Source organism: Melopsittacus undulatus, chromosome 6, assembly GCF_012275295.1.
Source record: "Melopsittacus undulatus isolate bMelUnd1 chromosome 6, bMelUnd1.mat.Z, whole genome shotgun sequence".
NCBI lineage: Eukaryota > Metazoa > Chordata > Aves > Psittaciformes > Psittaculidae > Melopsittacus > Melopsittacus undulatus.
The window spans coordinates 31,655,910-31,799,012 of NC_047532.1; the positions used below are offsets into that span (position 1 = coordinate 31,655,910).

Genomic DNA, 143,103 nt, shown 5'->3' on the forward strand with positions numbered 1-143,103 from the left:
TTCCCCCCCGGTATCGGTATCTTTTTTATGTTTGCAAAATACTTTATTGTATTTTGAAGTTTTCCAGAAAAAGAAGCTTTTTTTGAACATTTATAAAAATCTAATTTCCACAATTACTCCTGCAGTCTCTGCAGAGGGTGATACCAATTTAACATATGCGGCTGAACAATATGGATGCTATTAATCTCAGAAGGGAACAGAAAGAAGTTACGTAGGTGACGTGAAATTGTTAATTATGATTTTTATTATTATTTTTTGCAGCTGTGGTTAAGTATTTCAAAATTATATTTTTTTAAAGACTACAGCCCTTTAGTATCTGCATTGACCTCCATGATGTCAGAATGTCATTGTGCAACCGTAGCTAAGAAAAGCCTCCGAGGAGAGAGAGGGGGAAAAAAAAAAACAAAGGAGCTTTGCATCTTCCAATAACATGAGATGTGCATATACAGTACGCAGCATTTTGGAATTCATACTGTGGTAGTGAGTTGTTGCTTTCAGTTTGATTAGACGATCATTGTTTCGTTTTCCTTGCTTTGACAGTGAGTATGCTTGTATGCTGCTTAAGTCTTCTTAGTGCTATCTAGGTCAGTATACTTAGGATAGCTTTTATGTTCTGTAAGTCTGACAGATACCGTGCCTGACAGAGATCAGCACCAAATATTTTTGGTTTTAATTTATTATATCTGAGGCTGGAAAAAGCCTTCTAATTAATCAGAATTGTATACCACATAGCACCTACTGTTTCTGCATTGCAGATATATTTAGCTCTAACACTGCTTGTGGTTAACAGGGTGTAGCGTAGACACAGACAGCTGATCATGCAGTCGAGAGACCCTGTGCTTGTGTGGTTTGTCAATACTACTCAGGATTTTGATGAACTGTAAAAGAGAGAAAACGTAAAGGAAAGAAAAAAAATGTTTTATTTGCATGAAAATTAGACATTAAGTTATGTTCTTTTTGCTATCATTGTCTTTTTATTTTAATTTTGAGACTTAAAAATTAGTAAAGCACAGCAAATGTATCCAGGATTTAATATGAGCGACGTGAAATCTTCCTGCATCGAGAGGATGTTGCTGTAGTCAATCCAGCGTTTCTCCAATAGGCAAGAAGATTGTTTTGTTTTCCTCGGCAGGCGGATTCAGCCATTGCACAGGCAGATTTTGATAAGAGTTTGAAATGCCTACTACTGTATCGTTGTAGAATTTGGAGTTTGCTAACAGTATTAGAGACTGGAGCTCATCTTGCATCACCAGTTGATGACAATTTTCTTTGTTCCCTCCCACCCAGTTGAACCAAGACTCTGTAGCTGATACGCAATGTCACTTACAACATTAATCAGATACTGCATTTAAGGTGAGCTGTCCCTTGCCTCCTCCCTTACCAGAGCTGTGCTGCAGTATGTATCTTACTTCTGCAAGCCTAAAATGGCAGGCAGGATTAACGTTGCTTGTGCTGTGTGCATGCTGTGTATTGAATTCATTATACTGTGCCTAGTATCTCAAATGTGAGTATGTAAATGGTCTGTGTGCCATGTCATGCAGTAGGGAAGACTGGTCTGTGCTTCATTACAGGCTTAGATATTTGAGCATCACCTTAAGAATTCTTTTTTCATTTGCAATGTGGTGAGCTGTTAGCTTGTCATCACATTCAAAACTACATTATTAGCCCTTCGAAAGGGAGAAAAAAAAAGCAAACTGTGCTTCCAGATGGTGTCACCCTTTTTCTTCTTGCATTTACTGTATTTTAAATAATGTATATTGTATTGTTAATTAATGTGAATATCGAATTAAAGCACTTGAAACTTACATATTTATTATGCAGGTAGGAGGCACGTCAAATCTATTTTTAACTCTTACGCAGTCCACGTTGTGCAATGGGCTTTGGTTGTTGAGTTTATATTTTCAGCTGTGATATCAATAGGCTGATTTTCAGCAAATGTGACAAGTGGCCTTTGCAGTGGTCAGCTCCAAGCTTTGAACCCTCTGAGGAGGAGGAAAAAAAAAAACAACCTTGTGTTGCAGTTTCGGGAAACCTTGGATCGAGGACATGGGTTTTTTTTTTCCCCCACTCCTGCTTTCCCTATTGATAAACTCGGCTCTCCTGATCATGGTCTATTCAAGCTGCTTCCCATCTGATTTTTCACAACTGCTTCAAAAAAATTACCAAGACGACCAAGAATAGAACTTGTCTCCATTGCTTTACATAAAAATGGCTGGGTGCACTGCCATGCTAACACTGCTCTAAGTGATACATGCAGGTAGGTTGAGATTTGCATGTTTTACTTATTTCTTCGTCAGTGTTGCAAGAACATGAAATGGGCTTTGGAATGTAGCTTTTGCTGAAAAAAACGTATTAAGCTGGTAATGAAAACAACCTAATATTGAATTGTTGGCTTTGCATATTGGCATGACAGTTGATCTTATCTGCTTTAAAAAAAAATCTGTTGTGAAAGTAAAGCAGTCATGTCTGTTAAAATAATCATATGTACTAAGGGCGTGGCGACGCTTATGCAACAAAAGAATTTTTGAAAACCATATTGATTCAGGTACATTTTTGAGCTGGCTCTAAGCACTACTGAGCTAGCAGTTAAAATACACAAACAAAAACTGAGGCAGGTTAGAGAAATGAAAAATATTTAAATTCTGGCGTAAGCGGTTTTGTGTTTTGTGCGAAATATTAAATAAAAAAGAATATGCTTTAATGCTTATATTTTAACTATTGGCTACAAGCATAAGCCTGCACTATTTCTTTTTATTTTAAGGTAGAAGGACTTCAAAGAGAGAGATTGATAGAGATGGCCTTGTCAGTTTAAACTGAGTATCAGTTCACTGAAGTGTGTTTTACTTCACACAAAAAAGGTTATGAAGTAAGAACTTAACAGAACTTAAACCTGATTTTGAGCATTAAGAATAAAACACAGTATTGCATTACTTACACCAACTTTTGTAATATATTAATTTCAGATTAATACTGGGCCAGAACCAGTTTCCTTGGCAACCAATCCTGTTAAAAGGTACAACAGTAGACATGTAGAAAGATGTTTTTCTCTTTAATAGCAATATCACAATGCAAATGGAAAAATTTGTTGTTGTTTCCTTTCAGTTCTAAGTGAGCATCTGATCTCATTTTATGTTCCCATGCGACTATCATTTCTTAAACGATGCCATGTTTTTAAAGCTGTGCACAACAAAAACTGTTCTATTCCTGTTCTGCATTGGTTGTTTCCAGAAACGTACCCTGGTTTCATTTTTTAAATTTAGCCTAGTCTTGCATGCAGGTCAAGGCTTGTACTGTGTGCACATAAAGCGATAGTTTCACTATCAAAAGTGTAAAAGTATCACTGAAATATTTAGCAGCTGAGAAATTTAGGGAGTAAGCAGTATGTTTAAACCCTCTTTCATCTTTGTTGAATTCAGCCATAGTAATGCTTAATAAACCTTTCTTTAAATAGTAGATCCATTCTGAAGTTCAGGTAAAGAACTGGGTTTAAGCATATTGGAAAAGGACTTCTGTCAGATCTTAAACAAGCCTTTAGAGAATAAGCTCACTTGTGATCTGCAGACTGCCAAACTTAAGTATTATAATTCCTTATTTCTATTTTTAGCTAGTATTTTTAACAGTATTAGTAAAGTAAAATCTTATGTGTACCACAGGTAACTGTTTATACAGAATCAGACGTTACTAAATGTCTCCACTGAGCTTGTAAGGTAGTGTGTCTCCTTGTGTATCTTCTTTGTACGTGACTTGAGAAATTCTCACTACTGCAATGAGACTTTTGCAGCAGGGTAGCCATTTTCCGTTCATGTCCTTGACTTTAAAATGACTAAGAATATTTTGCGTGGATGAGAACCCAGCACTGAAAATTAATGCAGAGGAGGTATTTACAAGCAGAGCCAATTATCAGTAATGGCCTTGACAGTGTCGGTAATATCAAACTAATTCTCATTTATTTCTAAATATATCACTTCACTGCATTGCAAATGCACAGAGTATAACTGTTCAGGAATATGACTTGTTGTCTATCTTGATAGGCTAATGTTTGATAATAAAACCATTGATTCATTATGATGAGATTAGTTTGACACAGTGCAATATTCCTGTTCCACTTAAAGAAGCAGAACTGAAAATGTAATAAACAGCATCTCTCAAGTGATATGTTAGCCTGCATTTTTCTGTAATTTGATTTATCTCCAGTAGCTTGCTTCTGCAGATTATTTTTTTGTCTGAAATGCTAATATGGAGTGTGCCATCGCAGGTAGCTATGAAAATTGCTTTTCTTGTTTATTTCTTGTGTGGTTATTTTTAAAGGAAGTTGATGAGCAAATGCTATGTAGAAGCAATCTATTTATTGCCACTGATATTTATCTTTAGAAAAGACAGGGCACTTAGTGATAAACTGTTTTTATTACGTCTTTGTGTTCAAGCATACCCACTCAAGGCATTAAAAAAAACAATGTGCCGCTCGGTTACATGAGCATGCTTTGCTATGGTGGGTTTAAATCTATTTGCAAATTTGCTCTTTTGTTGGGGGTACAAGTCCTCTTGCATTTAATATGACTGAACTCAAGTGTTTTTGTGAGTCTGGAAAAACTCATTGGCAGCCTATGAACAGTAATTTCTTCTAGCTAAAGAAAGTGATGTATTTATTAAGGAAGAGTCCAGTAATTAACAAGCTGTGTTCAGTTTGCCTATTATACATAGGTTGCTACATGTATTTTAATGGTAGTTACATCTAGCTAATGCAGAGTGTCAGAATGTTATAGCCAGAGACGCCGTAAGAAATCCTCTGTAAACTTGATCCATTTTATTCTCTTTGGCTAAGGAGGCTAGCCGGAGCACACAGGAGCAGGTGCAGTTTTTCACACCTCCAGCACAGCCTGCAAATGTTACTGTTAGGGGGGCTTGGTGGTTTGTTGTGGGGTTTGGGTTTTGGGGTTTCTGTTTTGTTTTGGGGGATTTTTCTGTTTTATCATAGAAGCCTAATTGTTGATACAGAGTCCTCCCTTTTTTAATTGAAATGTGTTTTTATCCATGCAAATACCATTTCTGCTTAACAGAAAATCTATACAGAGCATGACTGAAAATTAAATCAAACTAAAAATCATTGTCAGATGCTATCCGACTTAAGATTACTTCTGCCTCTAAACTTCATTTTGATTTGAAACTGCAGGTGTCTCAGTGTGAAACTGTCTGTGTTCAGATAATATTTGTCAGCCTTTTATACTCTGGTAGTAATGAACAGGTACCAGTTAACCCTTTGGGGGGTATCTAGTGTCTGATGTACTTTATCATGTGAATTGCTTTATTATGTTTTAAAACGTGTGGTTATGTCTAATATTACACTTGAATTCTATTATTATTAAATTTAGAAATTCTTTAGCTTTGATAAAATATTCTACCTCCAAGTATTCATCCAAATGCAATGCTTAAGCTTCTCATTTACAGTAATATTTCAATCATTTGTGAATATGACATTAGTATGTGGAGGAGTAATAATAGCTTAATGGACTTTTCTTTCATTCTGGCCTTTGTTATAGGCAGATGCGAGCTATAGAACACCTACTCAAATCAGGATATACTAAAAATGTACTTGGCTAAACCACTACCAAAAAAAAATTAGCTTGCCTTCGATTTTTTTAAAGCCAAAAGAAGGGTTCCTGCATTTCCTGTATAATGTTATTTATAAAAGTATGTGGTAGATTTGCAAATGGAAGACGGGTCTATGTATTCTTGATTGCTGCTATATAAATGCCCATTAGCTGAGTCATAAGGCCTTATCCATAAGGTTCTGCATTTGCTTTATGGAACAATTTAATTTTGTTTGATATCTATGGGACAAGCTCTGTAATGAGTAATTTTTACACTATGACATGAAAACCTTTTTGTAATGTTTGATACATAATAACATAAAATCAGGATGTTTGACAATGGTGAATAATCATCTAAGCAGAGAGATACAGGAAGTGTATTCCAAAGAACACCAGTTGTCTAGAAATGTCATTATCACAGATACTGTGATGATACCTGTGAAAAAAAGAGACTAGAAGAAAAGTGGCAGAGTGAGAAAAGGAGGAAGGACGGGCCTTTGAAAGACTGAAAAAACAACCCCATGGAGGCGTTGAAAATAAAGAATAACTTATGATTGGTTTCCACACTTTATGTGCAGTCAAGGGAGCTGGCTAATGATGACAACTGTTTCTGTACCGTGATTTGTTTTCTTAACTGGTGAACTGTGAAGCTACTCTTAGAACACACTTGTTTTCCACTGACTTTACCTTGTGAAACTCAGGGCTAGATTAACTGAAGAAGCTGTGAAGCCTCTGTTATTTGAGGTCTTATTAGGTAAATGTGTGAGGAATAATGTGGATACAGTTGAGATGGGGGAACGGAAGTAAAGCCAAGGACTGGTTTTAGTATAATTTTTCTAGTGATCCCAATGAAAAATTATTTTAAAATTGAAAACATCCATAAACTCTTGTCTTAAACATGTTATGAAACATTATGTCCAGTTTGCACTATTACGGGTTAAACTATAATAAAACAATGCAGGCAGAAGCAGTATTCATAATAGCTTGGGCAATGGAGCTGTTTTGTTGCTGGTGTGTTGTAAGCCTCTCAGATACAGCTTTGGAGTCCTACAGCGCTCCAGGGAAAATGATGGATTGCACAGTGTATCTGGGAATTTGTACTTGTCTAATAATTTAGTCATTAAATTTGGATTTTCTCCTTTGCAGGCTGGTACAGTAGCCACAGGGTTCACAAAATCACGGAGATGATTTTGCTGAAAATACCTGTCGATACCACTTTTTAAAGACTAACAGAAGAACAAACTGATTTTGGGTGAGTAAATTTATGGGTTGATTATAGCAAGCTGAAATATCTTTTAAATTCACACAGTAATAATGCTAAAATATTTAACATTTTTAAACCACTGTATTACATGATTGTTCTTTTTCAGTTGAAGTTCTACCTTTTGCATAATCATTTAGGAGCTGTTCTTGCTATGGTACTGCATTACTCTATTATTACATGAATGCTGTTGGGTTTTTCCAGCTCCTACTGGATTTTTATTGCCACAGAGGCTGGAAAACCAAAATAAGTTAGATCTTTGCAACAGGTTGTAATAGGCTCCAGTGACCTGTAAAAACCAAAAGTACCGGCAGGCAAGCAAACCTCCCGAGTTTTGCCAGAATGCTAACTCTGGACCGCAGTCACTGGTGTTCATTATAAATCTGTGTCATACAGTAAAGGTAGAGGAGCTCCCTCAGTGCCAATGCCCGTTTCTAATATTGTTGTTCTAATGAAGCTGCACATAGTTCCTTTAATCTCTACCTTTATAAATTATTGTAATTGGGTAGTAAAAAACCTCTTGCACTGTAATCTGCAATAGATTCAAGTATAGTATTGTGATAAATAATCAAGACAAAGAATAATCAAAACAAGAATTTTCCATTTTGCATTGCTTTTCCAAATACTGGCAGTTTCCTTATTGTGAACATGCAATAATAATATCTGTTAAAATAAGTATGTCTGGTACCTTCTTGGTTAAAATAAGTGTCTGGTATCTGTGCTTTATATTTGAAATGAGTATGTATTGAATGAAAGAATTAGTGTCATCTTGATTAACTTATTAATTTTGAACCATTCTTTGTACTATAATTTGTGTTATAGAAAGGGAGTGGTTTTATCCATTTCAGTAGCACTATTTCCACAAATTCTGTAGGAAAGCTTGCTTCATCAGTCATTAGGGTTGTGCTGTCTCTTAAGTAGAAATAATTCGTTAAGGGTACCAGACAGAATGTAAGATAAGAAACCAAATTAAAACAAAACAAACAAAAAACCCACTCCAACACAAAACCCCAAAACCAAACAAAAACCTTCCTCAATTCTTAGAATATCTCAATGCTTTACGTATCTAAGTTTCCTTTTAATACAGAGTGTTGTATGAGGTAGAAAATGGTAATGAATTTTCAGAGACAGTAAGATGGCATTGGTGGCTTACACTAATCAGCGAAACATTATCAGCGATAAATTCAGGTTACCTGGACTTACAGAAGCAATGGGCTATAAAATCTGAGTGATAGCTATTTTAAGTAAATTACTATAGAATACTTGCTCAGTATATTTTAGGTAGAATACTGGGCCATAACCTGTTTCCTTGGCAACCACATAGGAATAGAAGGTACATTAGCAAAGCTGCAGATGTGTGTCAGTGAATGCTTATTAAGTAGCCCAATGCATTTACATACCACGTGCTCGCAATAATGCATGCATCTTGAAAATCACCATATAAAAAGATTTCTGGGCATGGTCTAATGTGGATCCTTAATACTCTAAGGTTTTGACCTAACACCCCCATCTTTTCAATGGAAATATCTCTTATGATTATTTCTTTAAATTGGACTTGAAATAACTGGACAAAATCAGCATGGTAGATTAGGTCTGCAAATTGAAACCTTCCTCCAAGATTCTTAATACTTACAGCACTACTTCAAGACAACAGAATATGGATTGAAATGAGGGGTAGGGCTTGGGCTGGGCCACTTAGGTCAGCACAAAATGGAGCACAAGAATATTTAAGAGCATACAGCTGAAGCTGTGTGTCCAGTCAGTTGCCAAAATAAACAGCCATACTAGAGTGATGATTCAGAGTAATAGCTATCACTTGTGCATTGGTTTTGGCATGCTGAAGTTTACCGATCTTACAGCAATGGCATAAATACGTTTTGCAATATTTTAAGGAATACTGCAGATCAGTGACAGCCAGCTGAAGGGCAGTTCTAGCTTTCAAAATGGCTGTGTCCAGTCATCTAGCAGACCAACTAAACCAGGTGTTTCCAGGGGAATGGACTTAGCTCTACTTTCAGTTTAGCATGATTTGCTACATCAGCAGTAGCAAAGGGCAAGAATGGCTGCACTGGCCTGGCCACCAGCGCACCACATGGAGAAAAACAGTGGCCCAAAAGCATGCCACTTGGCTGCTCCTCTTGTGGATGGTGGTTCAGATGTTCAAAGGATGTTTCCTCTGAAAACTGGAACATGGGAGGCTGGGTCTGACTACTTTTTTGGGCGGTTTTGTGTTGGTTTTTTTTGTTTGTTTTGGGTTTTTTTTGTTTTTGTCGGGGTTTTTTGGGTTTTATTTTTTTTTCTTTCTGATAACTGAATGGACAATGGAATACTACCTAGTAATTTGTCAAAAAACGAACAAAAATTATGTTTAATTTGCTAGTTTTGTCTAAAGCTATTCAAATATATAAATTAGTACTTTTGACAAGTCAACAACAGAAAAATATCTGCTGTTGTCACTCTGTACACATAGCTTCATGATTGCAGTTGATCTGTGCTTGCAATGGACTCTGGTAGGTCCTAGAAGTGTAGGAGGCTGGAAAGTGGCTTGTCAGCAGCACAGGAAAAAAAAAAACCTTAAAGACCTAAATGGTGAATAATACTGAGATTGTTCAGAGATAACAAGATGTAAAGTCAGCTACTTTTTAGTAGCAGTACAATGTAAGCGCTTATGTTTTGTGCAAAATAAGAGTTTGGATTTATGTCAACCATTACTGTTGCTTTTTTTTAGACTGGTGGAGAGACAATAGTATAGTTATACCTTAAAAAAGTCCTTGTATGTGTTCTGTTTAGTGTTAATGAGACTCAGATTAGGCCACACCCTAACGGTAACAAGGCAACATACTTTGGTGAAAGACTTCTTGGTGCACATGCACAGCTTGTAGTTTGAGACAAATGGATTCTGCTGGGCTCCTATTAAGCAGGCCTGGAGGACTAGGCAAGTGCTGCAGGTCTCCATAACTGTGCTCCTTCTCACTTCTTCTCCCTCCACTTAATGCTTGAGAAAGAGGAGGATTACAGAAAAGAGCTTTACCTTGCTTATGTAACAGAAAGGGGAGTAAAGATACTTTGGGCTGCTGGGTCCTTCTTGTGCCCCACTTTGGAGTGTTGTTGGTCTGCCTGATGGGTGAAGAGCTGGTTTCCTCCTCAGTAGCATCACTGGTTGCTTTTACCTCAGCAATGAGAGCAGTAAAGAAGATAAGTCCATCCAAATGTTTTTCTTGTGGATAGGTTGGCCTGCTCTAGGCACTGAGAAGCAAACCAGTCAAGCCCTGGCCAAAATAGTGTCACATGTTAGGAATTTGCAAAAGTGGGTAATGCTATATATACATTGTTTCCTGCTGTTGTTCAAGAAATGAAACTGCTTCACTAGAAAGGAAGTTTGGAACATATTTTTTCCTAGATAGTGTGAAACACTCTAAAGGAAAGAATGCCTTGTACCCTAAATTGCAGAAGTGAGATGATAAGACTTCAGCAAGGCATCCAAACACCACCACATCAGTAACCCTGCAACTAGTTTATGTATTTTAAAGAAGTTTGCTGACAATCTTCTCTATGCCTTGCAATTTCACTGCATAAGAAATAATCCATTGGTTAGCTGCTTGTATTTCTGTTTAATAGGAACATATTTGTGTGATGTTATGTGCAATCATTTAAATGTTTAATGAGAACTGGTACATATACACTAGCAAGATGGCTAAATTTCAAGTATGTAATGTGTATTGTGGCTTACACCCTTACATCAGCACTGAAGATGCCTATATATCTTGTCTGATTTCTCACAGAGACCACTGTAGTCCACTGACATAGCTCTGACTGCAGCACCAGTTCCTCCATTTTCTTTGTGTGCAATTGGTTTTATGTAAAACACCATGAGAACGTAAAATCATGGGTGCAGCCAAGATGGCTTTATAAAGAATTTCTTTTGATGTTTTTAATACACAAGGAGTTTGTGAATTCCAAATAGCTCAAATTACATATATATACATGTATATGGAAATTAGTAATTTCAGTTACAGTACTAGTCACAAAAAGGTGATTTTTTTTTTTAGTGGATGAGCTGAAGTTGTCTTAAGAAAACACCCTGTAAATTAAAAGGAAAAAAAAATAGTGAGTTTTCCCCAAATCTGTTATATTGTCTAGATATTAAGATTGCCAGAGCATCAAATGGTCAAGTAGAAATAAATGTCTGTAGATGGGATCCGCTATGCAAATAATGGTTATGCATCTGATTTTCAAAGCAATTTAAAATAATTGATTTTAAGAATTAGGGGAAATTCATAACCTAATCTTCCTTAAATTTGTTTCATGTGGTCTAAACATGGTTATATTTATTGTTATTCAGTATTGCATTTCTGTCTTTTAAAGTATTACAACAGGTTTAATTTAATCCATACTATTGTTACTGACAACACATTTATCAGAAATAGTACTTACGGTACTTGTGTCAGTAATCTTAATACACATTAATACCGGTATGTGCACGTAAAACAATAGTAAAGAAGCAATAGTAAATCAAGAATAGACGAAGTCCAAAACCAAAAGTAACCTATATGTGAGTATGAAATTGTTATGTAGGTTGGAATAAAAAAGACGGTTGTGAAAATTTTGAGATGCACTTTGCTTCTGCAGTCAGTACCACTGTGTTCAACTGTTCCACCTCCCATAGCTGTTGGCAAACAGCTGCTGGTAAGAACAGCTCAGTCTGAAAACACAAAACCTTATTTTGGTAGCAGAAAGCCTTAAGTTAACAAGATACTCACTGACCCAGTGGGTGAACGTATTTACAGGAATTTGAGTGATCCAGAAGCAGTAATTAATTTCTCCACAAAGATGTTCAGCATTTCCAAGGTGATCTTTTACTGCAGATTGTGTAAAATAAGAACAGTAATGTATAGATCAGTTACCAAAATCACAATTTCCTGACAAGAACAAATTTATTTCCGTATCTTTCAAATAACCACGATAGCATATGAAAGTTGCAAGGCAGAATGCTGGAAAAAAGACTTCCCCTCCTTATACTAGATTGTATATTTTATGTTGGTATTAAATAGCTTCCTCAGATGGTAAAGAGCATTTATCATGAAGGGGCTTTAGCAAATGTCTAGCTTCCAGACCTATCAAGTGTGACACTGATGAAACAGTTCATGCTTATGGATTTTAGTTTTTCCTAAAATGAATCTGTTCCTACTATTCAATGCTTCTAATGCATAGGCCTAAGAATTGAAAACAAGTAAATGTCCAATAAAATATTATACACAATAGCTTATAAAAACAGACACAGGTTAGCCTTGGGCAAAATTAAAATCTTCCATCAAGCTTTAGAACAAAACCAAATTGTCCTTTTTCTAAACAAGACGTTTTCCACCTGTTTCAAAGGCGAGTTTTTCCTCTCTGCTTCATGATTCCACATACTGGGAAAGCAGGTTGTGCTGACTTGCTTATGTGAAGGGCAGAGAGAATGAGAATGTATAGAAAGCCTGTACCATAAATATATTGGTGCATATGGCTAAATGAAATCACACTACTTCCTTTTTTATCCATGGAAGCATTTGTTAGTGCTTATGAAGCACTAACAGCACTGTTGCACTTGTTTCCTGAGGCAGTAAATCCATGCAAACCAAAATTAGAGAATAATACTACTATGTAAAACAAACATCTTCATGATACTTTCTGTATATGCTTAAAAAAAACCACCATAAGTTAAATGTGACTACACTAACTAAATTGAAATAATTACTCGTGTTATTTTTACAATATTTAATTTTATTTTTTTTAGTGGGCAGTTGCAAGAGATGCTGAGAGCTGTGTATCTCTGTAAATGTTTTCTTCTTCTCCTTATGGTAAACGCTGTGAAGGGCAGTAAAACATTTCAAGTCCTCTGGCTTGAGAGGATTTCTAAATGATGGCCGTGGAGCAAGAGTCTGGATATAGGCAACGCTGCATTTCCTCATATTTCTAAATTTACGGCCCTTGCGTGTAAACAAGTTGGCTCATACGCCGAATATCCCAGCAGGCCGTGTTAAATAAGCACAGAACGTTTGCCGTGCGATAAACGCACGGGAAATAGCGTCGCGGTCAGTACGGGCTGCGGGGAGGTCGGGGCATCGGGCCCGGACCGCTGCGATCAGCCGGGATTACCACAGCAAAATGGCGGCCGCGCCGTGCTGCCGCCCTCCGCGGGCCCCGCGCTGCGGCGCGCCTGCCGGGCGCCACGGGCTGCGCGCCGCCGGGAAGATGGCACCTGTCACGTCACAGCGCGCCCGGGCACCCAGCGCGTCGTCCCGCTGAGCTGCTGCTTCCTCCTCCTCCTCCTCCGCCCGGCCAGAGGAAACCCCAGGGGCATGGTTTTGGCCGCCAGGTAGCTCAGAAACAGTGAGTTGTACTGCTTTCGAGCGCGCAGTTGCGTAAGCGTGTTTGTTACTGCTGGGGAAAAATCGTGCTGCAGGTTAATACGCGTTGCTTCCTCGGCTAGAGATTTAATTTAGTCCAGAGTGCAGTTACTGTCCATAAACAGGAAGTGTCTTCACGTTATCTGCCGCTGACGCGTTGCCAAATGTTTCACGTCTCGAGGGGCTCCGTGTTAAGACAGACAAGTGTCCTGACGTTAACATGTCGCACCAGGAGCTTGTGTTTTATGTAACTCGAACACGGCTGCAGGACAGCAGCGTTTGAGCCCTGCAGCGGCAGTTCACGTTTAATGTCGTTGTAAAAGCCTTCATGTCGTATCTCGATTTAATGAGAAAAGGGGATGGGGCTTCTGCTGCGCGCGTCCAGCTCCACCGTGTGGGCGAACGGTGCGAGGTAGCCCCTGCCTGCTTCTGCCACCCCCTGCAGCTCCCGGCCTGCTCTTGCCCGTTCCAGCCTGCCCCTGCCCACCTCCTGCCTGCCCTCGGACAGGGTCACTGCTCCGTTAATTAAGTTTCAGACAGGAGGTGGACAAAAGGACGAAACGTTTTGATGTCGGGAAGAACCGGATGTGCAGTGGAAAATGTAGTGGGGGTGTACAATTATTTTTAGAGCCAGATCAATTACAGAGTGCCTTGTCTTTGGGCTGATATGGGACTTACTTTGGTTTTTCCAAGTGGGAAATGCCATGTAAGAAAAAGCACTAGCCTGCTCTAAGTGCCAGTAAGGTTTTAAAGGCTGTTTTTCATGTGATGAGAAATGATCACAGTGTAAAGCTAGGAAGTGGGAGAAGGAGATAGGGATGCTGATAATAGGAAAGAATTACAACTCAGAAAGAATGGTTCGTCTGGTGGCTTCAGAGGTCTGCTAATATGAACATAGTATTTGTTAAATTTCACCACCAGCTGTCTCGATTAAAAGTTAGAGGAAACAGTGTGAGGCTGAAAAAAATGCTTTAAAGTCTCTAATGCTTATGAGGCTGTAACAAATAGAAAAGGTAAGTGTCCTGCATTAACAGGGAAGAATGCAAGCAGTGAGAGTCTAGAAGAGAAAAAATGGGAGTGTGCTTGTAGAATCAACATGTCGCTACTAAGGCTAGAGCACTAACCTACATGCCACTGCAAGCTATTCATCGTTAAAACTTAATAGACATCATTACAACTTCCCTACATGCCTACGGTTATAAGGAGACTGATGGAAGGCTGGTCTAGGCGCTCCTGTGTAGCCATAGTGCCCGGATGGGACTGTGGAAGTGATTCCATAAGAAACCTGAGCTACCATCATAAAAAAGATTATTGGACAGTAGGTTTCTGCATGGGCAAGAATTGGGATAGTTGAGCAGGGGGGAATGCATGTGGAGTGTGTGTACTTGGTTTTGTTTGGTTTCTGTTTTGTTTGTGATATCTAGCACTTTTTCTGCCCTAGAACAAAACAGTGCTCTTCAGGAAGAGGCACTATAGGGCCAGAAACAAAACAGAGATATCCTTCAAAGTATGTTATTAGAGTGGAATGAAACTGAAAAATTATGAAACTGAAATTATAAAAATTATGGAGTGAACATGTTTCCATAGTGTAATGCTGTAAGTACCAGAAAGTATTAGCATCTTTAAAATCCCAGTAAAAGCATATTAAATAAGAGATCAGGGAGAACTGTGATTACAGTTTATTAAGTATCTCACTGGTTTTGATTTTGGCTGGGTAATAGCAGCTGGCCCTAATGGTTCTAGGATTTTTTTTGTTAGTCCCAATAGCTTGTATTTAAAATTTAGGTGACTGAAGTGGAATAAAAGAATCTCTTCTTGTATGTAAGGTACACTTGCCTTGCAGTGCATTTCAGGAGTTTAGCAGAAGTTAAAAACAATATTCTTAGATTGCAATGATTATATTTGATAGTAAAAAAAATCATATTTGTTATATTTGATAGTCATGGACTGGCAAAACTTCCTGTAATCTGTTTACTTCAAAAGAATAAAAATATAAAAAATAATAGTAGCTTCTTCTGCAGTGTCCATGCAGAGCTGGCTGCTATAATATTTACAATTAGCTGTGTCATCTGTGAGGTATTAAGTAGCTGAATTTGTGTTTGGATACATCAGTCTCTGATCTTTCCACTAACTTTTAATGTTACTTATTTTCACTTGGCCTGGAGCAGTATTCTGTTGATGTCAGCAGAGGTAACATTGTGATTTAATCACCCTACTGACCATTACATTTACGTTTCAGATGAATGTTTAAATCTTATTTCCCAAAGTGATTCAACAAGTTGTCATTAAAAGTTGAGTCTCTTACAGTTTTCATGGAATACCTCCAAATAGTAAGATAACTCCCAATCAAAAGTTCTGCTGTTCAGAAGCTGATTATTTATTGGTGCACCAAAGACTATTAAGTTATACTACAGAAGTACTGCTCAGATGCTTAAGAAATTATTTATGTCTTGATTGAGAGTTAAAAGTACCAAAATAACACACTTTGCATCCAAAAGGATGGCTTACTAGACTGAAGAGTTTAATGTTTGATCATTAACAGATCAAATGGTATTTACATATGTTTTGTGCAACATTTATAAATAATACTAAAATTACTTCCATAAGTATATTATAAAAATCATACAAAAGGATAGTAACATTTCAGTGTTTTAATTAAAAATATTTAATAATAATAATGCTAATAATAATACATCTGTAAAATTTGATCTCTGTGTATCTTGGTCTTAGTATAGCCCCCTTGGAAACTGAAAAGCAGGTTTTCCTTTTGCAGCATGAATTGCAAATGGAATGTAAAATATTCCTAAAATGTTTCATTTATCTGTGTGCTAAATAGAGCATTTTGATTTTATAGAATTTTAGAGGCACATTTTTCATGAATGCAAGAAACAAGTAAAATTAAAGGTAGTAATCATTAGATTTATGAATAAATGGGCTATTTGGGGAATGCTTAGGTTGAAATAGACAAGCAAAAAGTGTTGGCTCTGAAAATCAATTTGGTCTGGAATTTTTCTCTATAACTTTCCAATTAGATATTTAGCAGATGGTTAGCACAGAAAAAAAGAAAGAAACAAATCCAAATAGCAAATGATAGCTTTTGGTACTTTTACACAAGGAATCTAGTTTGATGTTTTACGGAGCATGCCCAAATAACCAGGACTACAAAAACTGGCAATCTGTGTACTTGCAAATAGAAATTGAGAATTCACTTTTCCTCTCAGGAGGATAAATATTGAAATAACTAGTTGAATAAGATGACTTCTACTAAAACACTTGGGTTTGTAGGCCTTGCTATAAATGCCTGTTAGTATAGTAGTAGTCTGATACATTTAGCAAATAGCATGTCAGATGATGTGTCTTTGAACTAAAACCAGATGTCTCCAATAAAGAAACAGAAAAAACTTAAGTTCCTGTGGGGCAGTTCACTGGGAGGTAGAGTTGACATAATTTATTTCCTATACTCAGGAAATAACTCTATCAATAGCTCCTGTTGTGAAATGTTTTTGAAGTCTGACAGTTGGTTTCTAGTACATCACATGAGCAAGTCAGATGTAATCTCAGACATTGTCAATGAGAAAAAAGAATCAGTTATGGGATAGTGGCTGCTTGCCTGAAGAAAAGTGTTCTTTTCAGTATTCTTTCCGTGGAAGGCTTGATGTGCTAGAAACTATCTATGATTACATATATGTTTTCAGATACCAATCCTAAACAAGTAACTGTTCTGTATTTCTGTGAATTTCAGGTTATTGTTCCAAATTAATATATCTTATTTTAAGGTAAATAAGTGTAATAAATGATAAACTATGGTATTAAGATGTAAAGGCACAGAGCAATGCAGCTAGATTTACACCTGCTGTGAGTGACCAGATCATCAAAATAATGCACTTCAGCATTTCTGTTGTAGTTATACTGATGAATTAATTTCTTGACATCCATGGCATATACAAGCATCAGGGTTTTTTTGTTTGTTTGTTTTGTTTGTTTTTTGTTTTGGTGTTGTTTTTTTGTGAAACAGAGTTTTGATTTTTCTGAATTCTGTGCATTGGACATATTGGACACAGCCATTAAACTGTGTTAGAAATTTTGGCCATTTGCATAGACAAGACCTTCCTGATAGAACTGGTGGCTGTGCTGCAAGACACAAATTTCACCTCCAAGATTAATCCATAATGTAACAAATTGTGATTTTTTTTATAGTACATTGCATTTGTTTTCGCAGTAAGGTTGTCAGTTTTTTTGTATAATTTGCAGTGAAGTACTTTGTGGATTTGTGGTAAAATGTCCAAAATGTAACTAGATTAGCTAGAGCAAGGGTGCATGTCCCAGATAATTTACTTGGTGATAAAAACCCTCTTTTCAAGAACGGATTACTTACAAATAGCTTGGAAGGGTGAGAGAGCCAATGTGTTCTAAATGGCCATTGCCTCTTGCTTAATGAAACGTTTATTTCACCATCAAACCCATCTTAATAAATATATTGGCATTTTTTAGTGGTAACTATTTGAGGATAAAGGTCATCATCAAAATTTTCAAGATTAACACTGAAGTTTGTAGCAGTAGGTGGAATGTTTAGAAGGTATTTCTAATTTAGTAGAGCACTACACTGTGATACTATTTTTACCTGTCTTACAAAGAGTCTGTAGTTGGTAATTTTCTTTAAGGTGTGTTTTGATTCCACAGGTTGAGAGAAAAGGGTCTTTAATAAATATGCAGATTTTTTTTTACTGTAGTGACTGATAATTGTCAGCAGGACACCTATGTCTTCATTATTTGAAGTCAGAAATGGGCAGTAGTAGTTGAAAATATTACTCAGAGATGGGAAAAAAAGGAACAAACCTCATTTATACGGATTACATGGTGCAGTTCTGAATTTGAACAAAACAAAAAAAAATCAGCTGGTTAAGTCAGAGATTTTCTCCAGATACATATTGTGAAATTAATCCTTTTTTCAGTCTATTTTTTCATTCATATTATACGTATTTTATCTCAATTTTTAGAAAAAGCAGTATATTTATACAGTAACAGCCTGACTAATCTAAACATTTTTTTTGTCAGCATTAAACCTCATTATTATAAATTGGCAGGTTTTTTACGGTATTTACTATTGCAAGTAAATCATCTTATTTGGTAGGAATTAGGAGCACGCTATCAAATTACAAAGTATGACCACTATAAATCTAAACTACAAGAGAAAAACATTATTACTTTCTACTTGTTTTACAGAATTTATAAATTCAGTTACTTACAAATTTTCTAAGTGTAAGCTATTTAATGAAATTTAATAATAATATACTATTTACATTAATTGTGTTATATGTACTCAACTCTTTCTTACAAAATGATGTTGCTTATACATTGGTTTGTTTACAGAGCCTTATTGTGTACCAAACTTAATTGCAAGGGATCTCTGATCCCTGTTTTAAATATCAGCTTAATAAGGAGATTAAATGCAGTTGTGTTGTAAAATTGTTGTCTCATAAACAGCACCAGAAAACAAAGTCCTCAGTATCCACAGAACCACAGCAATTCAGCCTCTCCTGTAATGTCTTCCAAATATCTCAACTGCATGCTGGGGTAACTACCTCAAGGGCTCAGTGAGTCATTCACTGTGAACCTGAGCAGATGTGCTGGCACAACAAAAAGAAAGCTGGTGGCAGCTGTCCCTGGTGAAAGGCACCAGTGGGTGACAGACTCATGTGGGAACAGAGAAGATATTCTGCCACCTGCTAAGGAGGTACTGGTGTTCTGACATCCTTGGATCTGTATATAATTACCCTTAGTATTATTGGCACTAGTGAACCTAAGATGACTTCAAGCTGAAATGCTGTGGCAATATTTTACTCAAAATTTAGTGGTTAGTAGATTAAATATATACACAAAATAACAATATGACTATAAACTTCATCTATAACTGAAATGGTGAAGTACTGAGGCCTGAACAATAGGCCCTGAACTGAAGTTGACCTCTAGGTGAGTCTTACAACCCAACAATATGTGTATCTAATATGTATAGTATTGAACACATACACAGTGCATTATCTGTCTATTTCAGTATGAATATATATATTTTGAGGCAATATATAAAAGCTTTGTTGTAATTCTTATTGTGTAATAGTAACCAGCACAATGATCCTCCCTTATTTAGAGACACGTTGCAAGGCCGTGAAATCAGACGTCTGGCCTTATTGAGAAATATGCGGTCAAAGCTAAAATAGATAGATACACTCCCTTGGCTCCTCCTTGAGCCGTGGCCTGGCTTGGGAGGAATCCAGCGGGTAGAGTGACACCAGATGTTTCCGCATTTGATGTTTTGCAAGATGTTTATCCAACTATATGAAAGCTGGACCCTCTTGCAGTGACTTTGGAGACCTCACCTACGAGTGGATGCAATGCATAGGACCTCCCAGTTCCCGGGGCAGGTTCTCCAAATCCTCACTGCAACTGGGGCTCCCCAGTGATTGTGGATCAGGATGATGGTAAAATATAAGGGCAACTGGTGATGTATCTTTCTTAATCACTATAGTTAACCTTACGTAGTAATGATTAGGTACGTTACCTTGCTTATTTTCTTTGCTGCTTAAAACTAGAGTATAATAAGCTTAATGTTTAAGCTGAATGCATTGCTTCATTCTTGTACTGCCTTGACAGAGACAGTTAAGTAGGCCTGCTCTTTTGTTGGCATTTGTGTCCTTTCTGTTGACCCTGTCAATCAGTAAACCAAATGGATAAAAAAATGCCTTTTAAATATATTTCCTGTTTTCTTTGTCTTGTAGATGACAGTCATGTCCCATTCTAAGGATCTCAAGGACGACTTCCACAGTGACACTGTGCTTTCCATTTTAAATGAACAGCGCATTCGGGGCATTTTATGTGATGTCACCATCATTGTGGAAGATACCAAATTTAAAGCCCACAGTAATGTGCTGGCAGCTTCAAGCCTTTACTTTAAAAACATTTTTTGGAGTCGTACTATCTGTATTTCAGGTCATGTACTGGAGCTAGATGATCTCAAAGCTGAAGTGTTTACAGAAATACTGAATTACATCTACAGTTCCACAGTAGTTGTCAAGAGGCAGGAGACTGTAACGGACCTTGCAGCTGCAGGGAAAAAACTGGGAATATCATTCCTAGAAGATCTTACAGATGTTAATTTTTCAAGTTCCCCCTGCCCCTACGCATACTGTGTTAATGAAAAAGGGACTGTCAAAGAGGAAAAACATGAAAAGAGACATGAAGACTCCTCTGTGACAAATGGACCACGCATTACAAATGCATTCTCAATCTTTGAAACAGAAAACAGTTTGTTTTCTCCGCTTGATTTGAGGGCAAGCTTTAAAAAGGTATCTGAGACAATACAAGCTCCCAGCATCAGCCTTGACAGAAGTGATGTCTGCAAAGATACTGAGCCAGCCAGTACACTGGCTGAACACTCCTATGCAGTTTCTTCTGGGGGAGACACTTTTCAAGGACCACCCTTTCTTGAGCAGGACAGGAGCCCTTCATACAAGGTCGTTGAAGAGCACTGTGAAAATCTCCAAGCCACGCCACTTGTTCAGCCAGGAAAACAAGCATGTAATACTCCTAAAACAGCTTTTAAGCCCCAAGGTACTGGTTTGGCTATAGCAAAAGTACCTGCCTCTACAGTAGCCACTACAGAAGCCCAACAAGACGAAGTTACTGATAAGACAATTACTTCCCTTCCAAAACCTCAAAATAAAGCAGGAAATTTGCATTTATCCAGAGAAGAGGAAAACAATTCTGCTAACGCCTCTGGATCTGTGGTGACTGTCGTTCCGCCCGTTTACAATTGTAACTCTTGTGCAGAATCATTCAGTGACAGGGCGTTACTGACTACTCATCTTCAGCTCCATTCAGAGCATCAGGAAACTTTCATATGCAAATACTGCAGCAAACAATTTGCAAATCTAAATATACTGGAAAGCCATGAACAAGTCTGCGTGAGATCAAGTGGCTTACCAGTTCATAATGGAAATGAACAAAATTTAGAGGATAACTATACTGCTGCGGATGGAAGGAATGGAAGTTCATATGCAAATGCAGAGCCTCTATTGTCTGAGAACAGCATCACTGATTATTCTAGTGCAAACCGCACTTTACCAGAAACAGATCATTTGGTTAAAGTCGTTGATGGGCAGATATTATATACTTGCGTTGTCTGCAAGCGTAGCTATGTAACATTGTCTAGCCTTCGAAGACATGCAAATGTGCATTCATGGAGAAGAACATATCCTTGTCACTACTGCAATAAAGTATTTGCATTAGCTGAGTATCGCACCAGACATGAGATCTGGCACACTGGAGAAAGACGATATCAGTGCATTTTCTGTCTGGAGACTTTTATGACTTACTATATACTAAAAAATCATCAGAAGTCTTTCCATGCAATTGACCATCGTCTCTCAGTTAATAAAAAGACAGCCAATGGAGGCTTAAAACCAAGTATGTACCCATACAAACTTTATCGACTCTTACCTATGAAATGCAGGCGACTACCTTACAAGTCTTACCGAAATTCTTCATACGAAAATGTTCAAACAAGCAGCCAGGTTAATGAAACTACTTCTACTAACTGTTTCATTCAGAGTTCTCTTAGCTCTGAGCTACCACCACTGAATTTTCAACATAATATAATAGCAACAAACAGAACTCTTGCCTTGGATACATCTTCATGTAATGATGCAGCAGCTCCCACAGACACTCAGAATTCTTCCTCTTGGGGAGTAGGGATCTTAAATTCTGACCTGCAGAGGGACTTTTTCACAGCTGAAAAAAGAGTTTCCACTGCTGCAAGTGACTCTGCTACTCAGGAGTGTGATTCCTCAGTTGTGTCTTTAACTAATGTGACTGAAAATTCAACCTCTGTCATCAGTTACAGCAGTTCTGCCCCCTCTGTTATCATGCACAGTAGCAGAGTTTCATCAGTTATAATGCACAGTAAAACAATTACTTCTGTAGAAAACAATAAGACACAATCTTCAAATAATCTACCTAGTCAGTCTGTAAATGATGATTGTAAATATGGGTCAGATAATTATGGGAAGTGCATTACAAAGTCAAAAACTGTTAAGGATAAAAAGAAAACACTGCCGTACAACAGAGCAGAAGCAACTGAGGATTCACAACACATTGCAGGATCTGGAGGGTCATCTATCAAAACAACGAATACTGTCCAAGAATCGAGTAAAACTGAAACATACATTGCAAAGCCTGCCCTACCTGGAACATCTACTGACAGCAATGTTGCACCTCTTTGTCAAATAACGGTAAAAATTGGTAATGAGGCTATTGTAAAAAGACATATATTAGGATCTAAGCTGTTTTGTAAAAGGGGCAGAAAATCTAAACATGAGTCCAAACAGGACAATCTAAATGAGGAATCAGAAATGGAGGTGAAAGAAAGAAGTCCATCTAGGCTTTATAGCTCAGAATGCCTGGAGCCAACAGAAATGTGCGATGACGTAAGTGACCAGGACTCCAGCGATAAACCCTGGAGACCCTATTATAATTACAAACCAAAAAAGAAATCCAAACAGCTAAGAAAAATGAAAAAGACCAAGTGGAGGAGAAAGCACGAAAGCAAGAACACCATTATGGAAAGCCACAACACGAGCAGTAGAGAGTACGCACTCAGGAATGCTCCTGAGGAAAAGGCAGTCAATCAAGAAGAGAACAGAGAAATGCCTAATCTTCCTTGTGAGCTCTGTGAAAGAGATCAGTCTTCCACTGCAGAAAGTCAAGAGCATGTACACTGGCATGGAGCTGCCTCAAAGCCTTATGTTTGTGAATTATGCCAAAAGCAATTTCAAAGTCCATCCACTTTAAAAATGCATATGAGGTGTCACACTGGGGAAAAGCCCTACACTTGCAAAACCTGTGGTAAATGTTTCTCAGTCCCTGGAAATCTACAGAAACACGAACGTATTCACCTGGGTGTCAAAGACTTTGTCTGCCAATACTGTAATAAGGCGTTCACTTTAAATGAAACACTCAAAATACACGAAAGAATTCATACTGGAGAAAAACGCTATCACTGTCAGTTCTGCTTTCAGAGCTTCTTGTACCTTTCTACCAAAAGGAACCACGAGCAAAGGCATGTACGTGAGCATAATGGCAAAGGATATGCTTGCTTTCAGTGCCCCAAAATTTGCAAGACAGCAGCTGCTCTGGGAATGCACCAGAAGAAGCATCTATTCAAAAGTCCAGGTCCACAAGATAGAAAGGAACAGTTTTGCAATGAAAGCACTAAACTTTTGGAAAATCCTCATTTCCTTGGCTCAGAAGGAAGTGAGGTAAAAAATACACAAAATGTAACTCCAGAAGTTATACTCTGAGTGACAGTGTGAAGAAGAGAAATTCAGAACTATGTACTGGAGAAAATATGGATGCATTGAATGGGGAAACGTCTCTAGTCAAATTAGTACCATTTACTAAGGTGAAATACTTATCTAAATGTGTCAGTATATGCAAAAGAAAGAAAAATAACACAGAAAAGAAAAACTAGTATTTGCAATAATACAACCTTAGTATGAAAGGCCCCAAATTCTTTTGACACAATCAACTTCTAATATAGAGAGAGAAAGAAAAAAGAATATGACCAACCACAATCCTGCTGCTTAGCATTACAGGAAACTAGTCACTGAACTATTTTACAGTGCTGTTTTTGGGTCAGAATCATTCTAGGCAAAATAAATACGTAAGTTCACAGTGTACTCTTTAGAAGGAGTTATTGCTGCAGAAACCATATATTGCATTTTTAAACAAAAATTAATATGTTTATAAACAAAGTAATTGTAATCTAGTGTATTCTAAAGTGAAGGTGGGAAATGTTTCATGAACGTGGGTATGCTGAAATACAGTTCTGGCGTGCTTTTCTGTAGCTCAACCTTACAAAATATATGCAGGGGTTTAAACCTATTTTCCTTTCATTTTTGTAGTTACCATAATAACTATTAAGTCTTGAGTGCTTGTGTGGAAAGTATTCCAGATTTATGATATCTCTCAGACATGTAATAAAGATTAAGTAAAACTCACAATAGCCAGTCTTCCAAACTGCATAAATCCCAATGTCAAGGGCCTGGTAGAGCTATTCAGGTGCACCTGTCTAAAGAAAATTGTTCTCATGAAACAAACTAGGGAAAAGAAATCCTATATGTAAGCATCCACCTCCGGGTGGGTCTGCAACTCCCATGTTTTACGAATGTCATTATTGGCAGAAGAGGAGATTTAGACATTGGGCTTCTTCCTCATCCTGGAATAATGCCTGGATAACAAACAACAGAGCAATTCACCATAAATACTTTTATTTTTGGGAAGGGTAGGTAACTACTCAGATTCTTGCTTCCATATATGTCCCTGAAGCAAACTGTACAAATAGGGATAGGGTCAGTTTATGGGGCTTCCTGTCATTCCCATGCCTTAAATACACCATTTCACTTTCACACTTCCCTTCCTGGTTAAATCCCAAACCATGCTTGCACCTGGCTGCAGGCAGGCTTGCTGTCACAGTGTCCCTTTGCCCAACAGAGTGGGCAAATAGCGCAGAGGTGCCTGGTATGGGTTGATGGAGGAAGAGAGAGATGCTGGTTCTTTATCCTTCCTCATCCTGCCACACCAAAGGGTTAGCTTCAGAGTTTGCTAAGAATCGGGAGAGTAGGCTTCTGAAAGACATCACTGAAATACTGCAAGTAGTATTATTTTGTGAAAATGTGATTAACTGCGATTAAAAGATTAAAACAAACAAAAAACAACAAAGGGTGTATGTCTAGAAATTGCATTTTATATGATAGGGCTCTGTTGTAATGTACCTGCATTTCCAGTTAGTCATGTATGTTCATCTCTGTGGAGTGTTAAAAAATTAAGTCAGAACAAAGGTTAGTGATCCTCAACATCATGCAGATATGGTACACAGTTTGTTTACTTACTTTGTCTTCTTGAATATTTTAAAAGAAACTATAGGGGTACAATAAAACTACAATTGGTATGGTAATACAGTATTGATTGAAGTAATAATGTAGTCCACTTATTTATTCTGTCATTGGTGAATGCTGTGAACCCCTTGAGAAATTTTGGGTTCATGGCAGCTTTGGTTCCATTTAAATAAGGATAATAGAAGAATAAACACAGGAAAGTATGATGATGTTTTAAAGAAAGTACACAGAGATACCTGCAAAGTGGACTTGTATGATGATAATTATAGACCAAAGCAAATAAGGTAGAATATTTATAAATATAAAGATAATTTTACAAATATTTTATATAACTGTATAGTTCATAAGAAAAATATTGATAGCTTGTGTTAGGTTTGGGGGGTTTGTATATTTTGATAAAAACACAATGACTTTGTAACTCTGTATATTCTCTACAGTTTATAGCAAAGCAGTTTTAAGATGGCAATGTCATGTTTATAGTTCAATTGTGGCACTTTTATTACAAGTAACATGTTGCAGTAACGAGTCAAGTATTAATGACCAAATTAGAATTAAAGTAAGTGTAAGAGAAGGTAAACTATATGTTGTCAAAGACTGTCATTTGCTACATAATCACATCTGTATTTTTGTTTAGAAGAAAATATTAAATGCAGATGTTAAGGATTGATAAAGAGTCTAATTTTATTTTTAGAAAGAGTGATTATAACTCTGTTTTTTGCTTAATTAAAATAACATCTTCCTCTTTTTCTGCAAGTCTCAATTTTTTAAATTGTTAATACTTACATAATCCGTAAGACCCAGAGATATGTATCTTCTAATAGTTATTTCATTATAAGATTAAGCAACACAGTTACCAAATACTCCCTTTATTAAGGTTCAAAACAGTGGATCCAGAATATGCCAAAGCTCAAGGGAAGTGATGGTATCTCTTGGCATCGTACCATTAAAGGTGAATGCAATGCTGAGGTGAACAGAATCTACTGCTGACTTGGAAGACACATGAACTGTGTTTAATACTGTAAAACATCTTAAACATGTTTTCATTAGGAACTGAAACTTGCAAAATTCTTCTTAATTCTGCTAGTAACTTTGCAGTAAAGATGGTGTATTTTACGCACTGTACTTCAGATCTTTTGGGACTACTGTCAAGAAACAGAGTTCAAAATGCAAACATCTAATTGTAGATGGAAATAGGGAGTTAATGTATAAAATAAGAGTTTATATGTATTCACGGTACTTCCCTCTTCAGCTAGGTGTCACTAGTCTGAAACTTGCATTAAAAAAGAAATGTAAGCTAAATTATGCAGGTCATTTTGAGGTGGTCTTCAGGAGATACGTAGAACTAACAAAAAATGCAGAAGTCTGCTACATATAGCAAATACATTTTTCTCTATTTAAATTATAATTAAAAAGACAAGTGGATCATCTCAGTGTTTATTCACCTAAACAAAATGTTAGCCAACAGAATGAAAGAACGCAACACAACTAAACTACAGGCAGAAGCATCTGAAGTAAGGCACTAAGTGTCATCATTTCTTTTATTTGTTCTAAACTTCCTTAATACAGCAATTATTAGTGACAGTCCAAGACTCTAGCTGACATAAATGGTTATCTCACAAGAACAGAGATCCCTCTACTTATGTCCGTGTTACATTAAGAAATCTTGCCACTAAGTTTCCAAGTTAGCACACCGGTGTTTGTCATACCTATGTCCTTACCTGGACAGATGTACCTGTCAATCAGATGCTCTTAAAATTAAGAGAGCCTGAAAATGAATATTATACAATTTGAATGATATTCTGGATATAGTATGTTAGATTAACACAAGGCACTTATAAAATGGAAAAAAAATGGAGTATCAGGAACTGGACAACAACAAAACTGAAAGTTGCATTAATAATGTTTACAGGAGGTCTATGCTTCGAAGGAAGCTGATGCTAAGTTACATGGTAAACTCCAGCTGTAATTGTAGCTTTTGAGGAGGACTAGAGTCACACCATACAACTTCTAAAATGTTGCAGCCTGCAGTTTAAGCACTCAATTCTCAGAGTGTTGCCCTGCTTTGTTTTCTCAGATCAGCCTGGTCAGATTCACCAGCCACTGGTCAGATGGGGCAGCCAGCCTAGACAGCCAACTGTAGATAATTAAATCTTCAATTTGTACTGCAGATGAACCTCTCATTTCCAACAGGTAAAAATTCAGCTAATGCAAACTCATGTCTTTGTGCAGATTTGGATTTGCATGCATACAAATACACCCATTACTGGTGTTGCAAAGCAGCTTAGTCCCCATCAACCTACTGCTCACCACCTTCAAATGTCCCCTAGCCACTATGTGAATCATGAGGATGAGGAAGGAGCCTCACCCTTGCTGAAGGAGCACTAGGGGAGAAGTTGAATGCAGGGAGACACAGCAGTGCCTGATGGTCAAATTATATGGCTTGATGCCATATCATAGTAGCAATGGCAAGATTTGTGTAGAGAAATATAAAATGGTCAGAGCAGAGGACTTCAGTAAGACACAAATTACTTGGTTCTGGCCTGGAACTTTTCAAGCTTCCCTTCAACAGAAGGACAGACTGAAGAGGGCTTTCTAAGTATAAAGAAGCCTATTCCTCTGCTGCTTTTTAAAACAGCTTTAGCACTACCCATGGTTTAGGGTACATCAGTCATTAAAGGCTGGCTGATGTACCCTCAGCATGCACCTGAGTGTCACTGAGATGGACATGGCACTTGCAGCTGACGGCTGGGGGGATTATGCAGATCTAGGAAAGACCCGCCACTGATGTGGGTGGGACTGGGACAAACTCCACATGTAGGCAAGATCTCCCAGAGTTTCACGTTAGGATCTTCAGGAAATGTTGATATAAAACGTGATGCAAAAGCCCTTTAATGAGGGCCGTCGGCTGCTGCTTTATCTATGCCACCTTCGGGTGTCTTGGCACTTCCCACTGTGGTGCAGAGGCAGCCCTGGAAGCTGAACCACTTGTTTTATGGCATTTCTTGTGTGGCTGAGCAGACAACCTGAACAAGGGACAGCAGTGGAGGTTCAGCAGAAGCCATGGCGTGCCTTTCACAGAGACAGGCACTCAGCATGCCAGAAATCAAAGCAACCGGCCTTGTCACTCGTTTCAGCCGTTTAATGCGATGAATATGGCAAATACAAGTTTTTGTTGTGCCTCGCTGCCAGAGCCCCTCTGCCCTGCAAGAGACACACAGAAGGGGCAGTCAGGGGCAGCTGCGGAAGCGGCCGAGCGCACCATGGACGCAGTGAACCGGTGACAGAACACTAAGACCCCTCTGCCCCGCCGGAACACCGCCGCAGCAAGGGCGGAACGGCAGCGCAAAGGCCTGCTGGGAGCCGGGCACCACCGCGCATGCGCACCACCTCCCCACGCTGCGCTCCGGTGCCGTTGTGCCCCCCGAGGGCGGCGGCCGGTGGGGGCGGAGTGGTAGTTGCGGCGCGGGGTGGCTCGCGGGCGTGTGGCGGGGCAGGCCGCTCCCTTTCCCCCCGGCGCATTGCACTGCGCAGGCGGCGGCGCTGGCGCGATGGCGGCCGGGGACGGCGGCGACGAGGTGCGGGTGCTGCAGAACCTTCGGGGGAAGATTTGTAAGTGCGGTGCCGTGGTGGGTTGTGGTAGGGCTAGACTGAGCGAGCGCCTGGGGCTGTTGCGCTCAGGTGCCCGCTCTTGCTGTGGCTCCGCGGCGCGGGCCGCCGCCGCTCCCTCTCCCTCCCTTCTGTGAGGCGGGCGCCTGGGGGCGCGAAGGGGGCAGCAGCTCCTCACGGCGGTGCTCCTCGGGCCACACGATGAGGAGAGGGAGCCTCGCGGGGGGCCGGGCCGAGCTCTGGCGGCGCCGGGATGGGGTTTTGTGGCGGGCGCGGCCGGCACTTGCTGGAGGGGCCGGGCCGGGGTCTGCGCGGCGCAGCAACGGGCGGGCGGGAGGTGTGGAGCAGGAGTGAGGGATGGATGAAGGGATGTGGCGGGGCCGTTGGAGCCCCGGAGTGGCTGGGAAGCATCCGTTGCTCCGAGGTTTTCCTTGAGCGCGCAGAAGTGCCCCCTCCCGCCCGAACCTCGGGCATCGGAGTGTGTTTGTCAAGCAGAAATTGCGAAATTATTGATGTGCAGGAAGTTGGTGGTAGAGGGCTGTTCTGGAAACGGTCATTAATGCTTCTGTTTCTTTGTGTAGCGTGTGTGCGAGTGAGGGAGAGAGGCTGGTGGCTTTATTTTGGTGGTTAGGAAGTGCTGACTAAAAATGCCTATGCGTTCAGTAACGTGGGAAACCGAAGGATGAGCTGGGTAGGAGAGGCCGGGGAGGAAAACAGATAGCTTCGTGCGGCTCGGGTCGGGAGGACTTCAAAGCGAGTAGGAGAAACAGGATGTGCAGTGGCTTCCTGAAGGGGTATCGAAATACATTCATACAATTCAGATGCAACCCATTTATTTCCTTTCTCACACAGCCGATCGACTTTTTTGAGAATGAAGTGAGGCCTCTTGAATTGAGCATGGTGCTGTGATTGAGAACCGGTTGTGAAAATCTGATGAAGGATTAGGTTTGGTGGAGGAATGGAGTCATGTTCACTTAAACATCATCATGCAGTATAGACTTGAATATGTCTTCAATAAATAGAAGACTAGGTCATGAGAACAGGAGACATAAGGTATAGCTGGAGGTGCTGGCACTCCATAGCCATAGAGTTATTGCTGGCTGAGTAGACAAGACTAAGCATACGGAGATCTTGTGTTGTTAGCAGTTATCACAGAAATAGTATGTCAGCTTACAGTTAAAAGGGATACAGTTAGTTTTGGGGCTGAGGCATTAATTCCTGAAACTGATTTACTTGACACCATTCTGCTTCCTAACTTTTATCACAAGGTTTTTGTGTTTTTTTCCAACACTGGACAACACAACTTTTCTGTGTTCTGTTGTACTTGAACCTGATAAAAGTTTTCCATTAAACGTTAAAAAACAATCCAAAATGTCTCAAGACTTAAGTTGAAAATAGTTTTATTGTCCCATTCAAGTGATCTGCATTGGGTCTGAAGTTGTATTGTAACTTCAAATATTTGGTTACCTGGCAAAAGTAATTCCTAGGGAATCCATAAAAGCTTGGTTGCCAAAGATGGACCTGTAAGAACTGCAGGAGCCTGTTTGGAAATTGAGTGGAAGTAATAGCTGCAATAAAAGATATATCTTGAAACAGTGTGAAAATCGCTATGTAAACCTATTTGTTTCTTCTAACAAAACAAAAACACTGTTTACAAAAATAAGATGAAATTTAAATATGCTGTGGAAGTTTGTGAACCTTCCAGTCCCTAGATGCATTTTGGCTTCTTTGCACAGCTAATACTGTTTTAAATTTTGCTTCTTGCTAGTATATTACTAAAGCATTTTTTTAGGAGAAAGCACTCTGAATGAGCAATATAAATAAATGTAATATGTAATCCCTCTAGATCTGGAGGGATTGGCAGTAGCAGACCTCACTTTAGAAAGTTGATGTTCATAATCTGTAAGAATTCCTTGTAACATGTATCTTAAAAGGGGGAATACATTTTGGTGCCAAAGCTTTGCTTCCATTTAAACTGCTACAAGACTCTTGACACTGACAATTTTGTATATGTTTCATGACAGTGTGGTAGTTTTAACCAAGTAATGTCAGTTCTGCAATTCTACATGTATAGAAAACACCATCTGCAGTGAGTTCTTTTTTATACTATTGTTTTACAATACACAAATAGATGATATGATCTAAAGTTAGCAATATTATACAAATATCACAACAGATATAGAATTGAGGCATATACTTAAAGGTGGTGGAAAAAAAGAGAAGGGACATCTTTGCAATCCGTGGCATTCTGTTTCATGAGATACCAGTGTTTGCATCCAGTCTCCTGCCTCTGGTTTTCAAGCAAGAGGTAAGGTGAGCTGGTCTTAACAGTGCAAGACCTTGTCATTCTATTAATTTTTTTTTTTTTAAATGCGATATTACACTTTAGCAGATTTCCACCAGAAATCTACTGAAGGTCTGTCTGTAATTAGTAACAACTCTCTTGGATTGGTGGCTCTGCATTTTGCATCATAGTGATGACAGAATCACTTTACAAAGGTATGTGGATATCATGTAGTTTTGACCATAGCTTATAGTGTAGTGTTTTAAACTGTGTAATTATCTTATGCTTTCATTTCATGATATCCAGTAGTACAGTTTTAGGTGATGTTAGTTGCTTTGATTTTTGGTGTGTTAACTGAAACTTGTCTTAGTGGAGCACTTCGAAAATGTCTCTTGTGTCCTAGAACTCATTTGGCAAAATTCAGGATGTGTTCATTTTTACACTTCTTGCCCTGAGTTGTTAATGCTACTTGGTTCTCTCTGATTATTCTGCAGTCCTGGAGTGGATTTAATTGTTGCTGTATAAAGTTTAGTCCTATGAATTTAGTATTTTGTGTGCATAAACATATTCTAAATTTCTTTGTTCTCAGTACCTATCAGAAGATGTACATTAGTTGTGCACTTTGACTTGACAGAGCATATTGTGAATAGCATTTCCCTATCCCACCTCCTGCTTTAGCTTATGCACTGTTTAACAGTGAACAAGCTTGAACTTGATGTTTTTGTGTAGTATCTACATTTAACAGATGATGTGCAGGCAAGGGAATTTTACAGAGCTGTTGAATTTGGTAGGTTTGCTGTTGGTAACAACTCTGTATAATATTTAAGTAATGTGGAGTTTGAATTTATTAGATGTTGTACGGCTAAATTCCTGTTGCTTTAACACTTGAGGTTTTTAGCACTGAACTTTTCCCTTTTGCTTGGGCTTAATCTAACCTCGTTTTGAAGTGAGGCTTTGCATAGAGAAACTAAACAATATTTTCTAAATATTTTTAAATCCAAACATATACCTGTAATTGGCCAAAGTGAAGGTTTTTTTTTTTTAATTAGATTTTTTTTTAATTATTTTTTGGTATTTTCCCTGAAGTAGCTGAGTGGCAATAAAGAAAGCTTAAAAGTCAAGTAGCTAACAGCAATTGTAAGCTTCTGTCTTTAAAAAATAAAAAGTTTAATGTTTGTTTAGTGATGCATTTCAGGGTTCCCTGATGGATTAGGCTACTGCACATGTCATGTGAGACTAATATCTGGTTTAAGTTAGTCCCATGACAGAAAATGGTGAATTTATATGGTCAACACATAATAAATAAATCTTTTATCGCTACTGTTTCATCACTTGCACATTTCACCATTTGAACTGCAGGTTTGGGCATTACACTATATGGTTTTAAATGACAGCCACTGTGAAGAGCCTTGAAATATAAGTCCATAGTTAGATCTGAAATTGGTTTAATTTCTCCTCCAAACAGTATTGTTTGGTTTATAGATATACTACCTATACTTTCTAAACAAACCCTTGGAAAATACTGGTATACATTTTCGAATATGCTTCTCATGCTTCTTACCTTTTTCCTTTGCATCCTTTGGACAGTGAAACATGTTGTCTTCAGAACTGCATACTTGATAAATACACTGAAAATCTAAACATTCCAGCAGATGACTGCTGTTGGTTATATATCATTTTTGTGTGGGCATTGTAGCCATAGGTTTTTGAGAAAAAGTAACCAAAGTGTAACCAAAGACTTGTGTGTGATATCTGGGAGTTGTTTCCTGCCCCTTTTTTAATTTTTAAGGAAATAATCTTGGAAGAGTCGTAGCACTGTATGGCTGAAAAGTCACAATCGCAGGTGGGTATCAAGAGGTGTTTGAAAAGATGTGGAATCTCATGATCACCAGATAAGTGCTCTGAGATTATTTTTAACTCAATTGTGGGAATCATCTCCTCCAGCTCTCAAAAACGTCAATAAATTTGTCTGTGCCTTAAACACTTGGGCTACAAAATAAAGTTTTTTATCGCATTAGAAAACCAAAACTTATCTTCTTACTATTTCCTTGGATGGAAAATTTCTTTTAATACTGCAGGATTTCAGTGTAGTAGACTTAAAAATTGTGATATATGTAGGAATATTTGATTTTTACTCTTTTAAGAAAACATGAAATGAAAATTATAATTTCCTTTCAAAGTCCACTGTACAGTGCCTTTACAGTGCCAACTAAGTAATGTTATATTTTGAATATTTTTGGTAAAAAACAGATGGTGAAGCTACAGAGTATTAACTAAAAATAAGGATTCTTATTGGGAACAACTGACATACAGTTCATGCTTGTTAGTTACCAACTACAGTATATCAAGCTCTCTGAAGATTACTAGCCTCTTTCATGAATTTATTTCTGTTTTCTTTCATAAGTTTTATTAAAATAGCTGCCTTTTTATAATTTTTTTTTCTTAAGGCAATGTTCAGTCATTGATGCTATTCTTGGTTCTTCTGTAGTATCTCAAGGGTAATTTTGAGTTTAGTCTCTTCGGAGTCTAGTGGCATTAAAAACTGGTTCTGTTCATGACTCTCAGTCTGTCAATGTTAAGTGTGATATTTAAGAAGTAATATGTGTACTTCCTCCTCTCCCACACCCAAGTTGATGAAAAGCTCATTGATGCTTCTGAAAGCACAAGTTTTAACTGTGGAAGTTATTGAAAAGTCTGTTCACGCTTTCCATCACTGTACATATCCCTGACCTTGAAAACATCATGCATGAAGTTCAGTCTCTCTTCCTGTTAAACTGTCACGTTTACAGCTCTGATACCATTGTGGTAGCCTTTCCAATAACCAGACATTACTGACTTAACTTTCAAGGCTGTAATAATCTATTTAGTAAAGAGGGAGAAAACAAAGTTCTGGTTTTACGCATTAACAGGATAGATGATAAAGCTTATTCCACAGTTCTTCATATCGGCAATTTTTTAAAAAGAAGCTTGTGTATGATGGTTCGCATCTAGTTTCAGGCTGTGGTCTTTGAAAGTTGGGGTGATGCATTATTCAGGCATGATAAGTAATTAAAACTCAATACTTCGATATAGTCCTTATTGTATTTTAATACCTTCTGTAAAATTTAGATTGCCATTTCATTGGGAAAGGTATTTCTACTAGCAAGTAAGAATGAATGCTACTGTAAAAGATCGTGGTTAAGACCTAATAGAAAATACAATTCTGATTGCCTGTGTTTAAGATAACAAAGTGCAGCTGGGACAGAGAGTGACTACTCAGTGATTAGGAGCCTCTCATGAGAGAGTGCCAGAAAAAGCTTGTCTTGTTTCTTTTAGCAGAATAGATGATGAAGAGGGTCTGTCTGCTCTCTTCAGAGAAATTCAGAGGGGAAGGAAACACCCGGAGACAGGGGATGAGGGACGGACACACAACTAACTGTTTAGGCTAAAGGCCAGTGTTGCCATAAATAAGTACAGGTGTCTGTGACATTCAGATTTTGGAAGAGCTTTTCAGTTTGAGCACTGGGATCTGGTTTTTGCTGTATCTACACAGAAGTAACCATTTCCGGAAAGGGCTGCCTTATGTCTGGTGTGTGTTATTACAGTGGTCTGGACTCAATACCCAGCAAATCTTTGTACTCCTGTGTTGACAGTCATCCTGTCTCATTAGAAACTTCGTTTTCTACTTCTTCTTATCCACGTTGCATTTAGTCAGTGGGTGATTTTTTTTCCCCCACTATGTAATAAAGACTATGGATAAGTTCTTATTAATCAGCTTCCTTTAGCCAAAATATTTGCAGAGAAAATACCAAGTGAACAATAGCTTAGCTGGATCATGTCTTGGTATTATGACCTAATGCCGTATCACCTCAGGCTGCAAGCTTCTTGGATTTAGCAAGCTACACAGGGTCAAGCCCAGATGAGACCTCTCAAGGGAAAGTGCAGGTGCTGCAGGAAGTGGTGTTCATGAGTCAGTGTGCTGTCCTCTTCCTGTCGACTCTCCTTCCATGTGAGGCTGGGTGTAGCAATTTCTGTATGCTGTTGGATCTTAGGAATTGAAAGTTAATGTAGAAATGCATGCTAATTGAATGGGAAAGTTAATTTTGGACACACTGTAAAATTCTTGTGGCTAATACTGTGTGGGTTCCCCCACCCCCAAATATTTACAGTAGTTTTTTTATTTACAGATGATGCCAAACACTTGGTACCCAACAAAATGAGAGACTTTTTCTGTACCATAAACTTGGACCAAGAAGAAGTTTTCCGTACACAAGTAGTTGAAAAATCTTTAAGGTAAGCTTAACTTTTAAGTGGAGATGATAAGCAAGGCTGCCTCAGTTCAGGATAAAAACAAGATATGTATCAACATGCATGAGCTTTTGCTTGTACCACAAAAGAATGAGAGTTGACTTGTGGCAACTACTCAGAAATGTTACAGCAAGTGTAAATTATGACAGTAGTTGAAAGGAGACAAAACCGAGGCTTGTGAGTAGTACAGTGCTTTTAAAAAGATGCATGCTAAAACTTATTTCACTATTACTGCATCCTGTTCTACCGAGCAGCGTAACATTCTTTTTCTTGCCAAGTTGTTTTCAAGGGAAAGATACTTGGTTGCTCTTCATGCCATATCCTTCTTCTGACATACAGTTGGTCTGCATTGGTGGAATTCTACTTCTAGTGTCTGTCTTGTAAAACCTGTTTCTAGAATAAAGGAACCAGATCTTTTCCATGTATTACAGTTGTGTGTGCTGTGGGATTTCCCTCTGAATAGGCCTCATTCTCTCCTGAAATTCTTGTTTTGGGAACTATAACCAATACTGACACAGAATGTCTTGCTTTGTCTTGTGAGCTGTACCTAGCTGTAGGTTCTGCTGCTATCTTACAGCCTTAAGTGGTCAAAGAAGTCATAACATAGCTGCAGTGGGTGCTTTCATGTCTCAGAATTCTTCAGTTCACTGGTGACCCACGCTGAAGCATCGTTGCAACTGCATTGTTCAGAGTATCTGAGTGACAGTTTCAGTTATTGGGAGGAGACATTAAATCTTCCTCTTTAAATCCAGAAACCCTGTTCAAACTCTTAAAAAATTTCCCTGTTTCCAGGGGTTTTCTTAGTGCTTTTTCTTTGAGCTGTCTCACTAGGCGTTTCCAGGTGAGGAGCAGTGTACTGCTCATGTGGCAAATTCGAATAGGGAATTTTACTTTTTCAGAACGTTGTTTTAAGTGCCTTCTTAGGCTTCTGTATGAAAAGCAAGCACCATGTACATGCAATCAGGATACAACTACTTTGCTCATACTCCCAATTTGTAATTGCTGTAGTCAGATCCAAAAACCTAATGCAAAAATCAGATACAAAATCTAAGTGGCTGCAGTTAAGATTGAGTTTGTTTTGGTAATCAACTGAGTAATCCTTCAGAGAAAAATGTTAAAAAGGCTGTATTGACAAAGCAAATAGTTAAAATTTCCCCTTTGAGTAGACAGTAGTTGGATGGGTAGAAGGGAACCCAGTGTATCATTTAAAAAGGACTTTGCCACCAGATTTTTGACATGTTAATAACTGAAACCCTAAAAGTTACTACTGTGCTTGGAAACAATACCTGTGTTGTGGTATAAACCCAGTCTGCCACAGAGTTTCTACCCCCCCCCGGCTCTCGTTGAATTGAAAAAAATGGAACTCCCAAGGATTGACATAAGAACAGTCCAGTAACTAAGGTATAACACAAACCACTACTGCTGCCACCAATAATAATAATGATAAGGGAAATAGCTGAAACGAGCCCAACCGAGAAGAGCGTGCCCTTCTGGGTAACTCCCAGTTACCTCCCAGGCATGACATGCTGTGGTATGGAATACCTCTTTGGCTAGTTTGGGTCAGGTGTCCTGTCTCTGCTTCCTCCCGGCTTCCCCTCCTCCCTGGTAGAGCATGAGACTCACAAAGTCCTGTGGCCAGTCTAAACATTTGAGCAGTAACTAAAAACGTTGGTTCTTATCAGCTCTGTTCCCAGACTGAAAGTCAAAAACACAGCACTGCACCAGCTACTAAGAAGGAGAAAAAAATTACTGCTGCTGCTAAACCCAGGACAACCTGTTACATTTAATATTTGTTCAATGTTTATGCAGACATTATTATGTTCTATTTAAGAGTTGTATACTTCAATCACCTGATAATAGAAGAAACAATTGCATAGTAAAACATTTGATATCATAACAAATTGATATTTGATTTGGCATCAAAACTTTTAAAAATAGTACCAAAGTTTTAACTGAAACTTGATTAAAAGAAAACAATGCCATTAATACTTTACAGAGGAAGAAAAATTTCACGATAAAAACCCAACAGATTTGGGGGGATGTCTGAAGTGATACACATACGTCAGCCTCAAATTGAAAATTTTTCAGGTGGTATGAAATTAATAGTTCTAGAGTTGAAAACATTTTATTAGGAGTCAGAGGTCAGTGTTCTGGATGACTCCTTGCCTGTAGGTGCCTTGCTGTCTTCACTCACTGCATAGTGAGCTCCATATGTCTCCATTAAGTTAGATTCACGGCATGCATAGGGTTCCATACAAACCGATGAAATGAAATGTAATAAAACAAGTCATCGTCTATTAGCAGCAACCAGATTGGGTGCTTATATTCGATTACTAGTGTGTATGCAGTTACAAAGGCTGGCACCTGTTCCAGAAACTTAATTATACCATCTTGTTGCTTATTAATGTGTTCAACTGGAATACTGTACTAACCTGGAGGTACTGGAAGGGAAAATGAAAGCTATAATCTCTTATTAGTTTGAGAACTTGATAAATTGCTTTTCAGCAAGATACAGTACAGTATAATTTTAGTCATAAATACAACTTTGAATTTAATTGTTTTGTCTTACATTATTTGCTTTCATTTTCTGACACACATAATTCACAGTCTGTTTTTGTCACTGCATTCTGGGTTGCAAATTTATACTGGCTGTAATCTAAATTGTATCCTATGAATATCCATTAGTTAAACATCTGTGGAAATAATTATCACTAGAATCAAAATGATGTTTGACTACAGTGACTTAAAACTAATGAAGAAATGTATTTTCAAAATGTGCAAGTAGGACTTGGCTTCCACCAGCACTGGGACTATTGTTTCAGTGCAGATGTGAAACAAATGACTTTTCAAAGTTAGAAAAACATGAATTAATACTGAAGTGAAAGAAGGATATTTTGACTAATGACTCAAGAAATATTTCCTGACACATTGTGGGATTTCTGTGGGTTCTGAAGAAAAAAAATTTTTTTTTTACCCTTGGAAAATTTAAAGAACAGCTGTGAGGCTCCTGAAATTTCCATGGTCAGATATGAGGAACTAGGGAGGGGTTGTGGTGTGTGTGTTCCATTTTTTATTATTATTATAATTATAATTATTATTATTTATTAAACTAAATTCAGTTTCTTTTTTTTTTCAAACAGAACTTTATGTGAAAGCAAGGTCATAGCAAACTTCTTTTGTTGATGCAACTGTTGCATTTATCAAATGACAGATCTAAGGGCATTGTTCAGTTTCTGTCATAGAAGTGCCAGTTTAACAAGAAAAGGAAGAACAAGAAGCATGTCACACATTTAAATTTAACCTCCTGTATTACTGTAATCCAGTTCTTCCTGAATGACAGTCTGGTTTTCCTTTGAATTAGCACTATCTTCTAATTTTGTATCCGTCACAGTCTTTAAAGTTCTTGCATCAAAGTCACAAATGAAAGTATTAAACTGACTGAATCCCTGAGGAACAGGTTGAGTAAGTTCTCCATTTTAATTATTCCTTGTTGGTATAACATATTGTACTCCTTCATCCAGTTCTGTATCCACCTTAAAATTTTTTATAAATTGTATTCTCCACCTTAAATTTTCTCTCTGTGCCTGGTATTTGCTAACGAATAATCAACAACTGATTCATAAGGCAGTGGTGTTAATCTAGATAAGGAAAAATGTGTCAATGTGAATAAAGCAATGCATTATATTTTGGTTATACTTTTGCTACTGACCTGCTCCTTGTTGCCAAATCTGAGGCTTCATATGGTGTTGAGGTTAAAATGATTGCTAGTGGCTGATCACTCTTTGGGGGGGGATGGAATATAGTGGTGAAATTAGCTCACTTTAGCGATAGGATCTAGCTGCTAAATAGGTTTTTGGAAGTCTCTGCTAGTAGTCTCCAACCCAGACTGTATATCTGATTATAATAGGATGAATAGAGTTACATAGCCACAACAAGAACAGGGACTTAACACTGAGCAATACGCAATTGCTGATGTACATTGTAGCCTAGTGTTCTTCTTAGGATGTTTGACACGCTGAATTAGTAGCAGTCTCCTTGATACCAGTGCCAGTTAGTTCACCCACAGTTCACTCTTTTTGCTGTAGTATCTCTTTACACTGGTGCAACAAATAGTATAGCTATTAAAGGAACCATAGCACAGAATTGACCTAAGTTTAAAATAATCCTTTGTTTCATCTTTTTTGGTCCAAGTTGTGTTAATACAATTAAAATGAGTGGCAAAGGTAATAAGGAAATTGAGGCTGTTTAGGGCTGCACTGCTGCTAGAGGTAGCACTCATGAATTTATACCTTCAGTGCTGATGCTGGCAAGAACCCAGCTCTCCAAATCAAAGCTGAATTTGTCAGCTTTGAAATAATAATACAAAAAATAAAAGCAGGGAGCTGAAAAAACACAATCAAATTTTTCATCTGGGAATTCCCAAGTTACTTCACAGTGTTGTGCAAAAGCTGATTTGTCTGCTTTGAAACCTAAGGTAAAAGGTCGGTGTTTGAACAAAAGAACAATTTCACTTGTGAAATTCCTCATAATGAATTCCTGAAGTTAAACTTCCTGTTTCTCAATACCAGTTCTAGAAATTTGGAATACCAGATTTTTCACCTGTGTCCTTTTCCACTTTTAAAGCTAGTTATCAGCTCCTCACTTATTTTTAACTTATTACCATAGGTCCTTAGGCATTTGGGGCTTTTTTTGTAACTGTTTGGAGGGAAGAGATTAGGGATGATATCTTATTTGTCCTGATATCCGGTTAGGTAGGCAATAATATGAACTGATAGTTCCAAACATAAGCATGTTTGTATTAGTTTAATAAAGTATTATAACAATACAATGTCAGAAATGGAATTTACTGGGAAACAAAAAAAAAAAAAAGCCAAAACCCAAATCCCAAATCTGTGTCTTGGTTTGGTAGAACTGTCATCACAACACTTTTCTGTAGAAATAAAGTGGAAGTTAAAATTAATTTTGTGAAGCTGAACACCTTTTCCTGATGATGTTAATGCATTGTAATTGAAAGTATTTTAAGTCTTTAAGAATCCAGTAGTTCCAAAATAACAGTGTTGGTGTGGCTTTTGTGGATGTACTTGATTTTCAGAATTCACAGCTTGCAGTCACAGAAATAAGTGGTTTTGTTTGAAATGCAGCGTTCTGACTACTGCCTATGATCACATCAATAAGTATTCCTGAAGTACAATGAAAACATAAATTCCTTGAGTGAAGATACTAACTCGCTGTGTGAAATTTGTCTAGCATAGGCGTATTTTTGGGGTCTAAAAAGATCCAGAGCCTTTTTTTATGTAAAGGGCTATGCAGATGGAGATTAATACTTATTTTTTCCACTTTTCTGTTTTATAATTCCTAATGCTTCTTTTTACAGGTCTGAATCTTTGGTCATCAAATTTGACAGAGAAGTTAGAGCTAAACAAATGTCAGTTAGTGAAGTAATTAATAAGTCATGTGTCTAAGTAATTTAATCATGTACTGAATGAAAAGGAAACCTAAAACTTATGAGGGTCTCAGGAAGTCATTTGTGGTGGTAGAGAATCAGAATAATTTCAAGACAGAAAAATAGAATTGAAATTTCAGAGGAAATGGCACTTTCTTTGTATGTGCTCTGTGCTCTGATTTTTTTTTTTTTTGGTTATTTTTTCCTCCATTTTGAATATATGTAGGGCATTCTCAGGAAGTTTTAGCTTGTGGTGTCATTTTATGTTATTGTAATGAAATGGTTGTGGATGGCTTTGATGATAGGTAAGTATACTGCTGAAGGCCAGGATCTGGGATTGCAGTAAAAATGCAGCATTTTACTGTTCATCTTCTGTGTAAATTACATAAAGTGTTTTTCTATTTTAACTTTCAGTCTTTCTTTTCAGCCCTTATTTTGGGGAAGAGTTTTACTTTGAGATTCCAAGAACATTCCAGTGGTTGTCATTCTACATTTATGATAAAAGTGTTTTACAAAAAGACCTGCGTATAGGTAAGTTCTGGAATACTGCCTACATATTTTATAACATTTTCTTATATTCAGTATCATTATCTATAGTAGTAAGGATACAATTATTGAAGTGATGCATTTTTCAAAATAGTTTATAGTGCTCTTAAATTAAATGTTCCTTTAATGTTTGAAAAGCAGGATTTTTTTATTTCCTTGCTTTATTCTATTATACTGAAATACATTTATTTTTTTAGGCTAATTGGACAATTATATTCTTAAAATTATACCCTTAATACATTTTTAAAAATATATATTTTTTCTTCACTTCTGTTTCAGTGGAATGTTTGCATGATTGTCACTACCTGTAGGACTTTAGAGAGTAAATTGTGGAATAATTCCACAGTAATTGCAGTTGTGGAGAAATTCTATTTATGGATTTTACTTTTATTCTCTCAGTGCAACCTGACTTACAAAGCATTTTGCAGCAACTTATGTAGTTTAGGTGAAAAATTAGAGGAGGTTGATTTTTCCTCTTCCCCCTCACCCCACCATAATGGGTCTGTTGCAGCTGCTGTGTGGATATTGTTGCTGTTAAGGTCTAACAGTCTGCTGTGGAAGTAGTCTTCATATTACTTGAATTGAGGAAGGAAATAATTTGCACCAGGATGCCAGATAATTTAGTATAATGATAGCTTTCCAAAGAGCAATCAGAAGCGTAAAAGGCATCTACTTCCAGTTTTTCTATTTAAACTTTCTTCAGCACGATTACTGTTCTCTCACATCTTTATTGTGTTATTTCCAGCTACAAGCATGCTCTTTATTTTACCTAATCTTGTTATTAGTGATGTGCAAGATAACACATGGTAATTACCTTAATTGGGCTTTATATAAAGTATTTTTATGCCTTACTTATGCTTCATGTTCCTTGCTTCCTTAAGCTTTTCATGCAGCATTATTAGCTTAAAAAAGTTTAAAAGTTTTACAAAAAGTCAGTCTTCAAATCCATTTAAATATTTGTCCTATTTAGATGAATGTGATTATGCTTGTCTGTCCCGGCTCCCTTCCCCTAGGTAAAGTGTCAATCAGAAAAGAAGATTTATGCAAATACACAGGAAAAGAGAACTGGTTTATGCTTCAACCTGTTGATTCTAATTCAGAAGTTCAGGTAACTATTAAATTGCACATTTATATTTTAAAAAATTAGAGAAGTGCATGTAGTGATAGAAGTTTCTCATGAGCTGTAGCAGGTAGATGTTAGCATTTGTGTAATTCTTATGAGAATGTTTTTCAGCTTGATTATGCATGATGCATATTCTACACTTCTAAATGGGCTTATGATACTTAAAACTGGCAGAAGACTTGAAGCAGCTGCTGAGGAAATGTCATAACAGTATTTTGATGTCTAAAATCTTTTCAAGAGGAGCTATTTACTTGAGACAGGTGAATAATTAGGAAACTACTGAATCTTTTTGCGGTTGTTAGTTTGGGGTTATCTGAAATAATGACAGATTATATGACTTAAAATGCTTAAGGTCACGAAAAATGGACGTGCTTGTGCTGTGCTCATTTTACTTTGAAATACTTTCTGCCTTCAGTATCAAATAACTTGCACATGGGAGTTTTAATTTGGTCTGTGGCTCAAGTTCTGGCAGGATTGTTCCAATAATACCTAAAAGTGAAATGGCTCTAGAATTTGCAGCAATTCTTTTTGATTTGAGGAAGAAAACAGAATACAACATTATTGAGAATCTCTCTGAATATTCTAGAAAGTCCATTCCACATATAAACTGAGCAAATACTTACTTGGAGCCATGTTACTGTAGTCAGCATGGTGCTGAATTTTGAACAAACTACATCTACATATATTTTTAATGAGCAGTAAAATAACTGTTTTACTCCTGCTGATCAGTGTAGAGCACCCAATTTATGTTTTGTTTGGTTTGGGTTTTTTTTAAAGCAAAAGGTTGATGTTTAGGCCATTCACAAGGTCTGCCTACTAAAAGTAGTTAAGTCAGCAATTACAATAAATACTGCTAATGTCTTTTCATTTGTTATTCAAGAACTTTGCCTTGTAAGGCTGTTGGCATGCTTCTCAGTATCCTGTTTTTATCCTGTAAATCTATTTTTGTAATCGAGTTTCTCTGCTTGACAAATACTTTCTTAATGTACCTGTGTTCCGATCCATGTAGTAACAGTTTGCAAAACACTTGGCAGGCATCCCAAAATAGTTATGTTTAAAACTTCCTTATAAAAGAAACTTGATTTCTCCTCCCATGTGACGTACAGATTAAGAAACACAGCCCTTGCCCCAGGGGATTTACAATAAAGACATTGCAGTTTTATGTGAAAATATAGGTGCTATAGAAATGTGTGCAAGGTCAGCTAAGTGTTTTACTTCCATTTTAGTGCTGTACAGCAAAACTGCAGTTCAGATTGTAGCTTGCTTCCTTTGCCATATTCTAAAATTACTTTCCAGGTCCCTTCCTTAAGAATCATAATAGTGGTCAGACCAGTGTCATCTGATGTTCCCTTTAGCAAACAGACAAATGGACAGATTACGAGAATACGAAAGAGAACATGGTTTAGAGGAAAGACTTTGTCAGTATCTGGTTACCTAAATTGTTAAACCTAGCACAAATTGCCATGCACTGAAAGGAGTAGCAGTATTGCTCAGGCAGTATATGTTTGTTGTAAGGGTACCGTACCTAATTTTGGTAATTTCAAGAAAATTCCATATCATGGTTTGGAATTTGTGAATTGTTTTATTGAGAGGGTACAATAGGCTGGCCCTTGCCAAGTTCTGAAGCTGATCCATACTCTGCCATCATTTATGGATTCTTTTTCTTCTACATCTTCCTATATTAGAAAAAGAGAAGGAGGAAGCCTGGTTTAACAGTTACTGCCACTTTTTCCTTTCCTATGTGTTTCCTGTTCCATGAATATATCAGCAGACTTTGTGAGATAGTTGAAAGCTGCACTGGGGTGCATAGTAAATCGCTAAATAATCTTCAGTCTGGTGCAATGGACAGGATTTCACAGCTGGATATTAAATGTTGGTTGTTATGGCTACTGCATACTATTGTGCTTTTCAGAATAAATCCAACTGCCTTCAGAGCCCAGGGTCATACTAGACCTTTCTCCTGAAATGCTTATAAGTTCACTCACTATTGCTCAAGTGTTCATCCCATGCTTGGAACAAAAAGTAAGAGGGACTTTTGCTCTTGGTGCTTTTTCATGCTGGAAGAAACATTTTTTTTGTGTATGTGTGTTAAATCTGTGGAGGCTTGTCCAACTCATGCACTGTCAGCAGCTGAGGATAATGCTTCTCTTTAATCATTCTCAAAGTTCAAATGCATTCATCTTACTCTTACTGCAGGATATGTGCTTTAGAATGGATATTTGCTTGAAGTGGTTATATCGGAATTACCTTAAATAGCTTCTAACTGTTAACTACGTTATTGCTCTAATTACTACCTTTAAAATAAAGGCTTTTAAAACTACTTTTGTATCTTTTTTTTCAGGGAAAAGTTCACCTTGAACTAAAACTGAATGAGCTGATAACAGATAATGGATCTGTGTGCCAGCAACTAGTAGTACAGTAAGAAAATACATTAATCCTTGAATATTTAGTTGTTTATTAAAACACTGTGTAATTTGTCTCCTAGTACTAATATAATTTTTCTTTTTATGGCTTTCCTTTGAGCCTACCTGCTGAGGGAATGGCTATATGCTTATGCAACTCATGCAGAAGTTGTTCGCAACTGCACATCTCCCTTCCAAAGCACTCATTAGCACTCAGTGTGACTATCTGTTCTCATTTAATTGAGTGTCTTGTAATTCCAGTTGAATTTGGTCTGCTGCGAAAGCTAGGAATACCCACTGCATCTGGCAGCCAGAACTTCCAGTACTCTGCTTACTGACAGGATTAAGCTAGTGATGGTGATGTTTGGAACAAAGTGAAACTTTTCATAGTAACGTTTTGGTTTTGTGTGTGAAAATCCAGTTTTAATTTTGCTTCAGGATTATTTTCTCATGGTTAACCATAATAAAGAATGTTTACTGAAAAAGAAAGTATGGGAGTTGCTGTTCTAGAGAAGTGTAAGGTTGCCACATTTTAGTAAAATTCTTTAGCAGCAAGCTGGAGAGTTTTCACTACCAAACTTAATTTTGAATCCAAAGTGTAAAGGCATTACACTATGTCAAAGATCCTCATAGAAACAGTAATTTTTCTCGTGTATGTTTTTTCAAAAAAGACAAATTTCACCAACATTAAAGAAAAAGCTTGGAATGACACATATCAGAATTTACTAACTAGTCCATTCTCTTGTATTATTCTTCTTAGAGCTGTGTTTGATAATGATCCTTTGTGATGGCTTTGGGAATCTGAATATACAGGTTATAGATGTTAGTTATAGCAGACCAGAATTCCACATGTACTGGTAATTCTTTTAATTCATTGTCAAACAATGTATTGAAGGCCAGAAAATGGTAAGAAGGTAACGCAAATACAGCTGCACAAAAATGTTGACATTCTCATTAAAAGTTTGTATGATAAGGGAATACTAGAGGATACCAGCTTCTCTAGAGACTAATTGTATACTTTATTCTTGAAAAAGTCTGACAGCCTGCTAAGTCACTTGCTTCTGGGAGTCTCTTTGCTATCATTGAAGAGACCAGTGGAAACCAATGACTTGCAGAGACTCAGTGAAATTGACAGCATTCTCTTGTGACTCTTCTTTACATTCTCAGCATGATTAAGGTTCAGGAGAACAAGCCAGTCTTACTGCAGTTTTTTATTTGCAGTGTTTCAGAAGGACACAAAGATGTTTCTGTACTTGTCTCCAAAGAGGTTGTGGGATAGATCCTGTGAAGGGTATGGACAAGGGGGTTATAATGACTTAAGGGAAAATTAAGATTAAAAATTCCAAAGGTATTAAGATTCTTTAATTTTGCTTTCCAACAGTGTTCATTAACTTTTATTTATACAGAAAGTGAGGATTTCTACTTTTTTAATCTTCTCTGAGAATTTAGTATGAAAGAATGGGTTGTATTGTGAAACTAAGAGGGGAAATGGTGTGTGGTCTTCCATTTCTCCTAGTGACTTCATGTTCAGATCGGCTCCAGGGAGCAGGGGTAGACCGTTACACATTAGATTTTGCTAATGTAATTTTTGTTACGAAGTTTACATTAAGTTGTTTCCTGTTTTAGTCAGCTCTCTAAACCAAGATGAGTAGCTTAGTTGTAGCAAAACCTAGCAAAATAATCTTTCTGCTTTTCTGTTACTTTGTATGAAAAGGGAAGCCAGTTCTGTGATAGAATTCAGCCAGTGAAACTGGTAGTGCTTTAGTGACTGTAGGCTGGTAATTCAGCTAAGATGTGCTTGAAGTCAATGTATATTTGTAACTTAAAGATAGTTCTGAAAATGTTTCCACTTGTATAGTAGGTGGCAGCTTGGTTCATTGGGAGTCCTGCTGTTCTTATTTTTGTACCTGACTTATTTTGTATCCGACAGAATGAGAAAAGCTTTTCTCTTGTGCTACCAAAAGCTGACTGAAGTTTTATGATCTTGTGATTTATTTCCAGCTTAACTTTTTGATAGATATGTTAGAGGGTTTTTTTCTATTTTATTTTATTTATATAGTCATGCACTCTAGTCCAAGTTAATTTTTAGTTTTATTTTTTTAACTTATTTTTAAAACATGTTTAGGAAAAGTTTCTTTAAAAAGTTACTGTTGCAGATAGCAGTTTTGAGTAGGAAGTGGGTTACTCACCGTGCCCTCTCTTAGGATCTCTTCTCATGATGGAGATAAATGATCGAAAGGAAGCCAGGGTTCTCTCGTGATTGCTACGCTCACCCACTCATTGCCACGTGGGAGAGGATTGTACGTTAAACGCTGCAGTATTACATCAGTACCTTTGTCTTCATCTGAGATTATGAAATGCACTAGAGTTCTTCAAACTAAAAGTGTTTAGTAGTATTTTTCACACATGCTGATAAGCCTCAAAATGATTCACTGTATAAGTAATATATTGTACATAAATACAGTTTTGGATGTACATGTGAGTATGAGAAATAAGAAATCTCTCACTGCTATAGTATTGTAGAAATGAATGTGAGGGGATTTTTAAGACCCTTTTGATCTTAAAAAATGAGGAATTTACAGAAAATACAAGTGAGGTTCCTTAGCAGAAAATTTAAGCTTTTTAGGAGTCTGCTTATTTTGTAGATTTCTAAGGATAATTAGTAAGCAATGCACTCACTGCTGTGTTGCTCGTCACCAGGCCCTGAGAATTAGTTGTACCTGTAACCCCTTTAACAAAGCTGAAAGATGGGAAGTTGCAGAGCTGTGACTGAGTAAAGAAAGACAAAGAGTAGGCATAGATGTATATTTCTGTCCCTGCCTCTTCTCAGTCTATCCAAAACTGAAAAAGTATTGTCCAAAGAAAAAAAAGTTGTGAAAAAAAGAATTCTTCATATGGGCTGTAATACTTCCCTTTCAGAACCATGTTTTACTTCCTGTCCAAATTAATAATGTCTCAATAGAATGAGGCAGGGAGACCTTTAAACCTTCACCAGTTAAGTTTTATGTAGGATAAGAAATTCCTAGATACCTGTGCTGGCTTCCATGCCTAAGTAAGTTTCTAATGGATTTCTACAATATGTATTCCCTGAGAGTTCAGAAGTTCTACAAAGATAAAATACAGTAGCTGTGACTTTCACAACAGAAGATTAAGTGACCAATTTCCTGAAGTTTGGCCTTTGTGAAGCCAGCTAGGCCTTTCAGGTTGTGTAAGAGTTCTAAAAACACAATACTGAAGAACATTTTTCCATGGAGAAAGTCAGCTTTAAGGCTCACACTCACTCTTTTTTTTGAAATACGAGCATAAAGTTAATCTTCCTTTGGTGAGGTGCTGTGTTAGAGACTACTTACAGTGGGCTAAACCCTGTTTTTACACATTATTTTTTATTAATTGGAAACCTGTTAAATTTCCTGCAGATGCACTCACATACTGTTTCCAAGTTACAATGTTGTCTTGTCTCTGGAGCTAGTTGTTTCCCTTTCTAATGTGTGAATGAGGAGGGGAAAGAGATAATGCAAGAGATTTACTGCTGAGTCAGTGTGGGCTCTTTTATTCAAAACCACAGCAGCATGTATAGTAGCACATTTCAAAAACAGGCGCTTACAGCTCTTTTTTGTGGGAATTGGTAAAAACAAGTTTGTGTGACTATTGTTTTCATATTTGCTGCTGCTGAAGCAGATGAACGGTTTCTTGCCAAATTAGGCTGTTAGATGGTACTACTTGTCTGCTCCATGTTTAATACGACTTCAGCTCTTAAAGAAACAGTTTTATGTATTTACAGTGGGAATACTTGAAAGCCAGAAATGACTGCAGCTAGATCTGGTCTCTACTTACTTTTCTAAATTAATTATACACTGTACTATCTTAAATTGACCTGTCAGTTTGTTACTGTTCTGCTTATACTTCATCTGCAAATCCTAATGGCCGCAGTTACTTAGTTTCTGTGCTTGGAGGACTTCAGTTGATTTGACTGGTAGAGGTCAAGTCCCTCAGTCATCAAGGGGGTTTATTGCAGGCTGTGTCAGTTTAAGGACTTCCATCTTACGAGCTGAATATATGCCAGTTGTATCTGAAAGGCTCATGTTTCCTGTATGAAACTCCTCTTGCAGAACAAACTACTGAGTTGTGAAGCAAGAATTAATGTAAACTGAAGGGTCCCTTACAGTGCGTGGTAACTGATTAGTAGATTGTGAAACAGAAGTTCTTCTCTTAGCTGTTGCTTACACTTTACACAAAGATGTAGTAGTTTAAAATACAGAAAGCTTTTAAGTTCCTGTCTGCTTCTTCGAACTCTATGCATTTATACTTTTTGAATGAAAATTGCTTGTGCCAGCCTAGATATGTGAAACCATTTGTCAAAGCTGAAACATTTACCATATGGTAGAAATATATCTTTTACGGTTGCCAGGTTAGGAATGTATATTTAGTGTTGGTTGGGTTTTGATTGGTTTTCTTTTTTTTTTTTTTTTTATTGATCGAAGTGTTTTGAGTTTTTTTTTGGCGGATTTTTTTGTGTTTCCTTTTGCTGTTGCAGAAGATTGCAGTTCTAGCACTTTGCCTGATTCTTCAGGAAGGACAGCATTCCCCAAGATTTGCTAGCTGGTAGCTTGTTGAGGTGGTACTTTCCCACTTCTGTTAAGTCTACTCTAATTGAGCCACTTCATGCATCTTAACATTTTAAACATGCTTGCTGGAGGCTACTTGTTCAGTAGCATAAAACTATCTGCTGTAATTCAGTCTTGTGTATTGAGCCCCTAGGGAGTAGCAATTCTGTTTGATAGTGCTGAATTGATTTAATGGTATCCTACCTTTAATGGCTACTTGCTTTGCACAGCCTCTGGAGCTTGTGAGATCTTGTGTGCAACTAGGTTAATTCAGGTTGCCAAACTGACTGAAAACTGCCTCAAAACCTAAATAGCTTTCCATAATGTTAGTAAACAGAATCACTGTAGGTCATATATACAAGGCAGGAGTTGTAAGAGAAGGAGGAGAATCCACCGTTTCAGTGCAGTTCAGTTGATTTAGCTGTGCTGTCAGGTAATATGTCTCCAGATAGTAACTGAGGGAGTTAAGGGATGTCTGGCTAGCTTAGAGTGAGAGGTGGAAGGGGAGGAGATGAGAGAAATTTGGAACAAATTCTTGAGCCTGATGGGTCCGAAAAGGAAAGATTTGGGAATGTTTGGTGTTGATGGCCAGGGAAACTGGAGTATTGTTTGTGTTTTGAGATTTTGGAGAAAGTAGTCTGTCTAAGTTAGGTAGACCTTACTTGCTAGCAGCAGAATTGGGGCTTGAGCAGGAGATGAAAAGGGAATGCTAGAGCTGCCTACACAGGGAGACTGACTGGAGTGTGAAATGAGCTTTAAGTGACAGATCTGTATAATGAGTCTGGAGATTCTAATTCTGCTGCAAGGCTGTGTAGTTGTAAGTAAAATGTTTTTCAGCCTGCAGAAAATCACCAGCATTTGTTTGGTGTACGTTGCAGTTAAATTGTAAGAAGATGGGAGGCTGGGACAAGCTGTTTCTGTAACCAAAAGTAGGGCAATGGGATCAGTTTTCGTTGATACGATAATAAATGTTTTCCCACAAGATCATTATGTCAAGTGTGCAGGTCATTCATACAGTGATGAGGGAAGGAATGAGAAACTTCCTACATCAGAAAAGAAACTCCTTTCTGTAGGACTTAAATCTGCTTGCTTTAGAGAAATGCAGGAGCTTGGTGAACGTGGGTCTGTAGGAAGAAAAATTGTCTTGCTCTTGTTAAAATAGTTGAATTCTGTGGAGATAATTTTGACTTGATCCATCTGTTATGAATTTCCTAGGAAATTCAGTTTGAGGCTGACTTAAAGGTATCCTTAACATTCACACCTGAAACCCAAAAGCTCTGGGAGCTGCAGAGGTAGTTTGTTTAGTGACACAAAATTCCTCAAATCAGATACCCCAAAGGACTGAAAAATTAAGACAGTTTAATTTTGTCGCCACTTTTCTATGTCGTGTGTGTTGGAGGAATCGATTAATTCTGATGAAACTGGGCATTTCAAGAACCCATTTAAATGGTGGGTTTGAAATCACTGTAGGATTCATTGTGATTCAAAAATTATTGAAATGCTGAAGGCCACGTGCTTGAAAACTGGAAGAAAAATAACAAATGATTGTGCAGTGGTTCAGCACAAAATGTTCCCTGAACTGGCTAAGACAAAGGGACTTTTTTGGGGGGGAAATACCATCTGGTTTATAATCGTGCATACTCCAAAGAGGGTGGAGTTCTGAAGCAGCACAGGACTGTTAATGTCTCTTGTTTCCCCACTTGTGTTAGAGTTTGCAGCTCTTTTAATGCTGTTTTTCTACATTACAGAAAGCATTTACTTAACAACAGTGTGTAGCTACTGTTACTGCTGTGTAACTTTAACTTGATCTGCGAAACTTCATATTCCACGTGATAGTATTAGAACAACTTACTTGATTACTTATTTAAACTTAGATCAGTAAACTCCATTCTCTCCTTAAGTTACATGTTGTTCAGGCTGGCCTGATTATGATAACCAAACCTTATTTGCATTAATTTGGTTCAGTTCCTGCAATACATTATTAAAAAGGGACAATTTTTAAAAGAGAGAACAGGAATATAATGTTCAGGTCTTGTTTATGAAGTTTTGTAGCCTGCTGGATATTTCTGGACTTGATAGCCACCACAGTGTGCATGGCTGCATTAGAGCATCATTTAAGTAGATGTCTGGTTTGTGCTGTGTAAATGCTTTGCTTTTTTTGTTCTAGTTGGTTTTAGTTAATGGGGCAGATGTGGGCAGTATCTGAAGGTTTGTCAGCTTGCTGACCCAGCTCTGTGTTGCTGTTTTGGTTATCCAAAATGATTGCAAGCTTTCAAAAAAGGTCCAGAAAATGTGTCTGTGCCTCCGTGAGCATTACTTTCTAATCATCCCATGTATCTGTTAAACACCAGCTTCCAACCCACTGTATGAATTATGGAAGAAAACAATTTTTTTAAAAAGGGCTAGTTAACCCTGATAATGTGCTATTGTGAAAGAGTTTGAAAATAAACTTTAAACACTATTTCAAAGGTAAACTGATTTTCTCTTTGTGGCTGAACAGTATGGCTGGAACCTAGATGTGCTAGGGCTATGAAGTAATAGTTTTGGATGTTTGATTTTAAATATAATTTCAGGATAAGACTTTGCATTTCTCAGCTTATTCAACTCAGAATGGAGTTTATCCAAAACAGAACACTCGAATACAAGTTCCAGTAGCTTTCTGTGTGCCTTGAGAAATGAAATTTATAAGTCTGCAGTTTCCCCTAACATAGCAGTTCATTTTACTTATGATTTTGCCATGCATGTGTGATACTGGAATGTCTTTTGTCAAGCAATTCCAAGAATTTAGTTCTCACAGAGCCCCCCAAGTCTGGTACGTTTGAGTATTACCTTTTATTACCATCCAGAGACCTGTAGTTATTCTCTACTTTCTGTATGTACATTAAGCTGGATCAATGTATATAACTGTGTAATACAGCAGGACTTAAGATCTTTTTAGAAAGGATTTTAGAAAGGGTTTTGCTTTTCTAAGCCAAAGCCATTACTTCACTGATCTATTGATTCCCTTTTCCTTTTAGTATAAAGGAATGCCATGGGTTGCCTCTTATAAATGGACAGAATTGTGACCCTTATGCAACAGTCTCTCTTGTGGGACCTTCCAGGTAACATTTTAGAATAAAGTTAATAAATCTAAAATGCTATGATCTTAAACTGGAAAAGAAAGTCATTGATTTTAAGCAAAAACTTTAAAATACAGAAAAATCTTAAAATGCTTTCTGCATACATTACATTTTCCTTTGTTATTGTATTCTCCCCTTCCCTGGCATACCCTCAAGATTGTGAAGATGTTTAGTCTGTTTGAATGGCCTGCACTAGTCAAGAACCATTTGTCACTCAGTTCTTTCTACTCAGGTTTTGCCCTGGATTCTCGATATCTACAATGTACTTCCTGTTAATTTTTGTCAAATTTCTGTATGGGATGATAGAGTCAGTTGCTCACTCACCTTCATCCGTTGCATGTTTTTCTTGATGGGTGAGTTTCTTTGCAGCAAATGTTTAGCAGCTGGGAGGAAGCAAGAGTAGGGATTCTGCTGAGACCTACCTGTGCCAGCATCTTCAGGATTCTACATTCAAAATCCCCACGATCTAAATGTCTCCTTTGTTTAGATCAGTAATCCTGAATAACTGTTGGGGTTTTCCAATTAAGAAAAACCCCGTATCCCACACGTTTACTACCTGCAACTCCATGTTCAATAACATCTAACATAAGCTAGGTTTCAGTTGTTTCTGTCTTGCAACATGAAACTGAAGTCCATTTACTGTCTCTGGTACTTAAGATAGTACTGGAACATCTTCTAGCAAACTTGTGTGTTTTAAACACTTCAGAGGGATTGTTCCCAAGTAATCTATAGGTAAATGGGACATTTTTTATCTCCTTGGTAATACATGATCACATTTTTATTTTTTTTTAGGTTGGTTTTTTTTGGTGGGTCTTTTTTTTGTTTTGTTTTTTAGGAGAACTAGGGGGTTTTAACTATTATACATAGGAAGCATGATGTTGATTGCCAAAGAAGGTAAATTGACATATATTTCCTGTTTCGGTCCTGTGATACAGATGGGATTGAGTGAATGTTCATCCCACAAAATATTTACCCTGTTGGTAGGGGATATATGTGCAAATCTGACAGAAGTTCCTGGTTAAGGTTTTCCCATCTCATGCATGTGTGATTCATGTATCATCACTGGAATATTTATATGGCCAGCACCTGAAAACAGTTGATATTTAGGTTAATTTTTCTTCTCCCTCATCTGTTTCCCCCATTTTACATTTGTTTCTTTTAGAAAGTATTTTACACTACCATAGCCTTTTGCTGTATTCCTTCCTAAAACATGTACAAGAAAAAGTGTGTGTGTACGTATATATATATACGTACACACACATACATACATCTCACAAGGAAGGGGGGAGCAATTGTTTTGTTTAACCCTGTGCTATTTAGCATTAGCAGTGATTGCTCCCAAAGAAAACATTCAGTGGCTTGGTGTAAGTCTCTGTTTGTAAAGAGGTAGTGGGTATTTCCCCAACAAAAGATGATGGGTGGGAAAACAGAAATTGGCAGTTGAGCAAGACAAGGAAATCTGTATTAGTAGCCCTCAAGCAGTGTTAAAGAAATTGTCTGCAGGCTGAAGCTTGAAATGCTTTAGAAATTGTTAATATGTTTTACTAGATATGTGTAAGTTACCTATGAAATGAAATAGAAACCTCGTGCTGGGCAGCTGCACAATTAACTACATACAGCACTTGAAATTTTAACTTTTCAAATTATATTGTGAAGAGTAACTCTTTTTAGGATTTTCTCATTGATCAAAGTGATCTTTAAAATGACAAAAAAAAATGTTTCAACTTTAATGCATGGATTTTCTTGACAATAGAATGTTTTTATAATTGTGTGTTTAAGTTGTCTATGGTAAAAAATTTTACCACATTGGAACAGGAATGACCAAAAGAAGACCAAAGTAAAGAAGAAAACAAGCAATCCACAGTTTAATGAAACGTTTTATTTTGAGGTAACTTTTTTGTGTTATATTCTGCCTGTTTATCCACTTTATGTAATCCTTCAAATATTTTTAAGCAGTTTACATAGCAGTACCTATCACAGAAAGCTCTCTTCAGCCAATTTGAAGACGTTTTACTAGCCTCTCAAATATAAGTAAATTTCTGGGGGCTGCCAGACAATCGCTTTCCCCTTTAGATTACATGTGAAAAATAGCTCCCTCATGGGCACATGTGAAAACTATCTTGAATCAATTTATATAACATCTGTTGCCATTGTGAGTTCTGAAGGAACTTTAACCTATCCTGTGGAATTCAAATATTTTCAAGAACACTGAGCTAAAAACCCCTCCAGCTTACTAGTTCAATAAAAAAATGAATTGATTGTACCAAATAAAGGCTAATTGTATTATTTTATTTTAAAAATTTTTTTTTGTTATTTTTTATTTTATTTTAATTCTATGTGAGTTACCAAGTTACAGTAACTAAGTTAAGAGTTTGACTTTTCCTCGGATTTGTCTCTAATATAAACTACATTTGCATGTAAGCATACTATACTGTTTGGCTAAGAGTTGGAAGTAGTGCAGCTGTTACATGCCTCACCTGCATTATAATTTATTGTGTTTAGATCCTGGTCCTGCTGAGGGACTTCAGAAATTGTTTCATACTTGTGCATAGAGTGCCAGCATATGGCATGTGTTTCAGTTGGCCTGCTCAAGATATACCGAGTATAATTTCTTAGGAACTATGATACTAGGGTAAAAATGTGACCCAAACCACTCTAATAACTTGATAACTTATGATTTGTTTGAGTTAAACTGAGAATGTAAAGTCAAGAAATGATGAAAATTAAAATAAGAAGTTACACTGATGGTATAACTAGGGCAAGAAGAGTGAGCTTCTTATTTGTTGTTTCCTTAAACATCTCAGAACTAACTTTAATGCATTCTTGGGGCTCATTCTGAAACCAAAGAACTTTTTGCCAGTTTTATGTCATACTTGCTTCTTGGGTTTTCTTTGTTTTGTTTCTTTGTTGTGTTGATTTTTGTTTGCTTCCCCCCCCCCCAATAGTTCTATAGTATAATTCCCTTAGAGATGAGCTAACACTCTCCAGGCTCCACCATAAATATCTTTTGACCCATTTTTCACCTGCTTTCTGTCAAAAGGCTGTTTGGTGAACTGAATTTATTTCTTTTTAGAAAGAGCAGTAATTATTTACCAGTGTTCAAGAAGCAGGGTTTTCTTTGTTTTTTTGTTATCCATGATATAACAGTAAAAAGTTAGTTAATAAGAAGAATTTGCTTGCAGGTAACCAGGTCCAGCAGTTACACCAAGAAGTCCCAGTTTCAGGTGGAAGAAGAGGATATTGAGAAACTAGAAGTCAGGTAAGTTACATAGATTAGAAAGTGCTGAATTATTAATAAATCATAGTAGTTTGTCATCAAGACAATAAATGTTGTATTTTATTGTACCTACAGAGAATTACTGATCAGACTTGTAGGAAGGATGTTTTCTATTATGTAAAATTACTCAATCTTTTAGTGTGCCTCTTGCTGAATAAAAGGTGTTTTGTTTGTTTTTTGAAGTAAATAGTGGTAGAGTGTATGTAGCAGCCTAAACTTGTTTCCTGTGCCTGCCAGTAAAAGAGGTGTGAAGACCACACACCTCTTTTATGGGATTGTTACAGTTTTGTGTTGCTTTTTGGAGAAACATTTGTGTTGGATCTTGGAACCCTTTTCTGCCCCTTTACACTTAAGAGTGGGTCTGTCTGTATTTATACTATGTAGCTAGAACTGCTGAAAGCCCCTGGGATCTAATTTATTTTCTTTATTGTGCTCATACATATATATGTGCTGTATCTGCTTAATGACACATAGTCTTCAAGGCTAGCATGTTTCCTAGCAGGCATCAGAAGAGGAATTTAGTGGTTAGCTGGTTAGTTTTAATAGCCATTGTAGAACTAACTTGGTATCTGCATTTTTAACTATTAGCTTCCTGAATATCTTAATTAGAATTGTATATTTCATTATAGATGCAAATATATTTAGAAAAATAGTCATGCCCCAACAAATCTAGTTTTGTTTTGTTGTTTTTTGTTTTGTTTTTGTTCTTCTTAACAACTGCTGTCTGTCAGAAATGTCAGAGAGGTAAGAAGTAATAGAAAAAACCCAAGGTGCATGTCTGGAGTCTGTGATTCCTTTTGAGGTCGTAAGCATATGAGCTGCTGTTTGGAAAAAACAAGCGCATGTGTTGATGTGGCATTGCAGTGTGCCAAATTCTAGCAACTAGATAGGGATATGTAAATACATTTGTTAAAAAGTTACCTGAGAAGAAATGTGCACAGTTTTGTGGGTGGGTACTGCTTAGAATACATATATGTTGCCAATATCACTTGTATTTACTGATGGAAGGCCTGCGAGTCTAACTATCACTGTTTTTCTTTCTGTTCTGTATGGGATAATAAGCCACTTGTTTGATTCTTCTTGATTTACTTAGAATGGGCTGAGATTTCTAACTTTTTCTGCCTGTATGCATGTGGATTAGTGCTGTAAGGCAGTTATTGTTAACTTGAAGTTTTTTATTTCTCTTTGGGAGAAAAAACTAAACAATATTCTTGTTTTCAGGGTTGACTTATGGAATAATGGAAATTTGGTACAAGACATCTTTCTAGGAGAAATCAAAGTTCCCGTGAAGGTGTTAAGAAATGATTCCTTTCAAGCATGGTGAGAAATGGTGTCTCAGAAGTGAATTTGCTTCTATCCTACAGATCCTGTCTTGCAAAGGATCATATTTTATTCTGACTATAAATTAAAGTATGTCTTCCTGTTCTAGTCTAGATAAAACATCTTTCTAAAGAGCTTCCCTGCTCAGTAAGTCAACCTTGGCAGAGGGTGCATTTAGCTCTTCTCTACCCCAGTCTGCACGCTCCCACAAAATAGAAGTTGTGTTTGAGGGAAAGCATGGAGAATGAAGAAAGGGAGGACTGAGTGTAGCTATCCTTCAGTAAGCTTCTTGGATTTTTTGTGATCTCTGCATGCTTTTCAGCCTAACCAGCAAATCAGAAACTTCTCAGAATTGCACCACTCATAGTTAAATTCCAGAATGAAGATGATGAAGAATTTATTTTAAAATAATTAAGTATGACTTTTTTTTTTTTTCTTCCTTGGGGTGGTTCAGAAAGTGATCTGGAACTAACCTGAAGTTGTTTCAGGGGAACAGGCTTGGAATTTTAAAAGCTGCAAGGGTAAGGCATGAAGGGAACTGGGGAAAGAAATACCTCTCCCTTCTGAAGTTCTTGCAAGCAGGAATCAGTTTCCTAGCCCCTTTACTGTCCCTGATGCTAGCAGCAGGAAGTGATGAGTGCAATAGATTCAAATGCCTAAAAGAGGATAGAATAATCTGCTTTTAATGAACCTTTAGGTGCAGAGAAGAGTGGAGGAAGCCCCTGCATATCCGTGTAGAAAATGCATAGGGAGTGGGCGAATAGGAGCTAAATGGGACACCTCTTGGCTAGGAACCGTTTCAGCTCTGCAAAATGTACCCACCTCAGGCTTCAGATGTCTTGCACGTGTCAAATTTGAGCTCTGGTTCTTGTTCTTACTGCTTGAATTTGATCCTAAACATAATAAATGTTTATGTGATTGTTTTCTATTTTATACATGGTGTATTGCAGACACTGACTTGTTCTGCCAGTGCTCTGAACTGATCAAAAGTTGCATGACAATATTAACATAATGACATGTCTCCATTTATCTACTAAGAGAAAGGTTGTATAAGCATGAATGCATTACTAGTGTATTATGATCGTATAGCTTTTTGAATTGTTTTTTAATTCAGCTGACGTACAGCAGATAGAACAGCATCACTAGTATTAAATCTTGGGAAAATAAGATTAAGACTTATGCTGTCAAATAGAAGTTCTTGTAAATCAGTTTTACTTTGTGCTAGCATGGCTTTGTGGGAAGTGCACTGATTATTAAAAAAATCTGAGCTCCTTATTGTAGAAGTACAAATATAAATGTTTGTAAAAAAAAATATCAAGATTATTTCAATTTGTTGAAACTAAGCTGCTTAAAAGCTGTTAAAATTTTTGTAGGGTTGCGCCTCCTGTTGGAATGCAGTTGAACTACAGCAAAAGCCAATGAAGAATTGCTTAATATATTTTTGTATTGAGAATAAGGGGAAAAGGCACTTATTTTTCTCTCTGTTAATCTTACTTGTTTCTCAGGAATGCAGCCTGTTAATGTTATGTATTTTTAGAGGCTTCGAACTAGACTGTTTAAATACTTGACACTAGCTGTTCCATCTGCAATGTCCCAACCCCCTAAATTTAACCTAGATGTAAAATGAGAAGGTCCGTATTTTCTAAACATAATTTCTAACTGTTCCTGCTATCCCAGTGGAGCTACAGGAAGTATATCCTGTTTCACTGTTGAGAAAGATACGAGGAAATACATGCTTCATTTTGTGGTAAAGGTGCAACAAGTGCTGCTGCTTTTCTTTCTTTTGTGTCTCAAGGGTTTTTTTTTTTATGTGGATTCCATTGCCGGTTTTCAGACTCAGTTAATTTATACTAAATTAAATGTGATAGTTTTCTTTATTATAGAATTAGTAAGATTAGTGAAATGTGAATCTAGTATTTTGGAATTGCTTTGTTGCTTTCAGGTATTTACTTCAACCAAGAGAAAATGGAAACAAGTCTTCTAAAACTGATGATTTGGGATCACTTAGATTAAATATCTGTTACACTGAAGACTGTGTACTTCCAACTGAATACTATGGTTCTCTAAGAAACTTGCTGCTAAAATCATCAGATGTTCAGGTACTGTGTTGAAAATTTATTTTAAAATGAAAACTTAAAGTGAGCTGTGCAGTCCTGAATGAGATACTGTGAATTACGCATATCTAGATTTGTTTCTTTTGTGACTTTGCATTAATTACTTCTGTCACAACCAGAGGAGCAGCTTGTAGAGCTCCAAACTTACCAAGATTTTCTTTTTATGTTAGAAGAAGCAGCACAGATAGTGAAATAACCTGTGCTGTGTGACTGGAAGGGATATAATACTTCTCATTGGCTGCTCTTTTCAACAATGTTTTCTCACTGACTGCTATTGGCTCCATGGATTTAGTGGTTTTCCAGGGACATTGATCCATTATTGACTCTGAAGGGATAGAGAATCACCTTTACCAAAAATGGTCTGCTTCAGAATTGATAGTTCTAATTCCACTTCTGAATGGCTTCTGTCTTCCCCAGTATGCTAATTGGTATGACTGGATTTCTCACATGGACATTGTGACAAAGAGCATATCATGAGACAGGAATCAGATCATAGTAAGCAGGCTTTATAGCCTTACTTCACATCAGTGTTGGTGAAGTACTGGCAGAGGGGGAGAAAGGTGAAGAGGAAGGAGATTGTGACTAAAATTTTTACTAGCCCATATTCAAATAATACTTCACTGGAGCTGAGGAAGAGCTGAGTATGTAGCTAGTGGCAGTTAAAGGCTATCTTATTTGCTTAGATGATATAACTCGATCATTTTTTAAACTGAAATTACCAGAATGGTGACAGACACTTCAGAACTGAGAACTCTTATTTTAATATTCTCTGATTGTAGTTGGCATAGTCCTGTAAAGATATATGACATTATAGTAAAGTGATTGTTTACTGTTTCTTACTTGGATTTGTGACAAAACCATATTCTGATTTTTTTAGGGAGAGTTAGAAAGGTGAGTAAATGCAAAATTTCATTATTAAATGTCAAACATAGAGTAAATAATACAAATTTTCAATTAGTATTTCTGTAGAATAGGAAGTCTTAATTGCCGTGTTATGCAACAAATGCTGTAACTTTCTGTTAAGCAGCTGTTGTCTAGATTGTTAGATTTGAGCTATAATTTGCTAAATACATGAAGAATATTTAACTACTTCACTAATGATTTGATATTCTTTCCCACAGCCGATTTCTGCATCTGCTGCCTATATACTGAGTGAAGTTTGTCGAGACAAGTATGATGCTGTTCTGCCTCTTGTTCGATTGTTGTTACACCACCATAAGCTAGTTCCATTTGTTGCTGCAGTGGCAGAACTAGATCTGAAAGATACCCAGTATGTATTACATGTCTAGTGATCTCAAGCCTGTTTATTTTTAGAGTTTCAAAGGGCTTCATGATACAATATTGTTAAGTGAGCATGTTGATTTCTTTGTCTCATTATGTAAACATGACTAAATACATTTGTGTTATAATGCTAGATTATAAAAAACATTAACTAAAATCACATTGCAGCTGGCAGTCAGAGTTAATGATTTTGTGCTGTCTGGTAAAATTTTCTTGGAGCTAGTGTACAGTTGAATATAACAAGGTAGCAGTCTGGAATTGTGTCTAAGAGTACACAGTTGTTAGTTTAAAATGTCATATTTGGCCACTCTTCAAAGCTTACTGATGATCAGATTGATACTTAACATTTTTCAAATAGCCAAGAATTTTATCCTGTTTCCTTTAGTATGTGATTGAAATAAGGGGTATTTTTTTTCTTCTGCAAATATGCCTTGCAAATAAGTACATATCCTCCTGCATGCCTTGCAAGTAGCAAGCACAGGAGTTTTTCCAAGTCGTACTGTATGGCCTGTGAATTTACAGCTCTGTGGTTAGGGCACAGAAATGAAGTAAGTAGTGGCCACGTAGTAATGTCCTCTGGAGGTGTGGAAGGGGTTTTGTCTCCACAAAATGGCTCATTTCAAAGCTGACTTTCTCCAGATCTAAATAAGATGAGACAATTTAACTGTGTAGAAAGAGGTGACTCCTGGAAAATAATATTCGAAACTGCATTTTAGTACACACATTGCGTTCTATTATAATCGAACTGTAACAAGGAAAGATTAAACTAAATCTCTCAGATTAGAAAGAATTACTTTGCAGAGCTGGCACCATTTTCTTCAAGAGCTATAATGAGAAAAAAAGCATAAACCTAGATTAAATAACTTTTGGTTAAAGTGTCTGAGTGTAGCAACATCCTACTTAATATGTAGCCCTGAGATTGTCTTTCACCAGCCTACTGGAGGAAGAATTGTATATTAGTGAGGTACAAGTCTCTATTATTTGTTAATTTTCTCCAGTTGTTCTTTCTCACACTCAGTACTGGATTATAACTTCCTTTGTCTACAATTTTTTAGGCTTTTCCTTATGGTTTTATTTCTGTTTCTGGTTTTGCTAATAGCTATAATAATGTTCTTTTTATTCTTTTCCTGTTCCTGAGTGCCGTTGCAACTTGGATATCTTTATTTCCTTACTGAAATATATGGAAATAAGTTTCAAAAAAAACCCAAAACTATTTAATGGCAAGCTAAAGTATTAATTGGATTTTGTAACTGAGCTGCTTATTTTTTCACTGTTCAAATAAAATTGTTTTCTTACAGAGAAGCAAACACAGTCTTCAGAGGCAACTCATTAGCAACTCGGTGTGTAGATGAAATGATGAAAATAGTGGGGAAGCACTACCTGAAGGTTACTTTGAAGCCTGTTATTGATGAGGTAGGTTATTCTACTGAAACTGTTTTCCAGACACGTAGCCCTCTGGGATATCTTGTATATCTGGTAGGCATTCTTCTTCCAGCTCCCTCTGTAGTAGTAATCATTCAGGTAGGGGAACTCTAGAGGAAAGTTAAATTGAGCAACAGTTGGTTAAGTGGGGAAAGCTACTTTTTGTTACATATGTTCCAGATGCTTGAAAATAAAATGGCCAATGGCAGTTGCTCCAGCCTCTAACACATTGCAGAATCTACCCACACGGTACATTATGTAACTGATCCATATAAAAAGGCACACACAAAAGTGGGGATGATTATTCCATGCTGTTATGGATAGTCAGAACCTATTTACAGTTTTACCCCTAAATCTAGGATAGAATATGGTTTTAAATAGATACATTTCCATGCTTTCTGTCTGAAAAATTGAATTCCTATAGTTTTGTTTGTTTCAGATATGCGAGTCTCCTAAACCCTGTGAAATAGATCCCATCAAAATAAGAGAAGGGGATAACGTAGAAATAAATATGGTGAGTTTCCTAGTCTGTTTTTTCTAATTTAAACTTTCTCAAGATCTGAGAAAAAAAAAACATTTTAAAGAGCAGCTCTCTGTAATGGAAAAATGAGTAATTTAAAGGTAGCAGTATAATTCTCTGATTCCTGAGTAAACAAAGGAAAAGTTGTATTTCTTGTCCATGTTTATGAACACAGCAAAGGAAAAGTCCAACAGAGAATATGGAGGAAAAACTAAACAGAGTGTTACAGTCTTCCAAGCCAATTTGTTGGCTGTTGTGATTCCTGATGTTCTGTACTTAGTGTCTAGATGATGATGTACTTAATCAGGACTGCTTTAACACTTTGCATCGAAGTTTTGCATGCTGCTTGTCTGTTGCCAGAGAATGATATTTAAGGCAATAGTTGCTGTAACAAACTAAGTTAACACTCACCAGGTATGCATGGGAAGTGCTCCTTCTTTGTAAGATGTTGCTGTCAAATGATAAAACGAGGTTTTGATAGATAGCTGTATATTGCAAGACACTGCCTGTATACTTCAATGTATCATTAAACTCTCAACACTAATAATCCCTTACAAATATTATGAAGCTTTTTAAATATGAACTGTATGAAAATACATAATTGAATAAGCAGGCAGTGCTTTGAAAAAAGGAATCACAGTGTTATGTTTACATTCAGGAAAATAAAACAAATGCAGATGTTAATGGTCTGAAAAAATACCTTTTTTCATAATTGCAGGAAAATCTACGCTATTATGTAGACAAAGTATTCCGTGAAATTGTGCGGTCAAGTATAAGTTGTCCTACCCTAATGTGTGATGTTTTTTATTGTTTGAGGCATCTGGCTGCCAAAAGATTTCCAAGTAAGTGTTCTCTAAAATCTTTTTAAAACAGTGTTCAGAGTGAAATGCTTAACTTCTGCATTTACCTCATGGGGATTGTTGAAATTCTTGGCTTGTCAAAAGCTGTTCCTGAACTTCTTGACAGTCAGGCACTTTATTCCGTTAGTCTGTAAGTCCTAGTAAAGCCTTGTTAGTCAGCAAGAATTGTGTGTTTTCTGCCACAAAAATGTAGCAGGTCAGAAACACTGCAAGACAGTAGCAAGAAGGAAGGTACCAACAGAAATATACTAAAAGAAAAGTGCAAGTAAATCAGGATTTAGTTGAAAGAAGAGTAAAATTTGGAAAAGCTGATCTCTATCGCTTCTGAAGAAGCGAGATGTAAGCTTGAAAATAAATTTGGTGTTTACATCTTAACTTCATGAGCTGCAACTGTTAACTGTTAACATTGATAACTTCGATGAGGTTAGCTTTACTTCTGCTGTTGCATTACTGCTTATGGGTAGTTTTGAGGATGGTTGATAATTTAATGTTTGTAATATGACCAGTATTAGAACAGCTTTATTCTTTCAGAGTGGTTTTAATATAGGAATAATGTGGTGCATCTGAAATACTCTTATACTTCAGTCAGTTAAAATCCAAAATATCATATAATAAGCTGCAGATGAAGAATACAATTCTCACAATATGCAGCCTTTCTGTAATTCATGTTTGTCACTGGAACTGAGGTAATATATTCCTCTAGTTTAGACAGTCCATTCAGAATAGCTAACTTCCCAGACAAATCAGATTGAAGTAGTCATTAGAGTAAGAATGTGATCCTACTGTATTTAGCAGTGTAAAGATGTAAACATACCTGAAATATTAGATGAGAAAATCCTTATTTACAGTATCAAAATTGTGTAACACCACCGTTTGATGCTGCAACTCAGAATTGAAGTTCATATGGGTTGACTGCATTTGTTGCAAAGAATTAATGCATTTGTATTGATTAGTGAGCAATTAAATTTATTGGGTGAACAAACCCAATAGTCCTAGCATGTAAGGGCAATTGCTACAGTATTTTCTCTTTTGGTTCAATATACATACCTAATGAACATGGGTGGTGTGTGTAAATGCTTACAATAATCTCATCGTTTGTAGTAGTAGAGCTGATGAGCCAGTTTTATGAGAACAGAACTTTGTTAGAGGATTAAATCCTCCATTATAAGTAGAACATTTCTTATCATGTTCACCTTTCTCATTTCATGCACTTCATTGATTTTTCTATTCTTTTTTAAAATATAAATGTCTCCTTTGATGTTACCTTCTTGAAGATTTTTATGTTGACTGTCTTCATTATTTCCTGTTAAGTTTAGTGCATGTTACATTTCATGGTTTTTCTCTGCAGATGACCCTCATGTACAGTATTCTGCAGTGAGCAGCTTTGTGTTTCTTCGTTTCTTTGCTGTAGCCGTAGTCTCACCTCATACTTTTCATTTACGACCTCACCATCCAGTAAGTTTTGTGAAGCTTTGTTCTGTTTTATTTATAATAGTGAAATCTGTTTATCTGGGAAGGCATAAGTTACTTTGACTGGGTCTGTAACTGGGAAGTAAGATTACTAAATGTCTAGGTTGAGTGTTCATTTTTATACCTCACTGAAGGAACTATGGCATTGCAGTTCTTTAATAGCAAATTTCTTGGTCTTTCTGAGATGTTCTCAAATGATGTAGAAGTGCTTTTGATATTAAAGATACTATGCCTTTTATGGGAACATGTTGCTTTGTTAAAATAGCCACATGACAAGGTTCTTTAAGGCATATGGCTAAACTGTGCATTGGTTTCTTTCACCGTGAAAGTTAAATATCCAGATGTCACTTTTAAAAAAATATTCCCATGTGTCTTAAACAGAGGTTGTAGAGTTATCCCGTAATTGGTCTGCTTATTTATTCTGGACTCAATTAGTTGCAATGGGTTGCCAAATCTTCCATCTTCAGTTTTCAAATTGTCAAGTAAGTACGCATAAAAAATAGTCTTCAAAGACAGGAATATGGAGTTATGACACACACACCCTCTCCCCTCCATATTATTTTAATATAAAATATGGAATATGTATGAAATCTTGTGTGTTGTGCCTTCAAAAGAATCTACTTACTCAGATTAATTCCTCTGACATTGTCAAGTTTGAGTGAAAAGATTACATGATTTTTATCACTCGAGCATTAAACATCTTAGAGGGAACAGTAAGACCCCTTTATCTCTCTGTGATATAATCCTGTACTAAAATGCAAGCAGTAAGGTAGCAAACAAATTGGGCAAAAGCCATAAAGGCCAAGTTCTACGTTCACCTTGTGTTAGGGAAATACCTACTATTTGTCTAGCAAAACAGTGTTAAGTTTTGAATCATTGAAAAGCATTAAATGTATAGTAATAAATTATAGAATTTGAGGGGTTTGAGATGTTTTATAGGTAAAATTATTTATCCAACTACTAATACTAAATTATAGTGGTAGTGAGTAAAATATTAAACACACTGAGTAGCTTACAAAATACATTCACAAAGCACAAATACTAGTAGAGGACAATACTGTGTATGCGTTTCTCCTGTGTGTGGAAAAAAAAAAGGAACGGAGATATGTCTGATTGCTGCATTGTGTAATTTTTGTGACATTTTAATTTTTAAATCAAAGTTTTACTCAGAATTATGAAAAAAGATGACTTCTGTCATTTTGTTTCTTTATTTTAGGATGCACAAACTTCTAGAACATTAACTCTGATATCAAAAGCCATCCAGACTTTGGGAAGTTGGGGAAGTTTGACCAAAAGCAAACTTGTAAGATTACTAAAATTCTTTCTCATTTCATAGACAACATTCTTTGAAAGTTTTTATTAATGTCAATGTACCTTTTATTTCAGTCAAGTTTCAAGGAGACTTTTATGTGTGAGTTCTTCAAAACATTTCAAGAAGAAAAATTTACTGAATCTGTTAAAAAGGTACCTTCAACTAAATTGTTTTTATGTATTTGAGCAGCCTTAATTATTAGAAGGTTGTGTTACTGCTCAGTTTAATACTAGAGAGAAAAAGAAAAACGGTGATTTATTTCGGACTCTTTTATTAAACAAAATCTACACATTTGAAACACGAGTTATACCTAGTGAACTAAGTTAACTTAATTTAAAAAAAAAAAGAAACAAATGTTATTAGATATGCTTATGGGCATCCCTTGTTACATTGTTTCTAGTCCCTGCAATGTATTTTCATTTCACCTGTTGTGTAAAGTAATTACTTTTTTCCAGGAGAAACTGTACATATATATTTTCAAAACAGCTTTTGGTTCTGATTCTGAGTAGTATTTTTAATTAAGTTCCTAGATGATGTTTCCTCTACTGAAAGCAAAGAGCCCAGTGGTCTAAGTGAGCCAGTACATCTAAAGGAAGGGTAAATATATCTTTAATCTATATCAGGCAGAACAGAATTGACTTAATTGTTTTTTAATTAATGCTGTCAGATTAATGCTCCTTTAAATGCTTGGTATACTGCATAAATTATGATATTTGTAACTTATGATAATTCTGTGTTATCTTGAAGAAATACTTTAATCAACTTTCTTAAGTCTTTTAGATACATCGGAAAAAAAGTAATTAAAAGCAGCATAAAACCTATGAAAGTCTGTCTGCATTTGTGTTACAGTTCAGTGTGTGCTCTGTGATGGTTTATCCAGGACTGTGAAATTGTTCTTTAGAAGAATATACAAATTTAATTTAGAAATACTTTTCATTCTGTTTGAGCCCAGCCAGCTAAATGTTCTACCTTTAAAGTAGGAGAAATAATTACCCTATAATTGTTATATTTAACTGTAAATGATAGAATGCTTTTATAAAAAATGGGGTTAAAAGAATTCTTCGTAAAAAAAAAAAAATTCCTTTTTTTTTTAATGTCGATCAGGAATAGCCGATTATTTAATTCAGACAGCATTTATGGGGAAAATTTATTATTGTTCCTTTAATTTACCTGAAAAGCAGATTAAAGGAAGGAAAGGTTTTTCTGTGAAAGAAGCATCCAGATTTCAAACAAGGAAGAACTATTCCTCTAACGAAAATACTAAACAGAAATGAAGGTTGTAGTAGTGGATCAGCACTTAGTTGTAGCAATTTGGAAGCTAATCTCAGTTAAATTGATGGTTGTCACTCAAAAAAAAAACAAGTTTCCAGTGAGTTTACTTAAAGTGTACTGAATACTTTTTATGCCTTCCTGTGCTGTTGTGTTCAGCATAATCTCATTTATATTCAGTTTCTGATCCAGATAAGGCCCATGTAGAAAGTAGCAGGAAAAAGAAAACCTTGTAGTTGGGTACACCTTAAACCATTTTGGGAAAATTTGGAGTCCTGGACATGAATAAATGAGTACCCATTCCAAAGTTACTGCTATGAACAAGAGTGTGGCTTGCATGTTTTTCAAACTCCTTTCCTGTTTACAGAACCCTGCACACCATCACCATATTGGGAGGTAATCTTGACGATCTATTTTGAACAACTAGTAGATTATTCTTTTAATCTACAGTGAAGCAGATATTTATGTTGCTGCATGATGAACAATGTGTTTTCTCAATACATGGTTTTGAATGCTTTTCAGAAGATTAATGGTTGCATTTTATTTGATTCTGTCTTGACAGAGAAATGTACAAAAGAGCTCAGGGAAGGACTCGGATTGGTAAAAAGAACTTCAAGAAGCGGTGGTTCTGTCTAACAAGTAGAGAGTTCACCTACCACAAACAGCAAGGTACATTATGTTTTCTTTACAATTATTTTTATTTCCTCAGTATTTTCAAAGTGTTTGCATCTGATTTATGCTTTTTAAGTTGTTTTTCTTTTCCTAAGGTACATATAATACATTTTACTTATGTTTGCCTTGATTACCAAATGCTTCTGCTTATGATTCACATACATTTCCTCAATAATAAAACTGCACATTTTGAGAACTTAACCTATGGTATCAGTGCCCTGAGGTTATAAAAGCTTTCTAAAAACAGTTTCACTCATCTGCTTACAATTTTTTCAGACAAAGAACCAATTTTCACTATTCCAATCAAAAACATCCTTGCAGTGGAGAAACTTGATGAGAACTCCTTCAACAAGAAAAATGTAAGTCAAAAGAATTTATACATAATTTTTTAATGTATCCTTTAAAGAAGATTGTAATTAATTTAAGAGTTACTGAGCCCCTGTTACTAAACACTTAAGCAAAAAATCTGGTTTGGATCTAGAATAAAAAGCTGTGTGCAGTATTTCCAAGTACTGTGAACATGTATCTCTGCACCAATTGTTATGACCAATTTTATGACTTCTGCCCTGTTTTTAAATGTCTAGAACAAACGTTAAAACTGCTGTGACATTATTTCAAGGCACTTTTATGTAAGTTTATGTATTAGTAGTATGGATTGTAGGATGTTCTACTAGAAATGGGGTATTACTGAAATTTTATTTATTAATTTTGATAAGAACTTTCTGTAATACCTTCCTCAGCTGAGACAATTGTCTGGGCTCACAGAATTATTCTGGACCTGTAACACATCAGTATTTCTACTATTACTTCAGTCCAAAATTCTGAGGCAGTGATAAAAGTACAGCTGTTACTGAGGCTGTGGATGGCAGAAGGAGAGAATTCTGAAAACCTCCTGTCCCTCTAAGGATATGAAGCATAAAGTCTGAGGTCACATTTTAAAGATGTGAATGAAGAGGACAGAAAATGCATTATGTTCTAATTGTTTAAGGGTTATTTGTTGGATGAGAAAATGGTGTAGGTGGAGCACAAGTTCCTGTTTTATTTGGTGTGTTTGGGCAGCGTTTTTTGCTTGTTTTTTTTCCTAGGGCTCTGTAGTGAAATGAAAGAGGTGAAGTTTTCTTTCCTTTCTCCCATGTCTTGCTTTCTGTCTTTATTTGGCCTTGTTGAATTCCTTGAGCTTTGAAATACATTTTTACATATTCAAAACCGTTCAATAACAGAATTTTTACTGAGTAGAATAATCTTGTGTTCCTTCTACAGATGTTTCAAATACTACATGGAGAAAAACCTCTTTATATCCAAGCAAATAACTGTGTAGAAGCTAGTGAATGGATAGAAGCTCTTTGCCGGGTAACGAGGTCAAACCAGAAGCGGCTTAGTTTTTACCATCCTTCTGCTTTCCTGAATGGGAACTGGCTTTGTTGCAAGGCTACAATAGAGAACACAGTTGGCTGTGCTCCTTGCACTGCGTAAGTTGCTTCTCAAATGAAAATATACATGTTTTATAGGACAAATAATGTATGATTCACTGCACAACTTGAAAATCTGAAAGTAAAGCTTTTCCTATCTACTTGAGCAAGTTATGCTACTAAAAACCTGTCTTAGTAATAGGCACATCCTACTGATTTTACTAAGCCAGTTACTTCATCAGTCACCATACGAAGAGAAGGTAACCAATTCAGCATGTAAATCAGAAATACTGAATATTGGTTTCTTTCCATGCAGAATGATAGATTTAGTAGTCACACAATTCAGATGCGAAGTTGAATGCAGAAATATGACACACCCAGATCATCTGCATAAAATAATTGAAATACCTTGCTCAGAGGGGTCAGCCTGGAAGTCTCTCTTTCCCTAATGATACTGTCTGGTCTATACAGTCACTTTTTATTTTAACCTTACATATTCTAAAACATAATGTACTAAGAAAATTAACTAAATCTTAGATGTAGATTCCAACAAAATCATTTGGGGTTTGTATGTATGTCAGGAAACTGAATAATGTCTTACAAAGAATAGTGTCTTTTAAACTGTTGATTTCTGAAAACAAACAAATGATCTGATATTTAAATATATTTACCCTTCACTGGATAGTTTGCATAAATTACAGACCAAAGATCTCAGTCCTCTAAATTTCAGTCTAGGTAACTTTCAGAAAACTTGTATAATACTTTATCCATGTTATGCAGTTCATTATTTTCTTACATTTCTCAACAGTTCAAAAGATTCACATTGCTAAAAAACTTTTGGTTGGTTTTTTGCTTCTGTTTTGTTTTCTTGGTAGGTTCATTGGGTATTTTTTCTTAGTGGTTTTTTTTTAGCTTGGTTTAGGAATGTATCTTGTCTTTGTGGTATAGTAATTTTTTAAGTGTTTAATTGTAATTTAATGGCCATTAACCTTACTTTGATATTTCTGAAATATTTTTATCTCAACATATGGAATAATGAATTCTGTTGGGGGAAAAAGTGATTTTTAGTATTGCTGTATTCATTGTTCTCAAAACTGTATGTGCCTGTTCCTATAGAACGCTTGCAATTAATGCTGTTTTGTGTAGCTATTGTGAAGCTGTCTCTGAGTGATAGACATATTAAAAGGCTAAGTATATTGACATAGAACTAGTTTTTATTTGCTTTCAGGAATGACTTATATTGACTGCTCACCTCTTTTTTTCACCTTTTAGAGATGTTCCTGCTGATACTCAGATTGAGATTGATGGCGACAGAGAGACAGAAAGAATTTATTCACTTTTCACTATCAACATGTCTAAACTACAGAAGCTGGAAGGTACTCAAATAGTAATTGAGAAGAATTAATACTGATGCTGCTCAGCCCTTATTCCTTAGGCCTATAACATCAATTTGATGTCTTAACTACTTACCTGAAAATAATAGAGAGTAGAGACACGGATTATATTTCTGTCATTTTATTGCTCTGGTATCAGATACTGGTCAGTCATTTCTTTACAGTAGACATAAGGCATGCACATTATTTTAATTGAATTTGTGTATATGAGATGTATCTAATAGCCGAAGTAGGGGGGCTGCAACTGTTGGTAGTTGCTCTTTTGTCTTTGCTCTCCTTTTTCTGACTATGGAGTGAATTCTGTTGAATGTGGTTGAGTTGCAAGAAAGCATTAGTCTTCTGTTAATGTGAACAGGAGAGAACTGGATGCTTAAGATGCTGAACACAACCAGCAGAGAATAAGCCACAGAACTGTAAATACATCTAGTTGACACTGTCTCCTTCTTTTGTCTTAACCGATTTTATGCATAAGTTAGAGTAAGTTTATGAATTAGAGTTCTAGAATCACCATTTATGTAATAGATTTGTTTGTTAACTATCAAAATTCTAATTGAGATAATTGTGGTAACTTTTGTAGAGGCTTGTGGAAGTATAGCAGTCTATCAAGGTCCACGGAAAGAACCAGATGATTACTCTAACTTCACAATTGAAGATTCTGTAGCAACTTTTCACACACTTAAACAGATAATAGATATTGTAGAAAAGCTGAATGAGTCACATGAAAAATACCGAAAGAAGAGATCATCTAGTGCTAAATATGGGAGTGAGTAAGTATCTTGTGTGATTCTGATGTACGTAAATGTGCGTTTTTTAAAAAAAGAAAAATCACAGGACAGACCAGGCTTGCTCAGATAGAGATAATGAAGCTAAAGGTAAATTTAGACAACACAAGGACATGGAGAAAATAGGGTACATAATATTTAGTAACGCAAATATTTTAGCAGTTACTAGAAGATAAAAGAAGTCCCACTGATGTGAGATTCACCTGTGTTCCTGTTGAGATTCCCATAAGCTGGTACAATGATTATGTTGCTTCCTTGCAACTTAATATTTGAAGTGCACATAAAATTTATCCCTGTTTGCCTGCCTTCTGGGTTTGTTTTTGTTTTTTGGGGGTTTTTTTTTTCAAAATTTCAAATTTCAGTTAAGAAACAATTAAAATACCAAGTTACATGGAAGTGCAAAACTTAAATTGCAGGAACATACCTTTAATGCAGTATATTAATGAATACGTTAATTGTAATTCACTTGCCATACTCAATGATAATATTTCTGGTGAAGTTGGAAGAAAAAAAAACTTAAAACCAACTGAAAACCACCAACAAAAAAATTAACTGGCTCTTTCGTGTGCATTGTTGTTCCAGAGCAGATTCTTTCAATTTTCTGCAATTCTGGCTGATAGACAACACCACTAGAAAGTTTTCTGATTTTTTTTTTTTTCATCAGTAAGGCTTGATTCACCTGAAAAAAAAAAGAATGATCAAACCTTGATTTGGTTTTCCCTAGTTTAGTATCAACTCAAGTTGTTAAGGAGAGTTAACTGATTTAGAGGTCTCACATGAAAGTACATGGTTTTCCACAAAACCTAATATTTCTCAAGTAGTGGTAAAAATTATGCAAAAAAATCAGTTTTTATTAATAAATTAAAATTGTATGAGGAGAACCTAAAAGCTAATATTAACCTTAAAATATTTAAATACAGTATTTTGTTTTTTTCCAGAGAAAATCCAATTGTTGGAAAAGTTTCCTAACCAGAACAAACTGCAGCACACTTGGATGAAAAAAGAAACTGGAAATGTTCTTGGTTGTCTTTTTTTATTTGTTTTGTTCCTTAAATCATTATATGCCTTTTTACAAAGTATTTAAGAATGAGCATAAATGTTAGTTGTGTTGACAATCTATTTAATATTTAATAGAAAAATGTCTACTTGGAAATTTGGTCTTAAGTTTATTTGCCTTTTGCTGAAGAACTTGAAGTTCTAGGTTCTTGGATTAACAGGTGTGAGTAAATCTAAATATTGTTTTGCCATTGTTGTTTTATTGGGAAGAACTTCTAAACAAATAAGCTTTGTAGTGGAAGAAAATCCACATGGCGTTTGTTGGTTGGATGACATCTCTCAATACATACACTGCAAACTTGCATGAGTTTACCATGAGTGCCTGCCCTGCTGATACAGATCTTGGAATAGAAATCCCAAGATACTATGATATGGGAAAGATCTGAAGCTTCACACTCAACTCATTTGACTTTTTTTCTTGTAGTAGGTGTTGTCAGGACTTCATTTATCTACATCTGAAGTCTTACAAAATTGTGCAGTATGCTACAAATAGTCTGGACAACAGATAGCAGTGTTAGTTATATTTTTAAGTACTAAAGAAGAAGAAATCAGGGAATTTATGTTGTACCTCTTGTTTACATTTGGGATGAGTATAGTATATGGAGTGACATTAGACCACTATCTATTTTCCTTAGGATTTTTAAGGTACATAGTTTTTCTTAATCTAAAAAGAAATGCAGGGTAGCAACATTTTTTTAAAATAAGTTTGCCTACAAATAGAAAAATTTAAATGTGAACTGATTGTGGTTAAGTACTGATCAATTTACATCATCCCATGTATAATCTTACTTTTTTAATAAAAAGTAATAACTAGGTCCAGCTCACCTTTTGACTACAAATCTAATAAATAATCTCTTGTAATCACTCAAAGCACTTTAGATATCTGGACTATCCCAGATTATTTTTAGATACTTTGTAGTATCTGCTTGTTATGATCAGTTGAATGATCAACATTGTTTTGTCTTAAAGCAATGCTTCATTGAGTGTTTTTGTATCTTTAGTTATATGAATTCGTATTTGCCACTTAACACAATTTTAAACTGGCATTCTTGACTTTAGTAACATTAATTTTGCTCATGTCATCTGAGAAGCTAGATTTACGCTGAAAGAACATATATGTATATAACCAGGAGGAAGCAAAGGTATTACTGTGGCAACTTTGCTTCATCAGTATTAAATACAGTGGTACTCCTTGAAATATTATTTTTTAATAATAACTGTATGTGGTATGTTTATTTTTGGAGCATTTGCTCTGGAGTCTTTTATTGTTTGGTGTATTTTGGGGGGGTATTGTTCTTTTACAGTCATGATCTGGCCAAATTAATTAGGAATGTAATTTACAAATAGAATAGAAATCCACCATGCTTGAAACTGTAAGCTGTTTAAATTACTATACATCTATTATACTGTTGTAGGGAGACTTTCTGTGATAAGAGTAAGTTAGCAAGACAGGATTGAATATCCTTTGGAATGAATGTAACTGATTAGGATAACTATCTTGGTTTAATACCAGAGAAACCATTTTAGAATATCCAGGATTCAGTACTAGTACGTGCAACGTCACAATCATTTATTCATGTCCACTGTTTTTGCCTTTTCCTTCTTTACACATTTGATGTATTCTAAGGGACTTCTATTTGCCAGCAGTTGAAACTGGGGAGTGGAGAGGAGCGAATACAGTAATGCCAAGAAATGAGTTTTGCCAAGGTAGAGTGGGTCTGATTGTCAGTCATAAAATGCTCCATTAACAAAAAGCTGCCATTAAACAAAGTTGAATGTGGCTGAGTGTCAAAGTTAGATTTTGCTGTATATGGATAAACTCTGTGGCAATGTATCTGTTCCTTGGAGCCATTTTCTGTTTTAAAAATCAAATTTACAAAAAAATAAATTGTATGCTCTTGAAACAATTTTTTCTTTTTTCTTTTCTTTTAAATATGCACTTTTTATTTTGCTTTGGTACTGGAATATCTAGGGGAAAAGAAAAAAGGACATTGAATATTTGTGACCATTAAGATTTGATTTCTCATTTTATAATGTTTTAAAATTCAGTAGATGTTCTAGAATTTAATTAGGTACGAGTAGAATGATTAATAATAAAAGTTGCCTTCATTTTGATTAGTCTAGAAAGATGATGTTAATCAGTAATTCTGTTAGGATTGTAAATTATCATTAGTTTTAATTTGTATTATGATGATGTATCGTTGAATGTATTTTTATTTAAATTTTATTTTCTTATCAAGACATTAAAATGTTTTGTAACATTGCTTGAGAATAACTCACAAATAAATTACAACAAACTTGAGGTACACTGTTTATTGCAAGTCTTTGGTTTTTAATGTGTTAACATTTATCTGAAGACTGAATTAATTGGTTTTACTTACAGGAGTTGGGTCTAAAGTGATAAATCTAGTTGAAAAGGAAAAGAAAACCAAACCCATGATGTCAAGCTGAGGTATCTAGCTGTTCATGTACTGTATTATTAGATTCTAGCTAAGGCTGACGGTTGGAAAGAGAAGTGGCAGTTAAATCATAGAATCATAGAATAGTTAGGATTGGAAAGGACCTCAAGATCATCTAGTTCCAACCCCCCTGCCATGGGCAGGGACACCTCACACTAAACCATATCACCCAAGGCTTCCTCCAACCTGGTCTTGAACACTGCCAGGGATGGAGCATTCACAACCTCCCTGGGCAACCCATTCCAGTACCTCACCACCCTAACAGTAAAGAATTTCTTCCTTATATCAAGTCTAAACCTCTGCTGTTTAAGTTTCAATTCGTTACCCCTTGTCGTATCACTACAGTCCCTAATGAATAGTCCCTCCCCAGCATCCCTGTAGGCCCCCTTCAGATACTGGAAGACTGCTATGAGGTTTCCACGCAGCCTTCTCTTCTCCAGGCTGAACAGTCCCAACTTTCTCAGCCTATCTTCATATGGGAGGTGCTCCAGTCCCCTGATCATCCTCGTGGCCCTCCTCTGGACTTGTTCTAACAGTACCATGTCCTTTCTATGTTGAGGGCACCAGAACTGCACACAGTACTCCAAGTGAGGTCTCATGAGAGCAGAGTAGAGGGGCAGGATCACCTCCTTTGACCTGCTGGTCACACTCCTTTTGATGCAGCCCAGGATACGGTTGGCTTTCTGGGCTGTGAGTGCACACTGCTGGCTCATGTTCATTTTCTCATTGACTAACACCCCCAAGTCCTTCTCCGCAGGACTACCATGAATTTCCTTTTTGCCCAACCTGTAGCTGTGCCTGGGATTGCTCCCACCCAGGTGTAGGACCTTGCACTTGGCATGGTTAAACTTCATGAGGTTGGCATCAGCCCACCTCACAGGTGAGTCAAGGTCCCTCTGAATGGCATTCCTTCCCTCCAGCGTATCAACCGAACCACATAGCTTGGTGTCATCGGCAAACTTGCTGAGGGCACACTCAATTCCATTGTCCATGTCGGCGACAAAGATATTAAACAAGACCGGTCCCAACACTGATCCCTGAGGGACACCACTCGTTACTGGTCTCCAGCTGGACATGGAACCGTTGACCACAACTCTTTGAGTGCGACCATCCAGCCAGTTCTTTATCCACCGAGTGGTCCACCTATCAAATTGATGACACTCCAATTTAGAGACAAGGATGTCGTGTGGGACAGTGTCGAACACTTTGCACAAGTCCAGGTAGATGACATCAACTGCTCCACCCCTGTCCATCACTTTTGTAGCCCTGTCATAGAAGGCCACCAAATTGCTCAGGCAGGATTTTCCCCTAGTGAAGCCATGCTGGCTGTCACCAAGCACCTTGTTGTTTTTCATGTGCCCTAGCATGCCTTCCAAAAGAATCTGCTCCCAGATTTTGCCAGGCACAGAGGCGAGACTGACTGGTCTGTAATTCCCTGTGTCATCCATTTTCCCCTTCTTGAAAATGGGGGTTATATTTCCCTTTTTCCAGTCATCAGGAACTTCACCTGTCTGCCATGATTTTTCAAATATGATGGCCAGTGGCTTTGCAACTTCATTTGCCAGTTCCTTCAGGACCCGCGGATGGATTTCATCAGGTCCCATGGACTTGTGTACATTCAGGTTCTTAAGATGGTCTCGAACCAGATCCTCTCGTACAGTGGGCCCAAGGTCTAGGTTTTCACAGTCCCTGCGTCCGCCTTCCAAGACTTGGGTGCTGCGGTCAGAGCCTTTGCCAGTGAAGACTGAGGCAAAGAAGCCATTCAGAACCTCAGCCTTCTCCAAGTCCTGTGTAGCCAGTTCTCCTGAAAGTTTCCGGAGGGGCCTACATTGTCCTCAGTCTGTTTTTTAGCTCCTACATACCTATAAAATCCCTTCCTGTTATCTTTAACATCCCTTGCCAAGTTCAGCTCCAATTGGGCCTTAGCTTTCCTAACATGGTCCCTAACTACCCTGACAACATCCCTGTATTCATCCCAGGCCACCTGTCCTTGTTTCCACCTTTTATAAGCCTTTTTTTTTCTTGTGAATTTTTCTCAGCAGCTCCTTATCCATCCAAGGAGGTCTCCTGGCCCTCCTGCTGCACTTCCTTCTAGTCGGGATGCAACACTCCTGAGCTTGTAGCAGGCAATCCTTGAATGTTAACCAAGAGTCTTGGGCCCCCTTACCCTCTAGGGCTATATCCCATGGAACCTTGCTAAGCAGGTTCCTGAAGAGCCCAAAGTCTGCTCTCTTGAAGTCCAGGGCAGTGAGCTTACTGCACGCTCTTCTCACCGGCCTGAGGACCTCAAATTCGACCATCTCGTGATCACTGCATCCAAGACATCCCTGGAGAGTCACATTTCCAATGAGCCCTTCCCTGTTGGTGAGCACGAGGTCAAGCAGGGCACCTCTCCTCGTTGGCTCCTTTATTGCTTGCAGAAGGAAGTTGTCTTCCACACAATTGAGAAACCTCCTGGATTGCTTGTGCCGGGCCATACTGTTGCCCCAACCGATGTCAGGGTGGTTGAAGTCCCCCATGAGAACAAGGGCCGGTGAGCGTGAGGCTTTTCCTATTTGTCTGTAGAGTTCTTCATCCACAGGTTCCTCTTGATCAGGCGGTCTGTAACATATCCCCACAGTAATGTGTCCCATCACCGATTTCCCCTTAACCCTGACCCACAAACTTTCTCTTAACTGATCACCTGTCCCCAGACAGAGTTCCATACTCTCCAGCCTACCCCTAACATAAAGGGCAACTCCCCCTCTCCTCCTACCGGGCCTGTCTTTTCTAAAAAGCCTATAACCTTCCATTCCAACACTCCAGTCAAAGGAGCCATCCCACCATGTTTCCGTGATGCCTATTATATCATAGCGCCGTAGATGTGCCCACATCTCTAACTCCTATTGTTTATTCCCCATGCTACGGGCATTTGTATAGAGGCATCTGATCTGAGCTCCAAATGAAGCCGTCTCAGTGGCTGGAGTGGCTAGAATATTACTACATTGCTCAGAGTATTTATTATAGGTGCTGGCAACTGACTGGGTGTGTTGGGATGGAATGATGCTCCCCTCCCCCAACACAACTAGTTTAAAGCATCCTTGACAAGTCTGGCAAGCCTCCCAGCAAAGCCACTCTTCCCTTTCTTTATCAGAGCAGTTCCACCAGACCCCAGTAGGCCTGGCCTACAGATGTGGGCCCCATGTTCGAGACACCCAAACCCTTGGCTATGACACCACCCTTTTAACTATTTATTAACCTGTCCAATCTTCCTTGCCTTTGGAAGGTCCTCCCCTGTGTCTTGGAGAATTGTCGAAAAGACTATCTGAGCTCCAGAACCCCTGACCACCTCTCCCAGAGCTCTGTAGTCCTTCTTTATACTCCTCAGGCTACTACTATCTATATTCCTAGCACCCACATGTATCACTAGAAGCAAGTAATAGTCAGTGGGACTTACTAGAGCAGATCATTTGTCATAACAGCGTGCATGGAAACCTTAGTAATGTGACGCATTTTTTTAAAGCTTTCAATGACTGATGTGCTGAAGGATATCTAGTACTGTGTTATCAGTGTTATATCACTATTCTTTTTCACACTTATTGTTTTGTCTTTGTCGTGGTTTAAAGTCCACACACTCCTTTGTTTCCCTTCCCCCCCCCACCTTCCCACTCCTGGAGGGATGGGAAGGAGAGCCGGAGGAATACAACTCCCACGAATTGAGGTAAAATCAGTCCAGCAATCAAAGTATAACATAAATCGCCACTGCCACCACCAACAAATCAATGTTAGAGGAAATAAACAGGGAGAGAGAATATGATACCACCTGCTCACATGTATTTTAAAGTACGAAGTTTACAACATTAACACACGTGATAAGGAATGATTGTATTTTTTTAAAAGAGCATGCATATGGAATAAAAATTTGGCCAATAAACAACATCTCCCAGTAACAAACAAAGGCAATTTCCAGTAGAATAGGCAAATGTATACAATTTAACTGAGGTTCTTACAAATAGTTACAAAAGCATATTTAATGTGTATGTGATTTATGCAGATTAAATAAACCAGAAATCATTTAATAGTGGTAAGTAGACTGTATCAGTTTTACTGTGTTCAGCTGTGATAATAGTGCTGCTGAAATACTTTTGTCTGTTCATGGGATTCAGCAATATAGGCAGCTGTTTATAAATGAATACCGGAGTTTGGGAGGAGAGCTGTAAGAACTGGGAATATAGATACTAATGTAGTTAAATTAGGTAAAATAAAATTCAAGTTTTAAAAGTCATTTTGTGTACCTAAATCACAGATAAAAAGTTAGATAATCAGTTGCTCTACAGTCAGAATAAGGTTTAAAAAGAACCTGTGGCTGCAGTGTTCAGAAATTCCATGTGCTTTGTAAGAATGGGTAGTTGTGTGTGTGGGTTGAATTGCCTTTAAAATATTCTTCACATTGATAAATGCTTATGGAAAAATAACAAAAGTAATCCATATAAAAATCTTAATAGGATGTTCCATAAAATTATACGACCAAGCTTTTTAAGTGTTTGAGGTTATAATTATTTTAGTAGGATTACTATTGCAAAGGCTATAGCAGTTCTATATAGAATAGTTAGGATTGGAAAGGACCTCAAGATCATCTAGTTCCAACCCCCCTGCCATGGGCAGGGACACCTCACACGAAACCATACCACCCAAGGCTTCATCCAACCTGGCCTTAAACACTGCTAGGGATGGGGCATTCACTACCTCCCTGGACAACCCATTCCAGTACCTCACCACCCTAACAGTAAAGAATTTCTTCCTTATATCAAGTCTAAACCTCTGCTGTTTATATATATTTATTTAAATATATACTATTTAAATATTATATAAAACATAATTATACTATTATATTTAATTATTATATTTAATTATTAAATTATACCATTTATATTTATTTAAATATATACTTTATTTATATAAAGTCTAGTTAACAGTTTCACCAAAAAGAGGATACAAATCTTTATTCTCAGTTTAGAAACATTAATTGTATCAGATTTTAAATCAAATTAGACGATTTAGTTTGCTTTAAGGGGTTGTGATTTTGTTGCCCACTTTCAATCTCTATTTTTGGTCATTCTTCTTACTCAGGGAAGAAAACTGAGAGAATCTTAGAACAGACGAAGTACAGCTGTGTGACTTGAAGTCAAGATTTAAAGGTAAAAATCTCTTACTTGCCCCCTCTGAAATAACAGTGCAGAAGATTTTGGCTGTGGTTTCTCAAAAAATGCAGGATATCCCCTACTTTGCTTCAGGTTGGTGTTTCAGCAAAAAACTCTAATGTTTCAGGGAGCAGAGAGAGAAAATTGCATGTTCTGTGGGATGTGTGTGTGTATATGTATACATATATATAACAAAAGAAGGCTTCGAAACTAGCCAGGCTTGTGTTCAGTGAGCAGACCCCCTACTTACTGAAGGGTTACTTCAGTAGCTGGCTAAGAAACTGAGGGGTGGGAGCTCCACAGGGTTTAACATTACCTCAACTGCTCAGCCTTTGCTTTTCTTGGTCTCTGTGACGTTAGTAGGTGATGCAGAAACAAGTCTTCATCAGATGGCAAACAGCAAGCAAAAGAGATAAAATGCGTAACAGGGCAACTCCCATATAAAATTCAAGTGCTCTACAGTAATATTCAGTCCTGGCATTTCTGTTGTGTCTTTCATCCATAGACCTTTAAAGTACTTAATGAAAGAAGGGTAAGCATTCTGTCTGTCCTTGCTGGGGGATGGCAAGGTGCTATGTATTGTGTAGCAATACAAATTTTGAAAGTCCAAGAGGAAGGAATATTTCCCTGTAGTTTCTGTTGCTAACAAGTATTTAAATGGTGCAAGATGCAGGCAAAATGCTTTATCTAGTATTTGGTCATTTTAATCATCTTGAATCCTAAACTGACAGCCCAGAGTGTGACAGTGTAAGCTGAGAGGTTTGTATAAGCATTTTTCTTTTTATGATAATGATGCAGTACAACTTATGATTTGTCTTACAAGTTGTGTTTAGCCCCATACCTTTTTTTCTTTCTCACCTTTTCTCCTAATCTTGCTGATATACTCATGTGAAAATTAGACCAAATATGTTACAGGTTACCTGATGGATTTTACAAGTATCTAAAAGCTGAAACAGAAATAATCCTAGTCCTAGGTATGAGATCTTAAAGGAAGCATCAAGCTGTACAAACAGAAAAATACAAGGATGAGTTCCAGTGCTGCTGAAAAACTCCATTAAAGATCTAACATTTTTAAACATATAATGATTTCTGTAACAACTGAAATAACTCACCTGGCTTTCTCCTGAATAATTGATTCAGATTCTTGTCTTGTGTGACATTTAAATGGGTTTGGGTTTGTTTTTTTGGGGGGGTTTTGGGTTTTTTTTTGCAATTTATGCATATACTTGTTGTGTATGCATATATTCTGGCACTATGTTGGCCAAAATCTTGAAGTAGAAAGGTGAGTCTAAGTCAAAAAATGTGACATGGTACACAGGGTATAATGTCTCCAAGTGTAAATGATGAGAGGGTGAACGTTTCCTACGCAGTACCTTCCAGAAGTTTAAACATGTAAGGGGAGTTTCCGTAAGGCACATTTCTATGTGACTTCTCTTGCTGGTGTTTTGAGGGTTTGGTGAGGGGCTTTTTTTGTTTGTTGAGTTGTGGTTTTGCTGTTGCTGTTTTGGGGGAGGGATGTTATTGTTTAGAGTGTTTTGGTTGGTTTGGTGTGCGGTGTTTTTGTGTTTGAGTGGAGGGCAGGATTTGCTAACTGGCTTCGAGGATCTAACCTGATACCAGGCAGGATCCAAATACCTATGGAATGTTAAAAATATTTAAAAAAACTGCAGTACCTCACAAAAAAAAAGAAGTGCTAATATTTTAAAATGGAGGGAGGGGTGTCCCCTGATAACAGCAAACCTACATAGCTTGATTTTCAATTTTCTACTCAAAATGCAGTTTCATTCTTAATCAGCTAACCTCAGTTAAAATATACATCATTTTGTCTTCACAGATAATTTTTTAATAAATGAAATATGAGACAAGCTTCTAACTTGAAAATCCATACTGTCTAGGGGGAATAGTAATAGCTGAGTTTTACTCCAAAGAGTAAAACAATTGGCAAACCAGAATCTAGTGTAGAATTTGATAAAGTTGGGGTTTTCGCATCATTGGCTTTAAATCTCTGCTTCAGAAGAAGAAATGGATAAGCCTGGTTGTTGCATGAAGAGTGGAGACGCTCCAAAGGGTTAGACTTGATTAAAGAAGTGCAGCAAAGTCAGGAGCTATTTAGTCTTATTTGAGACAGGCTTTTCTCATTGCAGCAGAAAGGTTCTCATGCATAGGTCATTAAGTTATTTTTTCTTAAAACTTCTTTAAGGATTTCCTCTATGTATTAGGTGTCATGATATTTATTTGGTTTACTGAAAGAGTAATGCATTTAAGAATCTCAATTACTGGTACTTCTCTGTCTTTGAACGCATTCCTGGACTTCTATCAAGTTCATGCCAAATCACACGCATAAGCAGCAATATAGGGAAAATGGTGGGGATGTAGTTTCTTTAACTGCATTTGCTACTCTGCATTGCAATATGTTTCTCTCATTTTTTCAATCTCTCTTCCAGTGAGAGCTTTCCAGTGTAAAAGTGGTATGCGATTTATTCTACAAATGTAGTATGTTTCTCTAATTCCTGGTTTAGTTTTTTATTTCTGGATGCCCACTTCATGCTTTTCTTTCATAGAAGCTCTACATATTAACATTGAAACATATTTTCCATTTTGGCAATTGATTCAGGCAGCTTCAGTAAAGCCTTAAGAGCTACCACAAGTGGTTTTGTTACAAGTGATAACTAGCGTGCTGGTACAGTGCTGTCTTATTCCCTTTCAGCCCCACTGTCTCAGCTATAAACACCATAATATTAAGAGTACTGACCATTAATAGCCCTGTTTGGCATATTGCTATTGGCAAAATGGCACAGAGAGGCACAGATGATTAAAAGGATAAAAATTATGTTTATAGTTAAAGAAAAAGCACAACATTGTTACTGTTTAAAAACTAGTTTTGGCACAGAAATGAGCTTAAATTCTTTCTTTGGCAGATAAACTGACAAAGTACTCAAGCATTCTGATATATGCTAGTCTATTGACAGAGCAAACAGTAAGTGCAATAATACAATTCAGCATGTGCATTAGTTGGCCAAGATACTCACATGCTTACGTAAGTGTTCTTTGCATTATTATAAAAATGACATTTCCCTTACAGCTTTGTTATTAGTAAAAGTAATATCAATTCTGTGTTTCAGAGTAAGCAAGCTGTGGGGAAAAAAATAAATCTCAAAAAGCTGTTAGAGGAAAGAAGACAGGGAAAAAAAAGGTCATTTCCAGGCATCTCCATTCTCAAAAGATTCATGAAAATATGTGAAAGGCACTGTACATGCTTCCAAACCACTGTCTGTGCGATGTTCAGCTTTAAAAGGTATGTAGAGAATGAAAGTGTTCTTACAAGGGTGTTGGGGGTCGAGCATGGGCGCTTTAACAGGCTTGCAGCAAGCTGTGAGAAAGTGAACCTCTGACCCCAGGCTGGAAGAGGTAGCGTCAAGGTCAGCAAAACAGGAGCGCAATAACAAGATGCCAGAAGCATGATGTAACGCTAAGCTGAAGCGAAGGTGTGAAACCAATCAGGAGAGGCAAAGTGGAGCGTGTACCTCTCGCGGGCAAAGTGAAGCAGCCAATCAAGTAATGCGTGATTGCGTGTAAGACAGTATATTAAGAGCAGCCTTGTAATCAATAAACGGAGCATTTTGTGAATCTACATCGTATCGGTGTTTTCTCACCTCCACCTGGCCGCGGCATTCTGGTGACCCCGACGTGATACCAGGAGAGAGAGAGACCGCGGACGAGAGAAGGTGGAGATCCCGGCTGCCCGAGAGAGGCAGGAAAAGAGCTCAAATTACGTGGCCACGGCTGACCGGTGAGTCAGGCAGACTGCGGTCTGGTTCGGGATGGGTTCCGCTGTATCAGCGATAGAAAAGGCTTCGATAGAGGGATTGCTATGCGTAGCGAAGAAAACAGGGTACTCGATACCCCGACAGGAACTTGTGGACCTTTTGTTTTGGTGCCGGAAAAGGGGGTTGTTAGAAAATACGGCACAGTTATTTTCCAAAGATCAATGGCGTAAGATAGGAGAAGAATTGTGGGAGAGCGTTCAGACAGAGCATAAAGAGGCGAAGAAATTAACACGCACTTACCGCTCCATTAAGCTCATGATTGATCAAATGCATGCAGAGGCGGAAATCGCAGCTGCGTTGAAGGATGCCTTGAGTGAGAGTACGAAAAACTCGGACTTGGGGGAAACGGACTTAATCGAGTGGGGCCCCCTCCCTGATCCAGTGCCCCCCCGTACCTCCCCTGAAAAAACAAAAATTGCTGCACCAGTGCATAAGAAGGGGGAGTTTGATGACTTAATTATCCCCTGGGACCCCTCAGATGAGTTGCCCACGCAACCATCTGCACCCCCTGAGCCAGAACCTATGGAGGTACTGCCCGAAAATGTACCCTTGCCGTCTGACGCACTACAAAAAGAATCGCCTTATGCTGAACTTGTGAAAGAACTAAGGCAACAGCGCCACCAAATGGCAAGGTTAATGATAGCTGTGAAAAATTTAGACAAGGATGGTGATACGGGTAAAAAGAAAGAAATGTATAAAAAAGCCATGGAGGCAATTAAAGAAGGAATCAAGAATATTGAAAGACAGTTGGACCAAAAGGAGAAATTAGACGCCGGGGGACGAGAAGGGATCAAGAGGGCAATTAGACAGGGAAAGCTAACGATTAAAGAAGGTCATGAAAAAATAAAACGCTTGTATGGAGCAGGGGAAGGATTAACAGAAAAAGAAAAAAGAGACTTACAGGATGATTTAGATGAAGGAATGTTAGAGGATGAGAGGGCAAAGGGGTATATCCCTAAAAGAGTAAACGAATATATCCCTACAGATCATTCTTTTGACATGGGGCGGAGATGGAAAGGAGTTATCACACAAGCTAATTTGAATGGGGAGGTTACTTTAGAACCATTAATATCTGCTCCAGTACCGGTTACACAGAATGGAGCAGAATGGACACCTTTAGACTGGAATTTGGTCTCAAAATTACAACAAAGTGTTATGGCCTACGGAGCCACTAATTCGGCTGTACGAAGACAGATGACAGCCTTTATGAAATACCAGGAGCTTGTTCCTGCCGATATTAGATTGCTTATGGAAACTCTCCTAGGGGCTACGGCTTTTACAATGTTTCTGGTAAAGTGGCAGGAACGCTTAGAGCTAAAACAACTAGACAATGTCTATTTACCAGACGGGGATCCACTGAAATATGCTACTTTGGAAATGTTAATGGGAACCGGGAGATATATAGATCCACAACGACAAGCAGCTCTTCCTCCCCGGGTGCTTTCACAAAGTAAGGCTGCTGCCCTAGAAGCTTTTAGTGCCTTACCAAAAATGGGGAAACCAAACCCTCCCTATTTACAGATAAAACAAGGGGATGATGAATCGTTTTTGACTTTTATGGATCGAGTGAGAGACTCAATTGACAGCAACCCCGATATAGACCCAGATATTAAAACACCCTTGTTAAAGGAAGTTGCTACCCAGAATGCTAATACAACATGCAAAAGGCTTATTGCTACCTTGCCCCAGGGCGCATCTTTAGTTCAAATGATTGATATTTGTTCAAAAGCACCCTTGGAGGAGGAAAAGCAGCGGGCTAATATACATGCCGTCGCTTTAGCGGCTGCCCTTAAACACGGGGGGTTGGGAAAAGGAGACAATGGCCCTGGGAGGGGACAATGCTATCAATGTGGACAGATGGGACATTTGAAAAAGCATTGTCCTCTCAAAGGGAAAAAGGAATTCTCAAAACCGTCTGCAAATATATGTAACCGTTGTGATAAGTTTGGTCATAAAGCTGCAGATTGCAGGTCCCGATTTAAGAAGGACGGAACACCGCTGTCGGAAAACTTCCAGCGCCGCGAGTTGGACGCGGCACCGAAATACTCAACAGCACAACAGCACGCCATGGCTGCCTCTATGAGCTCACAGCAGCAACCAACGGAAGCGCAGGCGTCGACCTGGCCGTGGCAAGAACAGTAACTATTTCAACTGGGGAGGTGACAGTGGTGGATTCAACTGCCACTGGTCCATTGGGGGGAGGATTGAGTGCTTTATTGATCGGTCGTTCTTCATCAAGTCGGCAGGGTATTTTTGTCATGCCTGGGTTAATTGATGCTGATTATGAAGGAATAATTAAGATTATGATAAAAGTCTTTGCACCTCCAGTCACTATTACGCAAGGTAGCAGAATAGCGCAATTAATTCCATTTTGTTCTCAAGTACCTGTATCTCGTAATCACAACAGAGGTATGGGAGCTCTCGGTAGTACTGGAAACACAGCAGGGCCTTTAGTAATGTTTTCCACTACCATTCAGGCCACAAGACCCATGTGTAAGGTGATAATATCATGTAAGAATGAAACACTGGGTAATGAAACAATAGAAATGATGCTAGACACTGGGTCAGATGTGACTATTATTCCCATTGCATCTTGGCCAAAGGCTTGGCCACTGCAAAGTACATCCATACTTGTCAGTGGAATAGGGGGTGAATCTAAAACACTACAAAGTGTCGAATTTGTGTGTTTCAAGGATGCAGTAGATGACAACCAAGCTTGGGTACGACCATATGTCATGCATACTCCCCTATGGATCTTAGGGAGGGATGTTATGGCACAATGGGGAGTAACCTTAAGAACGCAGGATTTTTAGTAGTGGCTACTGAGGAACGGAGGCCACCCATGTTAAAGATCCAATGGCAATCAGATTCTCCTGTTTGGGTGCCTCAGTGGCCTTTAACAGATGAAAAACTCGAAGCTATTGAAGAACTGGTGGAAGAACAATTAAAATTAGGACATATAAAGCCCTCTGTTAGTGAATGGAATACCCCTATATTTGTCATAAAGAAAAAATCTGGAAAATGGAGATTGCTCCATGATCTCAGAGCCGTGAATGCTAGAATGAAACCTATGGGGGCGTTACAACCTCACCAGTGGCTTTACCAAAAGAATGGCATCTTTTAATTATTGATTTAAAGGATTGTTTTTTTTCTATACTGCTGCATCCCTCAGACACAGAAAGATTTGCTTTTAGTGTTCCACAGAAAAATGTATCTCGACCCTCACGGAGATATGAGTGGGTTGTTTTACCACAGGGTATGCGCAATTCTCCTACCATGTGTCAATGGTATGTTGATTTAGCTCTCCAAAAGTGGAGAGAAAAATATTCAAAACCCATTGTATATCACTATATGGATGATATTTTAATTGCCACTCCTGAAAGCCTGTCAGAACAAGCAGAGACAGACTTTAAGGAAACATTACAACAATTTGGGTTATATATAGCGCCTGAAAAGATACAGAGACGAAATCCATGGTTGTACCTTGGAATGATGGTAACAGAAACAAGAGTAAGGCAGGGAAAATTAAAATTGCAGTCAGAAATCAATACAGTTAACGATGTTCAAAAACTTGTGGGAGATATCCAATGGATACGTACCTGGTGCGGAATCACTAATGAGGATCTTGAACCGTTATTTGAACTTCTTAAGGATTCCGTAGATCCCTTAGAACCACGTCATCTTACAAATAAGGCACATGACTCTCTTAAAGTAATTGAGACAAAAATTGAGCAACAACAGGTTTATAGATATGACCCTGAATATCCAGTTATGGTTTTGGTTTATGGATCACAGCAATACAGATCTGCTATTATAGCGCAACAAATTGAAAAACACTTAGCGATCCTAGAATGGGTTTTCCCATCGTATCAGCCTTCTGCATCTGTTACCACGCTCCAGGATTATATTGGGTCCCTATTGTTAAAAGCCAAAGAACGTGTCAGGTTGGTGTTTGGTGTTGATCCTTCTGTATTTGTACTACCTTGGAAAACTACTGATTTAATCCAAGAATGGTCATTATGTTCTATGACCTTTGCTCTTGCAGTTAATGGGGTACAATTGTCAACACATTATCCCTCTCATCCGCTGTTTCAAACAACCTCTATTATAATGAGAGGGCCTATTGTGAAACAAAAACCTATATCAAATGCACTTACTGTATTCACTGATGCCAGTGGACGTACTGGGAAATATGGCTTCGCATGGCAAGACAATCAAAATTGGAAACTAAAGATATGGACTGACACAGGAAAATCAGTGCAAATCTTAGAACTACAAGCCATTGTTGAAACCTTAAATTGGTTTTCCTCACAAGCCTTAAATATTGTATCTGATTCAGCATATGCAGTCAGTGTAGTCAATCGTATTGACTGTGCAAAAATAGGTAAAATTGGAACATTGGAAATTGAAGAATTGGTAATTCGCCTAAAGGGTATAATTCAAGAACGTAAGGAGCCCATCTGGTGCTGCCACATGCGAAGTCATACCAACTTACCTGGTATCTTTTCCCAGGGTAATGCTGTAATTGACCGAGCGGTTGCAGGACCAGTCGTGCTACGGAACTTTGAAGCGGCTCGTCAGTCACATGAGTTTTTTCATCAATCCTCAAGAGGTCTACAGCAGGAATTTGGACTATCTAGGTCTCAGGCTCGAAATATTGTCGCAGCCTGCCCTGATTGCGCCCGTATTGCTCCATTACAACAACATGGAGTTAACCCGCGAGGCTTAGGCCCAAGAAAAGTATGGCAGACTGATGTTACAGAATACCCCCCTTTTGGTCGACTGAAATATTTACATGTCTCAGTTGATACTCATAGTCATGCAGTATGGGCCTCAGCACTAACTACAACAGCCTTTAAAGCAGTGAAACAACACTGGTTACAGGCTTTTGCTGTCCTAGGGGTTCCTGAAATGATAAAGACAGACAATGCGCCAAGTTATGTAGGACACTGGAGTGAACAATTTCTAAAGCAATGGGGTGTTAAACATGTTACAGGCATACCTTACAATACTACTGGCCAGGGCATTGTCGAAAGACGACATCAGGATATTAAACGCTTGCTTGGCGCTTTGAAAAAAGAGGGGGAGATAACCCTCTCGCCACACGATATGTTAGCTAAAGCATGTTATGTTTTAAATTGGAAAAATCCTGTTTCAACCAATGATAAGCAAACTGTTATTCCGATACATTTGCACTATACTTCACAAAATTCTGTTTTAAAAATGCCTGTCCGTACTTGGGACCCTAAAAAAGGGGCCTGGGGAACAGAAAAAGAAACTTTATTCACCTGGGGACGGGGATATGCTTGTGTCTCTACAGGTGATGACCCACCTCGATGGGTCCCAGCTAAATGGGTAAAACCGTGGCTGGAAAAGAAGGGAGATTCTGAGGAAACGAGAGGACAGCAGACGGTGTCTTAATAAACTATTTGTGGAATCTAGCTAGGGAACTTTTGGAAGAAAAACGAAATGAAGATATTAGGTCTGGCAGCACCTGTGGTTCTGATGGAACAGGGAAGTATGATGTCACATAACATGGATCATCGGCAAAACATGTGGGTAACATGGGTTAATGAGATAGGGCAGGATTCCTTTTGTTTATCTATAGCAACCCCATCTGATCCATTTCGAACATGTTTGATTGGAGTCCCTCTGGTATCTCACAAGACCTTTATAGATATGGCTGACCACTTCTTCCAACACAGGCTGGCCACCTGTGTTGGAACGAGTGTGCATTTTAGTCAGTATAAAAGCCCAAGCCTCACGTGATGTGAGGGAGGCAGAGCCTCTGTGGGGACGCCCGCTAAGGCTGAGCCTGCCACCTTGCACTGCGATGATGCTTCTTGGAGCTGGTTTCTTAATAGTCTTTACAAGGTCCTTGTGCCACGTCCTGTATGTGGGACTGTGCAGTGGGAGCAATGATTGTCCGGATTTTGTGTTTCAAATATTGTAGTTCTGTGGAGAGTGTATGTGGGATCCCATATATGCATATATGTGTGTTTGTGTGTGTGTGATGAGGGCAGACAGTGTTCTGTATATTTTTTGTTGTCAGGTTCATGTAAAAAGTTTTAACAGGTAGCAGTTCAACATTTTGGGCAAGAAAGGGTCAATGCATAAGTGCAGCAGGTATTTATGGTTGAACCTAAAAAAAAAAAAAAAAAAAAAAAAGGGGGGGGAGTGTAATGATGGAGCAAACTCCTTGACTGTTAACACTGTACAGTTTACTTCTGCAGCTGCTTTACATCCTTCACAATCTTTCTGATCATTCTGAATCTATTCACAAGAAATTGTTTGAACTTAAAGAAAATACTGTAGAAACAAATCCTATAGACTCTTGGTTAAAGTCGTTAGGAATAAGTAGTTGGTTAAGGAGTTTAATCATGATGTTTAGTGGACCAATAATGATTATGTTGTTAATTTTGTTTTTTGGACCTTGTTTGTTACAATGTACTATGCAACGCATGCAGCAGATGACGAACGCCTTATTTGAAAAAAGAGGGGGAGATGTTGGGGGTCGAGCATGGGCGCTTTAACAGGCTTGCAGCAAGCTGTGAGAAAGTGAACCTCTGACCCCAGGCTGGAAGAGGAAGCGTCAAGGTCAGCAAAACAGGAGCGCAATAACAAGATGCCAGAAGCATGATGTAACGCTAAGCTGAAGCGAAGGTGTGAAACCAATCAGGAGAGGCAAAGTGGAGCGTGTACCTCTCGCGGGCAAAGTGAAGCAGCCAATCAAGTAATGCGTGATTGCGTGTAAGACAGTATATTAAGAGCAGCCTTGTAATCAATAAACGGAGCATTTTGTGAACCTACATCGTATCGGTGTTTTCTCCCCTCCACCTGGCCGCGGCACAAGGGGAAGATGCATCTTTATATTCATCTGAAATGGGACTAAGAGTATGAAAACTATTATGGTAACTATGTAAGTTGGGTGTCAAACACTTGCATCTTTGCATGAATACTATTTGACATGGAGACAACTGGAATCCAGAATCAATCCTTGGTAATGTACACTACATCCTTACTGTGAAATTATTGCAGAAAGATAACTGATTATAAATTGCATAATATAAAACAATATTCCAAATGTGGACACCTGCTATTATGCTTGGTCCCCATTTACAGTTGTCAAAACAAGTTATTTTTTTTCCCATTCTATAGCACACAAGTGGCTGAGCAGCAACAATTCCAGCTGAACAATAATTTGATGGCCTGAAAGGAACTTGGTTCAAGTGCCAATATTTAAACACTCAATTTGGAACATTTTCAGGAAAGTCTGTATGAGACAAGCAAGTGCAGGCTTCCCCTGCCCTATCTGAAATAATGAGGTTTTATTTATAGTTAAATCCAGTGACAAAGTACGTAGGGAAAACTCACTGAATGAGCCTCATATTTTGTGCCACTTTCCCATGTGTGGTCTCCTTAATGTCGTGTGTGTTAGTGAATAGATGAACTCCAGAGAACCAGGACAGTTTATCTCTGAAAGGACTTATTTTTTTTTTTTCTCACAGGTCTTTAGGCGATAAAATAGCTAAGAAAATAATTACTAGTTGGGGATCTATTTTCTACTTTTTTTCTTTTTTTTTTTTTTCTCCTAGAGTTAAAGGAACATGTATCATAATTGCTTTACAACTTCCACTGCTTATCTAAGTACTGGCATTGCACAGTGAAAATGTAAGCTTTATTTTCAGAAGTAGACAAGACGGAGCAAAGGTATACCAAATCAAAAGTTACCTCCTTTCTAGTTTGAAAAAATTAGTTTTCAAAACATTTCTTTCATCCTAATGCTGAAAACGGTGTTTCATGTTGGCAACCTCTCTTCTATTAAAGGATATCCCAGTATTTTGGAGTAAATTTAGAGCTGTGTCTCATTTGAACTGAAATGCTTGGTAAAAGGACTGGTTATGGCTGATGGCTTCTTACACAAGGAGAAGAGGCTAAAGGAAGGGATCATAACTGTTTTAATGACTATGTTTGATATTTTACTGACTTTTTTTTTCTATCCATAGGCATCTAACGCAGTTCTGTATACCTGAGCCAATTGTTTTGCTGCTTCTCCTCCAGCTGTGCAGGAAAAATTGCCTTATAGCATCATGAAGTAGGAAATGGTTACAGGTTAAAACTAGCATTGTCAAAATATTGAAGTCATGTGGCTCTCAGTTGCATTTGCAAATTGCATAGTAAATGCATGTTTTTTTGGCAGCACCCAAACATGATTATGATCTGTGTCACAATTTGCTCTTATGAGCTCTTAGAATTGGAGCATTGCATCCAGTTTCCATCTAATCCTTTTTGAGAAAAATTAGAGGTGACAAGACAAACTGTAAATTAAAGGGAAAAGAGTGACTACAGCAGGGAGACAATGATAATTAAAGTGATTTAACTATCTTTATATTTTATTACCAAAGGCCAGATTTTTGTGACCATGGTGCACAACATGTAAGCCATTGCTGAATCGTATGGCTTACTCTGTTAGCAGTCTTAAGAGACATGGAGAATTTGATTTCTAGGAGGATATGGTCATCCTCTCTGTCCGCTTAATGAAGGCAGTGCAGTCCATTCAGGTGAAGGTGTGATTCCCAACTGGAGAAACTTGCACTATAACTGCTTATGATACTCTTTGTGTGCAGAGAACATCCTTCATGAGGAATGTCAGTTTAGCACCTGCAATACACATGTGGTTGTAGCCATTTGGCTTTGCCAACTGATACTCCAAGTTCAGCCCAGCCATCAAAACCAATGTGGACATAGACTTCAGCAGTGTGGTAAGAAACTTGATAAGTTGCAATGGACTGGGGTGGAGTATGCATGCACGTGCTATCCAGGGCTATAGAAGACTTCTGCTTTTAGCATCTCGCTTTGTGGATAAGCTAAGGTGAACTAGTTCTGTTCCATGCATGTCTGTAATGACTTGCTGTTGATCCTTCCTGTTGAAGGAGTATGATAGTTACACTTTAGGGTGTATCTCCATAGGAATGTTTGAAACTACATGCAAAAATAAGCACTGCATATGTTTCTAAAGCTGCCAAGATAAAGATACATTGGGTGCAGTCAGATACTGTGAATGCAGTTGATCTATTTGGCAACATGACTGACAGGAGATCTTCAGTGTGGATTAAGTTGAGAAAAGAAGAGGCTGTTTCTAACGTTAGTACTTACAACTTCCATTGATTTATCTTATCTTTAAATAGAACTTTGTAAATTTTAATTTGTACATGAGTAACATTATTCAACACTTTTATCTTAAAGTAGTCTTAAAGAGACAAGGCACTGTATTAGAAAAGTAAATTTTGTGTACTTTCATTCAGTAAAGATTAAAAAGAAATGCAAGTTTCTATTGTCTTAAAATAATGATGTATGTTGTTTAGCTTTGTTCTTATCCAGACTTTGAAGCTCTGCTTTTTAAGATGTATATAGTTGTATAAATATTTTTTAACATAATCAGCCACTTTAAAGTTCCCTTTCTGGTTTTTAGTTCTCTAGCACTTCACAATTCTCATCTATTTTCTGCTGATTTTTCTTTTTCTGTCCAATTTACAAATTCAAGCTGATACATTGGCAAGTATATTCAGACCCTCCTACTTTGACATCATAAAGTACACATACTTAACTGACTACTTCCATGAAGGATTACTGCTCTCTAGCAAGGCTTAACTTTCAGCTACTAGAGACTGTAGACTGAGAATTTGGAATACTGAGATAGCTGTAGCATTTTCACAAGAGGGATTCAGGAGGAATTTTCATACTGTGTCTCTTATAATGTGGATGAAAGTTATAATCTTCAGCATTGCATTTTTAGGCCTCCTTTAGCCTAAACCTGTATTTTCTAGACCCGAGGGTGGTCACCTCCCCTCACCGTGCAGCGCCCCCTTCAGCGGCGCAGCGCCTGCCCATGCAGCCTCACTGTTACCGCCGCCGGCCTATAGGCGGGGCGGGGGCAGTTGGCAGCGCCTGCGGCGCCCGCTGCCGCCGCGAGGTGGCACTGCAGGCCCGCGCTGGCGGCCCCCAGCGCCGCGTCCCCGCCCCTCCGCCATGGCCGATGTGGAGGACGGGGACGAGCCGGGCGGCCCCCTCTCGCACCCGGGTTCGGCGGGCTCCAAGGCGGGCGGTCCCGACAAGATGTTCTCTCTGAAGAAGTGGAACGCGGTGGCCATGTGGAGCTGGGATGTGGAGTGCGACACCTGCGCCATTTGCCGGGTGCAGGTCATGGGTAAGCGCCAGCCTACAGGCTCCGGCAGCAATGGCGGCCGTCCCCGCTGCGGTGCAGGGGTCGCCCATTCGGTGGGGCAGAGGCTGTACTGCCGCCCTACGCTGCTCCCCCCTCATCTTTGGCGGAGGAGACAAATACGGGTTCCAGAAGAAGGGGGCGGTTCCGCCGCGCCTCGTTCCTCCTCCGCGCCCTCGCCTAAAGGAGGGCGCTGCGGCCATCGGCACCCAGTGGCGGTCTCCTCGGGGGCTTGCCCACAGTGCCTGAGGGTGTCACACGCGGGTGCGGGCCCGGGCCCGTGCGGTCACCTCAGGCAGCATGCAGTTGCCGGGGGAGCGTCTCCTCGAGTCCCGTCCCCTGACGGCCGCGGGCATCCCTCCCCGCGTCACTCTCCTGCCGGGGGAGGCCGGAGCGCCCGCTGGGCTTCTGCCCGGGGCCTGTCAGCCTGAGGAGCGGCACTCGGGGAGTGTGTGCCAGGCCCGGAGGCGGGCTGCTGGCCTCCCGCCCCGCCCTGTGCAGGAGCGCCTGCAGTGTGGAGGCCGTTTCCTGCATGTTGGCAAGCTCCTCCAGCGCTAAGTTACAGCCGAGCTGACCAGAGTGCTAGATGTGTGGTGCTGCTGGTGGTGGGTGGCTGTTAAAGCAGTTGTGGATGTAGATACAAATTAACTTCCAAAATCTGTTAATCCAGGCTCTCTATCGCTTCTGCCCATGCCTCCTAATTACTAGTGCAGTTTAACACATGTGAATGCACCAGAAAATCTGTTGAAAAGGGGTTAGTTACCTGGTTTTGAAATCTGGAGAATCTCTTTGAGAGCAGCTTTATTGTTCACTGGCATTACTGTTTCCTGACATCTTTTACGAATATGATATTTATCTTGGATCTTTGTATAATTTTTGAATTCTTACTCTATTGTGTCTCTAATCCAATTTTTACTATTGTCCCAAGTTGTCGTGGACATAACTGTCCTCTCACTTGGGCCTGCTACAGTCTGACAGAAAAAATGACCCAGGATTCCCTCTAGCAGCTTGCTTTTGTAGGTCCAGGAGCCATGATACTGCAAATCCAGCCAGGCTTAACAGAATTGAGACACAATATGTAATGTTGTCATTTCTCATACATGCTTTACTGAGAGCATTCTTTGGAATGGAAAAAGCAGAAAGGTGTGATAGGAAAAAAAAAAAAAGCCCAGACTGAAGTGGTGGGAGATTCCTGTCTTGCATAAGCATGTTTTGGAGATTGTCTGCTTTTATATGGTGAACAAAAACCCAGAGACCACCCTGGAAATAGGAAATTGGCTTCATCTACCATATAAACCATAATGTTCTGTTCTAGCCAACCTATTACAGGGCACTATAAAAAAAGTCTTAAATGAACAAAATCTTGCCCAGAGCTTTTATAAAAGTATAAAATAAAAAAGTGTGCTTATAATTTTTCGTATCTAAGCCATGGGAGTACTTTTCATCTGAAACTAGCAGAAAAATCTGGTAACCATTTTTCTGAGAACAAACCACACTGGTAGAACATGAAACTTGATTATTACTGACTTCAGTTTAGCAATTTCACATTGACCCCGCTAGACCCAGTCTGGCTCCTGTAGAGCCACTGCATCTGCAGGAGCCTTAGGTTGGAGGCAGTGCCAGATTTCAGCTGGCACTTGGTTGAAAGTTAGTTTGATTTTTGCGAGTGAGGGAAGTGTTAGCTGGCTTAATTTTCTGCTGTTTTAACTTGAACCAGTGTGGTCTTAAGGGAAAGAAGCAATAATGCAGGTGTTAGCTGGGAAGGGCTGGGTTACAGCAGTACTGACTTAGCTTTGCTTAACCCTTCAGACTGACATCCCTGTGGTTATGATGCAGGAGTGGTTATGATGCAAGCTTACCTTGGTGTGGTGGATAGTGATTTCTGTCCTTAGCTACCTGTACTGCTTCTCTGTCTGAAACTGCAAATATAGGGCTGAGATAGAAAAGCTGCTGTTATAGTGGCTACTGGTCTGCCACAGCTTGCTGCCTTGCACATTGAAGTGACCCTGCAGTTTGCTTCGATGTACTATGATACAAGTTGAATGAATTTGAATGAATCTAAGCCAGCAGCGTGGCCCTTAAATGACACAGAAAAAAACCTGATGGGAACAGGCATCAGAAACCTTTATTTCCTGTCTTACTTTTATCTCACTGAGGAAAGGGCAACTGTTTCGGAGTTTCTGTCCTCTTTGTTCTTTATTACCTGCCAAAATGAGGGGTATCTGGGCAGACAACCTAAAATAGACATACTGACTGTATGTGGCAGAGAAAGCAAAAATATTCAAATCTAAATTCCTGTAGCATATCTTGTTCCTGTCATGTAGGAAAATATAGTCTGACTAATGACATGTAGGCCAGGTCCAATCTGTGGGACACTTGTTTATCATCTTTTCTTTGGAGGAGATGAAGATACGTTTACTCTCATAATAGTTGAACACTTTCTGTTGTGTGTGGTATGTGCACATAAGTCTGTGGCCACCAGTGTCAGGGCAAAGGAGAAACAAAAGCATTTTTCCACTGGATGTTTGTGGCACAGTACTAAGCCTGGAAGTTGTCACTTATGTATCTTACTGAATCCTGAACCTGCCATCCAGTCCTATAGGCATGGACTGGAATGCATAAAGATGATAAATATTTTTTTAATTACATACTGTTTGATGTTCATCTGTTTATTTATGATTCTGTGATTTATATTATTAAATTGACCAGTATGTTTGCATGTGTATGTGACTCTTGTGAAAATCGTGTGCAGGTACTTACTAAGGAAACCCACTATATGAAAAGCAGGAGGAGGTGGGGGTTATGGTTAGAGATGTACAGCCAAAAAGAAAAAAAATAAAAATTTGTGAATGATTTCCTTAAAAGGAGATGCTGACATCTGGAAAACAAAGTCCCGTAATTAGGGTTTGGCTTTGTGCTTGCTCTCGTCTTAATATGCCTGAGTGCCTTGGCACAGATCTGCTGCTTGTTATATCTACAAAATGGAGAAGGGTTTTTTTTTCTTTGTTTGTTTGTTTTTTTGTTTGTTTTCCGAGCAAAAGTTATGAACATACTAAAGTCATGGAAAATGAACAGAACTTGTTGGACAGTTTATAGTCCTTCTGATCTCTCTCAGACATGTATTTCTTTGTCATATGTCCTGTTTTAAAATTTAAGGGGCTATTTAATGTTAAAGGGCTGAACTAGGCATCAGACTTGGGATTTTTATCTTTGTAAATTGGTTTTAGAGTTTTTATTTTCCTGTGACAAACCTATTCTTAAGATGGAATCCTGAGAATCAAATTGAGTCTTGTTCTTGTTTACTTTTAGATGCCTGTCTTAGATGTCAAGCTGAAAACAAACAAGAAGATTGTGTTGGTATGTAGTGATTTCATTCGCTTGTTTTTCAATTGAAGCTTCTCTCAGTAGGGAGCATTTTAAAGTTTGAAGGGAATACTGATTTTATTAATGCTCTAAAGTAAATGTGTTTCATTCTACATTGTCATCTTTTTACACTAGTAATACTTTATACTTTATTTTTGAGCACTAATAAAATTAGTTTTCATGTCAGGCATGCAGTAGAACAAAACTTCAAGTTTGCAGTCAACACATACACAACTGAGAAGTTTAAGTTTCTGTCACCCTGAGCATAGCTGAGCATAGTTGAGATCATAATGTACACTTTTGAAGTGGTTAGGAACAGGCTACTTTTTTTTTTCTGATATGCATGCCAGAAGACACAATGGTAATACCAATAAAAATCCTCTGTTCTGAAATTAAGTATGTCGGGGTTAGAGGGTTAGAAAGTGGTATTTTTCGCAGTCTTAATTCAGACATAGTGGAGACAATTGCTTGTTTGTTCATTCTTCATTTCGAAAAAGCGGAATCACTTGAGTTTTCTGTAATGCTCTTTAATCATAAACATACTTTCACTTGCATACCAATATTTGCAAAAGTGAATCTTCATTGTGATATATTTTAATCTGAAATAGTTAAAATTGTCTCAGTTTGCTTTAAATCTTAAAGTCAACTTTTAAACCAGTGGTTAAGCTTTCCTTATTCTTTCTGTTTTGAAGTATATTCTCTCAAACTTAATCCACTGTTGGTTTTGATGATTATTTTAATGAGAACAGGGATTTGCTGTTCCATGTATCTTAGTTGGCTTGCTGAGTGTCCTATTTAAGATAGCCAGAGAGGAAATCAGAGAGGAAAACAAACCCAGAACATAATTTACAACACTCATTTGAGTAGTACCCTTGTATTGTAATAAGAAGAATGTGAACTAATAAGGTGAAACCAAAGTAACTAATACTGTTCAGGAGTAGATGGACACTTTTTGTTGTGTTGAAAGAGTTGCAGCCTATGAATAATGTCTGGTTTAAGATCCTATTTTGAGGCTGTATATTGTATGAAGTGTGCTTCCTTGTTGTCATACATTTAAGTTTAAACACAGCATTTCAGGTCAGAATTTGGTGATATGGTCTTTTGTGATAGTAGTGCCTTGGCTATAGTTTGGTACTGGGGAAGATACCGTGAAGAAGTTGGGTATTTGCACTTAATTCCTGGGCAGAACTGATAAATGTGTTTATACATTCACAAAACTGTGTCACTTTGTACAAGAAAGTGAGAAGATATGCATTTCTTTGTTGGTAACTGGAAATAAGTAAAAGGATTGAAGATAGAGAACTGACTAGTGTCCTAATGACCATAATAGTCCAGTCTCAGTGAGTAAATCAGTGATGACCCATTTTGTCTCTATAGCTTGCATTGGTTATAAACATCTGAGAATGATAGTTTAGACCTTGCAGTAGGTGTTAATTGGACAGCTGAGTGTGACTGGAACGTGTTCTTTCTTCTTTTTCAGTGGTTTGGGGAGAATGCAATCATTCCTTCCACAATTGCTGCATGTCCCTGTGGGTGAAACAGAATAATCGCTGTCCCCTCTGCCAGCAGGACTGGGTAGTCCAGAGAATAGGCAAATAAAACCACTGGAAGTTGGTGGGTTTTTTCCTGTCGAACTTGTTGAAACAGTGTATGTCTGACACCTTACACTCCTCCAGAAGAATGGAAGATGTCAATGATGGGAAGATTTATTTAGTTTTATCTGCTAGAGGATAGGTGTGGCTTTGTTGTATGCTGTTTGCTGTAGGAGGAGGGAAAAACCAAGAGACACTGCGTTAAGAAATGTATCTGTTAGGATTTGAGTGTTAACTGTATCAGAGCATAGAAGTGTGGTAGTGCAGATTATACCCTAAATACAGTTTATTTTATGTTTTTGTTTAGGTAAATGAATTAACTTACATGGGCAACCTTACCTGTAACTCTGAAACACTGCATAATTTACTGTCAGGATCAAAAAACTCTTCTGAGTAATAGTGTGTACGAAAACAGTCAGTGAGGTTTTTTTAGGAAGTATTCTGGGATTTAATCTAAATAGTGTGTAAAGCATTTGCTGTATGCTTTTTCTATCACACTATACTAAGCATTTCTAATTTAGCTTTTCTTTATGACTTCAGAAAATTTTGTTTTCTTCTATCTCTGTCTGTTGCTGTATTGTAGTCTATACATGATTTCCTCAAACCATAGCATTAAAATTTAACTCTGTTCATAATTCTTTAATTTATATTTCTGTTGAAGACAGTTGAGACGTATATTTAATCCAGAGACTTTTGGTACAAAGACACGTATTTGATATCAGTTGTCTGGGGGCATAAACAATCCTGCTGGTTAGATGACTAATATAGAAAGCCAACAAAACTAGTAATTTAATAATCCCAAGGAAAGCAGGTACTTATTAAATCTAGGGAAAAATGTTTAATTATTTTTCGTGAAAATTCAGTTAATAGAAATTTATCATCATTTTATTGGTTACAGTGTTTTGGAAGTGGGAGAAAGCATTATGCCATTTTTGTAGAAATTCTCAATATAGCATTTTTTATATATATATGAATCATGTTTTTTTTCTTACAAATATTTAAGTGCTTGCCTCTGACTTTGTCTTTTCCCTCAATATCTGAAGTAATTACTATTAATCTGACCATATGATGTGGGATTATTTTTTTAAAATATATATAATGGGTTGAATTATTGCTTTAAATCTGTAACAAATTCAGGCTTATTAAAATGGATAATAAACCTGGGTGAAATTGAAAAAATATTATATGCATATCTTTTTTACTTGAAAGTTATCATCTTAAATGTTTAATGCATCTCTCAGCAGATGTATTTCTGTCTAGTTCTGTTTATTTAAAGAGGTTTATCTTCTCTGTATAAAGTAGTTCCAATGTCAATCTCTGTGTCATCAAGCATACATGTAAAGTCTACTGTGGTTTTGTTTAATACTTGTAATCTTGGTTTTAAAATATTTTGACTTTTTTAAATATAACTTTTGTTTCATTACAAACTGAGATCATTGTCACTGTTACAGTGTATGACATTGGTTGTTATTATCCCAGATGCTGTCTGTCTTAAAATTGAAAACAACTATAAAGTAGGTTAACACTAGTAATGAAGTGCCTTTAGTATTTGTGTAAAATAATTCTTCCTAAAATGACCGAGAAAAAATCTGATGGGATATGGGAATAGGTTTTATCTGTCAAACTATATCTATTTACCACCTATTTTCTGTGCCAGAATCGTCCCAGGCTCAATCTTCTAACCTCTATTAATTCCGTCTAGTCCCATCAGAGGGCTTTTTTCTTCATTTTGCTTTGCTTTGTAGGTGAATATGGAAAGTACCAGAGTAACTTTCAGTCTGCTCTCTGTTCACATTATGTGCAAGACAAGAGCAGCAAATAATCATAGAAGAGCTTTCCAAAGTGTCGGCTCAGATAGGTGTTTACACAGATGAGGATAGTTAATGTTGAAATCAAAGCAGCTGATACTTGTGGTTTGCCTAGAATAAAAGGTAATAAATTATGTCTTGTATATTTTTTCTGAGATTAGCTTAAGTCACAGTCTTTCTACAAGCTCTGCACCAGAGAAGTTTTCTTCCATTCCAAAACATACCCTGACATTCCATTAGTGTAGTTCTTACGAAGTACCATTTTTAGTCCTGAATTTGTTCACCTCTTGTACATGCAAAACAGATTAGTTTTGCTTCTGACCCAAACATACTGTTTTATAAGTAGGTAACATGAACTTAAATAGTCATTGTTGACTGGTAGATTAATGCTGATCTGCTTTTCTCTGTTGTTTAATAAATGATGGGCATATCTTGCTAGAGTCCTCTCTCAGGAGTGACTGGAGTTATGATAATGCATCCGAAGATTATATTGTTTCACTTCGCTTTTTATGAAGTTATGTTCTTTTAGAGAAAGTTTATGTTCCATACAAACTGGGAAAGATTCTCATTAACAGAGCAGAATGATTTTTGGAGCTCTGAATGTGTCTTTCTTACACAGGTACCATAAACATCAGGTGTTTCCTTGATTTGCTTAGATGTGAGTACATCAGCAGCTGGTGTAAGCTTGAGTTCACCCTGAGGTCCCCAGCTACCAGCGATTTGTTCTGCTGTTCAAGCTCTAATGGCATTCTTGTTAAATGCAAAATAGGCCTTGCTGAATTTTTATTGACTCCTTTCTTGCTCTTCTGTACCCAGGATATTACAGGAATATGTTGCTGTAGGCACTTCTCAGGAAAACCACCAGAAGAATTCCACAGTTCTTCCTCTGACTTTTCCCAGTTTTGCTTTCTCTGCTGGTGCTAGCTGCATTATTTAGGCTCTTATGTAATCCCCTGCCTGATGCTTGCATTCACCTGGTAGAATTAATGACTGCTGTACCAGCAAGACTTTGAAGTACTCTGCTTTAGAGTACACTGTGTTCTCCTGCACACATAGCAGTTTGTGATGGATGGCTCTCTCAGTCACAGTTAGAAAAACACACTGCTAATGTAATTTTTGTAGAGAATAAGCATGAGTTTTATGTCAAATTTGTTAAATGCAGACAGAATTAAGCATGGAAAACCAAAATACTACATAGTAATAGAGTGCAAAAACCAGCAAAGAGGGGCTTAGCACTTAACTGTCGGGAGTCTTAGAGGTGCCTGTTGTTACTCCTGATGTTAGCATTTGTGATTCAGCTCTTCAGCTTGCTCTAAGAGTGAAAAAAGAGAAAAAAGAGCTTGACCTTGACCTCAGGAGTGCAGCTTGACCTCATTGCTACTGGAAGAATCATGGAACTGCTTTTCCTGATGCTGTAATACTTTCCTTATATCCAAAGAAAGCTTTAGCAGCCAAATTGCAGGACACATAGCAGAAGGGGGCTTAGCCTAGTAAGTGCAACACATAATTTTTCTTTTGGGGAAAAAAATGGGGCACAGGCTTCCTGGAACTCAGGTGGAATTTGCCTTCACTTGATTATAATCAGCTTTGTTCTTTTGTTGATGTCACCTCAACCATACACTGTTGCTATCTGCTATTTACTGTCATGAAGCTCAGCAGGGAAAATAAACTGAGGCCATAGTAGCATCTGGCAGTATCTTGGCAAGGTTTGGCTGGTCATTTGAAGTGTTCTTTTTTTGTGGGTAGGATATGAAGTCAGAACTATGTTTTGTATATAGGGATCATTATTTTTAGAACAGCAGCAGGTCTTAGCCTCTGCATGTAATCCGCTCAGACAGAGCCACATGAGGCATCAAGGTTTGCGTGAGGTGCCTGTGGAGCTCAGAATCATTGATGTTGAGTGTCATTTGAGTTGTGGAAGCATGAATGCTCAAATCACTGAATTGTGTGATAATTTGAAGTTCAGTGTCTCATGTTCAGTGCCTCGTGATGTCCCTGCCTATGGCAGGGGGGTTGGAACTAGGTGATCTTTAAGGTGCCTTCCAACCCAAACCATTCTGTGATTCTGTCTTCATCTGTGTCAACTTCTGTTTCAGACATGGCAGATATGTGATAAAAGCTTTTTATGAACTCGGATCCAAACTTAAATAATTCTTAGTACATTGGTATTCTGTATATTGAGCAAAGTTGATGCAAGACTGTCCTGTTAACTGCAGCCAGTGTGCCACTAAGTTTGGAGTGTGCACATATTGCAGACAGGAATCTGCATGTTCTCAGCAGCCAGGAACAGTGCATATAGAAGATATCTTGATACATATAAAGATTATCGGGGCCCATTCGAAAAAACACCAGCTGAACTGCATGCATTTGGTGCTGCCAATGAGAAGGCTTGCCTAGGATGTCATCCCTCAGCTATACATAGCAAACTCAAAGCTCCTTACAGAGAAACCTCTTACCAGTCACTTTCCACAAATGGTGCATGCACCTAAAAGTACTTAGTGAAAATCCTTCAGAGGTATTTAATGCAAAAGCAGTTAGTCTCTGGTGTTGTTCAGAAGCCTGCACACACCACCAGGAAGGAGGAAGTGCAGGGCAGCTATAGCACAGCACTTGGGCTAGTTTCTCATTTTGTTTCAACCAGGCTCTGCCACCCCAAGAGCTTGTCAAGATGTGTGACATGGGGGGGCTTGACAACCTGATTGCCAACACAGCCTATCTGCAGGCAAGGAAAAGTGGAGATGGAGACACAAAGGAGATGCAAAAGAGACGTAGGAGCCTCTCGCTGCCCAAGGTTGATCAGTGCGGAGAGGTTAGACAGTCCATTGTTGCTGATTATGACAACATCTGTGAGCAGCAGCCCATTGGCAAGAGATTCTTCAGAGACTTCTTAGAGACAGTGCCAGAATATTTGGTAGCTAAGGACTTTCTTGATGAGGTGTCAAACTGGGAGTTAGCAGAGGACAATGTCAAGAGCAGTACCATGGAGAATATCATCACCAATTTTCTTAAGACAGGCTCCAAAAACTATCTGGCTTTCATGAGCTCTGACTTGGCCAGCAAATGCCAGGCAGCTACTGCAAGTGACTATGAGAATGTTGTGCAGCTGGCCAAGGAAGAAACCAAGCTCTTCCTTAAAGGCAACCCATTCCAGGACTTCCAGACCAGCTCCTTCTATGACAAATTTCTCCAATGGAAAGTTTTTGAGAAGCAGCCAGTAACTGAAAAATATTTCTATGAGTTCCGAGTGCTGGGCAAAGGTGGCTTTGGAGAGGTAAGAGCTACACTTTTACAGATGTGGGTCATTCCTTCCCTTTCAAGACCAGCAGTTGGGTTTGCAAGAAGGAACTTGCAATGGGTTAAGTAGTTGTCTAAGGTTTTGCAAAACTTGCTCCTTCAGATTGTCCATTTCATAAAAATTAGTCTGCGTTTATCTGCAATACAGGGTCCAGATGCCTGTTAGTGAAGAGCTACTCTAGAATTTTTTATGTTCTGTATCTATGCTAGTAAAAAAGTAGGTTTCTTTACAAAAGCTCACATGACCGTTCATACAGTTAATCATTATTATTTTCCTTGGCACCTTCTTAGCCTATGCTAGCACATACTCCCAGTTAATTCTAGGTATGGTTTAGGGAATAGCACAGATTAGAATCCGTTCCCAAACACAGTATGAATGAAGCTCCTTTTTTCCTGATGGAAGACTGTAGGTATACAGGTGCAAGTTGTATATGTCACATACTCTTATGGACAGAGAATTGTTCCTTTTATTTGCTAATACAAGTGTACTGATGGTATCCTCAGGAACTTTGCGTAAGGTGCACCATACACTTTTCCTGAACAAAGCAGATTGTACACTTGGTTTTACGCTGTTTTTCTCTGCTGATATACTCCACCATAGAAGTTAGCTTCAGCAGCTACTAATAGGTTTCTGTGATTTTCCCCAGTTCCTGTCTTGATGCTCCAGTCTATATGTGTAAAATTCCTTCATTACCTTTCTGCCTGCATCTTGCTTGTCTAGGTTTGTGCCATCCAGGTGAAAAATACTGGCAAGATGTATGCCTGCAAGAAACTGGATAAGAAAAGGTTGAAAAAGAAAGGTGGAGAGAAGATGGCATTACTGGAGAAGGAGATCCTGGAGAAAGTCAACAGCCCTTTCATAGTCACACTAGCTTATGCCTATGAGAGCAAAAGCCATCTGTGTCTTGTTATGAGCCTCATGAATGGAGGGGATTTGAAGTACCACATCTACAATGTAGGAGAAAGGGGTTTGGAAATGAAGAGAGTCATCTATTACTCAGCTCAGATCACTTGTGGGATTCTGCATCTCCATTCTATCAAGATTGTGTACCGGGACATGAAACCAGAAAATGTCCTCCTGGATGATAACGGCAACTGCAGACTGTCTGATCTTGGATTGGCAGTGCAAGTCAAAGAGGGAAAAAGCATCACTCAGAGGGTAAGTATAAATTCATTGAACATGGGTGGTGGGAAAGGAAACTGTTCTATTTCTAATGCATCCAGGTCCAAGACTTAATACCCCAGGATTTGTTCTTTGCTAAAGACCTTAGGTGGTCATTTCAATCTGAGAGACAGGTGGTAAGAAGATTTGGTTAACTCTCTAGATGCTGCTGTGTAGTAAAATAACTTCTCTTATTCAGAAATGATAGAACCACGTTTACCTGTTGTTTCTCTTAGATAAACTTTTGAAATTATCATTTTAGAGAGGCTAACACAGGTGCCTGGAGCAATAATGCATAGTCAGGGATTTAACCAATTAGGTTGTTTAATGAGCCGCAGTCAAAAATAGGACTTCTCCTGTATGCCATTTTTTGCTTTTAGAAGAATACAGTTTCTTGTAGATTACTCTGAAGTGATGCTGCTGATTTTATTGCAGGTGCTCATGGTGCTGCACAATAAACCACTGCCATCTTTCCCTCAGTAATTCCTAGAAAAGTTGATAGACTTGATCACAGTTTGCAGATGTACATGGCTCTGTGTGTAGGAAAAAAAGATGGATGATTAGCTGGTTTCTGCTGTTTGAATCAGTGTGCAGCCTGGAGTCATCCCAAACTAACCCAGATTTGTAATAACGTCATGAGATTTACACAAGAAAGGTGTGTTCAAGTAGCTTAACTATGAAAAAAGCATATTTATTCCGAGTAGTCTGGAGCTTAAAGATGTATATAATGAGGGAGTGTGTCAGAAATATGTACATGAGAATATGAAGAAACAAAAGCAATGTTATAAACTGGTCTAACTGCCTTATTTTAAACTCTCCAAGTCTTTCAAGTTCCTCTTTAGAAATGCAGTAGAAGAGAGATGACCCGCTAGTAGCCTTTTGGATCAGTGAAGTACACACATCTTTTGATGCTGTTTCTTAATACAGTGATTTGTAGTTTGATAGATATTTTTTTTTTCCTGGCCATGTAAAAAGTTAGTAGTAAGAGTGGCTTTAGTTCTCAGTGAAAGAAATTCTGGAGACTGGTGTAGTTTAGATAGGAACTAATTTTTCAATGAAACTGCATTGATTTAGATGTGAAAATATAGTTTCTGGGAAAGCTAAGGCAGGCTTTTAAATAGACCTTGTGTGAAATGGGGATGTTTTGTTTGTGAAGATGGCATTTTGATCTGTGAACCCAAAGCTGTAAACTTTACTGTGCTTTGTAATTTACAGATACATGCAATTGTTATGATATAAAAAAATAATAATAATTTTTGTGCAAGGGTAGTTTTTTCTACTTGTAACTATGTGGGGTTTGGCAAAAGAAACAAAAAATTAAATGAAAGAGTGTATTTAGAAATGTCTAACCACTTCTATTGGTAGTACGGTAGAATCTCAAAGCAGTAGTGGACAAGGTTGTTGTTCCTCATTTTCTATGACAGTCGTGAAGTTGTATAATGATTTTTCTTTGCTTGTTGTTCACTGGTTCTAGGAGTGCTATTCACTCTTACGTGGGTCCTTCTATTAGAGAAAAAATTGCAATGGATAAGTAAAAGGGATTTCTGCTAAAGGCAGTTCTCTTTGTGCAAGAAATTGAAATAGAAGGAAGAAAAGTACAATTGTTTTTTTTTCTCATAAGTATGATGGATTTAAATGAATAATAATTCCCAGTATTATTTTGCATTTCTATAAACTTGACCTTATTTGAGTCCTTTGAAACCTAGTACTACAAACCTTTATATAGCAGTAGATATTACTATTTTATAGTAATATCATACACATGAAGACCTAAAAACACCTTTACAAAATTTGTGGCATTGAGCTTCATTGTGTATCCCTGTAATAAAGAAAATTGGTACAGTTAGTTTTTATTTACTAATCACAGTTATATTGTGACTTAAAATTATCAGAAAGTTTATATCATAGCATGCTTTTTGAGTATAACTACCAAATTGTTACCATTTTAATACAGTCTTGAGAGAAGATACTTGTATACGCTTGGGTTTTTCACCCAAAAAGCTATATGGCTGAAAGGCAGATCCATTAAATTAAATTTAATCAGTTGTACCATTTTATGGACACATTTTATAAGGGTAATTTTATAAGCTAAAGCAGAAAATGTATTCTTCCAGGCCAAGTTTGTACTGTACTGTATATCTAAGTGCAGTGCTTGTTTCTGGATTTTGAATGATGGTCCCTGAACTTAAAATTTTCAGTCACTAACTATAGGGAAAATATTACTGATTATAGCATCAAATCTTTTCATTTCAATTTATTTAACCATATCCAATTAATCCTTCTGGTTTTATGGATGTTGTAATACACTGAACTTTGTATCTCCAGGAGTTCTGAATTTAAAGCCTTGTAACGCTCTTTTATGGATCTTCAATATCACACTCAAAATATTGTTCTATTGCACTGTAAGAATAATGCCTAACTTTGCTTTAATTGTATTCATAAGTCATTCTGTTGCCTGAAAGTAATTAACTAATATCCATAGTACCAGATGAAACTATGGTTTAACTGACTTGTACAGTTAATGGTCATTTATTTGACCTGTTAAGATAAATTTTGCTTAGCCAGTCTTACACATATTAGAAGAATTAAGATAGTTTATTTGTTAAATGTAAAGTGGAAAGGTTTTTTAAAATTGCATCTACTGTGATCTTTCTGTAACTTGATGTATTTAAAATTTGGCTTTTTTTCCTGCTGTCTAATGAAAGCTTGTCAGCTTCAGTTGTTTGGTTTTTCGTTTAGTTTTGTGTTTTTCATCTTAGAAACCAGTAGCAGCAACAGTTGAATTTCTTGTTGTGATGAAGCACCGTTTCAGAGGGGGAGAAAAGTAATGTGCTTTTCTGGGTTGTATTGTAACATTTTACTTTCGCTGAACAGATTTCTGCAATGCAAGCTACCATTGCATTCAGTAAGGCTTTTCATATTATGCGATTGTATTTATGCTAAGTATGGACATCCTGTTTCAGTTGCATGCTCTGAAATAAGGAAGCAGAATGCCTTTTTGAAAACAGAGCACTTTCCTCCAAGTTTTCTTGAGGTGTGAACTAAATAAATACTAAAGATGAAGTAAAATAATTAAAGATTTTTCAATAACTGTTTAAAAATACCTCTCAGTTTTTCTTCCCGAGTACTAATCTTTTCATGATCTCTCAAGTTCTTCAGGTTTTAAGTGGATTTTCCTTGTGAGTAAGCAAAAAACCAGAAAATTCTTCCCTACTTTTTATGTATCAGGAGGAGCCGTTTTTTTAAGCACTTACTTAAAAATATATTCATCTGCATGTGTTTAACTGTAACTATGCTGGTATGAAAATATCTCTTAATACACTGGAGACAGTGAAACAAAACAGCGGTTTTCCACCTTTTTTTCTTTATTTTTTGCTGCATATTATAAGTAGAAACATCATGTGATGACTTTGATCATTCCTTATACAAGGTTGAATAATACATACTATATGGATTAGTGTGTTTATTTAATTAGATTGCAAAAAATAGGGTATTTTGATGCATTCTGCAGGTTTTGCACACCTCTAGTGAGTCACTGAAGATAAATCTCTTATGCTTTCAAAGCATCAAAAAAAAAATCCTAGCCCCTCATGTATCAATAAATGCACATCACCCATAGGTCAGCTGGAGGATCCATAAATCCCTTTTGTAAATCTTGTTAGGGATTAGGTTATCACATGGCACAAGCAGTAAGCTAGTTAACAAGTTCCTGTTTTAGATCCAAGTTTTTGGTAAAGATTTATATGAAACTTTGATGTTTATGAACTGTTTACCAGCTCAAGATTATTTTTTTCAGGGGTGAAAGGTTTTATGAATTTTAGAGGGGTGACCTCAGTGTGTTCTTATAATGTGTGTTTATACTGCAGAAAAAGCAATGTACAACTGATGATTTAATACTTACGTAATTGAACAAGTAGCCTTGGTATCATTTAATTTTATCATTACATACACTCCTTTTAAACTATGTATGCTTTATATCAATTGCCTGTAATTATAAATAAAAATACCCTACTTACAAAAACAATGCTTCTTGCAAAGGTCTAGAAAGAGATGGATACCCAGCCTTAGTTTTCTTCTTTCTCAATTGCTAAAGCAGCAAGTGCAAACATCCGCTTTTCTATGTGAATGTTATTTTAACATACATAGGCATTTGTAATTGCTACAGTAATAATTATGGAATGGTGTACTGATTTGTCTTTGTGAAGCGCTAGCTGGCTTTAGAATGGAGAAGTCACAGAAAACCTTCCCATAAGTCTGAGCAATAACATTAGGAGGCAGTTGAAAGCTACTTACAATGTATATTTTCTTCATGTAACAGACATGAATGAGATGGGATTTTCTCATTGTATGTACATGTACCTGTGCAATCTACTTAGAAATGTATATGCACAGCTAGGCAGAGTTCTTGCTGACATCTCTGGAAACAGAAATAAACTCTTTGCCAGTGATAATTATTCAGGACTTTAGCAAACATCATGACTTTTCATATAAATGCCTGTAGGATCTGTTCTGATGTGTTGATCTTACCATGCATAAACTATCTAGTATTTTAAAATTGTGCCTTTTTAAATCTTGAAATGCTCTTGGGCTCATACAATTGAAATGGGCAACAAGGAGAAACTGAGAGCCTGCAAAGATGGGGTTTGTGCAAGCAAAATGTTTTGTATAGTTACATACTCACTTGGTTGATTCTGGAACTAGTTCTTTGTGCATGTGACAGAAATGAGGAGTGTGCATCCCAGGTTTCTCCACTCGAACAGTGTAACCTGGAGTCCTTTTTCTTGAAGTCTCTGTCACTTTTTCACATACAACTCAAAATTCACTTTCTGTATCAGTCAAATGCTCCTGCCCTTATCCAGAAGAGTAATACTACTCAGTTTCCTGAAAATGGTTGTGAGAAAAGTGAGCATGTTCTGTTTACTACCCTCATATCCTCCCCATATCAAAACATAGAGGACTTAATTCCATTTTTCCAGAAGTCAGTGAGTATTTGCTGTTTATTTCAGGAAGAACTTTTTGCCCTTTCTGGATATGGCTTTTCTGCAAAGCAACTGTTGCATGTAAATTGTGGAGTACTTTTGTGCAGATGCATGTGAGCCAAAGAGCTTAAATATTGACATAATAACAGTGAAAAATAAAACAAACTTTTGTAGTATTTATAAAAGTGCATTCATATCTTCAGAGGTTTCAAGCTTCTTCACAATTTTCCTGTGCTATGTTTTATATATTTCAAGGACGTAATAATATTTTTATAGGAAAAACATGTTTTGGTTAAAATCTTACTCAGAATGTCCTTTTGCCCTCCTGTATGTTTGTTTATTGTAAGATTCTATTTCTTAGGAAAATAGAAGGAAATTTAGTTGTTCCTGAAACTTGCAGTGTAATTTCAAGGCAGTTGAGAAGTGGGAGGAAGGTTTAGACTTGTAAAATAAAAAATAATTCAGCAAGCTATTCTACATTTAACCTTTAGCCACTGTCACATGCCATTCATATTGGATAAGAGTCTATAAAAGCTTATTCTTCCTTTGCATTTTTAAAAATTACAGCCCTTCACTTGCTCAGGATTAGTGACTGGTTTTTTACAGTTTCAAAACCACCATTCTGCTTATGTATCTTTAAGTATGTCATGTAACACTGACTATGTTTTACCAGCAGAACCTTGTTCTTAAAAGTGTTGATAATCACAGTTGTTATAAAATATGCAATCATGATAGGTATATCAGGATTTTTTGATCTCTGAAACATGTAACTTACAGAATGCAGCCTTACCCACTATGAATGCCATGATCATGCAGGGAGCAAAAATTATCTTGTGGACGATTCTGCCTCCTGCACTTTTGGAGATGGCAGAAAGGGTAGTCATCTAAAATTCTGAGAATGCAATGTGTCTCATGAAATGCTTTTCTTGCACACGGCATGCCACCCACGAGACATTTTCTGTCTAGGAAAAGACATTGGAGCCCTTTAAAACATCACATCAGGTCTCTCTGCATGACTTTTAGCCTTGTTCTTCATTCAGTTTAATCTGACAGTTAATAAATGCTATATCATGTTCTATAAAAGAGCAAGAGGTAAGATTACTTGTCAAGTTCTTAGAGCTGCTAGAAAACTTAATGAAACTCTTTGAACTTTGAATGCTATGTAAATACGACTGCTTAATCCCTTTGTCTCTTTAGGCTCATTATATATTATAAGAAATAATATACATTCTGGAATGGTCTCTTTGGTAAATTATCTAGCAGGCCATTTGTTGGGTCAGCATTGTCAAAGAGGTTTTTATTTTGTTGGGTAAGAAATGCAATAATTAGCTGATAACTGTTAATTTGACAACTTTGATCAGAAGCAGTATTGCAGGAACTGTAAGCTATAGGATGGTGAGGAATGCAGTACATCTGTTCTTCTTGGACTACATGTGATATTCCATTTACTGTATGACCTTTTTGTGAAGACAAAATAGAACCCTGAAGTTGCACAAGCACAGGAAAACTGTGGGCTTGGTTTTGTGCATTGTTCAAGTTTCTAACCTGCTAGTGAAAGACAGCAGGTTCAAAATATATAGAGGTGGTTCTTAACACAAGGGGTAGTTAAGCTGCAGGACTCTTGCAAAAGCTCTTGTAGGGCCTAAGAATTTATGTAGATTCAGGGAGAGAGTGGAAAGTTGATGGAAGACAGCTTTATTGGGCAAAACCATTTCTGTATTTGGAAGCCCTTGAACTGCAAACAGTCCAAGTATGGAGAGAAGTATCAATGTACATGCAAGGTTCTTACTGTCTTCTCTTGGAATCCATTTTTTTGCCAATTCACAGATTATAAAAATCTTGCGTATACATTGATGCTATAAATCCAGGAAGATGGGTACTGGCCATATGGGCCTTTAGTCTGATGCAGCCATTATCCATCTTCCTGGATTTACAATTTTGAAGAATTACCTCCAATGTTAGTCATTGACTAACCTAAAAGATAAGGTGGATGAAATCCCATGGATTTCAATGACAGACAGTAACCAGCCAGGCCTCCCTGTCATTTGCACTGCTTGACCTACAGGGGCTGTACCTGTACTGAAGGGCCAATACCCTTATGCAGTCACCTTGCAGTCCTGCTCTGTTGGTCACACTGGCACTGAATACAGAATTTCTTTGTCCTGTTTTAGAGAAAGCCACCTACATGCAGTGCTATGGTACTACATTTTCTCCTAGTTGGATTTGATTTGATTTTCTTTTAAAAGATAGTTACCTATTCATTTGATCAACTGGCTTCTTGTTGCTGTATGAACACGTGATGAGAACGTGTGGAGGAACTGAAGTTATGTGTAATTCATTTAAATTATGCTCTGTTCCTCCTCACAGTGGCTCTTGGGAGAAAAAATGAAGATTCTAAAGTGAGTGACAGAGGAGGATCAGTTCTTCTCTACATCTAGGGCCTATTAGCTTGTGTGCAGAGAAGAGTTCTCTGTGGTCTGTTCCTGCATTCCTGCAGGGTCTGTTAAGGCCATTGCTGAAGGAGGGGAGGAACAGCTGGACAACAGAACAAAGCAGGCAGTGGCACCCCTTGGAGGAAGGAAGGACCAAGCCCCAGGAAACAGCTGATAGAGCTAAACTGAGCTTGTTTTTTTTCCCGTGTTCAACAGTTCTTGTGCCATGGCAAACAAAAGATAGACGTTCTGATTTGCTTTACTGTTTGGTTTTTAATATCTATTGAGTTTATTTTGCAGAGATCTGTGGGAAAAGGTAAGAGACAGATCTAAATGCCATTTCTCTTCATTTGCCTGTTTCTGTTCTGATGAAAGCGCTCCAGAGAGTTCTGTTTCTTTCTCCCCTGCCTCTGCTAGAAGCTGGGGTAATGCTGGTGTTTAAGGGACTTTCCCATCTCAGGACAGCAATCTGAATAGGATGTCTGAGCATACTTAAGCTATGGGCCTAAGTCTGCCCAGAGCTGTGTTGTGCCAAATACCCGTTGACTGTACTGGGTGCTGAGTGCACTTAGTGCTTCTCAGGATCACGTCTTGTGTTATTGAAAGACTATAATTATGTGGCCTTTTAAAAATGTATGAAATATCTCATCTCACAAAAGAAATAATTGTGTACTTTCAGATGAGTCATTTCTACTATGCCCTATCAAACCCACTCAAACCCACTCTAAGCTCTTAATGGAACTTCTTCACTAATGTATATGAGAGTAACATTTGGTCATTACATTTTAGAGGATTATTGAAAAATTGTATTTTGGATTGTTCTCAGGATAGAGATCTTTAACTGTTTTCAAAAGCAAGTAAATGAAAATTTAATCAACTGAAATTTAATTACTATTTTTGTGTTTCAAACAGCACATGCAAGTTAAGGCATCCTGCTCATTATCACAAAAGACAGTACGAGATGGAGAGCAAACAAGAAATAGCTAGTATTACTCTAACTACAGAGTTGTGTGCCTCTGTGGGGCATACGATTTTTGCCTTCTGTAAAAAATGTTTGGATAATACAATATTCTTTGGCTCCTTTGAGATATTCTTTTGTGGTGTCCTATCAGATGCTTCCAGGTAAATGAAGAGGTAATTCCATGTGTATATGCGTCTCTATGAGATTGCTCGAGACATCGACACATATGTTAAATGATTCCTGGTCTTATCAGGAATCCTAGAGGAAAAAAGAATGTTGTGCTTGTTCTTAGCATCAGCCAAAACCTAATGCACATCCTAGTGTAAGGCTGACAAGAAAGGAATTCTGTTTCTGAGAGTGGTTTTTTTTTATTTTCCCTGTTGCCATTGAAAGAGTGAAATTTACCCATATAAAATAAGATCCAGTAAGAAAGGGTTTTTCAGTTAATACACTTCTGAATTTACTTATAAATTGTATTGAGTGAAAACAACTACAAAATCATACAAACCTAGCGATTTTTTGTGTGATAACCCATAATTAAGGATATCCATTCTGAGGCATGGTCAGGTAACTCTAACTGAATTAAACCTTCAATACCAGCCCATGGAAAATAGAGCTGTTTTCAAAAATAATGTGTTTATCTTTTTTGTGATATCTTTTAATTCCTTTGCTTTCTGTTTTTTATTTATTTTTCCCTTTTACATTGGAGTATAATTTACAGTATATTAATCTACTCCTTGGGCTGCTGAGAGTAACCTATTACTTTGATTAATTTTTGCTTTAGGAATCGGTGGATACCTTTTCCACATAATAAACTATTTTTTGCTTCTCAAATCTCACTACTGCTAGTGAGAGTTGGATAGTTTGAAAACTCCTTTCACTAAGTTTGCTTACCTGTTTATATAAACCTTTGAGTCAGCGTGGCTGCCTTTCATGTTGCCACAGGATCTTTTTTCTTTGAAAGATGATCTGATTTTTGACATCTTGTTTTCCATAATGATTAGTGCAGAGATGTTAGTTTTAACTTACCTCTGATACTATCTGCTTGCCAAGAAACAGAATTAAGTCTTCCTTTGAAAGATGTATGTTCTTCCAGTTCCAGGGGTTGAATAATACCTTTGTGTTCCAGAATACAGCAAATGCTTATGGTTTTGTCATCTTTCTTCCCAAATAAATTTGGCAAAGCTCCACATATATATAAGTAGGTGGAAAAGACTAAAATTTAAGCTCTTTTCTTCCTTTCTTCAAATTCTGATTTTGATAAAGGGGCAGAGATCTGTGTATTTCTTCCCCCTGCTTGTTCATGTGTTTCTTTCCCCCTAAACATCAGTGCTGACTACTTGCAAAATATGTTTGTTTCTGCTATAAAATGGTAATATGTCAATGGGGTTTGAGTCTTGAGGGTTATGAGATCATGTTTAGATTCCTGCTTCTCAGCTTTGTTCCTCCATTATGATTATAGGAAAGCTTCAGGATTGGTAGAGATTTTTTTGAAGATTAGGTGTAAGTTTTGATGAAGTTCTGTGAGAAAAACATTTCTCATAAAATTCTGAATTGGAAAAATTTGATGTATCAGAGGAACGAGATTAAGTTTCTAGATTTCTCTCAGATTGAGCCGGATCAGCTCAATAACAAATTGGAAGATTTCAGTGCTACCGATTTAGAATTTTGACTCTTAATTCTTGTTTACAGTAACCCCATCCACACTCTTTTACTTCAGTCTGAAGGGAAGCTGTTGTTGGTCCATCTCTACTTTCTATTAAACTGTAATCGTGAAGTCGTCTTGGTCTGTGATTATGGTCTTGTTTTTTCTTGTGTTGAGTACCATGTCAAAGCACAGTGTTCTTCCATATGGGGTAACTTGTTGAAGCTTATGTGGAAAATGCAAAATGCACATGGGAGAGACTGAAGTTACCTGGCAACTATTTCTTCTGAAAAAGGGGAAGGAAAGAGAGGCAGTCTGAAAGGAGCTGCCTTGAGACACAATTACGACCAGAGACTTCTGACTTTTCCATGTCAGATTTATCCAGTTCCTGTATAATGATGCTGTTGCAACTAAGTAGTGTCTTATCAGAATGACCGTACTGTGCTGTCAGGGTACATTTTGATGATGATATGACTCATCAGTTCTTCAAGGCATTAGTGCCCCAGCTTCATCTCAGTAAAAATGTTTATTGCTTCCCAGAAGGGGAAAGAAAAAAGAAGACAAAAAATATTTGAGAAGCCTATTTAGTGTGTTCACTAACCTGTAATGAGCTCTGTGTGCCTCCTTTTGTACCAGACTTCCCCTACTGCTTTCAACCTCTCCCTTCCAGGTTTCATGACCTTCTGAGGCCGTGTGGATTGGGGTTCTGTGGTCTGTATTTGAGCAATTGATCCCTTTTCTGAATGGAGCAGTAATTGTACATAAAAATGCAATGCTGTCAGGATTTTTCTCATTATTAACTTTTGCTTAGAGAAATTCAACGCAAACAGTGCAAATTACCTGTGGAATGATGTCAGCTGCTGCAGTGCCCATTCCACTCTTCCTTACTTTTGTGGTTTTAGTGAGAAAGGGAATGGTTTACTTTAAAACTTTTATCTGGCTGTTATTTATGTTGTTCTCACCTCAACCAAAGGGACATTTTTTCTCTGTATTCCTAAAAGTGGGGGAAAAAAACCCCTCCAAACCCAACCAAACACAAAAACACAAAGAAGGAAAACAAACTGGATTTAATTTTCTGTCCATTAGGTTTATGCTGTAATTGATGCTATGATATTCCCTCGCACACATTGTTTACAGTAGAGTATATACCATAATGTGTAATAGTATGACTCAGAAATACTGAGCCTGAAGTTGCAAAAGTTAGAGGAGTTATGCAGACCACATAAAGTAAAATTAATCTGTTGATCTGTGCTTTTTAAAATCAGTTTGCCCAAATAAGCTCTAGTTTTAGTTATATTTTTCTGACTGTCTTGCTTTGGAATGAATCTCTGTCACTACTTGTGTTCTGGTAGCAGTAAAAATTACCATCTTGAATAAACTTTGGTGGGATTTGCACAAACATTTTTTTTTATTGTAAATTGTAATACTATTTCAACATCAGTCCCAGTATTTCAAAAAGGTAAAAGAGGGTCAAGCAACTTCTGAAATAGTTATCACTGTTAACTGCATCTGGAAAATACATAAGATACAGCATCAGACAGAAGGAAATGTTGCGTCAGCTGAGCGAATGCTATTCCAATTGAGATATCACACCCTCAGTCATGTAACAGTGCAGCAGAAAGCATACAGAGAGGTTGTTGTCCTCCTCTCTTCCCTCGCAGGTGAATCAGCTCCCTGGAGAGAGGCAGCAGGAGCTGTTTTGAACACTGTGCAGTCTGACCCCAAAGGGAATGTGCCAGGCCTGGCTTGGGAAGGAAGCAGGCAGATAGATTACTCTCTCAAAGAGCAGCCACTTCTCTTGAGGAAGGGTCTGTTAGTGCTGTATACAAGTAGTAGTCTTTATTCAGAGAGCTTTTTTCAGTTAGGAAACATGAACTTCTTCTTTCACCTGAATGCATGTAATTTACTAATTATAATTTTCGTAAGTTAACTTTCTTACAGTGGTTTTACAAGGCTTTTCTTGGCCCTTGATGGTAGTATTTCCTTCCAGAAATCAACAGGGAGTGAGGGTGAGAAGTTCCTCATGCAGCTCAGCTACTGTCTTGATGAGAATTTTCTCATGGGCCAATTCTAACTACTGCATAGGGTGGGAATCGATCATTGTTTGTCTGATTTTTGTCCTTTTTTTGGTCTTTTCAAATTGATTGCTAATTGTGTTTACAGAAAAAAGCTGGCAATGCTGTCTTCAATGGGAAAAAATAACATGGAAGAATAAAGCAAGTTAAACATTAATTTAATAGAAAAAACTTTAAGGTAAAAACTGCACAGACATTTCACCTTTGAAGAGCAGATTTAAAACACTTTCTCCATATGCTAAGATGTTTAAAGACGGGTATAGTCCATATGCTAAAACAGTTACATCTCAGAGTTTCTAGATACAAAATATACCAATTGCATTGCTAATGTTTTGGAAGAATTATAGACTAGTCTGTTTAATTGTATGCATTTCATTACTGACATTATACAGTAAACTGGTCTGTATGTTTGCTATAGGCTGGGACAAATGGTTATATGGCTCCGGAAATCCTGAAGGAAGAAGATTACAGCTATCCTGTGGACTGGTTTGCAATGGGGTGTAGTATTTACGAGATGGTCGCTGGGCGAACACCATTCAAGGATTTCAAAGAAAAGGTCGATAAGGATGAGGTTAAAAGAAGAACTCTGGAAGATGAAGTAAAATTTGAACATGCCAACTTTACAGAGGAAACAAAAGATATTTGCCGTCTGTTTTTGGCTAAGAAAAAGGAAAGTCGTTTAGGAAGCAGGTATGAGTTACTTATCCAACTCTGTAGAAGCCAGATTAAAGCTGCAAACAATATTATTATTTTATGTATTACTCAAAATGAGCTTAGATCTTTACTTTCTGTAAAGTACTGAATTTTCCCTTTCTCTTCTAGGAAGAGAGAGGTGGAAAGTTGTGAAGGTAATATGGAAATAAATAATTTCGTTATGATTCTTTCTCTATCCTCAATCTAGTCATAGGAGCTCCCATCTTGGTATTTTGTGGGGTTAGACTCTGTATAGTTTTAGGAGAAGGGAACAGTCTATTCTACCTGCATTTCAAAAAAGTAATGTATATTTCAAGTAGATACCTGTATCTATGCTAATGCAGACTGAATGCAGAATCTTAAGCTGTATCACTTACTGGAATGATGTGGGCAAAAATCCAAATCTGCAGTGTGGATTCTCTTCCCTGCAGATATCTAACTTGCAAGGCTGTGTCATTGGCTTCTTACTGAGGAGTCCTTAACCCCTCTGCTTGACTCAAGTGCTTTGAAAAAAATGTAGAGTTCCTGATCATCCTGACTCATCCCAGGGAGAAAAGAGAGGAAAATAATATTGGGCATGATTTCTTACAAAGCATAACATTTTTGGGGACTTCAGGGGTGGCTTTGGGTTGATGAGGGATATATCCATGATTTAGCAATTTCAAGTTCAGGAAGAAAAAAATTGGAAGGTTAAGCATTGTAACAGTTAGCTTGTAACATCTCTGATCCCTGTAATGTCTGTGTGTGTGTGTCTGTGTGTGTCTAAAAAAAATCATTTACTGCATTTCTAGTGAGAGACATGTGGGATCTGCATTTGCAATATAGACAAAATAAAATAAATATAGTAAAAATGAAAAAAAGAAAACCCAAACAAATCCAAAACATACAGGAAACTGATAGTACCTGTCTTGAGAATACACCATTATTTGGATTGCCTATAAATACAAATGTATGTATAAGTTGCTTTTCCTCTCTAAAGGTGGAATAGACACAAGGACATGATGAAAAGACAGTCAGTATTCTAAATCTGTATTTCATAAGAATGTGGAACAGTTTTGCAAAATGTTAGTAATATAGTTGCCTGAAATAATGAATGAAAGGTAACATGTAATTAATATATGTATTCTTATTATTCAAGTGCTAAATGAAGACAACTGCTCTTTGTGCCTGATGAGTTTTCCTAAGAACTCTGCAAGGCTGCAGGAAAACAAAAAACTTCCAACAGCACATGGAGTATGTTTGGTACAAGATGTGTATTATTTTCAATGCATTTAAGAATTATCTGAAAAGGAATTTAATACTAAACCAGTCAGCATGCTTTGCAGATATTTAGTCTTGCAGCAATCTGTGGAGTAGAAGAAAATGAAATTTAGAGATTCTTAGTGACTTAGTTCATTCAGCAAGTCTGAAGCAAAACCAGCAACAGACTATTCACTTACTGTAACCACATTCTCTTTGCCAAGGGAATCATTTACAGTCATTCTGTCTGCTTAATGTTACATTATTTCTCAGCAGTGGGAGAAATACAGAAAAGTAATTGTGCAGATTATTTTTAATTTTCTGCTATTTAAGATACTTTAAGAAGGAAAGCAGTATGATGTATACCATGCTTGGGCATGATACAGAATAAAAGCCTGCATGTACCTTTTAAAGAGGGTGATACTGTTCAGGACAGCTCATCCTTATGTAAAGATTAGCTCTGTAATTCTACTAAGGACAAGAAGACCTTGAGTTAGCTACATAAGTGCCTGTTGCATAAGTTAAAGCTGCTCAAGGACTGCTTTTCTTTGCACACCTGACCTTTTAAAATTCTCCATTTTTATGATACAAGCCTTTTTCTCCACTCAAGCTTTTTGGCATCTCAAATCCCAAAATCCCAATTCTGTCAAGTGATTTTTCAAAAATTATTTTGTATCTTTAATGGAGGAATAAAAAAATGTCAGAGTTCAGATAAGTTAATTTGCTTTTCCTATTTAAGTTACATAAACGTGCAGTTCACATTGGAAGAGCGTGAGTTCACCTCCAGCTAGTTGGAAGATGCCTCAGTTGGTTCCAGTAGATGGCGTTCCTGTAGCTTTATGGTTTTAAAAGTTTTGTGGTTTTGGTGGTGTCAGAAAGTGCATCAGAAGGATAAATACTGCTGCAATCCATTCTGGAGCCTTCACCAGCTTCTTTGACTTGCGTAACAGAAAGGAAAAGCAAAAGAAAGTGACATTTTTGTGAGTGCATCTGCCCAGTAGGAGTGTCAGCACTACCAGCTCTCTAGTGTCTGAGGACACTCGTTAATTTGAATTACAACTCTAATACATTTCAAGCTAACAGTGAATGTAAATAAATCACACCAGGCTCAAGGGCTGCTCAAGTACCTGGTTATCACTAGCTAGTTAAGTTAGGAGATGATTCTGCAAGACTGTATGCAGAAGTCATGATTCCTGTTGGCTTAATCTGTACATTCATAATCATGTTCATACGGCTCTTTTGGATTGAAAACAGCATATTTTCATAGGCCAGGGTGCCCACATGGCAGCATCTATTGTTCGTCAGGATGTAATTTAACATCCTCGTCATTGTGGTGTACAGTGGTTAGTGGCTGGTGAAGAAGAACCAGGCAGCAGAAGCATAAAATGATAGTTCTGTACCAAGGGAGCTGAAAAGTACAGCTGGTAGTTTCATCTCAGTTGTGCCTGGGTAGTAGCAAGGCAGGGTAGAGGCATGGCAGGACAGCAGATGAGGAACTGGCAAGAGTAGCAATCTAGAGGAGCTGTTCTGCATACATAGTATAAGGTCTTAAAAAATTGAGATTTTCTATAGTCACACAAATGTACTAATTCTTTATGGTGCCTCTGCACATCTGCAAAGATAAAAAGACTTGCCAGAGGTTCGCATTGCATTTTGTTAATCTCATACATTGTCTAGAAATACATGAGAGCTTACACTTTGCTAAGTGTATGATTTTGTAAGGAATTGGAAAAAGAAAAAAGCAACATGTTGGCAACTATCATTTTCTGGGGCCAAAAACCAGGCAGTTTTTTTTCCTTTGCTTCCATTTTCAAGACCACTGCATACATAAGTACATTTTTAAAAAAAGGAAAAAAAAAAAAGAAAGAGTGCATAAGTGTAGAAAACTGTGTAGAAATCCTATCACTAGAATTCAAAACTCAAACTTTCTATGGCATGATGCTAGAGGCACCATTCAAAAAACTGTGATCATTGGTTATGCTTTAACAAGCACACATTTGGGGCTGAGACTATTCTTATAACCAGAATATCCTACAAGCTTCTTCCTGGGTCTACAATGAAACAATTCACTGTTTCTTTTACAGCAGAAGTTCTCCCTGAGCTCTGCAGTTGGTTTTCAGAAGATATACTTAAAATATGTTTTTACAATTATTTTAGTCATTTCTGGATTTTATTATTGGGTTTTAATAGTATTAATGATTATGTTTGTGACAGTGGCACACATACTTTTGCTATTATCGTAATTTGTGAACCATGCTTAAAATGTTTGTTAATTTATAATAATTCATTTGAATAAGAAGACTCACTAAAACTGGGAGTGCTTATTAGAGCAACAGAACCGAGTTTTATGATGTAAATACCTAGCTGCTTTGAATTAAGATAAAACCAGGAATGTCATTTGTCACCAGCTGCCTGTTCAGATTGTTGTTTCCCAGAGTCAGTCCCTAGATGTATTAAACTCAAGACTGGATACACTGGGTTAATAGATACTCTGATCTTAGAGCTTTAATATGAACTTTCATTGTTGGGCAGTAAATCCCAACTTTGGGATTGCCTCCCCATCCTGCTGTATCTTCAGTTCTGGTTAAAGTGTATCTTTGGTTATGGGTATCTCAGTGCACTGGCAGAAGCAGCACTACAACCGTTGCATGGCACCTTGCCTGGACTGATTTACCCTGAGAGGCAGAGTAATGAATAATGGGCTCAGGATATTTTCTTCTCAACTTTGCTTATATTATGCAATGCAGTGTTCTTTCATTATGAAGAAGGGAATTGCTTGGCATGAGATATGTATCTTTATCTCTTTACTTTACAATCCTCTCATGTATACAACACAGACATGCCTTTATCTGTCCAGAGCAGAACATCACACTGATTAATACACTTTTGCTTTATTGCAGAAATGAAGATGATGACCCAAGAAAACATAGTTTCTTCAAAACAATAAATTTTCACAGGCTAGAGGCAAACCTTATTGACCCTCCATTTGTGCCAGATCCATCAGTTGTCTATGCCAAAGATGTTACAGACATTGCTGACTTCTCTGAAGTGCGAGGAGTTGAGTTTGATGACAAAGATAAGCAGTTCTTCAAAAAGTTTGCAACAGGGGCTGTTCCTGTAGCCTGGCAGGAAGAAATTATTGAAACAGGACTGTTTGAAGAACTGAATGATCCTAACAGAGTAGATTCCGGGGGTTACGCAAATGGAGGCGAAGCTAAGTCAGGAGTTTGTTTGTTGTTGTAAATACCACATTGTTCACAAAAAAGAATAGCACCCACGTTCTGGGTGCTGTGTTCTGGCACTGTTTCAGAAACTCAGTGCACCTGTTTAAGAAGAACCAATCAGTGTAATATGACATTGGCACGCTTTGTAGGACCACCAGCTGTATAGACTATATTATTTTCCTTTGCTCTAACAAAGAAGATTGTATTTTTTATTTTATTGGAGAATTACCAAGATGAAGAACAATATTTCTCCAAGAAACTTAGAATAATAGAAATTCAGAAATACAAAAAGCAATCATAAAGTGAAGAGCAACACCTTTTGAAAATTACTGACTACCATTTTGGATACAATGATTTGTTGGTTTTCTTTGTATTTTCTTGTTATTTCTGCTAATGTTTCCTCTTTCCTCCACAGTTTTCAGAAAATATTTTTAATTTTTGAGTAATATTCACAGTTAGACAATGGAGCTCATATACCATGTCAAATGTGGGATCTTACTGTTTAGCCAGACTGTCTGTTGTTTTCTTAATTTCTGTTAGGTTTTTGGATGATTTGATTGTAATATGTTCAAATTGTCATAAAATGTAACAAAAGGATCTACATACTACTAGGAAATAAGACTGACAGGATCAGACTGTTCAAAGTTGATTTTAACAGACTGAAGATTGCACCAATTTAATTGAATAAAGAATTTATTTATTATTAAGTGTATTCTTTTAAGTGGTAATACCATATGCAAAGAAAATGTGTTTATAAGTAAATACATGTTATTTTTGACAAACAACTTAATTTCCTGATAATTTTTCTGTATTTTCATGATAAATTAAGCTATAAACAGATGAACACAATTTTAACTGGCTTTTTACAAGACATGTATTTCAGTGCAATATAAATTTTAATTCAGTAGTTGCAAAATGTGCTGTAGTGGTGGAAAGGTTATGTGTTCAAATTGACACTATCTTTAAATGTTTATTGATTCTTATGAAAATGTTGATGTGTTTTGTTTTTCAATTTCATGGCAGCCTAAATTGAGTTAATTGGAAATATTTCTGCAAATGCTTGCTACTGCTGAAGGGTATTACTCATAAGATGCGTTCTGCTGATTTTCTGTGGTAAGAAAATTGGTGGTAGTTGTTTGCAACAACTTTTAAAACTGATTCTGCGTGCTGTTTACTGTAGTCTACGTAACCATCATTTCCATTGCCCAAAGTGGAAGCAGAAACTGCTCCGAAAGAGCACACATCCCCCCCCATTACTAGGGTGAGACCAGTTAGCACTAGTGGCATCAAACTTATGTCCCAAATTGGTACACCTCAAATCCATAGAAATGCCATTTTACAGTCCTCCAGAGCCATAAAACAGTGCTGTGAAATAGCTGTACATTTGCCAGTGCATAACTAATTTTCAGTGTATACATGTTCCCATATTGAGAGAGGTTATGTATAGACAGAAACAGAATTTAATGTCATGTCAGAATCATATATCCCATATGGTACCAGGTGTTGCAAGTCTGGGTTTTTCCAAATGTGTTGCAATACTGCAATCTGTGGTTTAGGACATCATGCGCACAGAACATTAGGTTATTTAGTTTTAGAACTCAAAAATCCTGTTGGGATTTATTGACACTGTATATCAGTGAGATACTGTGATGTTAAGTGTTCCATTAATCATTCAGAGAAACACATCAGAAGTCTGATAATGCACAATTTGGCACAGTGTATGACAGAGAAGAATGTATTAGTTTCAAATCATTAATTTTAATTTTCAAAAATTCTCTATTTCAGAACATGGACAACTTCTGTTTGCACTATGAAGAGGGAGAGCAGAGCAAAGATTATGTCTGTATTTCTGTTAGCATTTTGAGTGTGTCTTTTAAACATTCTTTTCAACTTTTAAGGAGTATGTTGAATGCTTGGTTGACTTGTTCTTCCCGTCTCAGTAAAGTTCTTTGTTAAATTTTCAGGAAGTTATTTTAACATCCTGCTTCACTTTAACAAAACAATGCCAGCGATCCTAAAAGATGTACGCATTTGCTGAATTGTCCTATTGCAGCCAATGATGCTCCTCAATGTGAGTAAATTTAAATATATATGCAAGTGTTCAAGATTCAGGGCCCAAGTGAAAAGTATTGACCAAGTCATTAGATGTTCATGATGAAAAATGAGGGATGAAGTTGTGGGAGGAGAATAACACTGTGGTTGTGGCATACTTAGTTCTTTTGGCAAAAGAAAAATGTGTAATTTGAAACTATTTTTTTTTCTTCTAGCTGTCTCTTTCTCCTTTGCCAGCTTTGTGGTGTCTCACTTGCCTGCCTCTTTTTCAGGCAGATAAAATGCATTCAAGTGTTAATGTAATCTAAAAAACTAAATTGTGAACTCTATTGCATTAAATGTCATCTGTGAAAGGTTACCTAGTGTCCTGGCCATTCTGCAGTGATTGTACTAACAGTGCTGTCTTTCCTACCCTGTTTTACTTAGTACTGCTGTTAGAACTACTTGGTAATTTTAATTGTAGAAGGCTGAAATGTAACATTCGTAATGGCTTGAAATCTGTTCTTATAAGAACATCATTTAAAGTACACTAGACAACACTGAAGAAAGGCTGCTGGCACTGAGAGTGTATGAAAGGAGAAACTTTTCAATGTGTCTCAAGTCCAAACTTTATTTGATACCATCCCTGTTACCCTTACCAATACCCTTCCAATTCTAATGAGCACAAAGAGACAAAATGAGGTTTAGTATCAACGTGGTGAAGTCATTGTTCACAAAGATAATTTATCAGTGGCAATAAAGCTGTAGCTGTTTATTTTCAGTTGTATCGTGGCAAAGGCTTATTTAGTCAATAAACATCTTGTGTTGCAGCAATTAGTTTGTTTTTCTATTCCAGTACAAAATAGAGATTGTAATTGGAACCTGTGTGCGATTTTCCAGGCTATCTAGTAGCATCTGCATAGCAACTTTACATTAATTTAAGAGCCTCTTAGCAAACATAATACTTGAGATAGTTATTTCTTCAGCCATAAATAAATGAGAATACAGAAAGCAAAATAGAACTAGGACAAGATCTCCAGTTAGAGCATGTAATTGTCTGTAATTGTGCATGTAGCTGTAAAGTGATGTGTGGGTTTATATGCTTTTAATATCAGCATCAGTTTTTACTAATAAAATGTTCATAATACTGTATTTAAAACATTATTGCTTTTACAGCTTCTAATGATACATATGTAACATTTTTCTGATCTGAACATCCACATCCATGATTAAGACAAGTAAGTATGTCATGTCATTTACCTTAAAAAGTATAAATTGCTTCTTTTAGGCTATGATAGTAATTTTAATCTTTTTATCATAAGATATTTAATACCAAAAGATTTATATTCCTTCAATCTACTTATGCAGTAATGAAATGCAGAAAAATATTTTATGTGCATTGTTTTTCTCTACAATAGGATTTAAATTAAGAATTAAGATCTTAGCAGCTATGGCTCATAGCACTACAGAAGCACTGAATATCCTGCCAGTTCTGGGTCTTATGCTAAAAGCCAAGCAAACACATCAATTTTGAAATCTATGGATAGCAGAAATTACTTGCTTTCTGTAGATGAGACCTATAATATTACGGGTAAGGGTCACCTCTGATCATTGTGGCTTAGGGAGTACATTTGAAACATTACATTATGATAACCCTAGGGAGTTTTACAGACACATTAAGGGATATATGGACAGAAACTGAAAACAAATGCAATTAAGTGTACAACTTTGTATAATCAGGAACTGCATTATTACAGCAAGTAACACAAATCTAGTATTTAATTTTTAAAAGATTAGTGTTTCTTATAAAACCATTCTCTGATATTTCTCTGACTTAATTTATATAACTGAACCTGAGCAGAGCTAGTGTAAAATTCTTATCAGTTAGCCCTCTGCATGTGCAAAAATGTGAATAAATACCTAAGTATTTAGGTATTTATATATTGTTTATAAGGGAGTGGAAATCTTTTAGGCATCTCTTGCCTGGAGAAGAGAAAGGCCAAGAACACAGAGGGGTCTTACTCTGTTTCTTGCAGTGAAAGTATCTACACCCATGGGAAAATATAGCTGGACACCTGTAGGTAGCACCATTCACATCATTCTCTTGAATTCATTTCCTTTTTATGATGTAGTATGTTGTTCTTACATTCATTCCATATCTGTACCCTCCTGTCACCTCCAGAAGGCTGGCACAATTCTCAGTGAAGCCACTTTAGCCTTCAAGGAAACAATGTTAATTCTGTAGCTTGGACAGACAAAAGTTGCCATAAAGAATAGCTGTCAGCACTGTTTCAGCCAAGAATTGCTCCAAGTGTTGAAATGCTTTTTCGGGGGGAACATGGGAAAAAACCCATGGGTCGCTTTGAAAGGGCTTTGGATTTGTTAGTTCTATTACTTTTCTTCTGACAACTTTGGGGCAGCTGCAGTGGTTAATTCCTCCCTTTCCTATTGACCAAGTGCAAGTGCAGTCTGTTTTAGTAGTTATTTTATCCTGTTTGTGTTTGTTGTCCACGCTTTTCAATGTCTGAGCTTTGTCAGTAAACCATTTTCTTCCGAGTGTTTTGTTTTCTGATTAAAGTACATCAACATGGTGATATTGCAATGTGTGGCAGAATGACTTCTGAAAAAAAGAATTTTTTTTTTGTTCTGTACACAAGCATTACTTGAAGCTAAACATAAGTAATTAATTTGATATGTATTTTATCAGAGTTCTTCTTTACCAAAGCTAGGTGTTGGTCTATATGATTCATTCAAGTTGTTCTGGCAGTTACATTTTACAGAGTGGAAAGATACAGCGAGGCTGAATGAGGCACCGTATACATGTCCTAATGGTGGGAGTTCCTAATGATGAATGGTTTCTGTGATTCATGTTTTTATAAAGGATGCCAAAGGGATGACTATGGATATATCAGTTGTCATAACTTGTAGTTCAGTTAACAATAGTGGAGTGACTGTTTAAAAAAACAGCTATTGTACAGGAATGTTCAGTTATGTTCGCTTTGCAAGACTTCATGTAAGCATGATGTGGGATTTGCTAGACATGTCTCGTGACTTTTGAATTGCTGGGGTAAAAGGTCTGCTGCAAGTAAGAACAGATTTGTTAATCAGTCCTGCCTGAAAGCATTCCTACAGTAATATATACTAGTCTGACTGAACACTTTTTGAACAGTGGTGAAAGCTTTTGTCTGCATTGCTAGTCTGCAGTGCCTGCTTACATGTGAGTCTGTGGAAGTGCATTGATGGAACTACAGAGAGAGAAATTGTTCCGATATCCTGGATTTCTCAGGAGAATGTAGAACAAAGCCTATTGCCATAGTGGTTGCTTCTGAGGGCTTGAGCTCATTTCTGACAACATCAGCATGTAAGATAGAAGTGGCTTTAGTAATATGAAAGCGGAGAAAAAGAAGTCATGTTACTTGATGCATTAAGTCAGTTCAGTCAAAAGTTCCTAACAGGAACTTTCTCTCTAGGTCAAATGACAGTAGAGTTATTTCTTGATATAAAGGGATGATCAGAATGGAACTGCTGAGAAAGCGTCTGCCACAATACCAATCAGGGTGGTTCCTAAAGGAATCCTGTTTGTGCACTTCCTTGTATGAAGAAATTAAATTTGTAGTAAGAGGGATGGCCAAATTTTGTCATTATTGGTAACAATAACATTGTGGTTATAAAGAGGAATCACTGGTACCAGTTACCAGTTTAGCCTGTTGCTCTGTAGTAAACTGAAGAGAGATGATTGCTTTACAAACAAGCCCAAAAGAATTTTGATTCTGTTTCCAAAACATAATACCAACAGGATATCATGAACAACAGGAGGAAACTGTTGAACTTGTACAGAAGGACAGTTGACAGAAGAGTAATCTCAAACATGGTTTCTGGAACCTAGCATCAAACTAAGGAGCTATCAGAGGACACATGCATAAAAAAAAAAAGAAGGAATTTCATTAAGAAGGATGGACTCTGAAATTCCATAGCTGTATTGCACAACTGCATCTTTTCATCCTGTGTAGAGGAAGAAATTAGAAAGTGTGCTCTATACTAAATGGTAAGGATACTTCATATGCTGCTTAAAATAATCAGATAATGGTATATTGTCTGATACAACCTAGGAGTCAGTAGTTTCTCATGCTTTCATCTTAGTATAAGATGAAATTCTCTCCTAATGAGAATCCTTCTCTGTTAAATCAGACAATGGATACTGGTTTTCCCGAGTTCCCACCCCTGTCCTCACCAAGTGATTTTTCTAATTTCCACAGCTCACATTTTTGCTTCTCTTCCCATCTTTCTGTGTCAATGCTAAATCAAAATGTTACATTCTTTTTGATATGAATGAAAATGTGGTGACAGATGCAGGATAAAAGTCCTGTAACTCATGAATTCATAATCCAGGATCTACTACACAGCAGAACTAAACCCAAATACATACTCTTATATACAGTCCTTCTAAATACTCTTAAGTTAGTTACACTAGTTCCAGGCAGGGAAAATAATACTGGTCCCAGGCAGGGAAAGGAATAAAGAAATGGATGATGTCTTTAGAATTTTCCATATGCCTTGTGCAGAGAATAGTGGATCAAGTGTTTTAAACAAAGGAGGGAAGGAAACTTTGATTTCTTGCCAAGAGATTGAAACCTCCTGTTCTCTTACCAAGCTAGTTTATTTTGCTGCCAACAATTTCCTCACCTTAAAGAGTTTCTTTTCCTCTGCGAAACTAACAGCAGTGAAAGAAACAGGCTCTGCAGAATGGCAACATGGTGAATATCTGCTCCACATAACATGAGGACAGATTCATATTCAAATTTAGATACAGGACCAGAAAACACACACAGTACCAGGTGCAAGGCTGTCCCCAGATGGTTCCTGACCAAATTTTACTTTTTTTTTTTTCTATTATGTACTTGAAAGTTGCTGTCTTTGGGATTGTTGATCTCCTACTGCACACAAATTATTTAACTGCCTTTGCTGTAGAAGAAATCCTGATTTTCAGGATTGGATATATTCTGTTGTTTTTTTTTAATTTGTTGTTTGTTTGTTTTTATAATGTTGAGATTTACTGAATTTAAGAAACTGAACTCCTTTGAAGTGACTTGAATGCATCAGTTGTGAAACTTGGCCTCCCTCAAAACTGGTGAGTTAGTTATGATGCAGTTTACAGCATATTCTCAGTGTCATTACTAGTAATTTCAGAGAAAATCTCTAAACAGCTGTGGAGCACAAGTTCTTAGATATTCCATGTATCTTTTTTCAGGAAAAAGAGAAAATGAGGACTTTGGGTAAAGTCTGAAGTCAAAGGCTGGCCTTGGGTATTGTAGGGACAGAATTTTTAGTTTTATTATGCTAATAAACCCAAAAGTAGATACATGTGATAAAATTATCTTCTGTGTAGCAACAGAGCATAAATCCTGCATAGCTCTTCAGCCTTTTGTCCCAATCACATTTGTGCAAGGCTGATTAATTGGGGGATTAATCAGCTACAGGGATCTGTTTAGTCCTTAGTTCAGAACTAAAATAGGGGAAAGTTTTTAATTTGAAAAGTATAAATTAAACCAATAATGGAAATGATAAATTTTAAGGGGAGAAAGTTGTAATTAATGAGCTGTATTAGCAAACATGTTCCAGTTTTTGTCTGGGTGGACACAGGGATAACTTGTTATTGTGAGATCCATGGAACAGCCACTGCTCCAGACTGCAAACCATTGTTCTGAAATGACGATGATCTTGACGTTATCTGAAAAATAAGCATTTTAAAATCAGTCTAAGACAGGATATACAGGGCTTTAACTCTTCATTTTAATCAGGAATGGCAGCAAATACATTAATTGTGTTTTGTTCCTGTAACCTTCCGGTAAGGCAAAAAAAATAGACTCATTCTATAAAAGCCATTATTTTAAATGAACAATAAATTTTGTTACTTTTGTTTTTAAACAATAGCAAGATAGGAAATGCTCTCTGGATCTCTTTTTTTCCCCTTACAGATGCACTTAATTTATACTAAGCCAGGTGAGCAATCCTCAATTTATGTTTTTTCCTTTATATAGCTAGCAGACTGTACTTAATGCTTCTACTGTCAGAACTGATAAATAAGAGAATGAAGAAATAGTGTTTCAGACTTTGATATATATCTTTGGGTCACTTAGATGATATGAAAATATTTGGACTGTTTAGAAGAAATTTATTTTCCAACAGTGAGTGAAAAACACTTATACAGCCTACAAGCAGCAAGCGAGAACTACACCATCTAATTTAACCATATGTACTAAGCTGACCACAATGAATTTTTGTGTCTTCATCTCTAGAGGGATGGTTTACCTATCAATTTCTCAGTTGCTCAGTGTATAGTTTAAAGATTACTGTATAGCCATTTGTATAATCTTTTCAAGTGAAAACATAAATGGTTTTGTCAACTTAAAGGGCTTTTATTTTGTTAAAGAAGTAAAGCGATGAGGAGGGAAACACAGGAGGAGGCACTTGAACAGCTTGAGAGCCCAGTGTATGTGCTCAGTAGAACTCAGTTTAAAAAAATCTTTTTATTACAAGAGTCTCTGTGGTCACAGATACTTATCTGTGAAGTTCTAAGTGGTGCCCTAAGGATTTTTTGAAGGCTGTTCTGCTGCTTCAAGTTCAGACAGTAGTGTTTTTATTTTACTTTGTGCTTAATGTCAACCCTTTTAGAGCAGGGAAAGTCTTATGAAAGTTAGAAATAATATTTTCAGCTATATGGTAGGAAATGTCCTTAGGATTATGCATGCCCATATGAAAAACCATAGTCCCTCTTTTCTTATTTGAGCAACAGCCATGTACTCTAGTGAAAGACTAATTCAGATTACCAGATGCCAAAAGAAGTTAGTTTGAAATTATTTGTTTAAAAACAAGAAAAAGAAGTGTACTGAACCCAGCACTGCTTGACTCAAACTGCTCACAAACTTATGAGAGGGTGAAAGAAGGATGTTTTCTTTAATTAATAGGGATCTTAATCAGCTAATTGTCTCAAGGAAATGATTTACTGTGTATGACTTGACCCAAAAGAAGTGGAAATCTTATTTCTAGGAAACAGCAGAGTATGTATGTCACAATGGGATTTTATCTCTGTTGGTAATACAGAAATGAAGTTAGAAAATAAGATGCTCTTTTATTTTCCCCCCAGAGTTTAGAATTCTAGCATTAAATATGGGGATTTTCTGTATGATTAATAATGGTGATCATACTTGACTATTCAAGATATCCATTGTTGGGAATTTATATCCTGGGTTTAGATTTTAAATGAGCCTTGCGGCATTTTCCCCCTACTACTAAACTGCTGTTGAAGAACAACTCAAGTTAATAAAGGACATACTAAAATAGAAAAGAAAGAACTGCAGCTGAAGAATTATGTCTAAATTAATTTTAGGAATTAAATTTGCTCTTGCCGGGAATATGTGTACATCTCACATATAATTTTTAGCTTATTTTAATATTTACAAGTATATGTAATTTTCTTATCATGTATCATCTATATATCACTTTTAGCTGACAGTCCCTTAGTCACCAAAGGCTTTAAAAAGAGACTGAGTAGGTCTGCTTTCAAGTGAACATGCTAAAAGAAACCAAAACCTTTCTGTCTTTAAAGTAGGATGGTAGGATGATATTAGCACACAAAATATCAAACTAAAGCAAGACAATTCTCTGCAGAGATCGCTGAGGCTTATCAATGGAGCCTGATTAAAAAGTTTGCAATAATCTCCTGCGCAGTGTGCCTTAAGGGTGAATTCCTTAATTTTGCCTTCCATTTGGACAACTTTAGCAGCCTTATAATCTGAATGTAATTGACATAGCTCACCATTACGTTCCTGTAGAAACACCCTTATTTCTAGGTCTGGTTCTAAGCCTTTTCCCTGCTGCAAGTAAACCCTTTTGTTCATTTCCACCTTCTTGCCTGCTGTTCCCTGCTGGCTGTGGGTCTGCCCACACTGCTCTAGAGCTGCTCCTTCAGAAAGGTCAGTGCTTCTCCAAGCAGCTCCCCTCTCCTCACAGCAGGCTGCAGCCAAAATAAGGGAAAGCATAGTCTACCACTCTGCTCTCTGTACCGTATAGATAGTAATACACCATGAATAGAATCTCTGCGTAAACCAGAAGCAAATTAGAAAAAGAAATACAGTTCTAGTCCCATCATTGCCTCTTCAGTGTTATTTTTCCACCTGTATATTTAATCACAGGGTAAGAAATCTGCTGCAAATGTAATTAAAATAGAAATACAACGATGGTAATAATAAGACTTCTCACAGCTTTGTACATAAATGCAGTGCAGGAAATTCCAATTACATGATGATTCTTGCACAAAGATAGAAACTTTTTCAAAGTCAGTGGTTGAGGATTGCAAATGAACTTCTGTCTTTCCACTATAGAAATGGCACTAATGGCAAAACATGAATACCCACTGGCTTTCCCTAAATTAGAATTTCTTAGGTCTGTGTTTAAGAACACTGTTTAACAATAATTGCTGACGGTTCCTTATGCAACATAAACTAATCTTCCTCCCATCTAAATACAGTTTCCAATGTATGGCTTATCTCCCATGTTTACTTAAGGACATGTACGTGTAAATTGGCATAGGTAGATAAGATAAACTGAGTTTGTATCTTGGTAATTTGAATTCTTAATGACTAAGGGGCCTAATTTATTATAAGAAATTTAAATAAAGCCTTCTTCTAAGAATGTATTTAAATACAGACTTCATATTTACAAGACGTGTATTATAGCTGCCCTACCTAGAATTCACTGTGGGTTTTGATGCAATGGCTAACAGAAAATCTGCTCTCACTGAGATCATCTCAACCATTTGACAATTACCAGAGGGGAGGAAACAGATATAATTGTATTTCTCAGTCAGAGTTAAGGCAGATGTTTAGTATTTTCTGGTGCAGTATTTAAACACTGTTCTGGGCAGTATTTAGTGGATTTGAGAAATCTGCTGTACAGCATACATTAATATGAATTCATTGCCTGCTGTTCTCTGAAGCAATCTATGCAAATTTCCTCTTTGGTGATTTCAGTGTTTTAAATGTGTTTCTCTATTTTTCTTTTAGTTACACAGGGCAACAGCAGTCATTCTTCTCAAGTCTTGGTTGATAACCTTTAATAACTTTGTTAATAGCCTTTTTCTATGTGCCAAATTTCAGTAGTCCAACTTGACATGGAGTGGAAGGATAGATAGCCTTAACACTGTAAGTGTCTTCATCTACAGACAGCGACCAACTAAGCATTTAAACACATACTAAGCAAAGATCATACAGCTCTAGTCTTCATTAGCACATATAAAGTACCGTTTTTTTCATCAGCTTCATACATCATCTTCCACAAAGGGAAACTGCACTCTGATTTCTACTGGAAATCACAAACAGATTTGCTCCTTAGGATGTTTGTAAGTACTTTGTTTTATTTGGATTATAGAATTACTCGGAGGGGGGAGGAAATCAATCCATTTCTGTGATGCCAAGTTTGTTAACGAACAGGTCTCTTGGATATAATCACTATGTCTTCAGATTGAATGTTAGAATGTGCAATTATATTTTCACAAATCTATGCAGATGGGTTTTTATTATAAATCATCTTCTATTTCTTCTGGTAGCAAACAATTTAGCAAATAAATAAAAATTGAAGATTGGCATTATAACAACAAAGTACCCATTATAATTAAAGCATCAGAGAACTGCAATAAAAAGAATGCAGAAATTTTCAGTCTATTTTTAATACTCAGGTTTCTCTGTAGTTTAAGATTTTACTTTCTCATAGGCTCTGTGATCATAACAGACCACATTTTGTCAGGTTTTCTTTATTTTTTTAATATTCCTCTTAGTCCAATACAGAATCACAGAATCCCAAGGCTTGGAAGGGACCTCAAAAGATCATCCTGTCCAACCCCCCTGCAAGAGCAGGGAAACCTAGAGTACATCACACAGGAATTTGTCCAGGCGGGCCTTGAATATCTCCAATGTAGGAGACTCCACAACTCCCCTGGGCAACCTGTTCCAGTGCTCTGTCATTCTCACAGTAAAGAAGTTCCTGTATGGGAAGTATCCATTCCTATGGGTAGTATCTCCCCCTGCACAGGGGAGCAGCATGGAGAGAAGACACAGCAGTTTTACTTAACTACATGAGTACTTGAGTGCTCACATAGCTTTTTGGCTTTTGTTGGCTTTACCTGCAGTATGAATCTGAAAAATACCTTCCCTGAGCCACTATGTATTTAAAAATGTGCATTTTACCACCATCTGGTAGAAACTGTTGTTGCCTTTAAAGTATATATAGATTAGTTGAACTTACTGGTTTTAAGTACGGTTTTCTTTCAAAGGATTGCATCTGGCAGTAGGAGGTAGGATGAACATTTTTAGATTGTATTATGATTAGGGAGCAGTAGAGAGGGAGGTCTGTTGCATGTGCTTGTTGAAACGTGGGAGAAATTGGAACCCACAATTTAAAAATAATTCTGAACTTTTATTGGTGGCACTTTTGGGGAAATCCAGTAGCATTTACTGGGAATGAAACCTGCAGGAGCATGCAGAATCACATGAAATGGGCATATGAATCATCTGATCATCTTTTATATTATTCATACAGTACTTGTTCATAAAGCTATAGACTACAAAGTGTATCTACTGCTCTTTTAAAACCACAGATAGTTAAAGATCAATAGAAATCAAAGAGGTTCTAATTTTGTTGAAAATTATTTAATAACTTGCTGTAAGGCAAGTTAGTAAAATCTTACCAAAAAAATCCATAAAAGTCAGGCTGAAAATAACATTAGAATTTCCCACACATTGGGACTAGGAAAAAAATGCTGTCATTTTCCATTTTCAAAAGTTCTCTTTTTTTTCCCAACTTTCTCTTTAAAAATCATATAAATAAACAGATTGCATAACATAAAAAGTTTACATTATCTCAATTTCTAAGCTTTGTGACTTTGTGTGGGCATTCCACAATTGTGCTTACTGTAGGGATACTCCCTAGAAATGAATCTGTCAAGAACAGATAGACATAGGATTCCATGAAAAAATCCTGAACATCTTCAATATCATTTGTGTTAATGAAAGATGAAGGTGGTTAGCTTTTTCGCAAATCTAGTTCTTACAGTGTGGCAGGAATATTGATAAAAGAGTTAGTAAATAATATCAGATGAATGTATTACTCAAGCACTGTTCCTGTATACCAGCTGCTTAAATATTTTTATAACTTCAGTTTGATGCCAGGGTTACTAAAGTGTATGTATGTAACACACACTGTTTGGATTAGGAAGTAAATAAAATATATCCTAAAGAAGTAGGTTACAATGTATTTTTTAACAGCTAAAGGAGGTCCACATGGCAATGGTTTATATAATACAGTGAACTTTGTGCTAAACAGTACATAAAAGCTAGCTCACTGTAATTTTTTTTTAGGTAATGTATGCCCAGAAGGGCTAATAATAGGCCTTATGAGTCACAAGCATTCATAAAGTAAGCCGCCAGAGTTTTAAAAACGTTAACAGTTGGGATCAAGTTTATTTGAAGTGAACAAGTAAATTAATATGTTTTAAAAAATACTGACTCTTTTAAAAACACTATGATAATATGCTTCTAAATATTTAAGATCCTTTATTCTATGCAAAACCAGCATGTTAATTATTGGATTAGCAAAAATGCCTTTCAAGGCCAAACTTGAACCCATCTTCTTGGTTTTGAAACACATTTGGAATGCTTGATTCCCTCACAGTGGTCCCAAGGGAAAATGTGCTAGCCTCACCCATGTTTGTTTACTCAAGAAGGCATAGTTTAGGCATAGCATTTGGTTTTTAGTGAAGAGCTGCTTTTTACTTTAGTTATCCAGCTGGCTTGATACACATACAATTAAATGATTTGTTCAAGATCACTAAGGGAATCAGTGGCTGGAGTGGGAGAAGTAAATTGGACTGGGAAAAATGAAAATACTAGTTCCCATCATGGCACAATTTCTCAGTAGCAGTTAAGTAAATTAGAGGGGCAATCTATTGTATTTCACAGTCATCTGCACAACTTCCAGCATTGTATAGACTAAATTTACATCAGTAGGGAAATGCAGATGCAGACAGAAAACTGAATGGGGGGAAGGGGAAACAAAAAACCCCAACCAAAACCCCAAACCAAACCCCCCCTCCCCCAAAATGACCCCCCCTCCAAAAAAAACAAACCAAAAAAACAACAAACAAACAAAAAAATACAACACACCACCCACCTACTTTCATGACAGGTATCTAAGCAGACATTCCAGATAAAGAACAGAAAAAATTAAATGAAAATTTGTCTTCCAAAGCTTTTTGATTTTGTAGGTATCACATTTAGGGAAGAGTTGAGCTGTGTAATGAGACTGTCTTGCTTGTCTTTAGCCATTTATTAACCAACCTATATGGATTGTAAATCTAGGATTTTTCTGATTTACAGGTGTTCAAAGTTCCTTTGTCTTTTTTTTCCCCCTTAATTATCTTTCCCTTTTCCCATGTCAGTACTGTCATGAGACCATCATGTTCATATGATACCACTTCTTTCATCAATAAGATTAGATTACGGCAAATTACTTTTGTCTGTTTCATGCATTGATTACTGATAAAAGTCATAAGTTGTTGACATCTATGATACCAGAAGGTAATGACATGGACATTGGCTCATAATTGGCAGCACAAAATTTGGTGGTAAAGGACTAGTGACATTTAGCATTTTCCAGGGTAGTTTTGGGGCAGGACATGGTGTTCCAGCAAGGACAAAGACTCCTGTGATCGCTTTCTACTCTCCTTCCAAACCTACTTCAATTCTTCAGGCCTTTAATTCCCTCCAACATAAATTTTTCAACAGTTTTCTGTCCTCGTAGGCTCTTCATTTCAGCCTCAGTCTCCTGGCTTAGCCAGTGCTGGCTTTCTCCTTGGCTTGCTGCCCGAGTCCCCTGCTGAACTCAGGATGTGGTTCTGCCAATCTAATTGTGGGCTGCTACTGAAAGGGGTAGTCCCATTCCTCCTACTGTCTGCCTTGGTCTCCCTTGTGAGCCAAGTCAAGAGAACTAAAGTTGTACGATTTGTTTCCTTTCCGTTCAGCTCTCTGAATCAGGTCATCCTGGGGTAAAATGAACACCAATGCAAAAAAATCACAGCCAGGGTTGGAAAGGATAGTGGAACAGGGAGGGGAGACACCATCTCTTCCAGCAGCACTTCACAATTAATGTGAGTTTTATCAGTAAACTTCATTTTCAGCCCCAAGCTGGTCACTCTGCCTTTCCTGTTCTTCCTCTTTCCCCTTTTGCTCCTCTTCCTAATGGCTTCCTATTTGCTCCCACCCATACCAGTTTAATAATAACCCCATCCTTGTTACCCACCAACTGGTGCCAGCTGTCTTGCCCAGCTCCTTTTTTAGTTTTAGTCCTTGCGCTTCACTTGTCTTTTGTAGACAGACCTAGTCAGTAGCAGTGCCTGTGGTCCCTTGCTCAATTGCTGTTTACTAAGTATTAGCTCAAAATGGGAGAAAAATGCCTCAGCAGTTAAGACTTAGTTTTACAAACTCTTCTCGAAACAGCTTTGTTTAAGAAGCTCTTGTCATTGAAAAACATCTGAAACTTTACTCTGACTGCATGTGTTAGAAAATGGATACAACCCCTAAGAGTTATGAAGTGAAATTCCTACAAACTGAGCTTTCCTCACTTCAAGTCCTTTGTATTAAAAATAAACAATGAAACAGTTTTCAACAATAGGTAGAGGCTCTTTTTCCTACTGTAAACAAATGCTGAATATCTGGACAAAAGTCTCTGCGTAACGCAAGTCAGCTCCCATTGACTTAACAGAAGTTGTCGTGCTATATATGAGAGCAGAATCTTGTCTCTGTGAATAAAGGAGTTTTTTCAAGAGTGAGGGGGCTCCGCACAATGAATGCATTTTTAGCAGCCCTTTCTGATTCACTGGCAAGCTACCAAACACAAGAACTGTTTCTGTAGTCTTTTTCCTCTCACAATGACAGACATTTTCTTTTTCATTTTTAATGGGAAGTCTTTTGTATTTTTTTTTCTCATGAAAATGTGTCTTACGTTTCTTGGTATTTTGTACAATGAAGCAGAAGGTATTTCTCAGTCGTAATATTTTTGAAATTGGTCCTTCCTGATTTTATTGTATATCTTCTAATTCCAGTTTAAAACATAGCTGAGGATAAAGAAGCAGATTTGAGTCTAACTTATGCATACATCTCTCGCAATTCAAAAGCTCCTTTTAAACTAGACTGGGCAGACCCCTGTGGAAGTTACAGCAGCCCCAGGAAGCTACCCAGCTGGTGCCAAAATTGTGTTTTGCTGTGATCCACTCTAGATCCAAACTAGAAAAGAAGGGGGTGGCTTTCTAGTCTTCAGGAATCCTCTGGTGGGCCAAAGTGAGATTCTCTTTAGCCACACAAAAGAAATACAGCTTGTGCTGAAGAACTGCCCTCTTTAAGAGTTTCTGTACTGGAAACTACAGCAGTCTTGCCTCCTATCTTACTTATTTTTTCCTCCCAAGAGTCCTGCATGACAATTTTTGAAAGAAATTTAACATGTATGCAGTTAACATATTAAAAGTTTGGGGGGAGGGGGGGAGGTTGTGCTGTGTGGCTTACATTTCTATCAAAATCATATGGTATTTTCTTGATAGTAAGTCAAGGTTATTTTCTACCTGTTGTGCTTTGGAAAACACATATTACCACTAACACCATCACAAAAATCAGCTGTGCAGATAGAAATGCATTTCCAGGGAAACAGGACCATTCCCCGTGCTCAAAGTCCGTAAGGTGATGAGCCCAAACCTGACAACCATCAGACATCCATATTCAGAACCACCAGTGTCACTCGTTCATTTCTCTGAGTGGAATCAACTGAAATATTTCAGTAGCCATCTGACCAAACATGGGCAAAGTCCCTATGGACTGCAGAAACAATTGTTCTTGCTTTCTGGATGGTGTCAGCAAGTGGAGAATATTGCTTCTGACCCAGAATGTCACATTGCAATGTTATTTGAGGGTAAGCAAAGTCTTGCTGCCTATTCACATGTAACCAGATTTAATCCAAAGAGGAATCAAAACCTGTCTGAAAAGGTGTATCTAATCTCATATTTAAAACCCTAGCAGAGGTGTATTCACTATTTCTCCTGATATAAACTATTCAAATATTTAACTGCCCTCACAGTCAGGAAATGTCAACATTAGGTTTGTCTAGCTACAGTTTCCAGCAAATGGAGACCACTGCCTTTGTCAGCGATGTAGAAAAGGTCATGCTATCAATATCTTTTTTCTACTTCAGTACCTATTCAAAGTAATACAGTCTCTTGTGAGTTTTTTTTCTTTCAGAAGCTGAAATGTAGAAGCTTCATATTGGAAGATAGCTTGTTTTCTGCTCCCTGGATAATTTTTCAGTACTCTTATGAACTATCACTAATATTTATATATTCCCGCTAGTGTAAATATCAAAAGTGGATGCAGGGTTTTTTGTAGCATTTCCTCACCAGTGTGCACACAGAGATCTTCTTTGTAGAAGAGTAGTTCTTATGCACACTGGATTGCATTAGTTCTTTTTGCCACAGCATTGTCTATGCTCTGCTGAACAAATGAACACATCAATCATTCTATCCTTTCTAAATATCACCATCAAAGACTTTATACAATCCCCTAGACTGCCAACACAAAATACCTTCAGCTTAGGAATCAGCATCCTGAAGGATGCCACTGGAGACACATTAACTCATTGACATCTTGCCACTGACAATTACATTTTGAAATGTCATGGGGCCAGTTCTTAGTCAAGTTATTTCTGTGTTAATCAGGTGTTTTGAATCAAAATGTCTTGTGGCACTAAATCAATAGCTTAGAGAAATCCGAGTTTCTAATGGACCTGTGATTAGTTCTATCAGCCAAACATTTAATTATTTAAAAATGTGAAGATGTTTGTTCCTGCTCGTTGGGGCCCTGAGTGCACTAAATTTGCCTTAATTGCCCTGACCAGTCTGGCTGTGCTCTTACCCTACATGGTCCCAGAGCCCCATTTCACTTGACTGGGCATCACCAGAGGTGTGTCTCCAGCCCTGGCTATGCCTACACCTGGACATGGTACCTACAGATTTGGACCCTTGTCTGCCCCCTAGGCCTGCCCTATTCGCTGACTGGGGGCAGTGGGATAGGGTCAGCTTGCCATGTCCTGCTGCACTCACCTTGAGGGTTCCCTGTGGATCCCAGTCCCAAGGGAGCTGCTGGCCTGCACTGTGCCCTGACACCATCCTGCATAAAAGGAATGCAGGTTGGGAAGGGATATTGGCTGTCAAATACTGCACTGTAATTGCAGCTAATCCTATAGCAGATCATGCTGTTGGCATTCATTGCTCTTTATTAACTGGAATATGTATGGACTTTTCCATTTTTTTTACCTGTGAGCAGTGTCTAGCTAATGGTTTTCTATGTTCATGAGTTAAAATATTTACCCTTTTGCAACCTGGAAATGTTTGATTTTCAGTGGGGATGACGATCCACACTTCTATCGAAGTCAGGCTCAGCTGTCTGAGATCACTGATTTTGGAAACTAATGTAACAGTTACTATAGTCAAACTGAGCCTGTGGACTCACTAAAGCTGAGCACAAAAAGATTCCTGTGTTTTATGATGAGCAGACTGAAGAGTTACAGTGATTGCTGAATAATACTAGTTTGTCTAATACTTTGGTTGACATTTCCTTTGATGTTTTAAAAATATGAATATATTTAAATGTTGACATTTCATTGCATAACATAGAGAATGGCTGTTCCTTGAAGGCAATCTGATTTTTTTAATCTGTATTAACTCTTGCATCTAGTAAACTTTAATGTTGAATCACTGTGGTGCCCTGTCCGAAAAGATGGCTATAGGCACATTTTGCTGACCTGTTACTCCTTAAATGTGGAAGATACCTATTTGGATAAACTGGGAAAAATAATTCAACAAAGCAATTGCTAGAAATGAGTGACATGCAGTGTTTTTCTTGATGTCATTTAGAAGAATAAAGAAACATGGAGATAGCTCATTTTAAGCCCAAAATGGAATATATTCTCTACTTTGCCTTGGTGAAGCCACATCTGGAACATTGTGTCTGGTTCTGGGCCCCCCAGTTCAAGAAGGACAGGGAATTGCTTGAAAGAGTCCAGCACAGAGCCATAAAGATGATGGAGTGGAACACCTCCCTTATGAGGAGAGGCTGAGGGAGCTGGGTCTCTTTAGCTTGGAGGAGATTGAGGGGTGACCTCATCAGTGTTTACAAATATGTAAAGGGTGGGTGTCAGGATGATGGAGCTAGGCTTTTTTCAGTGATAGGACAAGGGGCAATGGGTGTAAACTGGAGCATAGGAGGTTCCACATTAACATCAGGAAGAACTTCTTTACTGTGAGAGTGACAGAGCACTGGAACAGGTTGCCCAGGGGGGTTATGGAGTCTCCTACGTTCCTGTGTGATGTACTCTAGGTTACCCTGCTCTTTCAGGGGGGTTGGACTAGATGATCTTTCGAGGTCCCTTCCAACCCTTGGGATTCTGTGTTTCTCTGATGTTAGCTGACTGATGTGACAGAGTAATGAGTGAGTGATATTTTCTGATGTAATTTTAGAGAAAATGGAATGATTTAAAAGATGTACTGTAACAGAAGAAAAGAGGCTATTGGTATGAGACATTCTGGAGGCATATTGGTTTATTCTATTTTATGCTTCACATTTACTGCTTTCTGGCATGAATAATGCTGCAACCATCATAAAGATTTAAACTAACCATGCTGATAAATACATAATTCCTCTTGTTTGAAACATCCCTTTTATTGTTGCTCTTATGTTTTTAAGATGTAGCTTGTTTTAGCTTTTTCACTCAGGTTTGGTATCTGGCTTATTTAGTGACTATTTTAAGAACTGCTTTGATGTAGTACCTCTCCTGTTACACTTGAGTTTTGCAAAGTCCTAATTAATAGTCCATTTTTTACATTGGCTGAGCAATCTATGAGGGAGAATACGTCAGAGCTGGCCCACAAGGGCCACTGGTGTGCAGAGGCTGGCGCTGCTCTGTTTAGTGTTGGAGAGAGAGGCTTTAAGGGAGTAAGCTTTTGATCCACACCAGAGAATGAACGGAGACTGTTCCTCACTGTCAGCCCAACAGACGAAGAATGATGTG

The 143,103-nt window shown here is 37.5% G+C and overlaps 4 protein-coding genes across 8 annotated transcripts; all 4 read left to right on the top strand.

Moving 5' to 3' along the window:
- Positions 1 to 6,734: 6,734 nt before the first annotated feature.
- On the top strand, positions 6,735 to 25,935 carry ZBTB38 (zinc finger and BTB domain containing 38). 2 transcript variants are annotated; one of them, XM_031047180.2, is made up of 2 exons: positions 6,735 to 6,840; positions 20,012 to 25,935. In XM_031047180.2, exon 2 carries the CDS (start codon positions 20,012 to 20,014, stop codon positions 23,588 to 23,590), a length of 3,579 nt encoding a protein of 1,192 aa, XP_030903040.1. In that variant the 5' UTR covers positions 6,735 to 6,840; the 3' UTR covers positions 23,591 to 25,935. The 2 variants fall into 2 exon arrangements, with proteins under 2 accessions (XP_030903040.1, XP_030903039.1); XM_031047179.2 differs by lacking the exon at positions 6,735 to 6,840 and adding an exon at positions 13,138 to 13,207.
- RASA2 (RAS p21 protein activator 2) lies at positions 6,784 to 75,063 on the top strand. Of its 2 annotated transcripts, none has more exons than XM_005147036.4 (24): positions 6,784 to 6,840; positions 35,243 to 35,348; positions 41,234 to 41,337; positions 42,366 to 42,460; positions 44,817 to 44,893; positions 52,499 to 52,582; positions 54,416 to 54,488; positions 55,783 to 55,859; positions 57,099 to 57,197; positions 59,140 to 59,296; positions 60,433 to 60,581; positions 61,891 to 62,005; positions 62,454 to 62,528; positions 63,253 to 63,376; positions 64,743 to 64,849; positions 66,081 to 66,167; positions 66,251 to 66,328; positions 66,700 to 66,773; positions 68,008 to 68,114; positions 68,394 to 68,476; positions 69,378 to 69,586; positions 70,799 to 70,902; positions 71,498 to 71,687; positions 72,641 to 75,048. In XM_005147036.4, exons 2-24 carry the CDS (start codon positions 35,272 to 35,274, stop codon positions 72,669 to 72,671), a joined length of 2,376 nt encoding a protein of 791 aa, XP_005147093.1. In that variant the 5' UTR covers positions 6,784 to 6,840; positions 35,243 to 35,271; the 3' UTR covers positions 72,672 to 75,048. The 2 variants fall into 2 exon arrangements, with proteins under 2 accessions (XP_005147093.1, XP_033919418.1); XM_034063527.1 differs by lacking the exon at positions 6,784 to 6,840 and adding an exon at positions 28,682 to 28,795 and having other exon boundaries at positions 72,641 to 75,063.
- Positions 75,064 to 94,238: 19,175 nt separating this feature from the next.
- On the top strand, positions 94,239 to 100,929 carry RNF7 (ring finger protein 7). Of its 2 annotated transcripts, none has more exons than XM_005147033.4 (3): positions 94,239 to 94,431; positions 97,756 to 97,803; positions 99,290 to 100,929. In XM_005147033.4, exons 1-3 carry the CDS (start codon positions 94,254 to 94,256, stop codon positions 99,406 to 99,408), a joined length of 345 nt encoding a protein of 114 aa, XP_005147090.1. In that variant the 5' UTR covers positions 94,239 to 94,253; the 3' UTR covers positions 99,409 to 100,929. The 2 variants fall into 2 exon arrangements, with proteins under 2 accessions (XP_005147090.1, XP_005147092.1); XM_005147035.3 differs by having other exon boundaries at positions 94,239 to 94,424; positions 99,290 to 99,346.
- A 2,345-nt stretch (positions 100,930 to 103,274) lies between these two features.
- On the top strand, positions 103,275 to 123,698 carry GRK7 (G protein-coupled receptor kinase 7). 2 transcript variants are annotated; one of them, XM_031047234.1, is made up of 5 exons: positions 103,275 to 104,480; positions 105,225 to 105,662; positions 118,176 to 118,447; positions 118,580 to 118,605; positions 122,590 to 122,762. In XM_031047234.1, exons 1-5 carry the CDS (start codon positions 103,878 to 103,880, stop codon positions 122,634 to 122,636), a joined length of 1,386 nt encoding a protein of 461 aa, XP_030903094.1. In that variant the 5' UTR covers positions 103,275 to 103,877; the 3' UTR covers positions 122,637 to 122,762. The 2 variants fall into 2 exon arrangements, with proteins under 2 accessions (XP_030903094.1, XP_005147089.1); XM_005147032.3 differs by lacking the exon at positions 118,580 to 118,605 and having other exon boundaries at positions 122,590 to 123,698.
- Positions 123,699 to 143,103: the final 19,405 nt, after the last annotated feature.

What these genes read in the sequence shown, in the direction of transcription:
- ZBTB38 (XM_031047180.2), top strand. Translation starts at nt 20,012, where the DNA reads ATGACAGTCATGTCCCATTCTAAGGATCTCAAGGACGACTTCCACAGT.
- RASA2 (XM_034063527.1), top strand. Translation starts at nt 28,735, where the DNA reads ATGGCGGCCGGGGACGGCGGCGACGAGGTGCGGGTGCTGCAGAACCTT. An exon ending in AATGATTCCTTTCAAGCATG is followed by an intron (nt 57,198 to 59,139) that starts GTGAGAAATGGT and finishes TGTTGCTTTCAG; the next exon opens with GTATTTACTTCAACCAAGAG. An exon ending in CACCTACCACAAACAGCAAG is followed by an intron (nt 68,115 to 68,393) that starts GTACATTATGTT and finishes CAATTTTTTCAG; the next exon opens with ACAAAGAACCAATTTTCACT.
- RNF7 (XM_005147033.4), top strand. Translation starts at nt 94,254, where the DNA reads ATGGCCGATGTGGAGGACGGGGACGAGCCGGGCGGCCCCCTCTCGCAC. An exon ending in TTGCCGGGTGCAGGTCATGG is followed by an intron (nt 94,432 to 97,755) that starts GTAAGCGCCAGC and finishes GTTTACTTTTAG; the next exon opens with ATGCCTGTCTTAGATGTCAA. An exon ending in CAAACAAGAAGATTGTGTTG is followed by an intron (nt 97,804 to 99,289) that starts GTATGTAGTGAT and finishes CTTCTTTTTCAG; the next exon opens with TGGTTTGGGGAGAATGCAAT.
- GRK7 (XM_005147032.3), top strand. Translation starts at nt 103,878, where the DNA reads ATGTGTGACATGGGGGGGCTTGACAACCTGATTGCCAACACAGCCTAT. An exon ending in GCAAAGGTGGCTTTGGAGAG is followed by an intron (nt 104,481 to 105,224) that starts GTAAGAGCTACA and finishes TTGCTTGTCTAG; the next exon opens with GTTTGTGCCATCCAGGTGAA. An exon ending in GAAAGTCGTTTAGGAAGCAG is followed by an intron (nt 118,448 to 122,589) that starts GTATGAGTTACT and finishes GCTTTATTGCAG; the next exon opens with AAATGAAGATGATGACCCAA.